General features: G+C 34.1%; 2 protein-coding genes and 2 long non-coding RNA genes across 5 annotated transcripts; 2 read left to right on the top strand and 2 right to left on the bottom strand.

Moving 5' to 3' along the window:
* Nucleotides 1-17301: 17301 nt before the first annotated feature.
* On the bottom strand, nucleotides 17302-56217 carry LOC111047828 (macoilin-1). Its single transcript, XM_039424268.1, has 11 exons — nucleotides 56172-56217; nucleotides 52739-52899; nucleotides 49817-49943; nucleotides 47629-47758; nucleotides 46765-46831; nucleotides 34949-35105; nucleotides 33324-33531; nucleotides 31380-31613; nucleotides 27874-28032; nucleotides 19479-19779; nucleotides 17302-17499 (listed from the first exon to the last, which is right to left on the bottom strand). The coding sequence occupies exons 1-11, from the start codon at nucleotides 56215-56217 to the stop codon at nucleotides 17317-17319; spliced, it is 1773 nt and encodes a 590-aa protein (XP_039280202.1). The 3' UTR covers nucleotides 17302-17316.
* Nucleotides 56218-57043: 826 nt separating this feature from the next.
* Nucleotides 57044-59281, top strand: LOC120349770. The gene is made up of 2 exons (XR_005570403.1): nucleotides 57044-57104; nucleotides 58723-59281. It is a non-coding gene; the product is annotated as an uncharacterized LOC120349770 (long non-coding RNA).
* A 6411-nt stretch (nucleotides 59282-65692) lies between these two features.
* On the bottom strand, nucleotides 65693-73032 carry LOC120349768. Its single transcript, XR_005570402.1, has 3 exons — nucleotides 71521-73032; nucleotides 69068-69150; nucleotides 65693-67329 (listed from the first exon to the last, which is right to left on the bottom strand). It is a non-coding gene; the product is annotated as an uncharacterized LOC120349768 (long non-coding RNA).
* Nucleotides 73033-89050: 16018 nt separating this feature from the next.
* Nucleotides 89051-114860, top strand: LOC111044077. Of its 2 annotated transcripts, none has more exons than XM_039420363.1 (5): nucleotides 89051-89363; nucleotides 97432-97574; nucleotides 101077-101187; nucleotides 102096-102531; nucleotides 108534-114860. In XM_039420363.1, exons 1-5 carry the CDS (start codon nucleotides 89231-89233, stop codon nucleotides 108764-108766), a joined length of 1056 nt encoding a protein of 351 aa, XP_039276297.1. In that variant the 5' UTR covers nucleotides 89051-89230; the 3' UTR covers nucleotides 108767-114860. The 2 variants fall into 2 exon arrangements, with proteins under 2 accessions (XP_039276297.1, XP_039276305.1); XM_039420371.1 differs by lacking the exon at nucleotides 89051-89363 and adding an exon at nucleotides 89567-89839.
* The last annotated feature ends 3991 nt before the right edge of the window (nucleotides 114861-118851 follow it).

Here is a 118851-nt window from a genome sequence, read left to right as displayed (position 1 = left end):
GAGTCAATCAAGAACATTTTATTTCAGCATATAATATTGAATTGATATTTAAAGCGGGACGTTTATTTGTTTATCCTGCCAAAGCGGGACATAATAGCGTCCCCCGAGTAAATCTGGGGACAGCGGGACACTAAACAAAAAAGCGGGACTGTCCCGCCGAAAGCGGGAAGCTTGGTCACCTTAGTTTAAACCTACAGCTATATCTGTTTGAACCGAGTTAGCGTATACTACAGTAACTATAGTTACTATAGTGTATACAAACAAGTTGGCTTAGACGGGTGAAAGTTATAATGCTTTGAGTTTTTCAAAGTACCTACTATAATGAGATTAAATTCAAACTGATAGCATTGATTGAATTAGGCGGAGTTAGCTTTGCAAATGCATAGGTTACAACGGATTGAATACTATTTGCGATTTTCATAGAGAGACAGCCGATTGACAAAGGAAGTTTGGAGGGTTGCTACAGCTTTATATTAACTTATACTCATGCTATATCTTGTATGTTTCAATTGAACCCACAAACTGTTGATGATGCCTAATCATGTTTATAAAAACCAAATAAAAAATTGAACGTCATCACCCCTCTCTCAATTTCTCCCCTGTCGATTAACACCCTCATATTCTCCGTCTTACCAAAAAATATGTAGGGTAGCCTATAGTATAGGCCTACTTATCGCCTCCTGATTCAAATTGATTTCTTTACTAAATATAGATGCCTATACATAAGCCGTGAACCACAGTATTCTCTATCTTTTCAATCATCTAGTGTACTAGGTAGCTGCTGTAAGAAAACAAACACTTTAGTTAAAAAGCTTGAATTTGACACCCAATTTGAAATTTTCTAGGAGGGGGACCTCCGGACATCAATGGTTTCCATTCAAGTGACAGTCTGAATATTCATAGCTTTAAACAGGCTAAGCCTGTTGTTATTTACCGATCATATTCATATGATTTTTGATCATATCAACAAATAAATAAATTAAATCTCATTACAGTTTTACAACGGACGCACATTTTACCATCTAGTTGTATTCCTATAAATCTAGTGTTTTTGAACAATGAAATAATAAAATTAATAAGTATTATTGTGAGCCTATAGTGTTTTTAAATATTTATAATGCACGGAAAATGAGGCCCAGCAAGGAAGGGTGCAGCAGTGAGCCAGGGCCAGGGCCTCACAGCCAGCCGATCAACAGTTGCAATTTTGGCGGAATGAATGGTGGGTCAAGGAGGGGGAGCCAAAGGGGGGCTGACCGATCCGTTAGACGGCGCGTCACATCCCTGCGGCGTCGCATTCCACATTCGCCGTTCCCCAGACCCAGACTCCCTCTCTCTCACTCACCTATACGCACTCTCATTCGCTATCTCACCCTATCAATCACTGTGCGCATACCTCCCACCGAAGCTGCTGCAGTATGTTGATAATTCCTGACTAATATGATGGTATGTGCAGGTGTAATGTGATGCTCTCATTCCAGGAAAGTACTTGCAACAAGAATGAAAGTACTGTACCTAAGTACAGTAGCCTACTAGGCAGGTAGGTACAGTGTTTTTCGTAGATTGTGGTTTAATAATTTTTCAATTATTATTATGCTCGTGTACATTAATAAGAATCTTCAATCTAAATATCTAGAAAATGTCGTTCTAGAATCTCATAATAAATTAATGTCTTCATTCAGGTGATCATTCATCCTGGATTAAAACATAATATCGGGGGACCGAGCTTTGCTCTGGAGTGTAAAAGCATAGAAAATATGTAAAGAAAGATTGAATTTATAGTGTATAATATAAACTATTAAACTATCATTTATTTATTCATTTTCTCAGTCGTACAATTTTTTTACAATTATAGGAGGAGGCACATCAGGCTTATGCCCAAAACTGTCCCTTTTCAAATTTATACTACAGTTCAAGTCAAAATCTAGGTTAAGCTACTATCACTCATCAAAATAACAATTTATTCACACTTCAAAAAACAAAGAGCCTGTTCACATGACAGCGATTTACGCTCGGTTGACCAACCGAGCGGTTGCTAGGTATAGGTGCCGTACACATGCATCGCTCGGTTTTAGTAGTCGTCGGCGAGTCGCGGCGGTTGTAGTCTCAGACTACAACCGCTCGGTTGTCGGGCGGGTCGATATACTAGAGCAGGCATGAGAGCGTACACATGTCTTCAGTCAACCGAGCGGTATGTTCACATAGTGCACATTCTATTACAATTTTAGTTCAATTAAAATTTATTCTATTACTATTTTCAGTTCATTTACTTAGTAAGTTCAGTCACAGAGTTGAGAAGCACTACGGTATGCTTATTCCGTGGTTCAGTTTAAGTTAGTTTGTAGAGAATCATAAGACAGACAGATATTATATTATAGATATAATATTATTATATTTCATAGTAGGGTAAACTAATTCATAGTAGTCCACGTTGGGACACCGAAATTCAAACAGCAATAAAGGACAAAATAAAAAAATTCTTCATTTTTAATTTTATATTGATTGTATTTGCTTGCACTTTCATGGCAACTGCATCGATTGTCAAGAATTTTTTTTATTGCAAAAACAATTTTTGGGAGTGTCCCAACCTGTGCTTAAGATCTGCCCACGATGGGACTTCCCCTGCCCAGGTTGGGACATTGAATTAGAAATAAGCAATTCGTTATTTTTGTTAATTTGTTAAAAACATATTTGAATTTACATTTACTTGATACTTTCTTGAATCTGTCCTTTCTCTATGCTTCTAATGTTAGCCGGAACTTTGTTGTAGATTTTTGTGCTGAGGAATTTAGGTCCGTTCCTGGCTAAAGTTGATGTCACCTGTTCCACGTGGATAATCTGTGTTTGGCGAGTGTTATGCTGATGGACTTCCTCATTCCTCACAAACAATTCAGGCTTCCTCTTCACCATCATGGTCGATTCCAGAATGAACATTGCTGGCAAAGTCAATATATTTAATTGTTGGAACAGCGGTTTACAATGTGCTAGGTATGGTGCTCTACAAATTGTTCGTACAATACGCTTTTGTAATAGAAAAATTCTTTTGGCCAGTGTGCTTCCACCCCACACTGTTATGCCATAGCTCATAATACTGCTGAAGCATCCGTATTAAACCTTCATCAAGATGTCATTGTCCACAATAGGTAAAAGTCTACGAATCATATAGCAAATTGAAGTCAATTTAACTGATACATTTTCAATATGCTGATGCCATCGAAGGTTGCTATTTATTGTGATTCCTAGGTATTTTGTGGATTCACCTACTAGAATACTACCGCCGTCCAGTTTAAGCAGTGGTGAGTGGTCAGGTTTATTTCGATTGTAGAGCTGAACTATATTTGTTTTGCCTCTATTTAGTAATAATTGATTTCTTGCGCACCATTCCTGCATTTGTTGCAACCATCTTTGTGTTCTAATTCTAAGCTGTTCCTCAGTTTGATCCTGGATCAGGTGGCTTACATCATCAGCAAACATCCATATCCTTCCTTCCGCAATTGATTCTGGTAGGTCATTTACATAGAGAAGAAATAGCACTGGCCCCAAATTCGAACCTTGAGGGACTCCTGCACTTGAAACATACAAGGTTTTAGAAATATATTGTTTAGTCAAGCCATCCATACTAGTATGCCTCACACAGACCGCTTGTTTTCTGTCAGATAGGTAAGTTGTAATCCACTTTAATGCGATACCTTCCACGCCCAGAGTCTGCATCTTTTTTATCAACTTCTTATGAGGGATAAGATCAAAGGCCTTTGTCATGTCGTAAAATACGCACATTGATTCTCCCTTAATATTTAAATTATCGTAAATGTTGATCAGCAGTTCAAAGACTGCATCTGATGTTGACCGGCCTTCTCTAAATCCTAACTGTTGAGAAGTAAATATATTGTTTCTCGCAATAAAGATAGAAAGTCTTTTCAGAAATATAATTTCAAAAATCTTTGAAAATACACTTTGCACTGCAACAGGTCTGTAGTTTCTAACATTATTTGTCTCACTATTTTTAGGAATTGGTACAACCTTTGATATCTTTACTTGTCCTGGAAATACCCCAGTCTCAAAGGATTTATTTATAATCATGGTTATAGAGGCTTGTCGATTATATGTTTGCAGTGTTTAAGCAGACTACAAGGTATTTCATCTATTCCTGCACCCGTCCTCGCACCAACCTCGTCAATACTTATAAAAATTAAAAGTATAAATACTTATTCTCATCATTTGTGTTTATTATTCAAGAATCAAAACATTAATAATATAAACATTATTGACATTTAATTATAAAAAAGTATAAACTCAATCTTCCCCATTAAAACATAATCTTTTAGGTTATTCAGGTACTTAATGAGTTATTTTTGGTCATCTTTAGTGAATTGAATAGCTTTTACAAAAATTTATATTTTCAGAAAGTTTTATTCGATCAACAATGCCATGAAGAATTTATCTTCCAAATCTCATGGTTTTATATCTTACCGTATTTGAAATGTTATGCTCCAAAAATTTTCCATATTGATAGCTTGATGATATACAAATCGAAAAACTTTGAAAAATATCACCAATAGAAAGTTTAATTTCAGCCTTTGCACAGTCATAATCGAGCGCAAACCGCTCATGAATCGCTGTCATGTGTACGAGGCTGGCAAATCGAGCGATTTGCCAACCGCGCGACAACCGAGCGTAAATCGCTGTCATGTGAACAAGCTCAAACACTTTATTAATAACAAATAGATACACTATGAATTCGATTTAGAATGATATACTATGTTTGCTTCAATTTCTGTTAATATATTATGTACTATTCTACACTAACAGCATCTAGTTACTTTTTTGGACTTTCCGAAGTAAACATGTTTTCTGAAAAAAAAGATAATAAACGAAAATAAGTTTTTCTTTTTGAATTATCTTCTCGTGAGATCAGCTGAATGATCCCACACATGCACTCGTTTACTCACTTCCATTACCGGTACGGTATCGACAGACGACAAAATTTCCAGCTGTTTTTCCAAGGACGTATTTATCCTTTTAATATCCTTCAGCAAGTTATCCCAGGGTTGAGACCTAGTGCAATCGAATTTTCATTTCATAAACCTACTTTGTTTCAAATTTCGTGAGAATCGTTAGAGCCGTTTTTGAGATCCAGTAACATACAGATATATATATATATATTAAAAGTATAAATACGTCCTTGGAAAAACAGCTGGAAATTTTGTCGTCTGTCGTTACCGTACCGGTAATGGAAGTGAGTAAACGAGTGCATGTGTGGGATCATTCAGCTGATCTCACGAGAAGAAAAATTAAATATGTCGTCTTTTGTATCTTATATATATATATAAACATCTAAACAGAAATTGCTTGTTTAATAATAATATCGGGGCACCGAGCTTCGCTCGTTATTTATTAAACTTTTGATAAACCGAACACAATTCTTCAAAATGATTGGGGAAGGACTAACAGGCACAGCCCAAAACTGTTTCTTCCCCGAATTTTGATTTATACACTATAAATACGGTAGTCCAGAAAGTAGGTTATGTTCCATACACTTGAATTTAGGTTCAATTTTCTGTTCAAACATTTGAAAACGAAAAAATTCTAATTTAGATTATTTACAAACCAAATTGAATAACTAAATAACACTCACTAATCACTCAAAATTGTCAAATAATGATCAACTTTGAAAATGATCATATACTCTAGTTTAGGAGGATTATCATGTCTTGTCAACAAATCAGTTTATGTTGATCAAGTCGATTAAATTGTCTAGCTAGATAAAATTTATCGCTGATTGATTATGATTATACAGCTGGAAATAATTCTGTCTCTCTCCCACACAGGCACACGCATCTTCTGTTATCGAGAGACGACGAAATTATCATCTGTTTTCAAAGGATGAATTATCCTTCTCATGTCCTTCAGCGAGTTTTCCCAGGGATGAGACCTAGTGCAATCGAATTTTTATATCATAAACCTACTATGTTCCAAATTTCGTTAGAGCCGTTGAACATAAATATCCAGATAAAAAAATAGCCAGATATATACAGAAATTGCTCGCTTAATATAATAGGATAGGATATCGCCTGGTGCACTCTATTATATTAATTACCCATGTACATTCATTGACACGTTTAGTAGTAAAATTTATAAAATATACTGAGACTGTCAGAGATACCGTAATTGATGACAGTCCTTAGTAGGATAACAATTACAGAAATCTTTCTCTATGCTTCTACCTATCGACATCCTCATTCCGATAAATTAGCGGTTATAAAAGTATCTAAAAATTTATTTATTTATACGTGGATACAATAACAAATCATATAAATATGTTTGGGAAGGAGCAACAGGCTTGGTCCAAAACTATTCCATTCCCAAATCTGAGGATTTTAAAATAAAAGCTTTTGTCTTTTCATATTATATTTTTTTAAAGTGGCTCTTTTAAAGGAAACTTTGTATATATACGTAATATAGTAGTATTTATACGTGGGTATTATCAAATACGATAAAATACGATTGCATTGTTCTAGGTATGGTCTCTTGATGGCGTTATCCATGATTAGATCGAAGCAGTTTTTCTCTGTGAGGATGTCAATCTTACTCTTGGGAACACAAGGCAGTTTTTGATAGGTATGCACCCAGTATTGAGTAAGGCGATGAGATGAGCGGGCTTTCAACACAGGGATAGATAGTTCAAAACATAGTGGCATTAGCTCAAAGTTAGTAGGCAGTTTCTATCTACGTTGGGCTGGGCTGGGCTGGGCTGGGCTCATATCTGTGCATGAATTCATTTTTCCGTTGAAGAAAAATGTGTTTAAAGTCCGCCATCTCGAAAAGACAATCATGATTGCTTGACTAGTGATTAAGTACAATATACACTGTAGTTGTAATCTGAAGGAATATTGGGACATATTTAAAGCTTGGGTTATTTCAGTTCACGTAATTATACTGTAATTTGATATGGAAAGAGTAGAGATTATTTATTATAGAGGTAAGAATGTATCAACACCGTAGCAGATTGAATTCATATTCATTTATTTTCATTACGGTACATTACACTGTCCACAGAACTGACTGGATCCAACTGGAAATTCAACTATCAAAACTATATCCATATTCATACCAAAGAAAATCAAATTCTTATAATCGATTATTGCTTAGGAATACACCCAATACAATATTTCAATATTTTTAAAAACATTTTTGATGCTAAATGCTTGTAGACCCTTAAATAAATCATTTGAAGACCATGATATTTGTGCTGCAAGGCTGTTCATTTCTAAATTACAATAATTGCAATACTATTAGTCCTTAACAGATTTAGTCTGGCGGATGAATACTCTAATGACAATAAATTACTACTGACACTCTTCATGTTTCAATTTGTGACATCCGCAATGAACACCTGTAGATAAGACTTTCAAATTCCGAAGCACTCATAGTTATTTCTTTTTGGCGAGTTTGCAAATTGATCATTGAGGAAAAATTGTAATTGCAGTACGATTTTGAGCAGTGTTTTACCATGAAAAAAAATGATAAGGAACACAGAGACTATCCATTTCTAATTAGAGTAAGAACACAAATTCAATCTCTGCTATGTTGAATACAGTTTGATCTCCGATTGATTTCCGCCAATAGATCAATCTGATTGACGTTTGATCAATCGGTATGTGTGGTAGATAAGTGTTGATAAATTCACCCCCACATCCTTAAGTAGACCATAGAACATCCAAAACTTGCATGCATATTCTACTTACTGAACACATCAAAGATATTATCATCCATTATCATGTTATTGTAGAGAGCCAATTCCATAAATTTCTCAAATTTTCCTAATAGAAGTCTATAAAGGTTCCAATATTTTTCCAACTCGGCAACATTTTCAAAGGCTTAAAAAATTATGAATTTTTCAAGATAAATTTAAGGAACAACATTGATAATTGCAAACCATCTACTTGAATTTCTTTCTCACAATTGGAAACGTTTCGAATATAATCGAGAAAGTACGACCATTTCGGAATATTATCAAGTACACATCTAGTTCCATACAATTTGGTTTTACAATAAAGTTTCACAAAGCTCCTATAAAATTTCCTTACGTTATACCACTTTTCGAGATTAATCCTACATTAAGATCCAACGTAAGAGATAGACAAAAAAAATTGGTTGACTTTTACAACAAAGTACATAGTGGAAAAGGAAAGCAACGGAGGTCATTCAACTAGAAACTGCTCCAGCTTCAATAAGATTCGTACAATTCATTGATACCCGAAAAAGGGAGTCGGTGAATTATAAGAATTAAATTGGATTAGCCTACTATACTTCGTGTAAATTTTTTTCAGACTTGGAGGAATTTGCGGTGATAAATGGAGGGCCAATTGCAGTGATGGATTGAGTCATAGGTGGAAGCGTAGTTGTCAATTTGTCGAATAGAGTCAGTCGAGACTGTGATTGCAGAGAGGAAACTTCCTAAGTTTAACATGAGCGCTTGAATACTCACAGGAAATTAGAGAACGCTGGCCGATACACAACGGCAACATATCAGCCGTTGTATCCCTGCCACTGTATAACCTCTCTGCTGCGCATGTCCATCGCAAGTCGGAAGTTAATTTAAATGAAGTATAGTGTACAAATTCATAAAAATTAGAATTCGAAAACGGCGCAACCCAATAGTTAGGTGTTGATTGCAGGTGTTGATGCATAGTACATCAATAATATTATCATTACAATAATAATTGATTGGTTAAGTACAAATTAAAAATAAAGAGAACGATTAGAAACTTATTATACTATTCTCATCATTCTAATGTATATAAAACAGGTCGAAACTATGAGATTAGTCTAAGATTACCTACAATTTGAAGTACCTTTGTGCTTTGCAAAATTGATCAGTACTTTACAGAACATTCACATCCATATATTATTCAAATATCACAATTAGAAAAATCAACAGATTTTTATGAGAAATACAATAGTTTTTTGCAGTAAGCACTAAACCTGAGACTGATGGAGTCGATGTTCCAATTGGAACAATTAGCCTACAAAATTAAAAGAAGAGGGTCCTTTTTAGCCACAGTTTCACAAGTACAGACTAATCGAACGACAAACGCCAGACACAAGTAGGAATCACAGATCATTGATACCAGAAGAATACGAGATAGTTATAGAAATGATGACACAGCACACATTTATTATTACTCAACAATTGTCTAATGACAACCCGTAATTACTTATAATGACAAATATCAATTAACATTCATTCATTGTACTTTGTTCCTTCCCTTGGGCAGCAGAAAAGCGCATCTTGTGTACACAGTGTGAGAGTGGTGAATAATAAAAATCCATAAATATATTCTATAATGATTTGGGAAATGTAGCGCTTCAACCGTTTTTCAAGTAATTTTTCAGTTGTTAATTGACAGAATAATTATGAATCTAGTCATCTGAAGTGAGCTAAGATTGAGGACAACCATAATAATGGAACTACAGTGATCATCGACGTCATACTTGAAAAAGTCAGTAGCGAGTTAAGAACTATTCAAATTTTCCCCCGTAAAACAACAAGGATTGAAGCAAGAATTAATTGCCTACATCTGATAGATACGCTTTTTGCTTGTGAAACTATCTGATAAGGTTTTACTCATGTAAACTTTAAATGTTCAAATACTTTTGCAAAACTGACTTTTGACTAAAGACCATGACTTTGCACTGAAGACAGCAACTGTAAACGTTTACTGTTGTATTGGAACAATTAAAATGCTGTATGTACCAAAATAAAATAGTCAGTATGTTCTTTGTTTATTCGTATTTTGTATGAGAATTATATATGTTTTTGATAAGAATTTGTATGGTATGATAGTTAGGAGAATTGTGTAGTAAAAAAACTAACATAATTTCATAGGGCGGTCAGTTTTAAGAAAAATAGACAAAATAGTGAAGTTAGTGAATTTGAAAAAATTTAGACCTCAATTTTTTTTGGTAAATTCAAACAGATGCAAAAAAGCGCTTTGAACTGTACAGTGTGTCAATATCAATAGATATATTGTTATATTATCTCAAATTAGATAATTTGAAACAGTAGGTAGCCATTAAATTATAACTGAATCTGCAGACACAATAATTTGGCACAGCATTCTTTGGAAGTTGTAAGGGCACACTTATTACAATTAAAATGTGATGATTGAGATATTTTATTGAGATGAAAATCGTATAATTTAAATGATATAAACTGATATTTGGAATCGGTTGGATGTTTGCCTGTTTGGTCAAACAATACTGTATATCAATAGAAAACCATACAAAAAATAATTTATAAGTTAGGTAATAAAGTATATAAATGATATTCTATAAATTTTCCTCTTGGTTGAATGATGATTTACTATTAAAGACAATGACAAAAACACATAAATACGGTATGTAAATTATTTGATTTGACAAGACAACAAACAGAATCTTACACTTGAACTTTTCAGGAAATAAGTTAGTATGAGGTGTTTGTTTGTTTCATGTCAATTTCTTGACGATATTGTAACAGTAATATTAATAATTATTATGCACATTACAGAAGTCAGAATAAACTCAGTAAAAATGAAGAAAATACCTTTTTGAAGAATTTTGAAGAACAATAACGCCGTTCTTCCCTTTTTTACGCAAGAATAAAAAATAATATAAATTCTTTATTAGTAAAAATATTTTTTAAATGAAAATCTATAATATTATAAAGAAAAGAATTACTGGCTTATACATGTAAGGGATTAGAAATAAACGAATACACGTCTGAGCTACGGAATAAACTTGAAATTTTGCATGAAGATTCTCAATTTACCGAGGATGGTTATAGGCCTGTTTTCATTCTTATTGATCTATCAATTCGAATTTTATAATTGAAACAAATTTATTCAATTTGTGATTCAAAGTTTACGCAAAAATGAAAGCCCAACCAAACAGAGTTATCTTGAAGTGAATCCGTGGCGTTATTGGTACAAGGAGCGACTCATAAATGAAAGATTGCATGTTCTAGGCCGATCAAACTCATTTTTTGAGAATTTTCAACTCTGTTGGAGATTATCCACGTAATTAAAACAAAATTATAAAGAATTATTATATTTTTCTATGTTTCCTGGGCATAAGGAATTTAATTTTACAACACAACATTTTTACCTGCTAATACTCAATCAATTCGAGAGGGGTTTCATCGTTGAAAATGAATTTCAAGACAATTCTATTCTAAATAATCGAGTTTACTCAGACTTCATTAGTATGCATAATAATCATAATATCGGCTAATTTTTTCAAGCGGATAGTAAACACAAGGGGTAAATTTGGAATATTTATTGAGAAAATGGAAGACAATTACAGAAAATAGGTGTAAAATATAATTGGAAGCTGGAAAATGTTATAAGAGAATGGAAGCTCAAACTCACCCATCTCAATTTTATAATGTATCATTTTCACTAATGGTTGAATTAATAAGAATTATTTCTGACGCCCAAAATCGTTAAAAAAGAGCAGTCAGAATGATGCATTAATTTTTTCAGTCAATTTCAATAGCAATAATCAGTTCCATTGTAAAGATTGCAGTAAAACAATACTGCCAAAACTAGAAAAAATTCGAAAGTTGAAGGATTGAATATTATTTCCTAAAAAATGCAAGGGTAAAGGCTTTGTTTGAAATTTGTACATTAAGAACTGAGAGCATACATTGGAAGAAATTCTATAAAATTAAATAATATGTACATAAATATTAAAACATGATTTTCGAGAAATAAAAAATAATAATTTGATTTTTCGAAAGCTTATAATATATTAAGAGCTAATCCAGGTTAAAGCTAATGAGTATTGGAGCCCCGCAAAAAAGTAGTAGCCAATTAATAAATATAAACATGATATCAATATCTTCAAGTTTTTAGATTGTAAAATAGAGAAAACTTATCAAATAATAATATCATTGATACATTATACATAGGCTATACATTCTTTCGAGCTCCTACATTGAAAAATTATTAAGTACTGTTATGAGATTTGGAATCTCGAAATAGAAAAATTACAGAGCAAAAGTCGCATAAATTAAAGTCATACTTGTTTTAAAATAAAAATGATACATCATGTAGACTATTTAAAAGAAATAAAATATCTCCTGTCTACGAATTTAAAATAAGATAATTGAATATAATGCAATGCAAGATATTCTTGCTAGTTAAAACATCCTGTTAAAAAATCACAATACAATCACATATAAGTTTCTCAGCTTGTATACAGCTATTTTTTGCAGATGAAAAAATCACATCAATTTGCAAATACACAATCAAAATTAAAATAAAAACAGACTACACAATGGATCCTATGTTAAATAAGAGTTAATAAATAGCGTAGAGAACTTATGATTAATAATTATCCAAGTACATGACATTTATGACTTTGAAGAATTCAACTTGGAAACCTAAACTATTAAAATGAGATCTTAAAATATAGTCGGGCCCATTTGGGTAATTGGGATACTACCCAATCGACCAATTACTAAGTAATAGGTTTCAATTGCAGACTGATTTGTTTAAATAATAATTATGAAATTCACTTGAATAAATGGTCCGGTACTGATGCAATTGAAATTTAAAAATTACAAATGGTAGCTCGAGCCCAATCGACTGAGAGTCTCTCGTTCCAGCTTGGAGTGACTACAGGAGACGACGTAGTCTCGAGCTGTCTGTCTCCATTCTTGGTCAAAATCTACATTGCTAATACAATAGTTGATAGGGTCACCAATACTAATTATCAGTATTTTTTACTAGCCTAATAAAAATGTTGATGTCGCTCTCATATATATATATATATATATATTATATATATATATATATATATATATATATATATATATATATATATATATAGAGAGAGAGAGAGAGAGAGAGAGAGAGAGAGAGAGTGATGGCTCGTCACTACACTGTATTCTATGGTCAATAAATGGGATCAACTTAAAACGATGAGCATTGTCAGCATTGATTGAATGGAAAGTAGTGATGCTGACAGTTAGAAGAATAGGCCTACTGACAGTTATCTGACGAATCTCACTAAAGCTACGATGTATCGACTAGGCTACATACTCAGCGCAAGCAAACAACACAAATTATAGAAATATGCGCTTGCACCCAGTCACGTGATTCAAACAACCGATCTAATCTAAGAATCCATCAAGATTACAGAGCAGCAGACTGCAACGGATTTGACTCCATTTATAAGCTAATTTTTGCGCAAATGCTGTGGATGTGAGTCGAAATGTTTATGTATGAATGATGGATTTGACCAACAATTAGAGATGGCAGTTGACCAATTGCTGGATTATTTTAATAATAATTAATTTTATATAATACAAAAACACTATAGATTGAAAACACTTTAAAATTTATAATTTCATGATGTTTGGGCGACAAAGTCACCTTCTTCAACTGGTGAGCTTTAGTCAAATGTTGACTACAAAATAAAATACGAATAAATAAAATGTATTAGTCAAAATCTGACTACAACCCACCAGTTGAAGTTGAGTTAGTCGCCAAAAGATCCTGTAATAATGAAGATTTTCAAGTGTTTTCAATCTATCTGTGTCGTGTTTTTTGTATAATATATCATTATAAAACTCTAAAGTGTCTATTATGTGCTTTATAATAATAATAATTAATTCATATGGGTTATGAAACCAATTTATTTATTAGTTTATTATTGAATTTTTAATTATAAAATGCGTTTGTGCTTTTGAATGCAATTATGATGCAATTTATTTTTATCTGGTTGAATAAAGCATTTATTTATTTATTATATCCATAGTGAGCTATATAAATAGAACCAAGAACTTCTGCTACTGCAAATATTGACCTAAGTACTGAATAGCAGAAGGAAGTTCGTTGAGTGAAACTGTCCAAACAGTTGTGCTCAGACCGGGAATCGAACCCGGTACCTCTCAGTTGCTAGCCGAGCAGCTCGCGGGCTAGCAACCTCTCAACTGGGTTCAATTCCCGGTCTGGCCACAGCTTTTTCGACAGTTTCAATCAAACAACTTCCTTCTGCCTTTTACTTCTTTAGTTAATATTTGCAGTAATAGAAGTCCTCAGTCCTATTTATGTACCTTTCATCGGATATTTGAATTATTATTATTATTAACATTATTATTATTATTATGTTATATGAACGCTTGTGATGTTTATGAATGTGTGTCTTAGTTGCACAGTGGCCTGCGCATTATACAGAAGCTCTACAAGAAAAGTCTAATCCAACACAGTCTGATGCGCTCTAATCCACATAAATCTCTAGATTTAAATTAGCTCGCAGGACACAAACTCATATGATTTGTGTGTTTGAACTGAATTAAAAAAACCAGCAGCTAAGACAGAGGGCTCCACAATTGGCAAGACAACACAAATTCCTCAAACTAATAGAGGAATGACGATTCAATCATGGTTCTATTCATACATCTATGAAAACTCATTAAATAATTTTTAGTTGGAAAAATAAATTTCCAGCCATTCTTGTTGTAATCCTACCCCTTCAAAAATAACATATCTGGTTGTTTTCTCGAACCTTCATTTCAAATATTAATGACCAGAATAAACTAAGGAACTGTAGAATAAGAAATAATGAATAATTCAGTCTGCAATTAAATCCTAACGATTACATAGAAAAATAAATAGAATTAAGTACAAATGCTGTAATAAATTACTACTACACTGGTGAAAATTTACAATTTAGCAGGACAACACTTTGTTACAACTGACCTAATATCAATTTTAAGAAGTTGTCTAGGATACGGACATAAAATATACAGTTAACTGATGTTTAAAATTTAAAGAAATGTGTTAAAAACGCTTCAGATCAAAAATAGATTCATCAACTATGAAAACGACAGTTCACGTTATCGATAAGGGTGAATAAATTAATTAGAAAATAATTGAAGAGTAAATGGTATTCCTTGACACTAGACACAAGAGCGTTGATCCGCCACTCAGTCTTCTCATCTGTGAACACAGCTTTTGTTCGTTAACCTGCAGTCGGATTCCCACTCACTTGTTCGTGCAACTGCTACAACAAACAACACCAAACCTACAGTAAACTCCCACCATAATTGAACGATAAAACTAAATCCTCGTCATAACGTTTTTATACTAGACATAATTTGTGTATATGACTGATGAATAATAATAACATTTTTTCTTAACCTTCCAGTAGTCGCGCCCTACTCAATCACACGAGCAGTCGCGTGTTGTAATTTTTACAACATCCAATTTTCCAAGTGCTCTGTTTACTGTCAAAACATATTAATTGATTGTATAATTACTATTCCCATCTTATTGGATTATTTTACGCCTATAAACATTTGGATGATTACCATTTCGTATCCCAATAAGGTACACCAAGCAAAGCCTATACAGTCTTTCCCTATCATACTTAAGCACTGTCACGACTAAATGGCACCTAAAGACTGAACCATTGCTCGGTTGATACTGCAACTCAGTGGAATGATGGAGAGAAAGTTTTGGAATGCATAGGTGACTCATTCACTAACACCACCCCATTCAACAGTTTTGTGCAGCAAAAAAACTGTTGTACTTTTTACAACAGCGCGACTGCCGGAAAGTTAATCCTCAAGATACGAGGGTCATTTCTTTTCAACCTCCGATCACATATCATAAGATACAGACAAGCGGTAGGGAGGTGATTTTCACAGAACTGAACAGCTTGCCATCTTCATCAAACGCCCTGTGATCGGTCCAGCTAGATTGTCAATATTGATGTCGAATTATAGACGCCGGAAAACATGGCCGCCTCAATTGAGCCTCCCGCCAAGTACTTATTGCGTAGCGTTATTTGTTTTACTCATGAAATGTTATGAGTGATGATATTATGCGTGAATGGTGTCGGAAAATTGAAGACTTCAGTTGAATTGATTGTGAAATCGTTGTGATCCATGACAACGCGGCCTCACAGTGCTGGTGCAACGAAACGGCTTCTCCAGCAAATCGAATGGGATAGTTTTGATCACCCACTATGAAAATCTAACTTGGCCACTAGTAACTTATAACTTTTCCCCAAACTCAAGACATGACTTTGAGGGCAGAGCTTGCAAACCAACGAGAGAGGCTCGAAAACAACGTCATAGCCCACTCAAACTCATTTGGAAGCAGTATTTTATAAAGAGGGCTTTGGTAGGCTGGTCCACTGGTATGACAAATGCCTCAACTTAAATAGCAATTATTTTGAAGAATAATCATAAACATGTGATATGAAGTAATGAAAATTATGTGCTTTTATTGGACAGTCGAGACACACAGTCTGTTGTTCACGCTCCTGCCGGAGAAATGAGTGGAGATTTTGGGGGTCAGAATCGGCGATTCAACTCGAAAATTAATGGAGTTGTGTAATATCAAATTATGTTAATGATGATCTCTTATTATACCTAGAAGCCACAGTTGGCATTAGTAAATTTCATAATACTGCATTTATGGAATGATTATAAAAAGACACAGCAATCCAATTTGATAGTTGATAAAGTAATGTAATATCATGTGATGAGAATTGCTTCTACTTTACTGAAACAATCCCATATTGATGAAGCCCTCCTATAAAGCTTGAATTTTCGACCTAGACTTGACACTCAATTACTTTATAATAGATTTACGGAAATTAGAAGTCTACTTTAGTACAGAACTTTTAAAATAAGTTCCAAGTAAAAGTACTTGGAAAGGTAAAATTGTATCTTATACTTGCACAAGTACACTGCACTTTCGACCCCAATCTGGAAATGAGTTTCAAAATGTTGTTTTCATTGAGGCTTGTGAAATACTAAAAGAAAGTAATTTTGTTTTTGTACTAAGTAAATAAAACAATATAAAAAATATCACCCTTTATTTAAAAAAAAAACTTTAAAATAGTTAAACAACTTTTTGGTTTATAACCTGACGATGGTGTGATCACCGAAACTAGTTGTTAAACTATTTTAAAGTTTTTTTTTTTAATAAAGGGTGCTTCAAGATTTCTTATATTGTTCTATTAATTTAAAAAGTAGCCCATGTGAATGAAGTGTTTTTTGTACTAAGTATTATTTTTGTACCTGTGAGAGTAAAATTTGTATCTGAAACTGAACTTTCAGACCTAAATTAGGAGCTGAGAATCAAGAGTTTGATCATTTTTTAAGTATGCGAAATGCTAAAATCAACCAAGTCTATCATAGAGTAACTTCCAATGAATTAAATTATTCAATTACAGTACATAAAGGATCAATATAGAGTAATACAATAATTCCTTGTCTAACATTCAATGATCATGGTAAAAAACTGTAATTCCAAGTTACTTACTTTCCCTTATTTCTAGTTGTCGTTTAGCTTCTCCTAACGCTGAGAAGAGGTCGAGTTTTATACGAGTCTCAGCACTAAGACTGTTTTCCAGGTGCGTATTCTTATCTTGCATAGCAGATAGAGCTGACATTAGAATCTCTGATTCATTATGACTATCTTTGTACTGTCGTAAACTCTGAAAAATAATAATTAGAAACTTTATCGAAAGTTCTCCAATAACAGTTGAAAACGTAACAATCAAGTTGTACTAAAAAATAATGAAATCATCAAAATTTAGCAATAAAATAATTAAGAGTTCTTAATATTTAGTTAATACAGTTATGAAGTTAAGATGTTTAATACAAATGAAGCTCTCCTAACAAGGACCAATTATGCCTTACATATACATCCTACTTTTGAGACTCTGATCATTGTGCTCTTGGATGTGAATTGGGGAATAAAGCTTCAAGATGTTTATTCATCCACTGAATTATATACAAATCGCATTAATGATTGAGAAAGAAAGAACAGGGTTATCAATCTAAAACTATTTCTTTGTAGATATTAATATTATTTGTATTTATCTACAACACCTAGCGACATCTTTTGACATTTTCTAGGACAAATTCCGATCCAAATTTGTTTTCATAAATAAGGCCCTTAATATTGTTACGAGTCACAGAGAAACCTTGTTTATCCTATAATCGCTTTTACGATATCTCGGTTTATCCACGATGATTCCAAGGGAAAAATAAATGTTACAATAATGCCGCATCCACACTATCGCACAATGCGTGCAAATGACCACGAGCATAAGGGTACAGCGCGATTTGTGATCGTCTGAGCAGCACGACAGTTGAAAGTGAGAAACAATTTTCAATGTAGGCCTGAATATGAACGTAACCATCAAAGAAACGCATTGTGGGTACTTGCACGTTGTTTTGTACTTAGAAAAAAAGGACGATAGAAACGGTTTATCCAGTGATGTGATTCTCTCCGCAATGACACTCTGGCCCCATCAAAGCCGGATGAACGAGCTTTTACTATACATCAATACCTAAATAGGTTGCCTACCAACTTGAATCGTAATGTTCAAAGCAAAAAAACGAGTTCTTTGAATTACATAGAGGAGAAATGATTGGCAAAATAAAAAGCCACAAACAAAATAATTTTAAAAGTGAGGTATCTAATAAAATGGACGATTAAGAAGGTTGCATGCCTCACCAGACTTTTCCTGAAATAGTTCAGTCAACTTTCCTGTTACTCAAATGTTACATCAAGTCCAACCATTTGAAATTGAATGTGATCCCTTGACGTGATTTGGTGACCTATATTGAAAAAACAAAATTTCGAATCACGGAGAACTGAGGGGTTCTTTGATTATGGGTTTTCTCAAAGCACATAATTATTCTTGTTGTTATGGCTTGCAGAACGCCTTGATGCTATTCACCATCATAATTATGTTTGAATTGCAACAGTATACAATATGGTGTTATAGTTATAGTTAATTACAATATGAATAGTATGTATTTCTATAATGATCTATTGTACACATATACGACTAAGTGTTATATTGTCGATTAAATTTTCATTTGTTAACAATAAGATAGATGCGATAGGTTCAAATTCATCTATTTCAAACTGAAAAGATAACCTATCAAAATATTGCCTTCAAACATAATAATCAAGTATCAAGTATATAAGTAGGGATTGCAAACGTCAAAATACGCTAAGAAAAAATTAACCTATAGAGGCTATTATTTAGTTAGCTCTGCTAACACGGGCTACCTTTGTTTGCTATACTCAAAATTGAATCCCTATACTCAAAGTGCAACTCAAAATTGATACATTGTGACAATGAATAAAAAATGAGGAATAAATAAATAAATAAATGCTAGAATATAGGGATATTGCATAAAAATAAGTTAGGTACAATTTAGCTCAAGTTATTGGTCTATACGATAGATTGAGTTTATGTAAGTCACAAAGTCAAATATGTAATCAGATAAGTGCAACTCAAAATTGATGTATTGAGACAATGATTGAATAAACAGATGAATAAATCATTTTTTATCATTTTATTTGTCAATTATAAAGATAACTTTAATAAATAAAAATATTTCAAATGAATATATAAATAGATACATGAATAAATAAATAGATGAATGAATATACTTGTGCTTCGCGCTCGGCAAGGGCTAAACGGTCGTCGTTGGCCTTGAGTTCGCGTCGCAGCTGCTTGTTGTCGGCCTCCAGGTCGCGCCGGCGCGCACGACACACGTCCGTGCACTCGACCACCTTGGACACGGTTGCCATGGCAACGGCCGCACGTGCAACAGCCGCCTCCTTCGCCTTGCGTTCGGCTGCCAGCTGCGCCTCACACGCACCGCGCATGCGCCGCTCCTCTGCCACGCGCTTCTCCAGCGCAGCCAGCGTCTGCTTGTCACTCTGCCGCGCCGACACCAGGCCGTGCAATCTGTTTGCATTTCATTCTTATTTTATGTCAGTGAATCTATAGTGAGTTACACGTTATAATGACAGTGGAGATAAATAGGAGAACAGTGTTACCGATTCTCTGCCTTGTTTGGTTGATTGGCAATTTCAAATGATAAATTATTTTGACATCCTGTTTTTCAGGCTGATAAAATTTATTATTATTCTTTAATACATGTTTTATATTGAAAATGTTGTGACTTTGTATTAACTTGAAATTTTGCACGATTGTTTATGGTAGCCTGAAAACATCCACTAAGAAAGGATTTTCAGAAATTTGCCCCCCTGAGGGAGCTGGGGCCCCCCCAAAATTTTGTACTTTTTAACCTCTCATTGCACAGCAAAGTCATGAGGAACTTTTTTGTTCAGCTAAGAAAAAAAATCAGATCTATGCAGAAAAATTTCGATCAGGAGCACAGGGGGGTCCAGGAGAGGGCATATTTGAAAATTTTGATATAAAATCACACTACAGCTCAAACTAATTGTCCTACAGACTTGAAACTTTGCACAAATATTCTTCAAACATGCTGGACGCGCACTAAGAACGGATTTTGAGATATTTTGCCTCTAAGGGTTTCAAAGGATGAAAAAGGATCCTATTAAGTAAGGTTATGAACATGGTAAGGTGAGTGCCATATGGAAATGAGATAATTTATTTATTGACATGTGATATTCTAACATATATTGTAATCATTGGAAATAACAAAATAATATAATAGAAATTCAAAAAATCTGGTGTGGCGCACTCACACAACTTTCCTTGCCGTTATGAAAATTGATCACCTGACGCTAGTAATATTTATTCTTATTCTTGCCACTGCCTTCTATAGAGGTCAGCTGATAATGATATATTTGTTGTAATTTAAACTGTTAATTATACATTGTTGAAACACGTTGCAGAGCTAGAAAAAGATAGCGCTATCTGAATTGTCTAATGATAGACAAAGATAGCAAAGCTAATGTTAATCAAATACTGTCATTATAACGTGGACTTCACTAAAGGTCATTTACAAAATTCAAACATAATCAACCCCTTCTTTCAAATTTCTGATTGGACTAGAATCATTACCGTATCCGAAAATTACTCAACTGTTAAATCACATGTAAGAAAATGTTAATCAAATACGGTCATAATACGTAGACCTCACTATAGGTCATTTAAAATTCTAAGAAGATAAACACCTTCTTTCAAAATTCTAATTGGACTGGAATCATTATTCGAAAAGAACAGCTAATTCTCCATAATACTGTCGAGTTTCCGTGTTCCTCCTTGGTGATTTCTTCCTACATGGTCATTTGTCTCAAGTACTGATGCTGTTGAGGCCATTTGAATTGTATTCATTCGCGCATTGACTGCTAGATGGCAGGAGAGCTTCTATAATTTTATAATATCCATTACTCATCAATTATCGTTCGAGGCATTGGATAGTTTGCCAGTCAGTGTGGATTTAGCTTTCGTTCAGCTAAGTACTCGCTCTCGAGGCTTTAAGATTCAGGAAATTCGTCCTGAATCTGCCTAAATATTCGTGTCGTTTAATATCATAGGAAATTCGGCCTATACATTATTTATTTGTGTACATAAATATTGTATTTTCGTTCTACGTGAAAAGTTATTCACGTTTCGTATTAGTGAAAAGTGAATGCCAGAACTCCATTTTAGTTTTGTTTTTATCAATAGTCAAGTCATAGTGCTATATATCCACACAGTAAACTTCATCTCAGAACGGGAAAACAGCAAGGAACCAACTTTAACAATCGCATTTCGGATAAATCGGTTTGCATTATTTCACCTATATTTTCCTCTCATTTATCCTATCCAACTCTCCACCTTCCACCTCAAATAGAAGTAGGCAAGCAATTCGATTCGCGACATGTTGGATTTGGGATTTGGTGAGTACCTTTTCTGATTTTCTATGTGTTCTATGTATGTGGTTTTTTCTGAATGGATATATTATTCAGCACAAAGATTTGATTCGTTTTATACAGTCCATTTCACAGCATTTGAAACTTGTAGTTTGAAATATTTAAATTTAAAGAACCAGTATATACGTAACATTCTGGTCAACCGGACCGCATCGTCTCATTTATCTTGTAAAATACATTCGTTTTGGCATTCATTTTTCAATATATTCAATTCAATTTGCATTGTAGAATTGATTTCGAAATATGTATCGTTATTATGCCAGTCGTTGCGTTGCAGACAGTACTGCATTTGCGTTGTAGGCTAACTGCTTGCAAAGCAGCAGTGCTTATCTGCTTGCTCAACAGAAACTCATTGTTCAGCACTGCAGATAAAATTATCGCTTACTTTGTACTTGTGATTTCTCTGTACAATCGTTGTTCTATGATTATCGTTTCGTTCTCGTTCGAAATCGTTCATTCTTGTTATCGTAATCTCATTATGATTGATGAAAATAATTAAATATTATCCAATCATGAGTGAAAGAAGGTTGAAGCTCAAACGAGCTAAACTTGAACAATATTTTACACGAATTCAACGTACTTATGATTTCTCTAAAAGTGCGTTGAAAGAAGAAGCAAGTGCTAAGCAGTTTCTAATTCTTTATAGTTCCACTTTAACAAATATTAACCAATATGAGGCCACTGAGTTGGAAATACAGGAACTTGAAATGGAAAATGATCCCGCATTTGTACCTCAATTTAGTAATTCACATATCGAAATGTTTGAATATATTGAGACTGTTGCTAGGGAATTGAAAAAACGTAGTGAAGTCGTACCTGCACCTTACCCTATTCAACCTGCAATGACTAATGATTCTACAAATCTTCTACCGAAAATCGAAATTCCTGTGTTTGATGGAGATCAGTCGAAATGGTCTGTATTTTATGAAATGTTCAAATGCATGATCCATGATAACAAATCGATTTCAGATCAACACAAGGTGCAACATCTGGTAAGTAAGCTGAAAGGAGAAGCTGCTTACGTTGCTCGTCATTTGCCCCCCATTGCTAATAATTATGAAGTTATTTGGCAATCGTTGGTTAAGCGGTTTGATGATCCCCGCTCTCACACTAATGCTTATTTGAAACAAATTTTCGAATTCAATAGTCTAAGATCTGAGTCTCGTGCTGGTTTAGTTTCAATCTTGGATCAATTCTGTAGTTCTATTACAGCCTTGAAACGCTTACGTGGTGAAGATGTATCTGATGCTATATTCCTGTTTCAAGCTTTGAAAATATTGGACCCTGTTTCTCGGAAAGCATTTGAAGCTTCAGTACACGCCAAGGATGATCCTACATATGCTGATTTTGTGTCCTTTATAGAGAAACAAATTAAATCGTTGCCTTACGAAGAATCTGCTAAGTCATGTAAGCCAGCAGTGAAACAAATCGCAAAATCTAAAGTTCTAGTCGTTCAATCGAATTCGCAAGAGACCAAGGCACCTACAAAGTTGTTGGAGTGTCTGAAATGCTCATTGACAAATCACAAATTAATTGATTGTCGCCAGTTTCTTCAGTTATCGCCTTGGGATCGCTTCCGTTTTGTGAAGGAGAAGGATTGTTGCTTGAAATGTTTTTCGCCAGCTCATCGTAGTAAAGCTTGTACGGGTTCTAATTGCAATCAATGTCATCAAAACCATAATTCAGTTTTACATTTTGGATCTGTTCCAAATTCGTCATCGAATTCGGAGGCGAAAAAACTAGAAAATAATACTATCAACTGTTGTTCAATAGACTCGAATTCATCTCAGTATAGTGTCCTCTTATCTACCGCGCAAGTTGAAGTCCCTGATAAGAAAGGTAGATTGCACAAAATTAGAATCTTGGTGGATTCAGCGAGTCAGAGTCATTTCATAACTCGTAAACTTTGTCGAAAATTACAATTGTCTATCTCCCCTTTCCATTTAGTTGTGAATGGTTTCGGCGGAAATTCGCAATCAGTTGCTGGGCGCACATTTGTCACGCTTCAATCCAGATTCGATTCTAATGCAAAGTTTTCTATTGAACCATTAGTCGTCGAAAAAATTATGGAACATTTTCCAACTAGTAAAATCGATAATTCCAAATTATCAAAATTGATTGGTCTTCAACTCGCTGATGAGAATTATCATATTCCCAGCGAAATTGATGCTATTGTAGGAGCTGAATTAGTACCCTCTATTTTTCAAAGTGGTCGAGTGGAGATTGATTCAAATTTTTTGACGGCTTTGGAAAGCGTTTTTGGTTATATTTTAATGGGTAGAGCTCCTATTTTATCTCAATCATTTGAACATTCAACGTGTCTGATGACTTGTCTCACCTCACCGTTGGATAGTTTAGTTCGAAAATTTTGGGAAGTTGAAAACATTCCGGATTTAGGAAAACAACTCACGGAGGAGGAACTGGAATATGAGAATAACTTTACTTCGACCGTTCGGCGACAAGACTCAGGGAGGTTTGTTGTTTCACTATCGTTCTCTAAATCTCCTGATTGTCTCGGTGATTCATATGCTATGTCAGAACGCCGGCTCATCAGTTTGGAGAAACGACTCATGCGGGATCCAAACATGCGTTTAGCCTATCATGATGTAATCTTGGACTATCTTGAGCAAGGTCACATGGGATTGGTCGAAAATCAGAATGATAAGAGTGGTTATTTTATACCTCATCACGCTGTAATCAAAACTCAGAGTCAGTCGACGTCTTTGAGTATCGTTTTTGATGCAGGCGCAAAAACTACTACTGGTGTGTCATTGAATGACATACTTCATGTCAGACCCAAGTTGCAAACTGATATTTTCGTTTTGTTAGTTAATTTTCGGTTGTTTTCCATCGCCATTACTGCTGATATAAAGCAGATGTACAGACAGATTCTTGTTGATGAATCATGTCGAAAATTTCAGCATTTGTTATGGAGATTTTCGTCTAATGATCCCATACAAATTTTTGAATTAAAAACTGTCGTCTTCGGTTTGAGTGAGTCACCGTTTCTAGCTCTCAGAACTGTTCATCAACTAATTCAAGAGGAGGGAGAAAGTTTCCCTGATGCTAAAGCTCATCTTCCTGAGGCAATGTTTATGGACGATTTTGTGACAAGCACGTCTTCTTTAAGTGAAGCAAATCCACTTTGTAGTCAAGCCAAAGTATTGTTCAAGAGAGGGAAGTTTGAACTTACGAATTGGAGCTCCAACTCACATGAATTAATGATGAATTTCTCCAAAAAAGAAAAGTCGGCTGTGTCCAAAGATCTCGATTTAGGAAATCTGTTAGCTGTCCTTGGTTTGAAATGGCAACCTGATAGTGATTCATTCTGTTTTTCTGTGAATCCTAATCAGTCTGTTCATATTGAATTAGTTTCAGATCTATCAACAACTATGTTTTTATTAGCATTTTGCCATTTCCTTTTCGTTGAGGTCCTTGTAGGGTTATGTATTCTGACTGTGGCACAAATTTTGTCGGTGCCTATGAACAGTTACAAAAATTATTGCAGTTATTGGATTCGACAGAATTTCAAAACTCTCTCATGAACGAATTGGTGGAGTATTGTATAAATTGGAAGTTTATCCCTCCACTCTCTCCCCATGTTAGTGGAATTTGAGTGCTTTAACCGATTCCTTAGATTTTCTATGATTTAGGACCCACTCCCTAATGGTGTTCCTGAGACCCCCCTCAAGGTTGGGATTTTCCAGGCACTCGAACGGGGCCGAATAAGTGGCCCCCACCCATGACCGCCATCTGTCGGCCAACCATTCAACGTAAAATTGCCGGCAAAGTACTCCATTTTCAGTTAGTTGCTGTTTGAAGTATAGGCCGTCCTCATCGACCGCCACCATTGCAGGCCAATAGGGCTGTTTCCCCAGCCGGCCCCACATCAGATTACCAACAATATCAATGAGGGGGGTGGTGGTGGGAGGACTGGAGGTTCACGTTCTACCTCCATCTCTTCTTGTATCCTCATTGGTTGCCTTCTCTGTCTCTGTCTGTTGTCTTGTTGTAGCTGATGCTGCAGTTGAAGTCTCTGAATCTCCTCTTCTGCTCTTTCAATCTCCAATTTTTGTTGTCGGATCCTCTCCGATCTTTGGAGAGGAGCCTGTGGATGTGCATTTACAACACATCTTCTCTTGGGAGGTCTAGGGGCATCCTCTTCCTCCTCACGCCTCCTCTTTGGGGGGTTGGCACGTGAATTGCTTGCCATCAACTCTCTCATGAACGAATTGGCAGAAATTGAAATCTGTTAGCTGTCCTTGGTTTGAAATGGCAACCTGATAGTGATTCATTCTGTTTTTCTGTGAATCCTAATCAGTCTGTTCATATTGAATTAGTTTCAGATCTATCAACAACTATGTTTTTATCAGCATTTTGCCATTTCCTTTTCGTTGAGGTCCTTGTAGGGTTATGTATTCTGACTGTGGCACAAATTTTGTCGGTGCCTATGAACAGTTACAAAAATTATTGCAGTTATTGGATTCATCAGAATTTCAAAACTCTCTCATGAACGAATTGGTGGAGTATTGTATAAATTGGAAGTTTATCCCTCCACTCTCTCCCCATGTTAGTGGAATTTGAGTGCTTTAACCGATTCCTTAGATTTTCTATGATTTAGGACCCACTCCCTAATGGTGTTCCTGAGACCCCCCTCAAGGTTGGGATTTTCCAGGCACTCGAACGGGGCCGAATAAGTGGCCCCCACCCATGACCGCCATCTCTCGGCCAACCATTCAACGTAAAATTGCCGGCAAAGTACTCCATTTTCAGTTAGTTGCTGTTTGAAGTATAGGCCGTCCTCATCGACCGCCACCATTGCAGGCCAATAGGGCTGTTTCCCCAGCCGGCCCCACATCAGATTACCAACAATATCAATGAGGGGGGTGGTGGTGGGAGGACTGGAGGTTCACGTTCTACCTCCATCTCTTCTTGTATCCTCATTGGTTGCCTTCTCTGTCTCTGTCTGTTGTCTTGTTGTAGCTGATGCTGCAGTTGAAGTCTCTGAATCTCCTCTTCTGCTCTTTCAATCTCCAATTTTTGTTGTCGGATCCTCTCCGATCTTTGGAGAGGAGCCTGTGGATGTGCATTTACAACACATCTTCTCTTGGGAGGTCTAGGGGCATCCTCTTCCTCCTCACGCCTCCTCTTTGGGGGGTTGGCACGTGAATTGCTTGCCATCAACTCTCTCATGAACGAATTGGCAGAAATTGAAATCTGTTAGCTGTCCTTGGTTTGAAATGGCAACCTGATAGTGATTCATTCTGTTTTTCTGTGAATCCTAATCAGTCTGTTCATATTGAATTAGTTTCAGATCTATCAACAACTATGTTTTTATCAGCATTTTGCCATTTCCTTTTCGTTGAGGTCCTTGTAGGGTTATGTATTCTGACTGTGGCACAAATTTTGTCGGTGCCTATGAACAGTTACAAAAATTATTGCAGTTATTGGATTCATCAGAATTTCAAAACTCTCTCATGAACGAATTGGCAGAAATTGAAATCTGTTAGCTGTCCTTGGTTTGAAATGGCAACCTGATAGTGATTCATTCTGTTTTTCTGTGAATCCTAATCAGTCTGTTCATATTGAATTAGTTTCAGATCTATCAACAACTATGTTTTTATCAGCATTTTGCCATTTCCTTTTCGTTGAGGTCCTTGTAGGGTTATGTATTCTGACTGTGGCACAAATTTTGTCGGTGCCTATGAACAGTTACAAAAATTATTGCAGTTATTGGATTCATCAGAATTTCAAAACTCTCTCATGAACGAATTGGTGGAGTATTGTATAAATTGGAAGTTTATCCCTCCACTCTCTCCCCATGTTAGTGGAATTTGAGTGCTTTAACCGATTCCTTAGATTTTCTATGATTTAGGACCCACTCCCTAATGGTGTTCCTGAGACCCCCCTCAAGGTTGGGATTTTCCAGGCACTCGAACGGGGCCGAATAAGTGGCCCCCACCCATGACCGCCATCTGTCGGCCAACCATTCAACGTAAAATTGCCGGCAAAGTACTCCATTTTCAGTTAGTTGCTGTTTGAAGTATAGGCCGTCCTCATCGACCGCCACCATTGCAGGCCAATAGGGCTGTTTCCCCAGCCGGCCCCACATCAGATTACCAACAATTGATCGAGATGAAAATGTTCTACTCACTTAGATTGAAGTTCTTCATTGTCAAGATGTAGTTGGCAAACTTCATTCTTGTTCGTCTTCTCACTACTCAAGAGAGAGTTAACTTGACCTCGCAGTTCTTGCTCTGTTTGTCTAGAAGCATGTAAATCTAATTTTAACCGCTTTACTTCTGCTTCCAACCTGAAAAATTAAAAATGTAATGAATATACTAATATTTTTCAATTATAACCCTCACTGGAAAGGGTAAAAATTGATTAGAAGGCAGCTATCTCAGCAAAAATAATAATAAGAATAAACGAGATTAACGAATCGATCTGTATAATTGTGTCTCAAGCAATCAAGTAGTGGAACTCAATTTTATGTCATAGCAGAAATAAAAGAATATTTTAAGATAAAATCATTTTGGAATAGAAAAGGATATTTGTTTGTCTCTGGTAGTGATATAAAATTCCCGGGAATTTAAGATCGAGGAAATATTCCAAGGGAATTTAAGGGAAATATTCCCAAAAATCATATTTCCCGGGAATTTATGGGAACTTGAGGAAATTTATGATTTATTTCATAAAAAATGACCCTAAAAGACGTTTTTTTGTTACACATGGTCTCAATCACCGTTTATTCAACAGATTTATGTAAGAAATGTAAGGATTAATAACTTATAAATTGTAGTAAGTTCAAAGAAAACAGTAATTTGAAGTTCATAAACTGAAGGAGAAATGAGCACTCAATAAATCATTCAATTGCACCACTATTATCATGCTACTTTCATGTTTTACAAGTTGAATTTTTTACTTACTGTACTAATAAATGTTTGTAAATCAGGTAAACAAAGTCAACAAAGTATTGAGTGTAATTCATGGCATGATTTTATCCAATTTCTCCGCATAAAAATAATTGACCCCCTAAATAAAGATTAGAGTAGAAAATAAATCCAAAAATTAGACATTATAAAATACAGCAAAATAGGCTAAACTAAAACAAGGAGCATACTTGAGTTTAATTCAATATTAAAAAGTAAATAATTCCACAGCTCACAACCTTTCAAGAGTCATTGAGGCTCACTTAACTTGTAATAAGATACTAGTTCAGGCAACGAATGCTCAAAAAGATATAGAGGGAAAAGTTTGGAACCCAATTTTTGACCTCGCAGTCCTTTTAAGGATAGTGAGGGGGTAAGCATAGAAAGAGTCCTCACTCCTACCACACTCAACACTAAAATTGCTATACAAATTGATGGAAAGCATAAAATGATGAAATAATACATTAAATTGAAGAGAATTGAATGCTCTACAACTCACTGTCTTTTAAATACTCCTATAGTCCAGTCAATGAAAGATTATATTGGAACACAATTTTTGACCCCGTAGCTCTTCTTTTAAGGATAGTAAGGGAGTAATCATATTAAAAGTCCTCAATCCTACCCCCTGTGTAAGAAATACATTTTTTCGATGCATTGTTGTTGAGTAATAAGTCCTGAAAGTGCAAAAAGTTGGAAGAAAAACTTTTCAAAGATTTTACACTTTTAAAAGTGAATATCTCAAAAACTAAAGAAGATATCACAAAACCCTACTGTACAAAACTTGTAGGAAATTTATCTAACTTCATTTTTACTCAGTTAGCCATGTCGCTGAAATGCATTGTTTCCCAGTTACATCCGTATCAACTAGAAATGAAAAAACTTTTAAACTACTCTCATCCCTTAAGCTCAAGGAGTAGGGATGAGGACTTTTGATATGTTTACCTTCTAACTAGTTCAAAGCTGCGAAGTCAAATATTGTGTTCCAATCATTCCCGCCCAATTTGCCTGACAATTGATCTATTGTTGTTAAACTGAAGATTTCACACTCAACACTATAACGGTTGCAACAATTGTTGGGAGATGCATCAAATAATGAGACCATAGATGAAATTGAAGAGAATATAATGCTCTATGAGCCCATGATTAGCACGGATTTTTTCAATGAATCGTTAAAAAGTTATAAGGCCAAAACGATGAAAAAATCGGAGCCGGAAGGGTTTTTCTTCAAAATATGATAACTTAAGGTGCGTACAGACTTTCGCTCTGCTCCGCAATCGAACGTCACTCGAGCAGATCGATTGATGAACGACCGGGGAGCAAGAGTGGAACGCGAGAAGAGCTAACATCTCCCGTAACGTTCATGATCGGAGCGATCGCGGAGCGAGTGCGGAGCGTGCGTGGAGCGATTGCGGAGCATGTTGGAGGCGCGTATATCTGTACGCACCTTTAGAGAGCTCATACCTAGAAAACTATAAGAGATATGGCAAAATGTTCGAAATGAAACTTGTAGGATAATTTGTGAGCTTTAATATTACGATTGTGTTCGACAAAAAATTCCGAAAGGCGCATATTGTTCGAGATATATGCAAAAAAACAAAATATGGCACTTTCAAACCACTAGTCCACCTTAGTACAGGGGGTAGGAGTGAGGACTTTTGATATGTTCACCCCCTCACTGCCATTAAGAGCTACGGGGTCAAAAATTGTGTTCCAAAATTTTCCCTCTATAATCTTTCATTGACTATACGAGTATTTAACAGACAGTGAGTGAGTTCTGAGCAAAAACAGTCTCAAAGAATGATGATTTATTTATTATATAAATGTAAAATGTAGCTGACCTTGATCAATATCAAATAAAATGATGATTTATTGATTATATTGATGTAAAATATGAGTGGGATTGATCAATTTCAATCATTTTTAGAACAATTTTATAAATTCCCTTAAGTTCCCATAAATTCCCAAAATTTCTTGGCATCGGAAATATTCCCGGAAATATTGCCAAATCATAAGTTCCTTCCCACTGGGAATATTCCCGATCCACATCACTAGTCTCTGGTCATTGTTGTTTTAGTTGAAACGATACATCTATGTTTGGTTTCACCAAGCTCGTTCAAGACATTAGAGCATGATTAAATTAGGAGCTATTCACAACTAGTGCACTGAAACATAAGTATTTCAAGTATTTCTATAGGAATAGTTACTTTATAATTCCAAAGCACACCTGTGAATCGTACCCAGCTTGACCACTCTCAAATGTCTTAACGGGCTTGGTGAAACCGGGCACTAGTCTTGAAATTAAAAAAAAAAACATCAACAATGGGCTTTTTGGATACTTCTATGAGGTATATAAATTATTCTGGCTCAAAACTAAAGCGTATATTTTCATATAATATTAGTTTGGGGCTCTGTCTATGATGCTTCATACTTAAATATTTAATGGAAAAGAATATTTTTTCTCTAAGTCAAACTGCTATTACTGCATTTTCATTCCAAGAAGTTGGATTAATAAATAGATGAGTTATTCAGCAACCAACTTTGCTTTAACGCAGACTCTGTAAAAACAAGATAGAAAAAATTTTCATTCAATTGCCTTCAGTTATTAAGAGTTTCTACTTTCTAATAATCCAATTAGAATAGAGTATACACATTACAAAAAGTAGAGTTATAGAGTATTATACATGAGTTGCTATTTAATGACTGGGAATAGTAATATAAGATGACATACCTGAGACAATACTCGTCCTTGTTGGAGTTTGTGTGCTCAGTATGTTGTTCCCTGTTGGCTTTGTTCTTCCTCTCCCGCTGACTATTGACGGCATTATCTCTCACTTGATTGTTCGTCCACTTGGAGTTGTTTTTTATGTGGTTGTGATTGTGATGCTGTTGGTGGTGATGCTGATTATTGCCTTTCGCACTTTTATCCTTCTCTACCTCGTTTTCATCGAACTCATTTACAGACCTGAAAATAACAAGATGGGTTTAAAATAGTACAGAGTAAAGAGTACGATTGCAAAATATCATTCAGTTTTCTCCTCATAGATAGTTACTTATACTAATCAGTGAGTTGAATGATTTATGAGGAAGAAATTATGAAATATTCAAAAATGAAAAATTTGATTCTTCCAAAAGTAATACTTTGGTACATGTGGACATGGTAAAATAATTGTACATGTGCAGATAGAAAATAAAGTACGGAAAAATTCAATATTAACACAAATTCATATGAATTTATATTGAATATATCGGAATCTTAAGATAAATAGTAATTTCTTTTAAATATAGACTCTAAAGGATTTGCTGTACCCTGTACGTTTAGTATCGCGACAACGATGGAAAGACTGAGGTCAACGCAGTGGAGAAGAGAAGATACAGATGGCGACAGGTTGAGGACGAGCGATGGTGGGAAGACCGAGGAAGATGGAGAGGCATTGTTCATACCCAGACCCGGCACTGGAACGTGACACGGATTGCAGTGGCGGCTCGTCCTATGTATTCAATGGTTCATTGAACCCCCAGAATTAAATCAACTTCCTATAGAATGATGAATTTGCAACTCAAATAATTATATTTTCATTTTATACTCATGAAATTACATCACAACATTTTTAATCTACGTAAGCTTAACGTCGATGTTTTGCGGCCGGTGCCGGAGTGGCTTGCTTGAAACAGCACCGAATGGAATGACGAGGCGTTCATGCCCTGGACCAATAGCAGTACTCGCCTACTAGTATAAGATCTGCTGCTCTTGATTTTAGTTTTAGTTTGTCAGAGATTGACAATGGTGTAATAACCGAAACCGGTCTTTCTAAGTATCAATAAATCTGTGGTTTTTGACAATCTCTTAGTCTTTTTCATTAAAAAAGTAAAAAAGTGGTAAACAAGAAGTAGCATAAGCGTGACAGTTTTGAGGTTATACGGTACGGTTTCGGGTATACACTTTATACACATACAGTTGTGATAGATTTCACTGCATTTTTCGTCATATAAATTTGTTTTGCGTGTTGAATAATAAGTAATTTCTAGTGTGTTTCGTGTATTCGTGAGTATTTTTAGTATGTCCATTTTCTTTTAGTGAGAGTGTGAATATAATTTATTGTGTTAGGTACCGTAACAGCATTTTGATGAAGAAATATGAATAAGGTTCAGTATTTGTTAAAGACAAACATTATTAATATTGAGGATAGGTGAAAAATGAAACATGATGGTAGACCCCGAAGTAAACTCCCGAAGTAAAAATCAAACAAGAAAAATATGAACAGGACAAAAAATATATATTTGTAGATAATATGCTTAATCTTTGGGGGTTTATTCCTTAAAATGATTATTGATTAACTTTACCCTTGATTATGCTCAATACTCTATATCCTCTCGACCTTTCTCCCCAATAGATCATGAGGTTGAACCCCCAAGATAAAAGATCACGAGCCGCTACTGTAGGCTATATATTTCTCAAAATATATACAGTCAAAATATATATGTATGTATTTTTGTTTGTTTGTATGTATGTAGTGCGTTTAGTCAAAATACAAAATTACAACGCTTCAAGACTAATAGTGTCAGAAGCTTTTTTGAAAAGTTAAAATACACATTAAAAACTCAATAATACTTAAGAAATTGTTTCCCTGAGATAAAAACGCTAGTAGAATAGATTCATTAAAATGAAACTTACCCTAATTTTTCGATAAAACTAATTTCAGAATGGATGGATCCATTAGTGTGTGCATATATTTTGGAAGCCTTATGTTCTGAATCAGGAGTATTCTTTTCTCGCTCTCCCTTATCTAGCGATTTCCTATGATTATTCTTTGTTGATTGTGTTTGATTAGTGGCAGTGTGGCCGACTCCATTCGATACACCATCGCCCATTGGGCTGTTACCTGAAAACAACAAATTTCATTATATTGTAGCTATGGCCAATTTTGGTGAAGCATATAGGAGAAACAATAAAGTGTACGGTGAACACGGTAGAAGCACCAGAATCATTACTACATTGTGCAAAGTACCTACATACGAGGTGTGGCTATTAAATAACTGGACTGACTAGAACGAGCGCGCATGCGCCAACCTACATTGACTAGCAGTTGTTTAGTTTGAGACTCCCTCTTCCGAATGCAATCAGTCTCGTTTCTGTAAAAAACTTCGTTGAGTCACAAACTTCATTTACGTTAGTGTTGTTATTTTGCTTTTCCGGAATAATGGTTAGCATAAAAATAGAACAACGAATTACTATTAAATTTCACTTTAAACTTGGAAAACCGCTACCAGAACCTATAATTTACTAAAAGAAGTGTATGACGGTGAATGTTTATCACGATCTCGTGTTTTTGAATTGTTTAAGCGTTTTCAAGATGGTCGAGAAGACGTTGAAGATTATTCGCTCAGCCCAGCCCAGCCAAACAGATCTTACTCCATGTGATTCCTTAGCTTAGTTGGTAGCATGCATGGCTCTTGAATTCAAGTTTGCGGGTTCGAGACCAGTGAATTATTTTGGCAGAAGATTTTCAACTCTGATGAAGATCATGCACGTAATTTTGACAAAATAATTAACAATTATGCTATTTTTTATGTTTTCTGGAATTAAGGAGATAGCATTCTACAACATAAAATTTTACCCAGTGCAAAGCACGGGTTACCTTCTAGTCAATAAATTATAAGCATAGCATCAAGTGATGAAAAGTGTACGCATGGTTAAGGACTTGACCTTAAGTTGGTCGAGGTCAAAAAAATCAAGTCGTTGGTCAGAGGTGAGCGCAGCACCTCTTGTGTTGACCATTATTTTTCACTTTTCCAGGTGCGCTTTTGCATGCTAAGTTATTTCTAAGAATAACCCATACAACATTCGTGGTATTAATCTTTCAAACTAATTATTCTCATACATTTTAAAAATAGAATGTTGATAAGAGGACAGAGATAGTAAAATTCAATGTGAAAAATTATAGAAATATTCATTAACCGATATTAAACTTTCATAATTCCAAAAATGTAAGGCTAAAATGTTAGAATAACAATCGAGCATCTCTTAGAAACAAGTAGCATCAATGAAAGTACAAAAATTGCTTAAAGCATAATAACTGACAGCTATATGAAGTTTCAGGACAATAGGGCTGAGTTTAACAGGAACAAAAAAGGTACCTGATGAGCGGAGCGCTCACTCACCCTTCGACCTACTTTAAGAGTCCCACAGGTTACATATCAACTCAACGTTTTCAAACAGAGAATACTTGAGCCATTTCTCATAAAGGTACAGACAGCTTGATCACATTACAAGACGGAGATTCAAGAGAAAGCTCTTACCTTTACTTTTTTCTGGACTTGTTGTGTGTGAAGTCGTCGTCGTCTGCTGCTGCTGCTGCTGCTGAGGTTGCTGTTGCGGCTGCTGTTCTATTGGCAATGCTTGCTGTAGTAGCTGCATATAGAATTCATTTTCTTTTGCAACATCACGTTGTTTACGCTGAAATTAAACATAGATTTCCTCATAAATCAGCCTATTCGAATAGTTGTGGTTGAATGTAGCTAGTTGGGGAGTACCTCACAATATAGCTATTTCACTCATTTGAGCCATGGACCATGGACTAACACATTTATGTCCGTTTTTTTAGAACTCTTATTAAATCTAATTAACTATTAATGTTGAAGTTTCATTAAATCTCTAAAACATAATTATAATGATAGAGGTAATTTCTATCATCATACGTATTTTTAATGTCAAAATAATATATGATCGATTTTGAATGCTTCAAGAACAATAAAATACATAATTACTTTAAAAGCGAAGACATGTTGCAATGTCGATTTGAGGATATACCCGGTATCTACAGAGGGGTCCAAAAAATGTATTCGCTCTTCGACAGTAAAAATTTTGGAAACGCACTGTCAGTTGTTACAGTTTGCGTGTGGACTACTCATGCCACACTACCTGTTGACGAGACATCGAACTACAATTCCAAACATAAGACCCAATTCACACAGGACAGAGACGTAGCGCGGGCATGGTACTGACGTGGCGGAGGTGTGTCGTATGCAATGCCTAACAGACGTGCGAGATAGTGGCATTTCAATTTTACTCAACAGGTTTTTCGTCCGTTCTCATCATGAACAAGTGGCTCGTCTAGCATGCCACGAGATGTAGCGAAGGCGAGAAAGTGAACGGGGCGCCACGACCGGACGTCCATTCTGTGTGAATTTGGGCCTTACTTTTGGAATTGGATGTCTAATCCACACGCAGACTGTAAAAACTGCCAATGCGTTGCCAGATTTTTTTCAATTAATGAGGAAATTAGACCACAGTTTGACAAGAATAGGTATTCTGAATTAAAAACACCAGGTTGGGGGTTCGTCGAAGTGTTAACTGCTCTTCACCTTAAAAAATTACTTGATCAGAAAACTCAAACTATGCCTCGGAATTGGGACCGGAATAATGGAAATGGAAAAGGAAATGCACACAAAATACGAATAAGGAAAATGGACTGGAATTTTGCCACATGGAATGTAAGAACAATGATGAGAGCCGGAAAAATGATGGAAATAGGAAAAGAAATGTTGAAATTTAATATTCAGTTGGTTGCGCTGCAAGAAACACGGTGGAGTGGGTGTGGAAGAATAGATAAGAAGGATTTCTCTTTCATGTATAGTGGAGCAGAAGAAAGGACAGGACAGGGAGGAGTGGGCTTCATGGTAGACAAAAAATTGAAATCATCCATCCTAGGCTTTTATCCCGCAGGTAGTAGAGTGTGCCGGCTCAGGATGAAAGGAAAATTCAGGAATATCACTTTGATCTCTGCATATGCACCAACTGAAGAAGCAGAAGAAGATATCAAAAATAGCTTTTATGAAGCGCTAGAAAAGGAGTTGAGAATGGTACCCAGATATGATCTGCTGATAGTGCTTGGAGACTGGAATGCCCAGATTGGTAAGGAGGACTTTCTGAGAACAGTTGCAGGCAAGCATACACTGCATGAAGAGACCAACGATAATGGAATTAGACTCTGTGAGTTTGTAAAGGCAAACAATATGATTGTGAGCAGTACTTGCTTCCCAAGAAAGAATATAAACATGGGAACCTGGACATCTCCATCAGCAGAAACAGTCACACAAATCGATCACATTTTGATATCTAGAAGACATGCCTCATCAATAATAAACGTCAGATCTCAAAGAGGGCCAAACTGTGACTCCGACCACTTTCTTGTCTCAGCCAAATTAAGAGAGAGACTTTCAAGAGTGGAAAATGGAAGTGGTGCAAGGAGACGTGTGATTGACATAGAAAAGCTAAGAAATCATGACTATGCAGAGGGGTATAGAACAGAGCTTGAAAGGCTAATACCGGATGGTCTGAATGAAGTTGATGATGATGAAAAGGATGTTCAAGAGCTGTGGGATAATTAAAAGAAAACAATCAATGATGTTGCCAATGAAAGCCTTGGTGAAAGGAGAAGAGGGAGAAATGATGAATGGTATGTTGAGGAGCGTGAGGAAGCCACAAAAAAGAAAAATGAGGATAGGAAAATGATGGTCCAGAGAAACACAAGAAGAAACCGCACCAAGTATTGTGAGAGTAGGAAAGCAGCCAACAAAATATGTAGGAGAAAGAAAAGAGAATATATGAAGAGGCTCATCAATAATATAGAAATAATGAATGAACAAAATGAAAGCAGGAAATTTTATCAGGCAGTCAAAAGAATGAGAAAAGGTTTCCAGCCTAATTTAATAGCCTGTAAAAGCCGTGATGGAAAAGTACTAGGAGAAGAAAATGATATAATGTATAGATGGGCAGAGCACTTTAGGGATGTCTTGAACCGAGAGGGGGATGATGAGCAAGAACAATTGACATATGCCAGTGCAGAACCCTTGATCCCTCTTCCAAGCTATGAAGAAGTGGCAGAAATTATAAAAGAATTTAAAAATAATAAAGCGCCTGGGGGAGATTCAATACCTGCCGATCTAATAAAATTTGGTGGAAATAAGATAGTGAGAGCTCTGCATACATTGATAACATGGATATGGGAGCAAGAGAAGGTGCCTGAAGAGTGGACATGTGGTGTGATATGCCCCATACTAAAAAAAGGTGATAAAATGGATTGTAATAATTACAGAGGTATTACGCTACTCTGCACGTCATACAAACTTTTTTCTGCCCTGGTGTTGAGGCGACTAGGGGTGTATGCTGAAGAAATAATTGGCGATCATCAGTGCGGCTTCAGGCAAGGGAGAGGTACAACAGATCAGATATTTACAATGAAGCAGATTATGGAGAAGTGTTTTGAGTTTAACACAGATCTGCATATGCTGTTTGTGGACTTTCGCCAAGCTTTTGATGGTGTTAAGAGAGGCAGCATGATGAGAATCCTTCTTGAGTTCGGAATCCCTAGAAAGTTGATCAATCTCATAAACTTGACAATGGATGGCACAACGGCTCAAGTTGAAATCGGTACCAAGATGAGTCGGACGTTTAATGTTACAACCGGTGTTAGACAAGGAGACGCACTTTCAGCTACACTCTTCAATCTGGTGTTGGAAACAGTAATTCGGAAGCTGGGACTGAGAGGTACAATAGTAAATAGAATGTGTCAGGTTCTGACCTATGCGGACGATGTTGTGTTAGTTGCAAGAAATTAAGAAAATCTAAAAGAAATTTTCTGTACAGTGAGGGATGAGGCTGGAAGTGTGGGTCTGGAAATAACAAAGTACATGAGAATGTCAGCAAATGAGCAGAGAAGACAGGTAAATAACTTGAAAATATCAGATGGTTGTGAAATAGAAGGCGTTAGTAAGTTCAAATACCTTGGGGTAATGCTAACTGGTGATAATAGAACGAGTAATGAAATATATGATAGGATCATGATGGGCAACCGTGCATATTATGCAAACCAAAAAATTTTCAAGAGCAGACTCATTTCGCGTAAAACAAAAGAAAAAATGTACAGGACGTTAATAAAGCCGGTTGTGACATACGGATCGGAGACATGGACAATTTTGAGCAAGGATGAGAGAGCACTGAGCTCATTTGAAAGAAAAATGTTCAGAAGGATTTGGGGACCAAAATGGGATGATGGAAATTGGAGAGCCAGGTATAATAGTGAGATTGATGAAGCCATTGGGCAAGAAAACATTGTACGGTCCATAAAGGCAAAACGTATAGAATGGCTGGGTCATGTGGCAAGGATGGGTGAAGAGAGAGTCCCATTGAAGATGATGGATGAGATGATGATGGGGACAAGGAGAAGAGGAAGACCAAGGAGTAGATGGCTGAATGAAGTCCTGGGCGATCTTCGGGTGCTAGGAGTGGTAGACTGGCGACGAAGAGCCCAGGAGAGAGAAGTTTGGAGGCATTATGTAGAGGAGGCCAAAGTCCACCCAGGACTGTAGAGCCACATAGAGTAAAGTAAGTAAGTATCTCTTAAGACATGATGCGCAACAAATTAGAGGAAAGCTGAATTTGTGCAGGGTGTTAGAAGGCCTATACATAGTACACATAGCCTGCAACCGCAGAGTCTAACTGCAATGATTGCGTATATCTCGGCTCCAAATTATGAAATCGAGCTGACCTTGATTTCATACTTAAGGAACATACTTAGATTTCATACTTATTCACATACAAAGCAAGAAAATAAGGAAATTTTCACCTCATAATTTTATATTTTATCAAATGAAAGTTTACACTTCCGTTTCTCGAAAAAAAATGTTTCGTATAATAGTTGTAGTTGTAGCTCGTTTGAAGACCTTTAAAATGATGTATTAAAAGTCATACTTTTTTGATGTCCTATAATCTTAATTGTTCAGTTAATCTGCACAAAATGAACGTTTTTTCCGCTAGATACCCATCCAAGTAATACTACCACCAACAGGTGGTTTTGGGGAAATTATTATTGAAAAGTATTTTTTCTGTTTCAATTTCACCCCGCTCGGAAGCTTTTGATGATAGAGAATTGAGTTTAGTCTCAAATTGTGGGCCAGGATTCTTTCTTTCGCTTGCATTAAAATTTAAAATGAATAGTTTTCAAGTCCGTTACGTATAGCCGACGATTTCAAGATATTTGCCCGTTTTCAATAGTTGAAGCCATTGAACTATCAAATGGAGTGGTTGAAAACAAATTTGACGAGAGAGGGCTTATAGAGAATAAATTCCCTACAATTCTATACAAATTACTTCTTCCAACTTGTTTGCATGATTGTAATTTCATGATAAACATATTTCTAAACAAACGATAAGATGTTTGTGCTGGAGGCACAAAATTACCCTCTACTCAATGTACCTAGAATACATTGCCCCTACTCTTTACAAAATTTGTCAGTTGATCTGAGAAATTTTTCGTTGATTTAAATTTTCGTTGCATCTGGTGACAAACATCATAGTCACCTACAAAAAATGCACTGCTCTAGGGATAAAAGTACAGTCCGGGTCCTGTAGCTTTACCTTTCGGCGGAGGGCCACTAGACTACAATACTACTTACTACCCGTTCAAAAGCATCCAACATTTTAAAAAATGTATCTTTTCATAAACAACAGATGCACTTTTGTATCTTTTCAAAAGCAACGTGTTGCATCTGAAAAGATACACAAGGAGCTTTTTAGTATAACACAGCCTATCAGCTGACATTCGTTTAACATGTTCTTCCCACTGTTGGTGATACACGCACACATTGCATATGGAATTGAAGTATATGAAGGGACAAGTTTAGCTAATTTAAACAATACTACAAAAAGAATCGATAAGAATAATTTTGAATATTAATAATAATTAAGGTTTGAAGCAGTTTTGGGCAAATGACTGTTGTTTTTACCTGAATTGTATTTGCATATGAATAAATAAATAAATAAATAATCAACAGTCATGTAGGTCACTTTTTAAGAAGCTAGGATTTATGACTGTGTATGGCATTTACATATACAAAACAATTTTACATGTAAAAAATAACGAGCACTCATTCAATAGGCAATCAAATATGCACAATTACCATACAAGATATAGAAATGATTTCATTATAATGGAACATAGGAGAGAAAAATTTAAACAAAGTCCAACATATATGGGAATGAAATTCATGAGGTACCTCCCGAGTAGCATCAGAAGCGAAACGTATAGGGTAAGATTCAAAATCGAGTTGAAAAAGTACCTAATAGAGTTAGAAACTTATAGTTTTGAAAAATTTTACCGGGGGAATTAGGGATAAATTATCTATTGTCATTGTCTCTTTTTCGTTGTGTTTCTTTCTATCTTTCTAGTTTTATGTTTGAGAATTAGAAGTATTATTTAATGATATGACGCATTCATGTACAATATACATAGTATGTCTTGAATAAAGAGATTGATTGATTGATACGTTGCAACTCTCTCATTCATGAAGAATATCTATGTGTAAGGAGTTTCCTTCAAGGAAGCTCTGAAGGAAGCTTCATCCATCTAGGGTCTCTGAAGCCTGATGTTTTTGCAAAGCCGTGAGTGAATATTACCCCGCGAACCATACCTTGTATTTATGCCGTTTCAAAGCCACGGAGGCAAAGCTACGGGACGCGTACTGTACATCCTAAAAACCTAACATACAGAGTACCGACTCGGCAGAGTTCGAGTAACGACAACAGTCAGCTGATTACGACTGAGACTCGATCAACTGATTTCGTGCAGGCAAGATTCAACAATGACATCGTAAAATGAATTTGAATTATTTTCACAAGATAAAAGGAAAGGTGAAGGTGGGGTTTCGTTTGAGCGCAAATGGTGTTGTCGACCACGACAGGATGAGGATCTCAGATTGGGTAGATTTCAATTCGTCTAAATAACCTAAAAGATTATGTTCAATCATGTTTTAATGGGGAAGGTTACGTTCATACTGTTCAATGGCAATAAGTTGATATTATTCAAAGTGTTTTGATTCTTCGATAATAAACACAAATAACAAAAGTTATTGAATCAGCTGTTTTAACACACTTGAAATTTGGACCATATGAATGTCTTCAGATAACAATGCCTGTCGTCGTCGACTGCGGAAGTTTATGCAAAAACGAAAAATCTGGTGTGGCGAACTCACACAACTTTCCTTGCCGTTATTAGAATTGATCACCTGACGCTAGTGTTCACGCGCATCACAAGTCTACTTATAAACAAAGATCTAAGCCAGCTGGTGACAGGACAATAACGCTGGAGACATACGAGGTCTGATATCTCTTCATAGTGAATGATTTAATAGAATCAACAGTTGGCAACAGTTTGCATAGTGAATGATTTAATAGAATCAACAGTTGCCAACAGTTTGCATAGTGGATGATTTAATAGAATCAACAGTTGCCAACAGTTTGCATGGTGAATGATTTAATAGAATCAACAGTTGCCAACAGTTTGCATAGTGAATAATTTAATATAATCGACAGTTGCCAACAGTTTGCATAGTGAATGATTTAATAGAATCAACAGTTGCCAACAGTTTGCATAGTGGATGATTTAATAGAATCAACAGTTGCCAACAGTTTGCATAGTGAATGATTTAATAGAATCAACAGTTGCCAACAGTTTGCATAGTGAATGATTTAATAGAATCAACAGTTGCCAACAGTTTGCATAGTGAATGATTTAATAGAATCAACAGTTGCCAACAGTTTGCATAGTGAATGATTTAATAGAATCAACAGTTGCCAACAGTTTGCATAGTGAATGATTTAATAGAATCAACAGTTGCCAACAGTTTGCAATTGGATAATCACATTTTCTCGAATTTCGAGCTTAATTTCAATTTTAGGTGAAAATGTTACTCAACATTAATTGTAGAGATTTTTATGCTCAATCTTCTCCACTCGATTTTTTTGTTTAAATTGTATCTGAAGCCTGATAATTGGGAATCTGAAATCCAACTTTGCATAGATGGGGCGGAGCTCCTGAATTTTTTACAGATATGGGACTTGTGGCAATTGGTAGAGCTTATCAATGACTATTCCAGGTATGAATTTAATCAAAATCGTTGGAGCCGTTTTCGAGAAAATCGCAAAAAAACCTGTTTTTGACAACATTTTCGCCGCCATCTTGAATTGCATTTGATCGAAATTGTTCTTGTCGGATCCTTATATTGTAAGGACCTTAAGTTCCAAATTTCAAGTCATTCCGTTAATTGGGAGATGAGATATCGTGTACACAGACGCACATACACTCATACACACACACACACATAATATACAGACCAATACCCAAAAACACTTTTTCGGACTCAGGGGATCTTGAAACGTATAGAAATTGGGGTACCTTAATTTTTTCGGAAAGCAATACTTTCCTTACCTATGGTAATACGGCAAGGAAAGTAAAACCCAGCTTTAGGGAGATTAGGGTTTTAATTTTAATGGCCGTTTGTGCAGTACCTAAAGTGGATTAAGTTAATCTGAAAGTTCAAACTTGAATCGGTTTTCTCAATGCATTTACTAATTTTGTTTAGCGTTAAGTTGGCAATGGAATGATATCCTATTATATTAAGCGAGCAATTTCTGTATATATCTGGTTATTTATGTTTTACGGATCTCGAAAACGGCTCTAACGATTTTCACGAAATTTGGAACATAGTAGGTTTATGATATAAAGATTCGATTGCACCAGGTCTCATTCTTTGGAAACTCGCTGAACGACATTAAAAGGATAATTCATCCTTGGAAAACAGATGATAATTTCGTCGTCTCTCGATAGCAGAAGATACGTGTGCCTAAGTGGGAGAGAGACAGAATTATTTCCAGCTGTGTAATCAAAATCAATCAGCGAGAAATTTTATCTAGCTACACAATTTAATCGATTTGATCAACATAATCTGATTTGTTGACATGACAATATGATAATCCTCCTAAACTAGAGTATATCATAATTTTCAAAGTTGATCATTATTTGACAATTTCAAGTGATTAGTGCGTGTTATTTTGTTATTCAATTTGGTTTGTATATAATCTAAATTATATATTTTTTTGTTTTCAAATGTTTGAACAGAAAATTGAATCTGAATTCAAGTGTATGGAACATAACCTACTTTCTGGACAATTTATAGTGTATAAATCAAAATTCGGGAAAGAAACAGTTTTGGGCTGTGCCTGTTAGTACTTCCTCAATCATTTTAAAGAATTGTGTTCGGTTTATGAACAGTCAATAAATAAATAACGAGCGAAGCTCGGTGCTCCGATATTTGTTTACAATATCAAGAAGGCTTAATTCTACAGCAAATTTGTTGTTTAAAACGCAGCACTACAATGATATTATATAGCTACTCATTCGTAATTTGTGAATTCGTGGTCTACAGCTATACGGTAATGGAAGAGAAAAAGCGATCGAATTTTTTTCAAATGATAAGATACAATTACTACTAAATAAAGTTAGTGAAAAAAAATTTAGAATAGAATAGTGATGTTGTTACGCTCGAAGAGAAAATGATGGAACTCGCTCGAGAATAATTTCAACAATTTGAGTGGGAAAGAGTCGTGATATGAAAATATTAAAAATAATGTAAACAAATATTAGAAGGTAAAAAAACTTTTATGAAGATAAAACGTATGCAAGAGGCACTGGTGATGGAGTAAGCAGTAGTAGCAATCAAATATAACAAACATGAACATACAATTCAGTATATTCTGGGTGATTATCAAATGGAGGGAGTGCCATAAGAGTTAAATTCTGTTTTTACAGAGATGGACTAATTGAATCCAAGCCATAACATTGAAGATGCAAGAAGTTGTATGTAATAATATTATGTTGTCGAGAAATAATGATGCAGTCAAAATTGGGTTCAAACAACAAGCTCTGGATACCATAATAATCAAACATGAAAGTGATGCTAATTTTAAATCAGATTTCCAGATAATTTGAAAAATGAACAATGGGGTCATAAAACAGATGAAAAAGCAAGTGACAACACCTATACGAATTAAAAGTTATTACAAAACAATATTTATTTAGAAAACAGCAGCAATTGAGAAAACCTATGTGCTTGCTACAGCAAAGGTAGATTTGATTGAAATACAGAAAAAGATATACACGATGGACAATTGATTTTCAATATAAAAGAACAAGAGTTGAATATTCTAGAGCGTGAACACAGAATTAAAAGTTTGAAATTAGATATCAAGCAGAAGCAAATTGACAGAGATATTTATTTATTTATTTAGATATATTGACAGATATATTGTAGATTATTTTTTGTAAGATTATTGTTAGGTTTGTTATAACATTGAATATATTTTTGATATTTGTAAAATTTTTGTATGTCAGGTTTGTTATAACATTGAATCTGTTTTTGATCTGTATCTTCAAATTATATTATTAAATTCACCTATTGAAATGGTTTTTTCATGTTATCCATCAAAAATTATTTAATTATGCCCTATGAATTAACTACTCATTAGAATAAATCATTTAATGTTCACAAAAATATAGGTCGAAACCAATGGTAGACAAATAATAAAAGGCTGAGTAGTTGATTGGAATTTTTTTATGAAAATAATCAAGATAAAACTAATTGAAATATCATTGAAAAGTATAAACAAAACGAATTTTTATTTGTAATATCAAGACAATCATTAAGTGGCAGTTGTCCAGTTACAAAAACAATGCAGAAGACAATAGCCTACAAACTACATAAGTTTACTAAAATTAATATGACATTTCAAACAGAGATTTCTAGTAGAAGGTAAAGGATACAATACAAACCAAACAAAAAAATAATGAATTATCAAACTTTATAAAACTAATTTAGTGGCAATAGACAGAATTTTATCATTTCACAAAAATGTCTTATTTATTTATAATTATTTACATCACATGGAATGTAGTGAAGACACCGCAAGTTAAAAATTGAGACATTCAAAATTGGTAAGATACATTCAATGTCTATTATCAGTAAGACTTTGGAAGTATTGTATTACTTAGTTACGCCGAAAATGATTTACATTATTTAGAAGTACATTACGTATTGGTCGATGACCTCCATTATTATTGACATTATTAATAAAGTTTTTGTTAAAAAATTGTTCAGCCAAATTGTTGTGTTCTCCTGTGACATTTGGTAACTATTTGGTGAGACGGATCACAAGCGATGCTAGGTTACAACGACACTATCAACTCTGTCCAGCTTCAAAGCTTCAACCTTACGCCTGTAGCTAACACACCAAACCTCAATTTCCACACGCTCAGCGGGGTTTCTGGTTCTGGCATCAGACTCTTTGATAAAGAACCTCTCCAGGAGTTTGAGGATTTGGAAGAGGTGTCAACAAATATCTTTTTACCGCATATCCATTGCCTGCAACAATAACTCTTTCCAAACGTGCGTGTATATTTGAGTTGTGGAATATATGGGAGTGATGGGCTGACTCAAGCCAACTACAAACGATCTCTTATTTTCAAAGAAGCGTCACTGTCAGTTTGTACATTCAAGGAGAAAAAAACTCTTTCCCGTTGCGGAATTTTTCTGCATTATCAGCAGCAGGAGAACTTATATTCACATGGCTGCAGTCCAAGGCTCCAATGCAATTGGGAAACTTTGTCTTTAAAAAAAAAATCCTTTTTTATAACATTGAGTTCATTTTCAGTACCGGTACTATGAAGACAGATATACTTTAGAGTTAATCTTGCTATGGTCCTAGAAACTTTATCCACCACTCTGCTAACCGTACTCACATGCACTCCACTATGATCTCCCACGTTTAGAAAACTTCCAGAAGCAATAACCTAAGAGTTATGAAAAACATGTCTTCTGCTGAGAGATCACTTCAAAATGTTAGCTGCGCATGCGTATTAGGGTGCTGTTCTAGGATAAGATGACCTTGTAGGGACAATGGCAATGTTACCAAGTACGTTTTAAACTGGTCAGCACGAATTAAAACAGTGAATAGCGAGTGGAATGTTCAAAATAAATTAGAAAATTTGATGTATTGCATGTTGCAACAAATGCAGAAAAGAAAATGTCCGTTTCTTAGGGTCATATGTAATATGCACCACCTACGTTTAACGCTAATCTACAATATTACTAAATGAAGGTATGATTGCCTTTATTATAACGTGTTTCATTTAGAGTTTAAATGAACATTTAATCTCTCTACGTTTAAGCCGAGATGGTGCATAATATGGGCATTAGTTACCAAATTAAAGTATTCAAGTTACCTGTCTCATTCGGAAGCCAACATAGCTTTTAAAGCCAAAGCCCAATGTTACCACCGGATAACCAATGCTGAAAAAGATATAATAAGATTAAACATGATATGTGAGGCCACTCTTATACATTTCACAGAGGAATGGTTTGAAGAGCTACAGAACATGGAATTTAAACTGTTCGGCGGATGTTGAAAGTGAAATGTAGCCACTCTCATAAATAGAAAATGAGCCTTCAAAAAAATGAAGTACGATACCAGAAATGACATAAGTGGAATGATTGAATAATATTAATTGTGAATGATTGATGAGAAGGCACTTTAACAATACTGTTTTGTAGAAGCGATCATCCAGAAGGACTCTTCTCAAAGTTAATTTGAGAAAGTAGGTGTCAAATTACCAAGAACAGGTGTTAATCCCTAATAGGGAGAGTGAGGTGGATGGTTAAATCTATTCTAAATAAGTATAAAATTATTAAAGCTCGATCAAAAAAGTAGAGCAATGCTAGTCACTATCTGTTACCAGTCAGTCCACAAGTGTAAAGCAGTTTTTTCTGTACTCTTGATTTCAGAATATTTCTGACAAAATAGATACTGAAAATAGCACAATCTGCTCAAAACTATACATCAACAGTATGCCTCTCTTTAATCATTTTAATTTTGGTTACTGTACTTTTCACTGTAGGTACCTCATTGCATTTTTTTATTAGTTAGTTACATGTGCAGTATACTGTTTATTGTAATGACATTTCAATTTTCTCGCCTATTCAGTTATGAACGTATTTAAAAAGGAGACATTTCAGGCGAATGTTGCAGTAGCCAAACATTGGCATATTGTCACGGATTGTCAACTAATTTATACTGTAGGCCTACTTACCAATGGGCTGCAAATGGCCTGCATAAGTCAAGGTGGAAAGGGAGATGCCGCACATCTCTTAAGCGAACTGCAGCTTCCATATATACAAATAGAAGCCACAGAGCAACTGTTGGCACACATATGCCTTTTTCTAAAAGAAAATGAAACAGCATATTACTAATGATAAACTGGAAATCCATTCCAAACATATAATACTAAAAATTACAAAGAAAGCAACTTAAACACATAAAAATCGTAGCAGGCCTATAGTTCAACATTATAGTACCAGTAAATTATCACAGCCGTTTATGCACTACACTGTTATTCATTGAACGAGCGTTAGCGAGTTCTTACTTTTGACTTGAGAAATCGTTGTCCGTCTTTGTGTTTGTATGTTCTACATTAACTTTTGAAAGAATTGATCAATCAGCTTCAAATTTCGAACACATATTCTTCAACCCTTTTTACAGATCAAGTTGGTTGGGCAACAAAATTTACCGTAACCTTCATCCTTCGTTCGTTCAGATAATAAAAGGATAGGCCCTCAATATAACTATGTTTAGTGTATGCTATAGATACAATCAACAATCAAGAGAGAAAAACATATTTAAAAGTCATATGGATTATTGTAAATTGATTTCAATCGAACAGCTGATATATTTGATATTATTTGCTAAAGGTACGTTTTCGTTTGTGCGTAAATTTACAACGTCGACAGCGACCGAGTCAGCCTCGAAAAAAATGGCCAACTGCTTCTGTGCTAATCTTAGTGAAATGTAAAATAAATGAATAATTATTCCAAATCTCACTTCTTCTGTGGTGTGACTATTGAGATTTGTGTTGAAGTTGGTGTCCTGTGAACAGAGGCTTGCGCAAATATCGTTGTCGTGTAGACCAGGCATTAAACCATATGAGCATTTTTGTTTATGCATATTTTTCACAGCGGACCAAACATGGTACGCGTTCGATTGCGGCAGCACTCCTCAAGAAGCAGTCTCGCGGCCTTCCGCTGACAATTCTAACCTCAAATATATTGTAGAAGAACCAGCAGGCAACAGTAACATAGACTGGGAGAACCAAATTGAAATTGTTCAAACTTCTAATATATTTATGATCAGATTTGTAAAGATAATTGAAATGTATTGAGAAAATGAAATAATGAAAGAAATTCAAAACTAATAAGAAATTTATATCTTATTTAATGAATTATTTAATCAAATGAGTCACAATTGGAGATTTTTGTTTAGACAAACTGTGAAATGGAATATTATAGTTCATCAAGCTCTTCTTTTTCTTTTACTACAAAAAGCTGTGATAAAATCCATATCCATTTCAATAACTACATAATATTATATAACAACGATTTTTATGCGTTTGTAGTGCTTTTTTATTCAATTGAAATCAATAATCTATAATCAATATAATGACAGATAACCTAACTTTAGTCTGAATTTGTGACTTTTGAGAAATAGCGACCTTATCGCGCAAAGGAAAACGCTTCATCCACAGTCGACCACAGATTTTCAGCCATCTTGAAATTGAACCCACCCAATCGCGGTCGACGTCGGAAGTTTTCGCACAAACGAAAACGTACCTTAATGATCAGCTGCATATTTGAAAATTATTATGAGAGTTTTTCTCAGTCAAGAAAATAATGTAATAAATATTTATGATCAGCTGATTAAAGAAATCATTTTAAGGTGGGTTTTTGTTTGAGCGTAAACTTCCGCAGTCGACGACAACAGGCATTGTTGTCTGAAGACATTAATATTGTGCAAATGTCAAGTGTGCTAAAACAGCTGATCCAATAAATTTTCGTTATTTATGTGTATTATCTAAGAATCAAAACATTTCGAATAATATTTCCACTGCTTTCAATAGAACAGCTGACAGAATATAAGAGGCATTTTGAGCGAGTTCAACAGCCAGGGGCTCACTAGTTATTACAATTACAAATCTTTACAGTTCATCAATTTTTGTTGATTAATAGTGAACTGTAATATTAAATTTCATATATTTGTTCAGATAATATTTCATATTATTTGCTCAGAATTATCAAGTTTGGAAAACATTACAAAAATCATCAGTAAAAGCATTATTTGTGTAAAATGGCATCCACCGATTTCAATTTGATAGATCCTCAAAAAGTAGATCTCACACTAGATAGACATTATCAATAAATTGCATTATAGAAAGATCAATCAATCACCTGTATGCCACACATACTGGACCCATACATATGTGCTGGCAGCAAAAAACAGCCATTGAACTGGGATGAAGAAGAAGCAAATCATGTCAGAAGTGAGAGCAATGCAAACAAAGAAGACTGAGAATGCCTGAAAACAATAAAAATAGAATATAATACTGCCCTCATTTCACCTCCTAAAAAACGTCTATTTGCTATAAGATTGAATATGCATCCACCGAGTTTGGTTTGCTGTTCATATTGAGTTGTAGCAACAACCATATCTCATGTCAACATTATTGAAGAAGAATAATCTGAAATGACAAAGCCGACAAGTTTTGATAGTTAAAAGCATACAATGCCTTGGATGACTAATTATCATCAAAAAAATAGTAAAATTTGAAACAATATTAGATTTTTATGAGGATGGCCACTCACAACAGGACAAGTGTGTTGAAAATGTGTGTACACACATGTCGCCATACATTGTTGTGTCATCAGAACAATTTTTTGAAGTTAGGTTTTTGTATCTTTGATTTTTTTTGTTTATTTTTTCTTCGCTACTCTATTGGAGGTTAAATTATTTTTGTATATCATTATAATTTGTATCATATGATTTTCCAATGATTTATTGATTATTATTGTTTTTAATTTAAGTTAGAAGCTACTGTCCAATAGTACTCGAAGCCTCTCGCTGATGACACAACATGCATGTGTTCTACACACATTTTCTGTCGTTAGTGGCCACCCATAAAGTAGAATAAATTGAATACGGTAATTATTGTACCCACGAGTTAGTTCTGTTTGAATCACAGAATACAGTGATACCGAATGGGCTGGGCGAAGTTAAAGAGCTCCGAGTCACACTGAAAATTATATTCCATATAATTTTCATTTATTAGGCTATACATATATATATATATATATATATATATAGATATATATATATATAGATATATATATATATAGAATATTCTTATTTGTCCAAGAACAATTACACGATTGCATGAGACATTGTCAAGATAGTTATAATACATTACAATTACATCTTAATATATTTCTATACAATATAAGTCATAATAACATCAAAGTATACATTTTTTAAAAGTCATAATACATTCAAATATTCACTTCTCATAGTACTCTTTCAAGCTGTAAAAGGGATTTTTGACTAGAAAATTGTAAAGTGCATCTTTAAACTTCAAAAACGGGAAATTTTTTATTTCTTGAGGAAGGTGATTGAAGAGTCTCAAACCTACATTTACATGGCTTCTTAAGGTCTTTGATAACCGTACTTGTGGTATATGCAAATTTGCATAGCTTCTTGTATGGTGTGTGTGGATGTTTTTGTTGCTGGTTAGATTTGTTTCCTCAGATTTGACATGTAGTAGCAGGGTGTATATGTACAAACAAATAACTGTCATTACTCTACTTTTAATAAAAAGTGGCTTACAGTGGGCTCTTATCTCTGAATTGGTTATAATTCTAATTGCTTTCTTTTGTAATAACAAAACTTCGGATACTCTTGCACAATTTCCCCATAGAATAATACCATAATTCAATATAGAATGAAATAGAGCATAATAGATGCTTATAAAATAACTTTCAGGTACATGGTATTTCAAAGTCTTTAACAAATAAATAACCTTTGAAAGCTTACTACATACTGAATCTATGTGGTCACTCCATGTCAAATGATTGTCAATCTGAACCCCCAGTAATTTAATTTTTCTCACATATTTTTCTGGGAACTTGGATATGGTATTCAATGAATAAATGGCCTCTTGTGTTTTTGACTCATTGATGACAAAACTATTAGCTTTGAACCATATGACAGCTTGATTTAAGGTTTCATTGGCAATCCTGTTTAGAGTTTGTAAGTCTCTGTCAACAGAAAGAAAAGTTGTATCATCTTCGAACATGATTGTTTTTGAAGACGTTATACTATTAGGAAGATCATTGACCATCACTAGAAACAACAGTGGCCCCAGTACTGACTCCATTCCTCACTTTGTTAACAAGGGTCCATGCAGCTTTTGACTTGTCAGATTTTTCAATGTAGCCAGCATTATGATTGAGCTTTGCCTTATTCAGTTCATCCTTATAGATTTTATTACTTATATATATATATATATATATATATATATATATATAATATATATATATATATTAAAGTTTTGTAATATAAATTAAAACAGGAGACACGATATAAATAGATTGAAAACACTTAAAAACTTACATTAGAAATGGGGGAAATTTTCGGAGACTGTGTCTCCTTTCTCAACCGAGAAGACTGCAGTTTATATATATATATATATATATATATATATATATATATATATATATATATATATATATATATACACGTAGCACTTAACAGAAAACACTTTAAAGTTTTGTAATAAAAATATAAACAGGATACACACGACACGGATAGATTAAAAACTTACATTTAAACGAGAATTTTCGGGGGCTGGGCCCCCTTTGTCAATCAACCAGGAAGTGACTTCACTTCCGAGTTTGACTTCCTGTTTGATTGACAAGTCCGAAGTGACTTCCTGTTTGATTGACAAAGGGGGCTCAGCTCCCGAAAATTTTCGTTTAAATGTAAGTTTTAAAGTGTTTTTAATCTATCCGATGTTTCAATTTATATTATAGAACTTTAAAGTGTTTTCTGTTATGTGCTATATATATATATATATATATAAATATATATATAGAGAGAGAGAGAGTTGGAACTATCAACAATGGAAAATTATTATTGGACACATTCATCTTTTAGTGAGTGACTCGATTCAAATACATCAGTTTATCTCTTACGTTGGCCACACGGTATGATAATGATAGGTTCTAGAATAAAGTGGATTCATTGGCAGAATCAACATATCAAATGCCAAGGATGGTGAAAAAATAACAATTAATTGATGAATAGTCATAATTACTTACCAGTCCCTGATATTTGAAAGAGTCGTAGACACTTCTAAGAAGAAGCCAGAATGGCCAAAGAAATTCGAATCGAAATTCCAAAATAAAATCAGCTAGTAGGACAACAGCCCATAGCAGAAAGAATTTCAAATAAAGTAGAGCGCTGAAACAGAAATACAACTCTTTGAAAATTACAAGAAACAATCAAAGTTTCAAACAATCAAACAATTCAAGTTTTTAGAATTTTTTTTGTAAAGTTTCAATAAATATGTAAACTTTATCAAAGATGACTACAGTTTTTTAAACTAGAATACACACGAGAGTTCAAGGTTCAAAAACCCCAGTAACCAAGTGATTTTGGCCTATTTATAAGACTTTATGCCACGTTAAACAACCCAAACTTGGGACTGCATGGTGAAAACTCAAATAAAGTAACACATCAGGATGCCATAAAGATGTACGTTGAGAAACTAAAAGTTTGGATACGTAAAGTGTCAATGAGCCCCAACAACTATTCAAGTTTCAGCAAAGTAGTGTCAGTTTCAGAAGAATCATGTTTTCAGTAGGTTTTTGAAGGACCGCTTCCTTCACTTTTTTTTAACTTGATAATTAAACATTTGAAGAATCTCAAGGAGGAGTTCAGCAGCTACTTTCTCAACTGGAGGAGAAGTTTTACAAACTATAAACCGACCCGTTCAACATGGACATACAAAAGTTGCAAGAGGAAGAAATAGAAATGAAATACTGCTGCTAGATAAGATTTTTAAAAATGTTCAAGCCCTTATTTTGGTTAAAGTACTTGAAAGTTTACCCCCTCAGCCCTCAGTGTTTCAGAGAAAGCTGTTCGGATGAACTTGCCTTTTTGAAAGCGATGGGTGAAAAAGCGTTTTCAACTCTAGTGGCAATCAAAACCAACAACCGCAACAAACTTGATGTTGAAAGTGACCTAAGCTGTGTTTTGTCTGAAACTCAACCCTAAACTCAAGTATCTGGCAGTAGAGTACCGTTACTTGGGTGACTTTGGTCGTGGAGGAACGCGGCATGGATCGCGTTCAAGTCCCAACACATAGGACTGTTATGTACAACAAGTCGTTCCTTGTGACAGCCTGTAGTTTGTGGAATTCTCTGCCTGCTGAGCTAAGGCTTGTTGAGGGACATCGTCGGTTCGGTGCGGCTGTCTTGCGGCGGATCAGAGGAGGTGGACTCGGCTGAAATGTTCACTGAATCTTAACGTGTGTGTCCTTTCATCCTTCTTTAATTTATTCCTCTCTTTCTTCTTTTCTACTTCTATCGAAATGATCTATGGATTTTGAACTGACGTTTCTTCCGTTTTCACTTTTCAGTTTTCTCTTTTTCCTTATTGTATTCTTTTCACTGATTCAAATTAGAAAGAAATTTTGTTTTTTTTCTTTCTTTCATTCGCTATTTGGAAATTTTATTATTTTGTAAATTGTTTTATTTTATCTTATAATCTTTGTTGTACAGTGTTTTAGTTTTACTTAGAATTGTATTGGAGGGTTAAGTGTAAGAGAGGGCCGGCTGCGCCCTAACTTCGCCCTCCTAGGTTTTAAATAAAGGCAGCTAATCAATCAATCAATCAACCCAGGATCTGTCAACTGATTCAGAACATGCAAGCGAACCCATCTCACTACATTACATTCTATGTTTTGTTTTTGTAAGAAGGTAGGCCAACTGTCTCACCTTGCTTGAATTAAAAATGTATCGTGTTACAATATTACATTTTGCATAAGTTGTATAAGTAATTACATTCGTTTTGCATGTAATATTTGTTCTAATTTTCATCATACATAAGTACAATAATTGAATCTTTCCATTCTGCGTTACAGTTTTCAACAGTGAAGAAAACATCGATCTATTCACCGTATCAAGTGGGCATAATATAAATTTGTACGAGTACTTGTACAAGTAGGAGTTGGTATGTATGGCACCGTGGAAATAGGGTATTGCAAAATGGAAAGCTGATATGTGTAGGGGTCGTGGGTGTCTCTAAGTAACTAGAGCGGGGGGCATGGTACAAAAAAGTTTGGGAACCCCTGGGCTGAATGCTTTAGCCTATTGAATTTGTTGATTTCACTCTTCATCTATAGAATTTGAAAGAATGCAACTCAATAATATTCAGTTTAACTAACTCGGTCACAGAGGAGGACTCCGGAGAAGGCTACACCCAACAGTTTGTGTAACTGATAAGGCAGGAATAGAACACCACATTAACTGCATCATACTGTACCAACTTATAGGATTGTTTGAAAAACAATAATAGTGTTTTTTCATGATGACAATTATTGCTGGTTCACCTAAAACTGGGTTCACCGAAATATTTGGGTCTCTACCAAATATAAAAAGCTATAATTTTCAATTCAAGAGATTTCTCTAGTCTCTATAGGGTAGAAGAGCTTGTTTCACTACTCAGCTATGTGATATATCAACTAGAACCACGAACAATAGCAGCAGCCATCGAGCGTCAAAATCAGCTATTTTTCTATAAAACTAGATTTCGAACAATTCATGATCAAATATTTATAGCCTATTAGTGTCAATTAGTAGCAATGAATATAAGCACATGGTTCTCTTATCGCCTATATAATAAACTTGTATTCTACATTTTATAATAGTGAAACAAAAAACAGAAATTGTTTTCCAATCTGTATTGCTAGGCGAAAATTTTGTCTCAATTCTTTTATGTTCTTGATTTTATGAATAATGATATTAATTTATGGTTGATTGGTCAATTGTATTCTTCTCATGTACAGAGTATAAAATTTGAAATTTTAGCTCTTGTTACGGTACTGTTCTATAAAATTGATGGAAACGAGAGGTTAATTGACAAGTTAACATCAAGAAAGAGCGGTTGTGTCTAAGTGACAATAGCCTTCAAGTGAGTTGTGCCTTGTGAGGTAGGTTTATTAATTACCACACTTTAGGTAAACGTAAAATAATATTGTAGAATATTCAAATCAAACATAGGCCTACCAATTAGGTTACAGGCAATCTTTCGATAGCCCAACTGAAGGTGGGGTTTCGTTAGTGCGTTAACTCCTCAGACGTCGACCAAGACTGCTTCTGTGTTAAATCATAGGAGCATTTGCGGCAGGGATCCTCCAGAAGCAGTCTCTCGGGCTTCTGCCTTTTCGTACTCAAACATCCAAGACTAAACTCCAGTGAAACCATTTTCTAAAAAGTTAGACCTTAAAGGTTTACTTCCTTAGAAAATAGTCTATGTTTCTAGCCGCGGCCGCTGATATTAGTTGCTATAAATTCTATATCGACATACATAGACTATACATTTAATAGACTACAGTCTTTAATAGACGTCAAGCTGCTAGAATCGTAGAGTAGTCTCTAATGCCGCATCTACACTATCGCCAAGTGCGTACAAATGTCATCAAGCGCTATAGTGGGTATGACTGCTTTAACAGGGCTCGCCTTCATTTGCCTTCGATCCGATTTTTGACGAGACGGGCGGAGGCAACCGTGGTCATATTGCAGTATAGATGGCTAGACCAACGTGGCCAAGCTGGTAAGCCAGTGGATGAGCTGCTAATCCAGTGACCAGTAACTTGGCAAGAGTGTGGACTAGGAATAATTAAATGCGCTTTTACAATAATGAGCAAGACAAGCGACTCAAGTCTTAGGGCCCAGGAGACGAGTATCGACAACTGCGGTCGTAATAAATGGGTCACGCCTCTAGTGTGAAGCCTTAATAAGACAACATACTATTTTTAATTTATACAAAAAGTAATTTTAAAATAAAAATTTAGTAGCTCTATTTATCTATCAGTATGCTTAGACAGGCAAGCATTTAGCAATAAAATTCCAATTTCTTAAAAGTCAGATAGGTACCAAGACTTAAAGAATAATAAAGTTCATGTTAAATTGAATTTAAAGACATAAACAGTGGTAAGCTAAGCTACTCACAATGAAATCTCATTAGTAAATTGATTGATCCGTAAAAGTAATTTCAAACATTTTCTAATTATATCACTGAAAAAACTAAAATATTTCCAAAATTGAACTATGATTGAATAGGATAATAATGATAATTTTAAACTCAACATTAAAACAAATGCTGTCAAAAATTCCCGGCAGGATCTCATTACATAGAATCGGTTAAGTACGTGATAAGTTAATACAAGTATAAAATTTTGACCAAGTTATTTGAAATTGGACTGACAGAAATTATGAAAACGAAACTATTGAATGTACATTTTTAATTATAATAATCGACTAGAAAGAACTGTTATGTTGATGAAAGTGAATGAACACAGGTCAAAAATATTTTCAACATAGGTATAGATCCATCTTTATGATCATTTGAGCATCAGCTACACTAATAATAAGGAAGCAACCAACATTTCCTGGTTTAACTGTAAGTGAAATTTTGGTATTATTATAGAAATGAGTTAATTGTTCTTTTTAAATACATTGATAGCTAGAAGATTTTTTACTTGTAACTTATTATAAGTGATAATAATGTTTTATCCTTGTAACCTGGGCTAAATTCTAGCCGGTCAGATACCGCTGTTGTCTCATTTATTAAAGATATCCAGTTAATTTTTTTAATGAAAGAGGAGGAGAAAATGAAGTCAACTATCCTATTTTGATACAACTTAATTAAATTTTAATATTAGAAGTAGCTGTTTCAAAACTTACCTTATTTTGAAGGAACGACGATTCTAAACTTTATTGATCTCAGTTGGTAAACCTTATTATTGCAATTCACGTTAAGTTAATTAAAATTGTAATGAAAAAATACTTTTATTCAATTGCAGTTTAAATTAATGATAATGATGAATTCTAGGTTAGAACTAGCACAATTACAAAGTTGGTAATCAACACCTAACAGTGTACCTATGCAGAAAGATTCAAAGACTCTTCTCACAACGGTAAAGGAAAGGTTAGGTTTTTCTTATAAATGGCAATATGTTGATATTTATCAAAATGTCCAATCACAGTGATTAGTATTCGTGATCACAAAAAACTATTAATGGTAGCTTTAATACGTTGTGCATGATGGGCGGGCATACGGTGCTGCGTAGGGTCAACATAGTGGCAATACACATTGTTGCCATGATAGTAACTTCAATTTTCTAAATCATCGCTGCCTAATTATTCAACAGAGAAAATAGATTTCTTCATGAAATCATTGTATTCAATATTACATGAATTATAAATTATTAGTACTATATTCAAAAGTTATTCAAATAATAGAATTGTAATTGATATTGAAAGTCGCCGTTACTCAAGGTTAGTTTTGAAACAGCTAGCCTATTTCTAAAAATTGAATTGAATTGTATCAAAATAGGCTACCGCGTACCGCGCTTTATTTTTTCCTTCTCTTCCACCTAAAAAAATTGAGTCTATATCTTCAATAACAACTGAGATAACAGCGGTAGCTCCTCGGCTGGAATTTTGCCTAACTGTCTCTCATGGTTGCCAATGGTAGGCCTATTTATTGACCAAATTGCCTCTGTCGCGCCAATTGTCAATTTCGGGGCAACATCTGTACGTTTTGTTGAGCCAACTAGCCTATGTTTGGCCACTGTGCCTAATTATCTAACACTTCACCCTAGTACACAGCCTGTATTAGGACTAATAAACTACCAGTAGCCTTTTTTAGACACTACTACTGGCGCGGTGGTCTAGAAGAACCCATAAGTTTTTTCTTAAACAACATTTAAGAATTTTTTTCAAACATTGATGGTCATCTTAAACTTTGTAGTGTTTTAAATAGTTTTACGATAACTGGAAAGTAAATTTATCAATATTAGAAAAGTACAATTGTTAATATTTCTTGTATATTTTTGTTAATGACCAATTTTGGGAGAAAAATCTGGCGTTTTCTTAGTCTGTAGGAAATAAATTTAAAATAATATAAAAGTTGTTAAACTCAATGTCCTCACTTAGAAACAATGAAAAATAATTAATAAGAATAATATATTCCTTGTATTCACACCAAGTGAGCGCTGCACTGTCGCTGTTTACAGGCGGAGGGTTGGTGTGTGGCTCCTTAGCATCGGGACTGAAGCGGCAGATGCTCTACTTTTTTCGCCCTATATTCAAAAAGTTAGATCTTCCATTTTTGTTTCTCTTTTTTCCAAATTTTCCATTTTTCTTTTAATTTCTTTTCTCGTTTGCTTTAATTATTTATAAAATTAATTGTTTTATTTATAAAAATATTTCTTGTATTTGGTAATAAATTAATTATCATAAACCCCTGATTACTGTCGGATAGAATTCTCAATAAAGCGTTTTTCATCAAAATCAACCCAAACTTTCACTTGAAGTATATATATTTTATTTTTTAAATTTCAATTTACGTATTATATTTTGTCAATTACCTACCGTATATAAAATTGAATTATTTTCTCCATATTATAATGATGTGATACATAATTATTATGAAATGAATATGTTTGCTTTATGCGACTCCCCCCCGCACACGGACCTGTCATCCAAGCGGGGAGCCTATTCATATGTATTTATTTTATGTAAATTTTATAGTATTTTAAATGAATAAATACATTTGATTTGATTTTGACGATATATTGCGTATTTTAGTATTTTATTCACCTACTGGAATTTTGATTATGTAGGCTACTGCGGTATGCTAATTTCTGTTGCTGATCAAAATACACATTGATCACCACATGGAATTGTCACTTTATCATTACATAACCATATTTACAATTATATATTGTAAATAACTATTAAAATCATATTTATATAAAATGATATCATATCATTATGTTGTTGGTTATCCATCTTGTTTCCACTATAATTATGATGAAGAAAATATTTTAATGTTGAGCCATAATGATATTACTATCGTATTTCATAAAATTTAAATTTAAAAAACCCTCACATTCTTTGATGTGGCGACGTCCGTTTCATGCTGGTATTGCACATTTTCAAGCCAAACAGAAACTCAGGAGTCTGAGTAACAATTCTGCTGCAATACCAGCACGAAACGGACGTCACCACATCAAAGAATGTGATTGGTTTTTTTTTTACTTTAAAGTTTTATGGAATACGATAGTAATATCATTATGGTTCAACATTAAAATATTTTCTTCATCACTCATATCTTCAAAAATATTATAGCATGATTAACTTTACTTTAAGCAAGGATTTAAATAGCCACAGATCACAAACTTATTGTAGACAGACTAGTTAATTTCATTTTATTGTTATAACATTACAAAAATGCACAACACAGTCAAATACAAACAAGTAAAGTAAATAACAGCATTAGCTAAACAAATAATATCATATATTCATTAACAATTCATTCTTATTAATATGGTGAAACGTCAACAAGTAAAGCTTTCATATTTCTCTCAAAACAGACAATATCACAATTTCTGCAACATCTTATAAAAGATGTTCAAACGCATAAACATCAGGCAAAGTCAATATTTTCAATTGCTTAAAAAGTGGTTTACAATGTGGATGCTTGCCTATGAACATGGGAAATCATCCTTACAGCTATTTTCTGCAAAATTAACAACCTCTTTAAATTATATTATAGGCTACACTAGCTGGCCAGGCGAACTTCGTAACGCCAAATAGTTTAATGCATCTCATGACAAACTTTATCTGGATACACACCCCAGGAGGCGCGATGCGGCATTTTATTTATATAGATAATTTTGCAACTGCAAAATTACTTAAATAGGAAATAAGCTCGAATTTCGAGAAAATGTGATTATTCAATTCCAAACTGTTGGCAACTGTAGATTCTATTAAATCATTCACTATGAAGAGATAACAGTCCTCGTGTGTCTCCAGCGTTATTGTCCTGTCACCAGCTGGCTCAGATCTTTGAATCGTACACTTGAGATGCGCGTGAACACTAGCGTCAGGTAATCAATTTTCATAACGGCAAGGAAAGTTGTGTGAGTGCGCCACACCAGAACTTTTTTGTTTTTAGTCGGGGTGTTTATAGTGGGTTCCACGTTATATTGGCAGTGTAGGAAGATAGGAGAAAAGGGTTGCAAGATCTCAGCCTTGCCACCCAAACAGCTGATACTGGTATATCTGATGAATTTAACTGTTAATTATTGTTAAAAATAGTTATTTTATTTGCCAAGAAAATATATTTTTTAAAGTTGTAATAATAAATATTCATGATTGAGATAAAATATTTTGTCAATTAGGTAGTTGAATTTCTACATTGTTGATAAACGATGTGGCAACATCGCAATGCGTGAAAGAGATAGCGCCATCTGTTTTGTTGAACGATAGACAAGGATAGCAACACCATTGCAAATCACACACTGCCATTATAACGTGGACCTCACTATAGCATGAAATACATGGGCGGTTATGGAGCAGCACACACTCTTGTCTACTATCTACTGACGGCTGCTGTATGACGCAATGATCATAACAGGTGATTTTTATTTCTGTGTGTGGCCAGCTTACAAATCTTCTACCATACAGATTACATGTAGACTTTGAAGGACCGTAGGAAAGAGACCAGAAGTCGGATTATAAATTTGATAGGCCATAAACCTGGTCCTGAACATAACGAATACAACTATAAAAATCATCAAATTCGGTGCACACATAAAAAAGTTATTGAATGTCAAAATTTGGGGCTTGATTATCATTTATATAGCACATTATACAGAGTGGGTGAAAAGTCCGAGAACGGCTTAATATCTTATACACAAAGGTAATTTGACTGTGGGTGTGATTGTGGATCCTACTCATATTGAAAATACTACTTTACTATGATTTCAAAAATCTGGTCCGCCATATTTTTTTTAAAGGAAGGTGATCATGCAATATATGATTTCAAGACGGAATTTCAAGAAAAAAATTGCGAAAACCGCATATCGACATCTCAAACCGTTTCAAAGATATTCACATTATTAATCAATAATATTCAAAGCAGAAAGGGAAGAAAGAGTATAGGAACCAATCACACCCACCGTCGAATCACATTTTTTGTGTATGAGATATTAAGCCATTCTCGGACTTTTCACACAGCCTGTATTATATACTTTACATTACAATAATTATTTTTCCTTGATGACTCTTAGGCTCAACTCACACTTACGCGATTCAGGCCGAGAAGAGACTCGTTTTGTTTTCAAATGGTGACAATCGCGGAGACTAGAATCGACTGGTCTGAGTGTCACCATTTAGAAACATGCTCTCGACTAGAGTCGAGACTCTTCTCGACCTGACTCACCTAAGTGTGAGTTGAGCCTACCTGCTTATTGCTGCTTACTGAAAATTTAAGTACACCCTCTGATAGTGTGCACAATGTATGTTGCATAGTGGGCAACGGGGCTGCCCGTTCATGTGCAATAGATTTTGCTCGGCACATTCCTCGCACATGCAAATGTGCCCACACGGAAGAGCAATGTGCGTACATTCATTGTTCAAACAAATCACGCAATTGCTCAACCGTGGGGCTGCATGTGGCTGCTGCTGGGCTTCGATGGGACGCTGCAGGACTCGCTGCTGTCTTCTTCGGCGGCGTCGGGCAGGTGGCCTTACATTTTCTGCTGCCACCACCACCTCCTCTCCTGCCACTGGCAACATCCACTCAATTATTTCCTCGTCAACGACGACCGCTTCCTGAAGGCCATTGTGCTGTTGGACAAATCCCCGTTCTATCAGGTTGTCAGCACAATGGCTCACCGTCGTCAGGAAATTTATTAGTGTGATTTCCTGGCGCGTTAATCGCCGCAGCGCCATCCTGATTGCATCAGAGTTGGCGTTGTTGTCACTTCGAGCCCTACGCACTCGTTGCGGATCGTCTCTGTCTATGCGTTGTAAATAATCAAATGATGATCTCTCAACTTCTCTCAATTTTCCTGAAAAAAAAACAAGAACCGTTTGTTTTTCGGTAACTTTAAATTTATATTCTTAATATGTAAATATTTCCTATTCTAGTTATAATAATGTGAAATATAATTATCTTCTATGTTCAGTTTTGAAGCGTCTAAATTTGAAAATCTCCTTTGTGAAAATACTTGAGGACTGGAAATTTTGTGAATTGAAGAACTACAAGACCTAACCTATTTCGGACTACAGTATGTGCTATCTACATTTGGGAGAGGAATAGCACAAGGTTACTTTATTTTTTCCTCTCCCTATCATTTTGATAATGTGCTTGTTGTATGAATGACTAAAAAATCAATAAATAATCATTTATATAATAACTTGAGCTCCAAAACAACATCTCAGCCCACTTAAACTAATCTGGTGGCATATTTTTTGGAGAGGACTTCTTGGCAGGCTAATCCACTGGTATGACAAATGTCTCAACCATTTCAGCAACTGTGTTTAAGAGTAAGAGTGTAAGTAACTTCTAAAATATTTCGGATATTCATCAATGGCCAATAGGAATGTGAAAAAGTAACCTCCGTAGAATGTATTCTGAATAGGAAGGTAGCGTGACATATAAATAAAGTTCAACAATTTTTAATTTTACTCATTCATTATGTGTGGTAGAGTTAATTTCATATCATGACAGCCAGTAGGCTTAAAGGTGCGTACAGCTTTCGCTCTGCTCCGCAACCGAACGTATTCAATGTTAGCACATCGTTAGTATAACCATAGATAAACTAAGTTCATTTATAATTTATTATTCTTTTGGATTAAATATGGAAATTTTAATTTGGAAAAATATACACCTATGCTATGCGTAGAGTGACTGTATTTACCAAAGTTTTTATTTTATGCCACAATTAACACCACACATATAAGTAATGAGTTATACATAGAAATGGATTGATAAGAAAATGGTTCAAGACCTTTAACGTGAAGGTGAAATAAAGGTACTTGAACCGAAAATGTCAGGGCGCTAATCATCATACGACCGCGGCGCCCCCCTAGCCGGGGCGACCGGGGCGGTCGCCCCACCCTTTGGGCGGCCCTGGAATTCACCAGCCCAATCTCAAAGTCGGTGGTGATTGTTTGGATCACCAAAAATAAAATGAAAACTCAAAAATCAGTTGAATGTTCAGGTCAGAAAGTTGGATATTATTCAATAATTCTGATTATAACCTAACATCAAAATTGGTGAAATTCTTATAACTTTGTTAGTTTTGAACAGATTGATTTGAAACTTCATGGGTGTGTTAATTGTATGAAGGGAAACGTTCATGATTCTTTGTAGAATTTTCCTACGTCCCCTTCTTCCTCCTAAATCGAAAAAAACATATGGTAGTTCTGATGCTATATGCGAGAAGATTCAAAAGTCGCGCTATTCTGAGCTTCCTCTATTCTTCGCGGCAAGGAACAGGATTGGATTAAATCGCCCGCGGAACAACACTATTGGTCTACTCAAAAGCGCGACTTTTGAATCCTTTCGCATATACCATCAGAACTACCATATGTTTTCGGTTTAGGAGGTAGAAGGTAACGTAGGAAAATTCTACAAAAAATCATGAACGTTTCCCTTTATACAATTAACACACCCATGAAGTTTCAAATCAATCTGTTCAAAACTAACAAAGTTATAAAAATTTCTCCAATTTGTTGTTAGTAAAATCAAAATTGAATAATATTCAACCTTCCGACCTTGACATTCAACTAATTTTTGAGTTCTCATTAATTTTATTCATGTTGGAAAATTATTATTCAATGATATTTTAGCTTCTCTGAGCTTGTCATCATATTTTTGACGACTTTCTTCATACCTATATCCAATCAGGTATATCTTATATGATACAGTTCTTGATGAGTAATTAACATTTATTTTGTATACTCTTGTATATTTTTGTCATTGAGTACCTAAATGGATAAATAATACTTCTTGTACAAATCAATTCATATTCCATATAATTCAATAATATTTTAGTAATTTGAATTAGAATAAAATATTAAATGAGGAACTGTTATAAGGCTGTTGGAGAATGTTTATTATAGAATGTAATGTAACAGTTTGTAGGATTCAACGTTTTAATTCAAGTTCAGTATACTTTCTTGTGCATATCATTTATCATTGCCATATACTGTACGATAGGTATGGATTGAAACTTGGAATAAATTTAAATGATAGTCGGTGTATTTGAAAATAATAATAGGCGGTGTTTGGCAAAGATGAATTATTCCAAACAATATTTTGATTGTGATGTCGAAATGCAATAAACCTTAGCTGCAATAAACTTGTAGATCTGGGAATTTTTTTATTCTCTAACTAGTCTATCAACCTCCTGCACACGTTATTCAGCTGTAGGTCGGTCAGAATAAATAAAAATTTAAACGGCCGCCATTGTGTGTATTAATTCGACAAATTGTCATAATTTATTCTTTTGTAGCTCTATCTAGTCACAAATCATTGTGCAAAGTTCCTATGTTCCTAGTGATTTAAAAATACCCTTGCGGAGCATAGGTTACCTGATAGTATTATTTATATTCATGATTTTAATTTATAAAACAATTTAAAAATCTTAGGGTGCTTTAAGATTTTTCAAATTGTTTTATAAATTTAAAAAGTAGCCCATGTGAATGAAGTGTTTTTATGATTATAATTATATGAGTCTAATCTCTAATCCAAAAGCAGCATAATTATTCATGATGGACTCACGGCTGAAAGGGTGGCAAGAAAACGACATATACTCCACTCAAAAGGGTGGCTGCAACAAGTATGCTTTACCGGCGGCTGCCACTTGGATAGCAGAATGCAAATACTATTATACAGCAGAAATTGCTCGCTTAATATAATAGGATTATCTCAGTTTTAAACTGAACTATGTGATTGTTTACTCTATTAAAATCATTGTAACAATAATCTTGGTCTACTCAATTTACTGATTTTTTAATTCTAACAATTACAATTTAATATTATTCGCCTTGCTCACCTGACTTCTAATCATCTTGAAATTGTCCTTATTGTTGTTATTCAATTGATTGAATAACATTATTGCTAGATTTGAAATGAATGTTGAAAAAAAACGTTTTGATGATGAAACAATGAAATTGATGAAATGGTTTGATGATGAAGCAATTCTTTTATTATATACTTCAATGTAAATATATACTGTGAATATAGGCCTACTTCATGTCTTTGAAAAGTTTAACGTTACTGATCTACTTTGTTCTTTTTTGTGGTCAATAATTGAAAATGAAGAAGAGGAGCGGGATATATATTAATAGTAAAGGAAATAGGAATCGGAAGAAGAGAGATTGGGACCAATAGTAAATAAATATGGAGAAAAAAGTTGATTGAATGGGGATAGAAAAATTGAGAAAGAGATAGATAGTGAAGAGAAACTTATTAAGCCTGGAATAAAAAAGTGAGAGGTAATGTAACGAAACATAAAAATTTATAGAAGAGTACCAAGCTGGCTTGTACGGGAGGAGAAGAAATGTGAAAGAGGAGAAAGGGGAGATCAAGATAAGAAGAAGAAGGAAATCAGAAAAAGAGACATGAGGAGGAAACGAGAAGACACCAAAAAAACCGAAGGGAAGAAGAACGAGAAAGGAGGAAACAGGAATCAGAAAAAGGTAGATGATGATGATGAAGGGAGAAGAAACTGAAGAAGAAAGAGAAAGAAGGAAGGTTGAACTTCTCGGAACGAAAATTGTGAGGATACAACATAATAAGTTGAGATAAACACTCTCAATACGTAATCTTGGAAATGGTACTAATAATATAAATTTGAATTGATAATCAATATGTCTTATTTAGTAATAAATGGAGTGAATAAGTGTTGTGATATCCAATATTACAATAACTATAAGAATAAAAGGGCTGCTTTATAGTATCTGAACTATTACTCTGATAAAACCGTATCCAAATTGAATATAATAGCCCGGCGACTTGCCTGCACGGCCGACGAATCATTTGCCTTGGCGCGAAAGTTTGGCCAATTGCGAAGAGCGCCGCCAATGCTAGTCGAAGTGGGAAATTTGAATCGAACTATCGGCGCGCGACATTTTTTGAGCTGTAGATCATAAAAATACTAACGAATTCTTCCGAAGAAAATTTTGATGATTTCTCACTACACTATCGATAAAATGAAATATTAACAATTTCGCTGAAAACTGACAAACATAATTTATCTTCTGAACATTCAGTAAGCAATCAAAATCTTTCCAGATACCACAATCTTTCCTAGACATCGATTGGGTTTTGATGTTCTAAAAATTTCAACCATGGCTAAAATGTTTTCACGCTCCCGTCGCATTTCACACTATTGTGCCCAGGGGATTATATACTAAATTAATTACTACCATAATTTATTTATATACAAATACGATTAAGGTAAACACAACAGGCATTCACCCCAAACTGTTCTAAACCTCAATTATTGGAATACATAGTCTAAAGGTTATGTAAATGATAAGTTAATTCACACACTATTTTGAGTACAAAAAAATGTATCTACTACAATTTTGAATTTAACGTTGTTATTTAAAGCACAAATGAACACGAATAGAATTATAGGTATCTTGTAAAGTACAAAATAGAATAGATTACATTTTATAAACAGATTGCATAATGTCTACGTTAATAACAATGTTATTATTTGATATTTTTATTAGAATGTTTCTTAAATGCAGTATGAAAACCAACACACACGATGAGCCGACTACGATGCGGACTTTGTGACATGTTTTGTTGTCTGAAATAGAAAGCAACAGAATAAATTAGCATACATTTTTTTATAACGGGCACAAAATATATGACTAGATTATGGTACAATTTTTTTCAATAAACGATTTATCATTTATGCTAAAATAGTTCAACAAATCAAATCTTTATTTATTTATCCCAAAAACATAATTACAATGAAAAATTAGAGAAAAATTCCATACACGATACAAAATGAAAAATTTTTAATACCATCAAATTTTAAAAATACCATCAAAAAGAATAAGATATTTATGAATGAATTGAATATATAAATGGATGAATTAAAGTATAATGAATGAATATATTAAAACTGAAGTCCCTGCAAGGTTCAAAAAAGCTGAGCGCAGAGGCCGATGGTCCAATGATTGAATAACAATGAAGATAATAATGGGATAACATGAAACTTGCATTTGCTATCAAACATTTATTGAGAAAATCGGGAAGAGAAACAGGGAGTGAGGAAGGGAACATAAATAGCAGAGAAAAAGCATAAGGGAAAGTAAAGAAAAGTTGAAAATTACATAAAAATCATTAGAAGTCTTTATATTAAGATAGGAGGAAATTTCTCTAGATGGAAGCTACTATTAGTCCAGTCAATATAGATATAAAAAAGGGGATGTGCTTGCAATGTATATTGTAGTTATAATTTTTGAATGTATTACTCGGATACATGAGAAAAGTCAAGAATCACTTTTTTAGGCAAAATTTCCTTGTGCTGAATACAGAGTGGCCCAGAAACATCCTATTTTCGGTTCATTATCCAGTTTTCAGCTATTTCCGCAAATCTAGCAATCGGACAGAAAAATTTATTTTTGTATCAAAGTGAGAACAATGCAGTTGGTGATGATGGTTGAAGCTAAAAATTAGGTGTTTTTCACAATACAAAGGGCATTGTTGTCAAATGTGTAGCTGGAAGAGATAGAGCACTCTACCTGGTCTTAAATTGTAGAGCTCAAAAATATGCCCACAGGGATTTTGAATTATACATCTAAATGGTAACAATCTGAATATATTGTTGAAATCTGAAATTAATCAAAATTGATTTTTTCTTTAAATTCCACAATTTTTTGAAAAATCATAACCCAGTACTTATTGAAGATAGAGAGTTCAGTAAAACTCATTTTATTCAGAATTTTATAATCGAAAAAAAGGAAAGATCAAATTTTTTGTCTGATTACCGGATTTGGCGGAAATAGATGAAAACTGGAAAGTGAACCGAAAATACAAGGTGTTTGGGCCACTTTGTATCTTACACAAGGAGATTTTCCATGAAAAAATTGGTTCTGGACTTCACTCATGTAGCCAAATAATATATAAAAGAATCAGAACTACAATATAAATTGCAAGCACCAATGTATGGACTGTAAGGCTGCAAGCACCAATGTAAGGCTGGACTAAAATTGAATTATTCAAGACACTACATGTATTGATTTCGGATACTAGTTTCCTATCAAATTTACTGGTGATAAAATGGCCAGATCTTATCAATTCTACAAATTGATAAAACAGTATCTGCAATTTGAAATTTAGATAATTGATTTAGATGTATAGGTGCCTGACAGTTAAAAAATCCAGCCCACTAAAGCAACTCTCACTTGGATAGAGTCTGGGTTTTCCTAATGTAGCTCTAATATGGTGTTTTTGAATCACAAAAAGTTTTTCCAAGTGGTTTGAGTAGGTTCCATCCCAAATTTTTATCTAATATCAATATTCAAGACATTACTCACCGTTGAACAACTTTGTCTTTTGGAAAGCTTTCTCGGTTACTCAGCAGTAATGAGGGGGCCGATATTACTGGCACTTTGCGTTTCTGAAAAAGAAAACCCTATTAAACACGACAGTATAAGATACGTATAAGTAATACAGGAAAACATAATTACTAAATAAATTATAAGCATATTATTAAAAAAAAATTAAACAAAATAAAAAGTGCAATAATGAATCCTTCCTCTATAAGGTATTTTCTAATAATAACACCTATTTCATCTTCTAAACAAACACAATTTATTGAATGTGAACATCATCTTTGAATCTATTCTCAATCTTCATGATATTCGGATTGATGATCACTGATAATAGTCGATTAGGATTCTAGGCGGCTACACGATGTAGATTGACCTTTCAATGAATTCTTGTTGATCATCTCTGATCTGAAATGGTCAAATGTTCATAACATTGATAACCTATTCCAAGAATGACCATTCCATTTATGAGTTAGAAATGTATTGTCTCACTGGGCTAGCTACACACAAGTCGATTGTGGACGTTCAATGAAGGTTCGTTCGAATTTTGACCGCACAACCGTAGCTTTCAGAAACATAAATTCCATAACGATTATAATCGTGATCGTGCATATTTAAAAATTCACATAAGCTGTTTGGCATCTGGTTGCTATGTGGTAGTGAAGCCGATGGAACGCTAGACGTTCAAACAAAATCAGCTTTTTACACACATCGATGTTGGACGCACGATAAAAAACCGAACGTCCAATTTTGTGGCGCAATGAAATGAATGGGTGATTACAAACACATCGATCAACGATTTTTACCGTACGGACGCCGTGTAGCAGTCATCTCTTGTCTGGAATATATACTCCTATATATTCCAATATCAACTATATTGGAATTTGGACGTTCAATTTTTTATCGTAGGACCAAAATCGATGTGTGTGAATCTAGCCTAAAGCCCCGCACACACATCAATTTTTGTTCGTACGATATTTTTCTGTCCTTAAGAATTCTATTAGATTAAACAGATGATGTTTGTCAAGTTCCGTTTAATCTGATAGAATTCTTAAGGACGGCAAATATCGTACGAACAAAAATCGATGTGTGTGCAGGGCTTTAGATGGTCTACTTCTATTTTTTTGTTCAATCGAAGCTGACAAAACGAATTCTCACTGAGTATGTACTGTAAATATAACCTACTGATTTATTGAAGACACTGGGGCTGATGAAGCTCCCAATTAAAAGTGATATAAAACTGTGTAAATTAGCAATAATCAATAAATAATAATCTATAGAATTATCTATAAAAGTTTGTGACATAAGACACAGGAGATAACATTATTACCATGCTTTGAAGATCATTTCAGTAATATTGAAATTGAAACTTTTCAGTTATCTAGTCAATACTTTCTGCAATGAAGTTATCAATCCGACCTCTCTAACCAACATAGATGCGTAAAATCAACAGCATATAGTTGTTGTGTGTTTGAATTAGAATTATTAGAATATGGCATTGTCTGTTACTATGATCAGTTGAATGGTAATAAAATTATATTTATTTATTTAGAACATACTATGTTGCGTATGGTAGAACATAGTTTAAGAACAGGCGATTTTATTTCAATTTTTTTCTTACAATTTACACTTATTGAAAAATTCTAAATTTTTTTGTAAAAGAAACCCTGCTCTAAGAAATCAGCATTGCTTGCCACACCTCATTCATTCTTGTTCATTTCATACCGTATATTAAAGTAAAATCATCTTTATTCACTTCATTTTACAAAGCATAAACAATAATAAAAATATCAAATGCACTCCTCATTAGGCTAGGCCTGCGTCGAGAAGGAATAATTAGTCTGGAAATAATTTAAAAAATTTCCTTTATTGAATCAATATGTTGAAAAATAATTTTATGAAATAGAGAAATGATGATGTAAAGAGAGAACATGATGTCAACTGCATGCTTGCTCTCTTCGAGCGCATGGTAGTAGTTTAGTTTATCCTTATTTTCAGCATCGAATAATCAAGTTTATGGATAAAACCAAATTACAAAGTATTATAATTTGAGTGATAAACACATTGATCGTGGACATTGGTTCCGCTTTGCACTATTGCTAATGCTGTCATACAGTCCTCATCTAATTCCAAAAAACAACTGTCATTTCTGGGCCCTGTTGCATGATAAAATACAAGCTAATGTTCTGGTTATTTCCTATTCTAATAGCCAACTGACTACTAATATTATTGGGTTTTATTTTCACATGCAATAGCCCCCTAGTGGGGCGTAAATAAAATGCAGATATTCGTGAAGCTGTAATAAATCAAGTAGAAGATATTGCAAAAATACAAATGTATTACATAATTGGTAAGCCTATTGAAAGTAATTAGTAACTTTACTATAGCAAAAACTGAAAATTATCAAGACCTGATAGGTTGATATTGAAGAAACTGACCTGATACTTGATAAAATGTTAACCAGACATACATCAGTTTCAACCAGCAGCAAGTTTCAACAAGATATCAGTGAGCATGTGCTACATTATCTGAAAAGAGAAAATTTCGAAATTAAATAATAATGTACAATATTATTATTAATAATAATCTTTCTTAGAGCGCCTCTCGTTACACGTTGCCTAGGCATCCATGAATGGATCGTATCCTAAATACATAGGGTATAACAATGAATAGTCATAATTGAATAAATATCAATAGTCTCAAATAGCAAAGGTTAAATCTATTGGTGGGGGAAGGGCGGTGTTTACCAAAATGTGTCCTCGATGCTATCAAAATACCAAATTTTGTATGTATGCTGAAGATAGAAGTTTGTGCATAGTAGACAATATATTAAATTCTCTAAAAACTCAATGAAAAGATTCAGCATTAATTTTAGAAAAATTGTTTGAGTAGATTAGATTTGATAGGTTGATACTGAAAAAAAACAGACCTGATACTAGATATTATATTGTTCACCAGCCATACATTAGTTTCAACAAGAGGTCAGTGAGAATGCGCCGTATTATCGATAAAAATAAAACTTCTAATTATTACAAAATTAAATAATAATGTACATTAATAATAATAATCTTTCTAAGAGCGCTTCTCGTTTCACAAAGTAAATGCCCATGCATTCACGGATGGATCGTGTCCAAAATACATATTAAAATAACATAGTCTAATACAAAAACAATAAATCTATTGGTGGGAAGGGGGAGTTTCCAAAATGAGTCCTTGATAACAAATTTTGTATGTATGCCAATGATATAAGTTTGTGCATAGCAAACAAAAATTTTAATTCTCTGTAAACTTAATTTAAAAACTTAATTAAAAATTTGAGTAGGAAAAATAAACGATCACTAAATTATGATCAAACAAAATTTCTACATTTCACTTCAGTTGTAATAGAAATGTATAACTTAGTTCTTATATAAATAAGAAATATTATATGATATTCCATTACTCATTTTATTGCTAGTTACTAAAGAATTAAGAAATCTTAATTGAAGGAAGTTTTAATAATATGTTGCATTCGTGGATAGTAGGTCTTTAATAAAGCGAATTATTTATTGCTAGCAAATTGTAGCCAACTTCTATGGATTTTGAGATTTGGATTTAATCAATATCCTACATGAAACCGTTAGATATTATTTATTTATTAGGTTAGCTTAAATAATACAAAGATCGGGAAAGAAAAAAAGTTTGGGCTATTGCCCAAAACTTTTTCAACCTCCTAATTTAGTTCCAAATTGTCTAAATATTATTGTAGAATCTCATGTTTGCCCAATAATTAACAAGTATACATAGTTTATGTCTATTTATGATGTAGTATAGTACTTTGATAGGACAACTTGAATTGTTAAATTATAATAATTGAATGAGAAAGTAAGTAGCAAATGACATGAAAAACTGAAAGAGTATTCTTTCATGTAGGTAGGCTATGTGTTTTCCAACAAAGTATTTCTAATGGACAGATTAACATAATTGTGGAAAATAAAAAAATCAAATCACAAACCCCCTAAATTTTAACATATATATTATTTTATCAAGAAAACTGTCTATTTTATTGAAAAAATGAATTGAACTAATATTGTAGTCCATGATGTGATAAATCAAATGGCTTATAATACAACTATTCTCGATTAATGGTTACAGAGAAAATTGATGTTTGGAGGTACATTTTTCGCCGTCATGAATTTTACCAGATTAAATGAAACTTGAAACGGACATGATCACATCATACTATGCTTGTCAAGTTATATTCAATCTAATACAATATTTATAAAAATATATGTGTGTGTAACTACATAGTTACACTTACAATATAACACTGTGTATAAAATTTTTGTAAAAATTTCCAAGGGATGTAAGTGGGCTTCTCCTTTCACTTTCGTTCAAGTGATTTTAATGAAATCTTATTTTACTCACGCAAGTGCCACTTCCACTTCCTTGGAAAGAAATCCACTTCTTGGCACAAATTACATTGAGGAGATGTCCTTACTCAATATTTAACTCGAATTTTTCTTCTAAATTGTATGAGGAGAAGCAGAGGATGTTGATTCGGTACCGTACGTATGGAAAGTGTAATGTTGAATTACGGTATGGTAAGGTATCTTTTATGTTAGTTGTAAAATAACACCTTTTTTATGAAAACAACTTTTTTTCATATAAAATACAATACCTTACAACTAGTTTGTTAGGAATGTTGGATCCATTATCAAGTTTTTCTTGAACTTTTCTTAAGAGAAACTTGATAATGGATTCAACATATTTCGAAATTAGTTATTGTATTTTATATGATCAAGTTTAAAAAAAGGGTAGCCTACTTTAAAATTATTTTTAACTAACAAGTCAAGTAGCCCTGATAAAATAGGCTACTTAATTAGAAAATGTATGTCATTTTTTGCCATTACACTTCTTTCACTCCCTATGTTAATGACTTTTTATAGCAGGAGAAAAATATTTGTATGATTGTGAAAAAAGACAGTAGGCCTACTTATAACAACATAAATTTCACATTCCTTGCCCTACTGAGGCTACTAAAATTTGCATAAGCATTTCTAAAGGAGGGATGAATAAGGTATTTCCTGTCACCACTGTGCCATGTGTTACCATACGAATAAGAACTGGCATTTGTAATATTTAAAGGAAATGAGAAGAAAGAGGTATTGGTTTTGGTGGGTGTGATTGATGACAACTCTAGGAGAGGAAAGGTAAACACTTTATTTTACTTTACGTTCACTGTTAAACAATATATAATAATATTATGCTAATAATCACGCGGACAGAATTTATTTACTAACTTTAATTATTATTGAAACTAGAAAAAACTCGCTATGGATGTTAATTAATATTGGATTGAGCTTAAAATTCCTATTATCTAAACTCCTACACCGTATGGACCCCGGTTTGCACCCAGCACATTTTTAAAGATTTTTTCTTGCTATTTGTCTTTTATGAACGCAGCGTTTCTAATAAAGAAAAAATGTAGGCTTTTCCCTGGATCGCTGGCCTGGCTTTTCAACTGGCTCGCAAACTCTATTAGCAACTTGATAAGGTACATGTTAGATCTAAGTTAGATCTGTGATTAAATAATGTCAACTTATTCAATAATAATAAGATTTCTGAAAGTGAATCCATATCACTAATATTGTTTTCACTTAAATCAATTGAATGTTACTGGTGGTATAAAAGTTCAGGAGATACATATGTAACAATAGTTTAATATCTTGTTGTCTCACTTGTCAAGTGCCTGATTAACATATTCATTTCAAAATTGTGATAATTATTGGTGATTGGGACTTATATAAGTACTATTAGGATGACACAACAATGACGCGTACACGTCGGACATGCATCATCCAACATCATGGGAATACATGCCGTGCAAAGGCGCTAAGTAGGCAATGTGCATCACACGTTCATAGAAAATAACACAGGTCGGTAAAATGTTTCATGTCACAATAATAGAAAATCCTTCAAATCCATGCTACGATATTTTTGGATCTTAACTATATTTCCTGAAAACTTACCAATCTTCAAGCGTTTGATTTCAAAATTAATAGTCAGGTATAGAGGTGGGTTCAACTGAAATACCAAATTTGCAAGGCGCCAAGTAGGCGATGTGCCTCACAATAAATTTTCAAGTTTATTCGGATTTTTGGACATTCTCAATTATTTAATTTTTATTTCAATCTTATTCTATTATGTTAATATATCAACTATTTCAAAATACGAAAGTTATTTTCTTGGTATGGTGATGTATTGTATGATCTCGATTGAATAAAATTCTTACTGTATTGTCCTACATTTATAATCAAGACATATAAAAGGTAAACTAAAACGTGTATTACCTAAAACGTGGAATGGATACTATATCTTGTCAATGAAAGTCCAAGTTATTCCTTGAATTATTGATCTAATATAAATGCGAAATTTTTATAATTTATTCATGGATCATGTCTATAGTCCTAAGCTTCATATATCGGATCAGCTTACAATGAAGAAGATGAAGTAATATTGATAATTGAGCTATTCACATAGTTTATGTGGCTACTGTTCAGGCATGGTGTTACTAGAAGCTGTATACAGAAAACATTTCTGATTTGATAATGTAATTTTACCCTTTCCCAATTATTAAAATCCATATCTTGCGAAGGACAAACTAAAAGGTTAAAATGAAAGTTTTAATCAATGACTTTGTGGAAGTACCGTATCATTCAATAATAAATTGCATTCTTATCATCATACAACCCTGTCAATAAGAGAATAAGATGAAATTAGGAGCAGGATAATTCAAATAATATTTAGAAATAATGGTATCATTTTTTCGTATTAATACGGAATTATGAGAATAATGTAGTTAGTTATTATAATCGAATGGCTTTATAGGTGGGGATCCCTGACGGAAGTTCCATCTTGCATAAATAGGTATTTAATTTACGTCGTCAATGAACCTCACGACTATCAGTCGGGACCGACGATTCAATGATTGTCACCCATCTGATAACATAATCATCTATCTCTACAAGAATGATCTAAAAAATAATTCAGGAGCGAAAGATGTTCGAGCTGGAAGTCTAGTGTTACATTTGCAAATAATTGTCAATGGATATTACAGCAGTATAAGGGAAATAACGGATGCGGCAGTGAATTTTTAAGAATAGTTCATTATGAAGAATATTCGGTCTTAGTGAGATCATTGTTACCCTGAAAGATGCATGTCCGTTTTCGTATTTATTGAGAGTGTGCTATGACATTTTCTCCGGTTCTCATTCAGACATTTACCATTAATTTCATAATTTTATTATGATGAGAGCTACACTTTGTACAACGAGAACAATTTCCTCTCATGGAGGGAAAACCATTTGGCATGGTTTCGAACACCGTTGAGAACATTCAATGCGACGAATAATAATAGTAATTTATATTTGATGGTGTACAATCTACCACTTATAGAGGTGCGTACAGTAATGCGCCATGAACACGCGCATTTCACTTTTAATCAGCTGATGCTATTCTTATATCTGTATTTGTACAGAAACAGTAAGATACATACATAATAAGCATAAACTGATAGGACGGCACGCATCGGACAATTAGATTTGATGCATTGTTTTCAATTGTAGTGTGCATGCCTATACGATGCAGATAGGTATGCGTACTCCAATTGAAAACAATGCATCAAAGTCTGTACTCACCTTTAGAAACAAAATCGACATCGAGCGTACAGCCTAACGGACACAGTTAAAATTATTATAAAAGCTCAAGACAGGGTATTTAGTAAATAGAGTTTTTAATAACAATTTTATGCAATCTATTACACATTATGAGAATTATAATGAAATTATATAAAACAATTTCAGAGTATAAAATGTGACAAACTCTTTACATAAACAGACAACATTACTTTTCAAGTGTTAATTTCGTTTGTTCAAATACACTTATTATTTATTATGTTTATTGATAAAACACTTCATAAGTGTATAAAAAATATTGGATTGCTCTATGTAAAACAAATAATATGGTGAGGTATCAGTGGAGTTGGCACGTTCATCAGTCTGAAAAAGAGAATGAAAAATTAATAGAGAATAAATAAATGAATTTATTTCTTCCTTGAATTAACATATTAAAATATTAAATTTACATTTTAAATTTACATATTATAAGTACAGATGAAATATTAATCACGTCTTCAGTTGTCCGATCAGTGATTAAGTGAAATATGTTTGAGAACGTAAAATATGCATGAAAATAACATAATAATTATAGAGGAAAGAATTGGCTTATACATGTACATAATGGAAAATACACGTTTGACACATTACCACTTATGAACTAATGGAAGAACTGATCAACTTGCAATCTTACATGCAGATTATGAATTTACCGAGGTTTGATAATAGGCTTATTTTCATTGTTTTCAATCAAGCACTTTAAATGTAATAATTAAAACAAATTTATCAACAAAAGTCCATCCAAACAGAGCTTTCTCCAAGAGAATCTTTAGCGTAATTGGTAGTACACGCGACTCATGAATCAAACATATGTTGCGGGTTCGAGACCAATCAAACTCACTTTTTTCCTTTGTTAAGAATTTTCAACTCTGATAAAGATTATCCAACGGTATCTAGAGAAAGCAGCGGTGAGACCAAGTGTCCTTCTGATGAACCTATGTGAAAGATACAAGTATTTTTCTCAAATATTCCGGACCAGTACCCTCCACAATTATTTTGTAGGTTTCACATAGTATTGAGTACTTTAGTCTTTGTCGTAATTTCAGCATATCAAGTTCTCTGATGAGGTGTTACGTAATTATAAATTATGTGGTTATATCATTGCATAACTTTAGTCAACAGAGCATCCTCTAATGTGAGGAGACTCCCTCTCTTGGCGGCTGATAAACTCCAAGGACGAAAACGGACTCAGCGCCCACTCTCACATCAAGTAGAAGCTAGAAGGAATTCGGGAGAATGAGAGTGCACCGGCTTCAGAGACATTACCACTCAGGGCCGGAAAAGAGCATCTTACATAGATAATCATTCCCCCGCCACCTTTACTAATGGTCGTTCCTAAGAGTAAATATTCAACAAGAATACCGTAAGCTTACGATTGTAAACTGGGTTTGAGTCAAGACTCGCTTAATACTACAATATCCAGAGGAGCTGAGGATATCATTGAGTTAAAATGCGCCGGCATAGATTGAATGTTTGTATGACATATTTTCAAGGAGTTGTTGATCATTGAAGAATGCATCAACGACATACAGTCAAACATTTAGAGAGATAAAAGTAGCCTGGATAAATTTAAAACAGATTGTTACATTCTTTCAAGAACTACTACATTACTTTGAAATGATAAGAAATAAGAATAGATTTGAAAGATAAGATTATAGCGTAGAAATCAACACGGACTCCTGCTTAACTAAAATGTGAAATCAACATAGATTTTTATTACTTTTTAGGTTTTATTAAATTTCAGTTATTATATAAGTGTATTGCTATTTTTTAATGTTATCCTAATCATCCTGCAAAGAAAAAGTTGCCAACAGCAACGGAGATCTGCAAGGTGAACCTGTGCTACAATCAAATAAAAGATTCAACTACAATGACACAAGCTTATATTCTATCATACCTAACTTCTCTTCAATTTTCCCGCTTTCTGTTTACCCTCACATTAAATGATTTTCTGGTTGGCCGAGCGAAGTGAGGTCTAAGATTCAAGTCGACGGTTTGGCATTTCTCTTTATGTTTAAATGTTTATATATGTTTATATGTTGCGCATTTACAGCTAAACGTGGTAATAGATTTTCATGAAATTTGACACGTATGTTCCTTTTTAAATTGCGCGTCGACGTATATACAAGGTTTTTGGAAATGTTGCATTTCAAGGATAATATAAAAGGAAAAAGGAGCCTCCTTCATACGCCAATATTACCGTAAGATTACCTATAGATTATTCATCATAAATCAGCTGTCTAGTGGACTATAATACTACCCGTTCAAAAACATCGAACATCTTGAAAAAGTATCTTTCCATCAACGTTAGTAGACAGTGTTGTCTACTAGCTTTGTCTTTCCATAAGCTGAGGCCATGATTCTAGTTTAGAGTATAGAACACATTTTTCTTTTTTAATCTGATGATCAAGATTGCAACAAATATTATTGAAAAGAAATTGATTTCTAAAATCATGAAAAGTGAGAAATGAAGTTTGTAGGAAATCCACATTATGGTAGTTTATTTTTTAATTTCAACACACCGATTTTTCGCCAACACGACAACACAGAATGTTCACTGATGGGTTGATTGGATTGGCGTATCGACGGCAGCCAGACCTGATAACAGCGCTCACACTCACATTTCGGGACGACACATCACGATACGATAGGACAGGAAGCTCTATGTTTATTTAAGATTTTTCTAGACATTTTAAATTGATAAATAATTATTTATTAATTTTTAAGGAAACATAACAACAGGTCAATGTACCTTACTGAGCGCGAGGTCTACTGTTTACAGAACTACTAGTATACATTTAACCTTTATCAGAAAAATCCTTACAATCCTCAATCCTTATTATTATTTATTTTTTGCTGAGGGCGAAGCCTACATGAGCTGTTAGCTTGTGCGTGGGTAATGAGGCGGATGTTAATAAGAGATGAGTGGAACTACAGTTTTAGGAGGCTTCCGAACCACCAGGAAGCGATTTTCCTACTCATGAATCATATTCAGAGGAGTTGGCTCAAGTGGTCACTCTTCCAAAGGGAGAAGCAGACGCATGATTCTCAACGTATCTAAGCGATGGCTTAATAGCGCAACCACTGAGTCAAACCGCTTCTTAAATTTTGCACGAAACCTTAATTAGTATTTAATATTTATTGTTAGAATTGTTGGATGTATTCCCTTATATCTTTGTATTGCCATTTGTCATCTTGTACCTGAGAATCTCACTATAAAAAGTCTACTGAAGTCATGAAAACCAAAACGATTATAGGCAAGGAAAATTGAGACGGAAAGTTAGTAGCAACTAGTGCTTATCATCAAGTTATTTTCCATCAATTTTCACCACCAAATGGAGCATCTATGAAATGGAAATCAAGTCATGCTTCCTGCTAAAATTCAATGCTCACAGTACTTATATGTCCAGATACCAAGTTATTTTCGGACGCGTTTCGTCATACTGGCCTCTATCTTCAGCGTGACTATTCATTCAATTTCACTTTATTTTAATAATTACTTGATCATTCTAGAACAAAAATTGCACTCACCCAGCATCAGTATTCTCACCATCACCGGGCGTCTGTTATTCATTTCGCATTCCCACCGCCTCCATCCATCTCGCGGGCCTCTGGGGACGACGACAGCTACAGGGGGCACTTGACTACTGTGACAGGGTCGTCGCTCGGCTGCCCACTGGCTCTAGGGCGGTGGTTGCCTGCCTGAAATATCACACAGCAAATAGATTTTCAAGTGAACGCTGAATGAGACCACATCTTTCTTATGTCATCTTAAAAATTAAAAAAAGCATTTTTAGACTTTCCAATAAAATGATTATGCAGGGCATGATGAATATGAATATATGCCATTTTATTAGTAATTTGCTAGTATGTAATTTATTGGTGGAAAGTACATTATTTCAAAGTATCCCGTTCCTTGCTCTATATACCATAACAGACTGCTAAAGCCAATTAATTGTGAGCATATCTTTTTTAATTATCTCAAAAAGAAACTTTCGGACATTTTGATTGGAGGATCATAAATTGCATAATGAATACATGTCATTCCATTGGCAATCCACTTCTTTCATGGAATTTATTAGTGTTAATGACTTTATTTCAAAATTTCCAGTTTTCTTGCACCACCCATAACAGGCTATAAATCCCGAATGTGAACAAATCTTTCCAACGCCATTTTTTAAAAATAAAGAGATACATTTGGACATTTCAACTGTATGAACATAAATTGAATGATAAATAAATGCCATTCCATTAGTATTCTACTAGTTTTATGAATATTGTTTCTTAGAAATTTCAAAACTTCTCGTTTCCCTGCGTCTCCCAGTATTATATGAAGCTATTATCATTAACTTACTATTACACTACTAACCAACTAATACCATTTGAAATATTCTATTATGAAGTTTCTTCTTGAAAATTTAAATAATTTTGAATGTGAATTTGCAACTATTCATTGAAAGGATATCCATTGCTTCTCACAAGAGTAGGCCTAGATAATCATTTTGTTATTATTATCAGCAAGGTGGAGTGGCCATAGTCGAGTGGATGAGATGCTGGCTTTATAATTCAGATGCCCGGGTTTAAATCCTGGATCGGGAAATAATTTTTTTCGGGCAACTACCTTTTTCGGATGGACACGTTAAGTCGTCGATCCCTGCTGCCCAAAACCAGTCATGAGGTCATGTCATGTCAGAGTCCCTGAAATTGATCAGGTGCGAGCAGAACCAGACCTGAACCAGCCAGCTCGATATTATTACGCATATTATCAGCAAGGTTACTTCTACTGTAGATGAATATTATGATAACCATAGTTGAGGGTCACTGATGAATTATTACTCATCACTGCAAGTTGACGACAAAAACGACACAATAATTCTACCTCTTATTTTTATATACATTGATTAAGCAATAAATAATTTAATATTAGTATTGAATTAAGGAGAAAATTCCTATTCCTATCATATTATCCTTGGAATGCAAAATAATTTCAAAAAAACCTTACACGTATATCGACGCGCAATTTTCAAAAAGGAACATTCCTGTCAGTCAATTTAATGAAAAAGCTGTTGCCGCGTCGATAAAGCGAAATAAAGCGAAAAATATCGCGCATTACGTGGCCGTGAATGTCTTGCGTTATCCTCAGGGCTTGCATAAAACATCATACTCTCCCTGCTAACGGCCACTTCCCGGTCACGTGACTTGAATAGTCAGTAAGTTCAGTGTGTTATTTTTATTGTAAATTTTTTATTACTACGAGGGTGAATCAAATGAAAACATTAAAAGTGTTGTAAAGTTTCGATAAGTTATAGGATTGATCCGGTAGTTGGCAGGGATGTTCGTTGAAGCTTACACAATGACTACTAGGTACGTTAGTGACCTTGCTACATACAATTAGCAGTGACTTCAGTTACAATATGGCCGCCCCATTATCAATATGCACCGAATTAGATCAGCGATCAGTCACTCGTTTCTTGAGCAGTGAAGGTGTCAAACCAATGGAAATTCATAGCAGGATGACAGTACATATGGTGATTCATGTTTGTCCAGAAACAAACATTGTCATCAACCAGATACACGAAAAGGAATGGTGCCATAGCTCATTGCCAAAATAAAAAAAAACCTCCGAAATCAGCGATCAACAGGAAAACTCTTGCTGACTCTCTTCTGTGATGTGAACGAAGTAATTTTGGAGCATTACATTGACAGGGGAATGACAGTAAACATTAATTCTTAATCAAATCTCTTAGAAAATCATTTTCGACCAGCAATCAGGAGTAAATGGCGAGGACTTCTCCTTTCATGTGTTTTGTTACAGCATGACAACGCCCGACCACATACAGCCCGTCTCTCGGTTCAAACTATCCAGAATATCACATTTGAAAGCCTCATTCATCCACCTTATTCTCCAGACCTCGCCCCTAGTGACTATCATGTGTTCGGAAATCTTAAAGATGCAATGGAAAGCATTTCCAAAGTGATGAAGAAGTGAAAACCGCGGTGCACGAGTGACTACAGGCACATAAAACTTCAAGGAGACTATCTCAGAAAATTATAAATATAAGGTTCACTTAGTTATCAAAATAAATGATATATAACCGTTTTAAGGTTTTCATTTGATTCACCCTCGTATAAATTGATTGCAATACGTATTTTTAAGAAATTCACTGTAGTATTAGAGAGCTGTTGAAACGTCGATGAATAAAAAACCCACGTTTGTTGAAAAACTATTTAAAGTAGGTTCAACTTACAGAATGGTTAGCCTCTTTGTTATTAGAAGTAATCCACTTGTATAAATCGCTCGGCTGAAACTCTGGTTCTGTCAAATTTCTCCTTGATTGGATAGTTGTATTTGATCCCTTGCTCCATGTTTGCTGCAGTATAAATCGAAATCTGTAAAAATAATAACAGAACTGACTAAGTAATGAAATTTATTTTTCTCAATTACAACTAAGTGTAATTACAACAAAAATAGGTGAATTGGAACTCTCTAATTGAATGAAAAATCATTAAAATAAACAATTACGTGTCTAAATATTAAGGTTACGGCGTACAGAAGGCAAGCGTTAGGTCCAAACTTTACAAACATAATTTTTTCCGCTGAGGCGCGTCTATTCCGCTCGACAGTGCTTTCCATAAAATACAATGCATCTTGTAAATTAACAGAAAATTCCTCGCTTCTGTACAGCTCTTTTACTTTGTGCCGAAAGGTATAATTCCTAATCGACGACTCTAGACGCGCGTCTATGCTAGAGCCGTCGCTAAGAAATTGTACCTTCGGCATATACTCTAATAATAAGATTATGAGTATATAATAATATTAGTAAAATTAAAATAATACAGGTATTGATGTCATTGTACTTGACATTATGTGGAACTAGGCTATTTATTTTCAAGTCTTTCATTTCATATATTAGTACCGGTAGCATATTAAGCTGGGTTTACACCAAAGTTATTAACAAAATGTTAATAACTTAATCCTTATATATTCTATTAGATTGAACGGATCTTGACAAACACATATGATAAGTTATGTTCAATCTAATAGGATCTATTAGGATTAAGTAATTGAAATTTTGTTATTAACTTTGGTGTAAAGGCAGCTTTAGCCTATTCATTCCATAGTAGAATATTACATTAATCTACATCAATATAGAGAAATTGGACAACATTGCTGTTTCTAGCGTGAATAATATTAGTAATTTTTATTAGGGAATCTTCTTGCTACATTGATACTCTGTTGGGTTTTGATTACCAACTAAGACTTGATTAAAAACTATTTCCAACCTAAATTCATCATTTGATCATTAGTTAAACTGAAATTGGATGAAATTATTATGTATTATTTAATTAAAATTGTAATTAATTTAATGAAAATTGTAATAAGAATTACTGTTATCAATATAATTTAGAATCGTCGTTTCTTCAAAGTAAGGTTAGTTTTGAAACAGCTTTTTTTAATATTAAAATTGAATTAGATTGTATCAAAATAAGCTAGCACGGTTTATTTTCCACCCCTGTTTCATTTAAAAAATTGAGTCGATATCTTTAATAATAGCCTAACTGAGATAACAGTGATAGCTGACCTGCTAGACTTTAGCTCAAATTCTTTCAAACTTCCTGAATCGGATTAAGCAAAATCACATAATTATTTCAACTATAACCAGTAGCTACAAGACCAATAGCAAAAATTATAAGAATTTATCTACTTGATATGAACAAAATAATAACATAAGCTTACACTGACTAAGTAATGAAATTTATTTTTCTCAATTACAACTAAGTGTAATTACAACAAAAATAGGTGAATTGGAACTTTCTAATTGAATGAAAAATCATTAAAATAAACAATTACGTGTCTAAATATTAAGGTTACGGCGTACAGAAGGCAAGCGTTAGGTCCAAACTTTACAAACATAATTTTTTCCGCTGAGGCGCGTCTATTCCGCTCGACAGTGCTTTCCATAAAATACAATGCATCTTGTAAATTAACAGAAAATTCCTCGCTTCTGTACAGCTCTTTTACTTTGTGCCGAAAGGTATAATTCCTAATCGACGACTCTAGACGCGCGTCTATGCTAGAGCCGTCGCTAAGAAATTGTACCTTCGGCATATACTCTAATAATAAGATTATGAGTATATAATAATATTAGTAAAATTAAAATAATACAGGTATTGATGTCATTGTACTTGACATTATGTGGAACTAGGCTATTTATTTTCAAGTCTTTCATTTCATGTATTAGTACCGGTAGCATATTAAGCTGGGTTTACACCAAAGTTATTAACAAAATGTTAATAACTTAATCCTTATATATTCTATTAGATTGAACGGATCTTGACAAACACATATGATAAGTTATGTTCAATCTAATAGGATCTATTAGGATTAAGTAATTGAAATTTTGTTATTAACTTTGGTGTAAAGGCAGCTTTAGCCTATTCATTCCATAGTAGAATATTACATTAATCTACATCAATATAGAGAAATTGGACAACATTGCTGTTTCTAGCGTGAATAATATTAGTAATTTTTATTAGGGAATCTTCTTGCTACATTGATACTCTGTTGGGTTTTGATTACCAACTAAGACTTGATTAAAAACTATTTCCAACCTAAATTCATCATTTGATCATTAGTTAAACTGAAATTGGATGAAATTATTATGTATTATTTAATTAAAATTGTAATTAATTTAATGAAAATTGTAATAAGAATTACTGTTATCAATATAATTTAGAATCGTCGTTTCTTCAAAGTAAGGTTAGTTTTGAAACAGCTTTTTTTAATATTAAAATTGAATTAGATTGTATCAAAATAAGCTAGCACGGTTTATTTTCCACCCCTGTTTCATTTAAAAAATTGAGTCGATATCTTTAATAATAGCCTAACTGAGATAACAGTGATAGCTGACCTGCTAGACTTTAGCTCAAATTCTTTCAAACTTCCTGAATCGGATTAAGCAAAATCACATAATTATTTCAACTATAACCAGTAGCTACAAGACCAATAGCAAAAATTATAAGAATTTATCTACTTGATATGAACAAAATAATAACATAAGCTTACATACCTGAAACACAATCCAGACATCGTCTAGTACCCTAACTAGGCAAAGAAGTATAAAATAAACTTTATAGAACATGTTAAATGGTCTACCTTATTCAATTTACATAAACATATAAACTTTGTAGAAGAATAAAACTTCAAGTCAATTTATTTTGAAATTTAAAAACTTTCAAAATTGTGATAATATATCGTCAATCAACATGTAACCTATAAAATTGAACAGTTTTGGATTTGGAGTTAGGAGTTTTTCAACGGTCAAGTCAAGACACAAGCCCTACAACACAAAAAAATCAGAATTATTCGGACGTCAGATACGTGACAAGTGAAAAGTATTATTAAATAACAAATATTGGAAATTTCATTTTAAAAGTTGTTGATAATTGATTGATTGTTTTCTATTTATCATTCTACTAAAAACTTTATTTATTATTATTATTATTGCATGTTTATTTAGTAGGTTGGCCACATTTCCATAGATGTGTCACGTGACTTGTCGATGCTATGGTTTGTCGATGCTATGTCGTGTCGAGGCTGTGGTGGCAGGCCTAATTTTATTTTACTTGTCGATGCTATGGTTTGTCGAGGCTATGTCGTGTCGGTGCTATGGTTTGTCGAGGCTATGTCGTGTCGATGCTGTGGTTTGTCGGAGCTATGGTAGGGATGTTCGTTGAAGCTTACACAATGACTACTAGGTACGTTAGTGACCTTGCTACATACAATTAGCAGTGACTTCAGTTACAATATGGCCGCCCCATTATCAATATGCACCGAATTAGATCAGCGATCAGTCACTCGTTTCTTGAGCAGTGAAGGTGTCAAACCAATGGAAATTCATAGCAGGATGACAGTACATATGGTGATTCATGTTTGTCCAGAAACAAACATTGTCATCAACCAGATACACGAAAAGGAATGGTGCCATAGCTCATTGCCAAAATAAAAAAAAAACCTCCGAAATCAGCGATCAACAGGAAAACTCTTGCTGACTCTCTTCTGTGATGTGAACGAAGTAATTTTGGAGCATTACATTGACAGGGGAATGACAGTAAACATTAATTCTTAATCAAATCTCTTAGAAAATCATTTTCGACCAGCAATCAGGAGTAAATGGCGAGGACTTCTCCTTTCATGTGTTTTGTTACAGCATGACAACGCCCGACCACATACAGCCCGTCTCTCGGTTCAAACTATCCAGAATATCACATTTGAAAGCCTCATTCATCCACCTTATTCTCCAGACCTCGCCCCTAGTGACTATCATGTGTTCGGAAATCTTAAAGATGCAATGGAAAGCATTTACAAAGTGATGAAGAAGTGAAAACCGCGGTGCACGAGTGACTACAGGCACATAAAACTTCAAGGAGACTATCTCAGAAAATTATAAATATAAGGTTCACTTAGTTATCAAAATAAATGATATATAACCGTTTTAAGGTTTTCATTTGATTCACCCTCGTATAAATTGATTGCAATACGTATTCTTAAGAAATTCACTGTAGTATTAGAGAGCTGTTGAAACGTCGATGAATAAAAAACCCACGTTTGTTGAAAAACTATTTAAAGTAGGTTCAACTTACAGAATGGTTAGCCTCTTTGTTATTAGAAGTAATCCACTTGTATAAATCGCTCGGCTGAAACTCTGGTTCTGTCAAATTTCTCCTTGATTGGATAGTTGTATTTGATCCCTTGCTCCATGTTTGCTGCAGAATAAATAGAAATCTGTAAAAATAATAACAGAACTGACTAAGTAATGAAATTTATTTTTTTCAATTACAACTAAGTGTAATTACAACAAAAATAGGTGAATTGGAACTCTCTAATTGAATGAAAAATCATTAAAATAAACAATTACGTGTCTAAATATTAAGGTTACGGCGTACAGAAGGCAAGCGTTAGGTCCAAACTTTACAAACATAATTTTTTCCGCTGAGGCGCGTCTATTCCGCTCGACAGTGCTTTCCATAAAATACAATGCATCTTGTAAATTAACAGAAAATTCCTCGCTTCTGTACAGCTCTTTTACTTTGTGCCGAAAGGTATAATTCCTAATCGACGACTCTAGACGCGCGTCTATGCTAGAGCCGTCGCTAAGAAATTGTACCTTCGGCATATACTCTAATAATAAGATTATGAGTATATAATAATATTAGTAAAATTAAAATAATACAGGTATTGATGTCATTGTACTTGACATTATGTGGAACTAGGCTATTTATTTTCAAGTCTTTCATTTCATGTATTAGTACCGGTAGCATATTAAGCTGGGTTTACACCAAAGTTATTAACAAAATGTTAATAACTTAATCCTTATATATTCTATTAGATTGAACGGATCTTGACAAACACATATGATAAGTTATGTTCAATCTAATAGGATCTATTAGGATTAAGTAATTGAAATTTTGTTATTAACTTTGGTGTAAAGGCAGCTTTAGCCTATTCATTCCATAGTAGAATATTACATTAATCTACATCAATATAGAGAAATTGGACAACATTGCTGTTTCTAGCGTGAATAATATTAGTAATTTTTATTAGGGAATCTTCTTGCTACATTGATACTCTGTTGGGTTTTGATTACCAACTAAGACTTGATTAAAAACTATTTCCAACCTAAATTCATCATTTGATCATTAGTTAAACTGAAATTGGATGAAATTATTATGTATTATTTAATTAAAATTGTAATTAATTTAATGAAAATTGTAATAAGAATTACTGTTATCAATATAATTTAGAATCGTCGTTTCTTCAAAGTAAGGTTAGTTTTGAAACAGCTTTTTTTAATATTAAAATTGAATTAGATTGTATCAAAATAAGCTAGCACGGTTTATTTTTCACCCCTGTTTCATTTAAAAAATTGACAATCCACATATCCTACAAAATTACAAAAATCCTACAATTTACAATTAGTTATTGGATCACAATTTGATTTGTCATTCATCAACCTAATTCATTGGAATTAGGTTATGACGCCTTCAATGTTTACGTTTTGCCTCACCCGTATGGCAAAATCGTGTCCACACGTACATTCAATGCTCGCCCGAGGCGCCTTTAAGCACGCCAAAATACCGACAGGGTTCCGGTTCGCCCACATGCCTCAGCGAACAGTGTCCACACGTGCGAATGCAAGCCCATACACGTATGCTCACCCGAGGCAAACGTACGTGTGTACACCGTTTAAATCTTGGAACAGTAATAGAAATTATAGACCATTCTATAAATAATGCTCTTAAGAGCGAAACAATAGCCGGTAAGAATTTTCTCTCGGATACTCGGATTCCTTCCACTTTGTGACTGATATCACAGAGCAGAATAGCTTCAGGAACCACAAACCAGTTTTGTCAACGTCAATAATTGTGTAAAATGGAAGTTCCCAGAGAGAAGGAGTTTGTAAACACGTACAAACAATTTTTGGAACAACTTCATCAACATGAAGTTGAAACATCAACAAAATATGTATTGGATAAGGCACCAAAGAATTTCTTACAAAGCAAAGGTAATAAGTAAAATTTTTCTAAACAGCTTTCCATCTCAATTCTCAATGTCTCAGATGAGCTAGATTAAATATTGTTCTTGCCTGAAAATTTGGATAACATAACCTAAAAGATTCTGTTTGATTATGTATTAGGAAAGGTTTTCGGTAATATTCGTATTTGTATTCACATGATATAACTTAGTATATTTTCTGTAAAATAGTTGATTCTATAAGAATTGTGTTATAATTTAAGTTATAGGCTTATATTTATTTTTTGAGGAATTCCAGATTGGTTGCACTCCTACTATAAACTATATCAACCATACAGTGAATTATTAACTTGTTTGACTAAGGTTACTTGCAGGAATCAGTGTGTTGACCTGGTTAAGTTGGATTTCAACAATACAGTTTTAAACACTTTTTCTAAACCAAAATCAGCTATGCCAGATTGCGTCAAAATAAAATGGTGGACTTTGAACAATTGTTTAACTTGATAGGTTTGTTAACTTGATTGTTTAACTTGAACAGTTTTATTAACTTGATAGGTCACGATGACAATTGGTTCACTGCTAATTAAAAAAAATACCTCTTGCAATCCTTAGGACGAGTTGACTTTTTGCCACACTCGATCTCATTCATATTGGCTAGTTTCTTGGCCTCATCAATCCTAGGTTTATAGATGGATTTCACCCTGGTTTTACTGCCGATGAAGACGATTTCTCTCCTGGGGGCAATTATCAATAGGCAGCCACCCCTGAAGGCAAGAACCAGATCTCTGCGTTTGGTCAGTTATTGGGTGAACCATAATATCCTACTATTTTGAAATCAACTTGGCTGCTTGATGTTTCTCCTTAAGATCTTAGGAAAAAATATTAAAGAATTCATCGACCTTCTTGAATAATGCGTTTTAGTTCTATCGAGATCTCTATCCACAAGTTCATTCACCCAGTCCACACTGGACACCGTCTCCCCAAACAAAGGGATGATGTCCTCTTTTATCCTCCTCACCCTACTGGCGAGTCACTCACCATATTGATGTTGGCCCTGATAATTGCTACACCATGATCAGCCACAAGAGGCTCCACTACCTGCGCCTCAACTCTCGTCTCATTAAGGTTGGTTGCAACAGTATCCAGACTGCGGTTCCCTCTGGTGGGTGTCTTTGAGGCAATTCGGAGTCTATGAACACAACAGGTTAACAAAAGTTCTTGTGGATGGCTCATTAAAGTTCACTGCTATTTTGAAATCTTCTCCCATCATGATGTTCCTATTTATATTCTAAAAACCAGTTAGAATTGCATCCAAACCATGGAAAACCACATCAATACTGCAATTTGGAGACCGATAGATACTTAGTATAACCGTTTTAGATTCAATAATTTCAGGACTCAAAATTGGACAAAACTTATAAAATGATAAGCATAACCTATTTCTGGACAATTTCCATCTAAATTTGGAAAAGGAACAGTTTTGGGCTTCAAGCCTGTTGTTACTTTTCCAATCATTCATAGTTGAGAATGGTATAGTATCTAATCAATGTATAAATAAACACCGGCCACCTCCTCAAAGTCGAGCTCAACACAGTAATGGCTCAAATAATTTTGTTTGGACTCAATGTGGCTTCTCACCAAGACTGTTACACCATCTTCACGATACTCTATAGTATGAAGCCAGCAGACATGTTTCATCAATATTAGAATTCAGTCCAATCACCATCGAGCCAGTGCTCGCAGACACATCAGGCTGGAAATCTATACTAAATTTCTGTACTAAATTGAACGTTGTTCTCAACAAAAAATTCATTTTTTCAACTGGTTGATGTAAGCAACCAGAGGACAGAGCTATCATTCCTGCTTGCTCCTTTTTTAAAAAAAAAAAAACGTCGTAGAGTCACATATTTTGGCCATTTAGTACTGTCCTGAATGGATTATTTTTCATCATAAAGGAAACTGTTAGTACTAACTCTTACCACTTATTACTTACATGCTTATATGTTGGAAGCAATGTGTTATACTGACATAATCAACTACATAAAAATGAAGCTTAATAAATTTCCTACAAGTTTTGTCAAATAGAGGTTTTCGATATATCCTATACTTTTCGAGATATTCATGTTCTAAAGTGATGCATTTTCGAAAAACCAGATTTTCTTCCATTTTTTCGCTCTTTTAAGTCATAAATTTTCAACAATTGATGAAACAAGAATGTGCTCTTTACTAGATTGTAGAGCATAAGATTATCTTTCATTTCATGTATAATTCGACTACTTCACGCATTCCCATACGACGGTTGCAGCAGTTTTAGTTTTGCGTGTCTTTGTTTGGTAGGAAGTTGAGAAACACCCCCTGTGTTTAGTTCCGCAGACGTTCCAATAGATACTCAATATGAATGTTCATACTGAAGCACACTGCCAATTCATGATGACAGAATAGTGTAATATTCGAAAAAGTCACTTGTTGCAAATCTTGAGATTTGACATTCAAAACTAAAACTGCTGCAACAGTCGTATGGGAATGCGTGAAATAGTCGAATTATACATGGAATGAAAGATAATCTGAGCATTCGTTGCCTGGACTAATTTATTATAGTTGAAAAAAGAATAATGCGAAGATATATATATCATGGCAGCTGGAAATAAGAGTTCCTCACAAGTACAGAAAAGTCTTTAAGATTTTTTTTTAATAGATAACTCAAAATTACCTTTTTATAGCGGCCATGGACTGCTTTTAGAAGTAAGTACTTCCTTGGACTGCTCTTTGGCAGGAGCTCTCACTGTTCAGTAAGAAGATAATATAATATTATATTATAACATAAATTATGTCCTTCACGTAGAATAGAATAGAAAAAAAATTGAAATGAATCAATAAGCTACCTTAAGCAAACCTTAGAGAAGATGCTTGACAAGGTACCTTATACAAGACATGTAAATTAAAATATAAATATATATACGAGTGAATATTATTTTTACAAGAATTTACTTAACAGTTAAATATTACCAGGATATTAACTAATTAATTGTTGGCTCAGCTCTCGAAAAACTTGAATGTGTTATAATGTATAGTCAACCTGAAATTACATAGAAAAAAGTAAAACAAAATGGCTTACAACAAAACAATAGCGTACATTAGTCATGAATTTTATTATTCTACATCTTAAGTAAAATTATTCAACCAAATTTTCAAATTTCAATGATTCAATGATCTTTATTTGAGACTGAGTACATCAGTACATACTGTAAGACAGGCCACATACAAAATTCAATATACACAATTAGAAACAGTCACAATGCTAAGTACCTGAAATAAAATACAATTTCACAGTTGTTAAACACAATATCCAAACATTGAATCTATGCATCAACAAATTATGTGTCTGATATATCAAATGCCGAATATATCTAATATTACTGTCGATTTTTAATATGTTCAATGTCTAATTGTCTTTTTGAATCGACTATTTTTACTAAGCCTAATATCTACTTCTATTGCCAAAATAATATTTCATATTATGTCTAATTTAATGTATATTAACCCAAGTAATATTAGCTAGAATGCAGCATCAATAAATAAGTACAGTACATCCCAAAATATATCCCAAAGGTTATTCCCCACTATGTTCAACAATGTGTGACCCTCACAGCCACTCATTTCGAAAAACTCACTATTTTTATAAAGAGGGGTTCCCAATAGCCATTTTTGACAGTGCCGGCAAATAAGCTACTTTGCAAGGACCAAACTTTCTCAGGTAGGTGGTTATAGAATTTTGCACCTGAAACAGGGAAACAAGATGAAATCTTCTGCAGTCTATTTCTATAGACATGTAGATCCGCACAATGTCTATTGTATCATAATTTATTATGGATGTCTTCATTTCTGGCCAGATTGTATTCATCTTTTTTATGGCTAACAGACATTGGGAAATGTACACATTAAAGACAGTCATGATTTTGACCTGCCGAAAAATGAGGCTTATAGTGCTCAAGCTAAGGAGCACCACACAACACGCGAATGGCTTTCTTCTGGAGGATCAATACTCTGCCTAACTCGCTTGAGTGACTCCATAGTCTCACACCATGCATGATAAGAGAATGAAAAAAAGCATGGTAGGCTATCCTTGTGAATTCCAATGTCATTTCCATCTTGAGGCGCATTAGCAGAAAGATTACTCTGCTAAAGAATCCATATGCTCTCTGCATCACAGCTTGGGACCAGGAACAAAGCCATGAAGTTTAACACATGCATCACTACTAAGAGTACCTCTAGCTAGACTGAATGTGAAAGCCTGTGTTTTCTTTTCAGTAAGCGCATATTAACAAACTCAGCACAATTATCTGGTAATCATTGAATGTTTTAAAATGTGGATTTCAAGGAAAAAACTGGGAAGAAGTGTTCCAACATTAGTTGAATCTCTTTTAAGGTACGGTCTGTTTGTTTGGGGTGCAGCTAACTTCAGTTTTATAGATCCATTATTTAAAACTCAAAAACGCATTTTGAAAATAATGGGAAATCTGATTTCCAACTGTAGAATTATTTATAGAAAATAGAGTACTCAGCGTTAGGCAATTGTATATTGTTGTTATTAGGGTATATGAAAAAACATCAAAATAGGAACCATATCATAAATCATAGCCATAATACTAGAATAAGAGAACGTTACAACCAAGAAGTACCAAGAATGAATACAGCATTTGGGCAAAGATCACTAGGATATTTAGGGCCTACAATATCTAATAGATTACCATAAGAAATCAAAAGAGGAAAAATTCAGTAGCTTCAAAAGAAAAATTAGACATTGGTTTTCAGTATTGGGATACAAAGTAGTGAGGAACTAATAGTAAGTAGGATTTAGATTTAAGTAGTATTCTTTTTAAATAAGGTAATTTATAGGTAGAAAATAGTACCTCGGTTTAGTATCATTGTACTAGGTGATGCTTAGGGTAAAAGATATATACTTTTAGATTTTTTGTATTATCTGTTGTAGCATAAATTTGTATTAATTTTATGATTACCTCTATATATTATATAGTGAGGTATCATTTTGTAAACCTTGAATATTGTTATATTATTGAAAATGTATGAAAAATAATATGTAATGTTCCTGAATTTATGAATAAACTCCTGTGGATGTGTCGTCCAACATTCATCCAGAGAAATTATTATTATTATTATATTAAATTTAATAAGTATAGATGGTAGTTTGAAGCTGAATACGCACACAACAGTCACAGTAAACAGTGGAAGTATAATTCTCACGCGTTCTAAACTCCCACTCAGCCCGGTTGGGTGGCTATGAGTAATACCATTAGAAATTTCGGGAATTATATATTTACTGTCACTTTTGTGTGCAAATCCAGCTTTGATTATTTGAAAGTTGTTGTTGTTGTTTGTTGTTCCAATTGTTTCTGATGTCTTCCTCACGGTCCTGGGATCGGGGAATCGTCAATGGATTATGATTTCCTCTGTAAGAGTCGTCAATCTTGCACTATACTCTAAGGTGGTGGTACGTATGCTCCTCAGTGAATTCGGTGCATAGTACGGTCTTGCAATGAGGTATTTTTTCAGCTGTTTGTGGAATGTTGTCCGTGAATCCCTCAAATTCTTTAGGCTATCTGGTAAATAGTTGAAGAAATGTGAGCCTGAATGAGCTCTGAGGTATGTTCTTGAATTTGCTGAGCCTATGCAGTTCAGTTTGCTTCTTGTGTGTGTATTGACTATTTCTTGAGTCTATGGCAAGGATTATGGTTTCAAGTTTGTAGATTGAAACCACTGTAAGCAGTTTGTTTCGAACAAATAATGGTATACAGTGCTCCAGTGCATCTCTTATTAGGATGGTTCGCAAGGCTTTTTTCTTTCTTCGTAGAACTCTGTCCATGTGCACCTGCGCTGAAGCTCCCCAGGCAACAATGCCATATCGGAGCTTTGAGGAAAGTAGGGCATGATAAATGTGGTACTAACATCAATGGTACATCTTATTCTACGAAGTACATATGTGCTATTTCTAAAACCATGTTAAAATGATGATATCAGTTAATGTTTTCCCAGATGTGCTATCAATTGATTGTACACGACCCGCTCAGTCAGCTTTGAAGTCCCAGGTAAATTTGATATCAGTCTGTAGTTGTTTGGACTAAGCTTGTCTCCTTTCTTGAAAACTGGATACACTTTAGATATCTTCATTTTACAAGGCAAAGTAGATTGGCTCAATGAGGTGTTGATGATTTGGGTCAATGGTTCTATGATGTTTACTTTGCAGAATTTCAGTATCATCCCCGAGATTTCATCAAAGCCTGCCGAGTTGTTGGATTTACAATTTTGAAGAAGTTCATCCATTTCTTGGTGTGTGACATTTTTGAAGGTTTAGGAAATTGGTATACTATTGTGGGGTTAGCTTCAGATGTGGTACTGGTTTGATACTTGAAGTGAGGTGAAGATGTTGAAAATATTGCTGATTTCAAATGGATCCACTGTCAGCTTACCATCCAGAAGAAGCCTTATGCTGTTCTGCCTTCCATTTTGCTTATCTCTTTCACCATTCACAGTTATCCACAGATCTTTGAAGGGAGGTTTTCATCCTCTGTAACTCACAATCCATAAAAATAATTTCATTTGATACATTTTTGCGGTTCTAGAGGCATTATGTGGTCAAGGCTCTGGAGCATTATTTGAAGAAAGTTATTCGATTTTACTTCAACAGACTTTGGTTTATAGACTGACTTCAAGTTGGTTTTATTTTACATTTCTTTTAGTTCAGTTAATTTGTTTTTTGAAACATTTCTAGAGTATCTGTAAGTGGTGTGGCAACTTTTACTTCTTTTTTTTATTTTGCATAGCAACAAATGGTGGTCTGACAGTGGTGTATAGTGTGCATTTACTACAATCTCCTCTTGTTTGATAGTTGTTTAACACCCATCAATGCTGGATACAGTAGTGGGGGTTTTCCTTGTTACAGGGATGTGATGTATTCTGCATCCAAACTCAGATAACACATTTCGAAGGTCCTTTACACTACGCTCATCTGGTCTGAGTATGTCAAAGTTTACATCTTCCAGTGTTACTATATCATTTGACTTCTTTGTATGTTGTCCCAGTAACTGACCCAATACTTCTAAAAAAAATCCGTCAATTTTAAAAAAATCTTGGAGTGATCCGTGGTCTAGTGAATAGAGTGCTTGCTTAGCAGCATAAAGATCCCGGGTTCAAACCCTTCTCATTACCAAAAGTTTTTTAACCAGATCACTCTCGTGTTATCGGATTGGCACGTTAAACTGTCGGTCCCGGCTGAAGCATGACAGGCCCATTGACGGCTTAAATTATATATTCAGGCGGTAGGACCTTCCCGCAAGGGACGGACTCCCCACCAACAAAAGCCATACGAATTTACTTCTACTTTTTTTCTAAAAATTCCTCTGTATCAGTGGTAGGAGATGTGTATGTTCCTATCAGAATCAAGTTTGTTGATTGATATTTGAGTGTTAATCCAACAGTTGGCTTGCATTCCTTTGGCTTGTATTGTTCTGGTCAACCACTTGTCGATTACCAGTGACTGTTAAAGTGGTTCTACGAGGTTAAGTGGTAGAGACATTTATGTCCAAACTTCGCCACGTCAACAAATAAAGAAGCCATTCTATTCTATTCTATTAACTGTTTGATGTTTAGCGTGGAATTCACAACGCAAGGTTATTGAACCTTTACTAACTAAATATAGGTTACCAATATTTAGATTAACAAAAATCAATACTTGGAAAATTCTTATCAAAGAAATACTTGCAATTCAAAGATACACACGGTGTTTCCGTTAACGATATGCGAACGGAAACTGGCAGAGGCACGCACGCTGGAAAGGATCGCCACATCAAGGCGCCAAAATAGAATCTATCAGTTAAAATTCATGGATGTCACTAATTGATTCATTAGTCACCCATTCAGTAGGTACGGTACACCTACTTTAAGTATAATTTTTATTTTCATTTTTCTTGAAAAGCTGGCACTTACATGTATTTCACGCAGTTTTACTTGATTTTGTATTACCAAATCAACGTTTCATATTGCTTGAAGAGCATATTTTACAAAACTTATATTTATTGTTTCAGTTTACCCAACTCCAATTCAACATATATATTGGCAAAATGATTTGCCATATTATCATTTTGGATCCCGCAGGTATATATGTCATCAAGGAAAAGATACAAACATACAAAAGAAAAGAAAATATGAAGAAGAAAGAGACAGAAAGGTTGGTAGTATATTTTGTTTTATTCGGATACTGCTCACACCATTTATAAAAAAATTGCTTCACACAAATTTTTATCCGACGGTTCTAATTGAATTCCCCATTTGCATTCAAAATCCAGAGACACAGCACTGTCTCAAGTTTTAATTGCATGTTTGCCTGCTCACTTACTCACGGATTTATAATAAATAGAGTATTGCCAAATCACACTTTTTATATGAGTTTGTATAAAAATCGACCTTATCAGATCGCCATTCACAGAAAAGTGTTAAATCTTAGGCAGGCTACACACAGAACATTCTTAAAGTGTAAACAATTGCCCATTTCATTAGGTGAACTTGCTGGATTATCATATTGCCTCTTCACCTATGGGCTGATGAAAATTCAAACCTAATAACTGTGCAGCAGGCTAAAAAAACATTTCACTGGTAATATTTTTCAAAGTTTCTATTTTTATATAATCAAGTTATCAAAATAAATAAAAAATATTGAAAAACATTTTTTCTGATTATTAATTTTTGAGCTATGAGCGCCCAAAGTTTAAATATTTGAAAAAATAAAAAAAATCAAAACCAAAAAAAAAAAATAAAACAAATCATTACAAATTCGGTAAGAGGTAAGTTCATGAAATTTTCTCCTTGAAATATTGATTTTTGAAAAAGTTATTCTATTTTCAAAAACTACTTTATTTGTGATATTTTTGAAAATTGAATAACTTACAAAAATTTGATGAGAGAATTATTTATTTCATCAAGAATGTGTACTCGAAATTTCATGAATGCTAAAAATGATCTCTTTTGAATATTTAAAATAATCTCTCAACTGTTTAAAATATTGTAAACTTTTTTATTCTGATAACTTGATAGTGTCCAAATCGAAAACGTTGAAAAATATCATTAGTAAAAAGTTTTTTACAGTCTGATGTACTACCTTGAACAAGGAAAAACCTCAGCGAAGCGGTTATAGAAATAGAAACTTTATTAGTCACAAAAACAAACAATACCGTTAAAAATACATACAAATTCAAAATTAAAATGAAAAAAAGAAGAATTATTAATGCAAAAATATAAATGTGGCAAATCTACTGTGCGCAAAGAAATAAATGTTTGTCTGCGCAGAGGAGAACTCAATGTTTGCGCTGATAAGGTATCATTCTGATAAGTCAAGAATCATGCGCTTGCTACTCCCGTTGGATGGGTGACCACTTGAGCCAACTCCTTTGAATTCCATTTATGAGTTGAAAAATCGCTTCCTGGTGGCTCGGAACCCACCTAAAACTATATGTCCACTCATCTCCAATCATCATTCGCCTCATTACCCTCGCACAAGCCTAAGGGCTAAAGCTCATGTAGGCATCACCCTCAGCAAAAAAAAAGCCAAGTGCACTTTTTCTGATCTATAATTTTACTATTATTTAGAAGTAAATTGTTATAAAAATTGTATCATAGCTTAGGATTATGAAATTGAAAATGTTTCTATTTAATGGAAATTAGTTGCTATAGTTTCTATGAACCAAGTTGAGACTTGGCCCTGCATCTGAGGAAATTACAGCATTGCCAATTTGTGTAAAATTACGACTTTCTCGAATTTCTCATTCAACCACAGAATTGTTTGTAGAATATCATCCCTGATATTCCAGTAGCGCTAAAAAAGTTTCAGGATTGAAAGGAAATTTTGTGCGAAAATATGTTTTCCTTTTAATCATCATTTTTCTGTGAGTTATGGGATGTAATAAGTAAAAATTGTATACCAAAATGACGGGGAGAATGTCTCTATTGATGTTTGAATCATTTTTATTCAATCTACATTTATTTCTCAATAATGATTATGTTCGACAATGACGAGACATTGCTAGCAGAAACCATGTAATTTTCGACATGCTAGAATCATTTGACAATTGAAAGAACAAATCCAATTATTTCTGAGAAACTTTTTCGTTTTCACCACCCACTTATCGTTTGAGAAAAAAAGTTTGTAGCATGTCAAAAATTTCATGTTTTCTGCTCGAAATGTGTCGACATTGACGAACCCAATCAACTAAAAGTTATTTTTGGTCATTTTTAGTAAATTGAATAACTTTCTCAAAAATGTATATTTTCGGAAAATTTTTGTTTTATTCAATCAAAAATAAAATGAAGAATTCATCGTCATACTTTCATGGATTTATCTCTTACTGAATTTGAAATGACCTGTCCCAAAAATTTAAATTTTATATCTCAAAAAGTAATGATCGGAGAAAAATTTTTTCCTTTGAAAACTTTTCCATTTTGATAGCTTGATAGTATACAAATCGAAAAATGTCACCAGTAGAAAGTTTTTTTAGCTTTTGCACAGCCTTGAAAAATAACTATTGGTCGGATAAAATAGATTCGAAAATATCCGAAGAAGGGCCTAGTCTCAACTTATTTTATACACACTATAGCTGCTGTAATTGATTTCTCAGCCCGAAACCCACTCTCAAACCTCCTCAGTTTTTCTACTTTTCTTGCCCTATTACCATAGGTAAGGAAAGTATTGCTTTCCGAAAAAAATTAAGGTACCCCAATTTCTAAATTTCTATACGTTTCAAGGTCCCCTGAGTCCAAAAAACTGGTTTTTGGGTATTGGTCTGTATGTGTGTGTGTGTGTGTGTGTGTGTATGAGTGTATGTGCGTCTGTGTACACGATATCTCATCTCCCAATTAACGGAATGACTTGAAATTTGGAACTTAAGATCCTTTCACTATAAGGATCCGACACGAACAATTTCGATCAAATGCAATTCAAGATGGCGGCTAAAATGGCGAAAATGTTGTCAAAAACAGGGTTTTTCGTGATTTTCTCGGAAACGGCTCCAACGATTTTGATCAAATTCATACCTAAAATAGTCATCGATAAGCTCTATCAACTGCCACAAGTCCCATATCTGTAAAAATTTCAGGAGCTCCGCCCCATCAATGCAGATAGATTCCCAATTATCAGGCTTCAGATACAATTGAAACAAAAAAAATCAAGTGGAGTAGATTGAGCATGAAAATCTCTACAATTAATGTTCAGTAACATTCTCACCTAAAATTGAAAATAAGCTTTAAATTCGAGAAAATGTGATTATTCAATTGCAAATTATTGTTGATTCTATTAAATCATTCACTATGAAGAGATAGCAGACCTCATGTGTGTCTCCAGCGTTATTGCCCTGTCACCAGCTGGCTCAAATCTTTGAATAGTAGACTTGAGATGCGCGGGAACACTAGCGTCAGGTGATCAATTTTCATAACGGCAAGGAAAGTTTTGTGAGTGCGCCACACCAGATTTTTTTTAATGACGAATTAACTGATACCATCTATAGAGATGGTGGTGGCACTGGCACGCTCGTGTATTATAATGCTCTTATATTTCGTATGTTCAAATCCATTAACTATTCGTATTAGTGGTAGTCAATGAAAAATATATTTGTTTTATATGCATATGATCACTGCCAATATATTCTTAATACAGTATAGTATTCTCATCTATTCTGTTCCAGGCTCATGAGGATTCGTTAATCAAAAGATACAATCGGACTCAAATAACAAAGAAATTAGACTGTCCTGCCTCAATAATTGTAACAAGAGTGATTAGGATACCAGAACACAAAGTAAGTAGGCCCATTGAATATTGTTAGGTATTTCAAGTACTTTTTATTGGTTACGTTTAAAATTGTTGAAAACTGGGGAAAATTTAAACAAATAGGCTACACTTAACGGCCATGTGTATGGTGTTGGTTTGAGAATCCCTTCTTTTAGGAGACGCTACAGGATTGTACACGAATGTCATGCTTTTGGGTGCAATGGCTTGGAATGGACGTTGATGGCTATCATAATTTTTTCCATAACCTTTTAATATTTTTTAATAGCAGTATGATTTTTTAAACATATTATTCCTTGCAACAGATAATTAAACTTGATTAAAATTAAGCTATGTAAATGCCAAAGTTCAACCTAATTCGCCGGTTTTTAATAATGAAACAACCTCATTTAAACCGGGGTGGCAAATTAAATTGAATTCCAGTAAGAGTAAAAGATAAATTATTTTGATGGAGTTCGTTCGCAAAAAATCGTTCGCAATCACAAGCAATAACGCCGATTTGGTAGCTGGCCTGAGAGCTATTTTCCTGCCCACCCACCTGTAATTATATTGTACTAAACCCAGTCCAGTTGAATTTTTGAACGAGCGAAGTGGGTTCTTACTGATGACATGTTATAGTGTGGTACACGTTATAATGGCAGTGGAGAAAGAAAGGAGATCTGCTTTGTCGAATGATAGACAAGGATAGCAACAGCAATGTTGATCAAATACTGCCATTATAACGTGAACCTCACTATACCTAGGGCATTGCATTTTATTAGATGAGGCTGTGGTTTAAAATAAATGCGCGAGGTCTTCTGGTCACTGAACTTCTCCTTCTCCTCCTCCTCCTCCTCCTCCTCCTCCTCCTCCTCCTCCTCCTCCTCGCATTTTCCAATGAATATTTGTATTACTTGAACGTTTTTGTTTTGCTTTCAGGTGAGTGGAAACGCTTCTGAAAAGTACAAGAGACTTAAGGCAATAGAAGTCATTAAAAAGAAAATAGAGAACGGTGAAGACGTTGGAGAAGAAGGATTTTTCTTCAACATGCCTACTGTGGATGATCATAAGAATCATTTTTTTGGTAAAATTGCAGCTCTGACAGAACCAGTGGACAGTCGAGTTAGTGATTACATCAACCAACTCATTACGAGAGGTGAAAGGAATGCAGTTGTGATTTCTAAACAGGTGCAATCCTTTGTTGAAAGTGACCTGCAAGGAACTGATCAATTAAGAAGGCGGTTTTACCCAAACTTAAGCACGGTTAAAAGGATAATATCTTCTACCAAATCAAAACTGAAAAGTCAAATTGATCAAGATCAACATAATGTTGAAATGTTCGTAAAAGGTCTGGACGAAGATGATAATTATAAAGGTAATCCAACTCAAATTTAACGTGATATACTTGAAACCAACCTTTATCAAAACTGTAATATTTGTAAATTTTATTAACCCCCTGGACGCTCGCCGTTGTATGTTCAAAGTAGTACAGCACGCACGTTCTCGCGTAGTGTAAAATTTGAAAAGTGAGTTGCTTTCCTTTTGAAGTTCAGCATTTTATACAGAATTTTTCTGAGATAGGCCGACAAACTTGTTGAGTAGTTTCCTTATAAATGTAAACATGGGTCTTGAAATGTTGAACTACCAAGATAATGTAGTCGTAAGATTGGATATTTTTCTTCAGATGTATAATTTTATTATTTTGTTGCTGGTCCAATCAACGAAGGGTTATATCGGAAGTCAATTTTTGACCCCGCAGCTCTGTTAAGGGTAGTGAGAGGTAAACATATCTAAAGTCCTCACTCCTATCCCGTGTGCTGAATCAGTGGAGTTGGTTTAAAGGTACCATTTTTTCGGTTTCTTGCATATATATCTAAAACTATGTATCTTACGGATGACTGACTATTCTGTATAAAATTAAAGCTCACAAAATTCTGAAATCAGTTTCACGGTCTGAAACTACAAAAAGTTGTTAATAATATCATACTTTGAAGAGCATATTTTGTAAACTATCCTGAAAATGATTAAAAATATCATAAAACTCTAATCGGTAAAACTTATGGGAAATTTATCAAGCTTTATTTTCGAATGGTTGGTTAGGTCGGTGGAGTGCATTGCTCCCAAGATATCAGCGTGTAAGCAACAAATGAAATATTTAAACAACCCTCATCACATTAGCATAAGGGGTGGGGTTGGGGACTTTTCACATGTTCATCTCCTAACTGGTCCAAACAAAGCTGCAAAGTCAAAAATTAAGTTCATATGTTTCCTCTAAATTCCTTTGTCAATTGATATATTTTTGCAATAGTGAAGATTCCACACTCAACAATAAAATTGCTGCAACGGTCCTATGGAAATGCATAAAATAAATAAATTATACATCAAATTGAAAAGAATTAAAGCTCATGATACGATGGTGAATAAAATCATGGCCTTCATTAGGTATTATAATGCTTCTTCGATTTATTTCAACGATGAGTTCTCATTGAAGCACTATCAAAAGTGCTTCTTGTTAGTCTTCAGAAAAGTAAACTATTGACTCAGGTTTTTGTATTGATCAGCTATATAATTTAAATGTGTGTCTCCAGCATGATTGATCATATTATAGCATTGATATATTGATACAGGTGACCCCCCTCCTCCATCACTTGGTCACCTGTGAATTCGGTCTTGGCAAACAGAAATCCCAAATCCAAATTGACTTACCTCTAGACGATATAAACAATCATTTCATTCCACATTCAAATCAGCGTGATGAGTCAGCAATAAGAAATCATTGCAATTACCTTAATGATCGAGTAACAAACCTCAACATACCATTAGAAGATCAATTCCATTTTCATCCAATTTCAGAATTAAAAGCTTTCAAAGCAATCCAGCATATTCATAGCAATGCCACTGGGGCTGACAAAATTACAATCAAATTTATCAAGAAAATGCTCTTTGCTGTTCTACCAACTATCACATTCATTTTCAATAAGTCTCTTGAGAACGGATCTTTTCCTGAAAGTTGGAAGGCTGCTCTAGTTCGTCCGTTGAATAAAGTTTCATCTCCAATTAGAGTTGAAGACTTCAGACCTATCAGTATCTTATCCGCACTATCAAAAGTACTTGAAAGACTTGTACATGCACTAGTTACTGAGTTCCTTGAGCAGAAAAAGAAGCTTCATAACTTTCCATCTGGTTTTTGTAAATCTCATTCAACAGAAACTGCTCTTCTACGTGTCACTGATGATATTAGGTTGGCAATGGATCAAAGAAAATGTACAATATTGACTCTTTTTGACTTTTATAAAGCATTTGATACTGTTGATTACAAAGTTCTTCTGAAAAAATTAACTATTCTTGGTTTTAGTCATCAATCTATAGTTTGGTTTAATTCATATCTCACAGATAGGAAACAATGTGTTTCCTCAGCAATGCATTTACTTAAAAAATTACAAGATGTCTATTCTTGGCCTAATGAAGGCCATGATCTTATCCACCTCTACCTTAGAATTATCGATATCCATTTCAATAAAAAAATGCATATGTCAAATTATTGTAGTATGTACAAATGTACAAATTCGCAAAGCTTCAAGCATTAGATAGTATTCAGATTGAAGACTACGTTGACAAGAGCGTGTGAATATAAAAAAGGCTTTTGTAAGCTTAATAAGCCTGAGTGTGAATTCAATGAATTTGGTCAATAGCCCAGTCATTAAAGGTTTTTTCGATCCGAAAATTAAATAAAAGCTGAATCTTCTACCATCGATAGAACCCTCTTAGAGGGTCATTCTCCCAAAAGTCCCAAGAAATCCCCTTGGAGCTTTCCCCCCTAGCGCCCCTCAAAGTTGAAAAATGCAGGTAATCACGGAAAATCAATTATCTCTGTACCCATTGATCGGAAATAGTTCTATTATATGCCATTCAATTCGTTACATTATGGACTACAATATTAGTTATATTCATTTTTTCAATAAAATTAACAGTTTTCTTGATAAAATAATATATATGTAAAAATTTAGGGGGTTTGCGATTTGATTTTTTTGTTTTCTTCGATTAACTTCAAAGCAAGTAGTTTTAAACAGAAATGAGTCGAATAATTAATGTAGCCACTCTTATTGCAAATCCATTGATGTATATTGTTATGTATTTGCGAATCGATTTGACGCCGTGGAAGGGGAAACAGTCGACGCGGAACGGCGCGGCTGACTCTCTTAGCCATAGTAAACAGCAAACTGGAAATCAATTATCTCTGTAACCATTGATCGGGAAAAAATGTATCATATGTCATTCGATTCGTTAAATTAAGGACTACAATATTAGTCGAATTCATTTCCTCAATAAATCGAACAGTTTCTTTAATAGAATAATATAATGTAAAAATTTAGGGGTTTTTCGATTTGATTTTTTTGTTTTCTCCGATTAACTTCGAAGCAAGTAGTTTTAAAGAACAATGTGACAAATAATTATTGTAGCCACATTCATTGCGAATCTATTGATGTATATTGTTATGTATTTGCGATTCAAGTTGACGCTGTGGAAGGGGAAACAGCCGACGCGGCTGACTCCCTTCACCATAGTAAACAGAATAATACTGCTGTCTACATTGCATCTCATTTACATAATGGTGCTCGAAACAATCAATTTTGTCTATTGTTTTGACATGCGCTGTATATAGATTTTCACTTTTCAATACTCTTAAAAAATATTACAATTTTCTTGATTTAACCATGCTCATGATAAAAATCAGGATTTCGTTGTTTGCTCATAGAATTTATCATATTAATTTGAAGTGTGCCTTCTCTATACGAGTCAGAGGTAACACAATTTGATAACTCTAGTTTCAGATATTGATGTTTTTCAACGAAGTTTCATGATATATTATGTGTCCGACTCCTTCATCTTATCCTTATTTTGTGAAAAATGAAGATTCAAAATTTCTTTTCGTAGCTTTTCTTGTGTTTTCACTTTTTTCTTCACTCTTTATAATTTAAACACTTGATAATGGAATGAATATCATCAGATCACGTGAACAAAAAAAATAAAAGGGTGGGCCTACCTGAGATACTATATGATAACACTGTACTCCTGATAAGTTGAACATTTTCAAGCTGAAAGTAGATTAATTTGTTGCACATTCGGTTCAAATATTAACAAATGTTACCAAATATTATCACATATAGTGAGAACGAATTATTCTGAAGCTTACTATTCTCACTGAACATGAAGAGGCAATACCAAGCCAGAATCGCAGTTCCGTTCAAATCATTATTATCAGAGCTTTCAAATTGATGCTATGTAACTATGGATGTTATCCCCATCTCACAATTTCCCTATTTATCCTTATCCTGATTCAGAATAAAGTAGTTGATCTCTATAATCACAAAAATCAATGACTACCTATAATAAATAGTAAAAATAACAAAATTTCTAGTAATAATGCAACTTTTTCTAGGTATGAATTTCAAGGCTCATAAAATGACTTTTTCTCAATCACAGGCAGAAATTCCAATGATTATCATAATAGTAATTTAATGAAAATTGTTTATATTATACATTGTTCGACGTAAGATAAGCTACATCTTTAAGGTAATCAACGTATTTAGGATTATCATGTTTATGAATGAAAGCGAGACTGTGATAGAAGATTGGTCAAACTGAAATATAAACATTATAGACAATGCATATTTCTGATCAAGTATAATTATAAATAATAGTATCAAGCCGTAATGAATTGAGCAACTGAATTTCAAAGTTACTATCCACTGTTCAAATCGCACTGTGATTTCCTTTTACTTCCAAATGGATTGAATTGCCTCACTCTTCAACGTAACAATTATTGTGAAAAAAACCAGTGGAATGTGAACGTCATCCAAATAGCATTTTGAATTTCAACTTTCAGATCATGAAATTCATAAAAAACTAATTCTTGAGAGAATAGTGATGAATTGCAAACAGTGCAAGTAACATTGATACAAAGCGATACAATGAAAATCAACATCGATTAGTTGATTCATTGGACTTATCAAATTTATATTATTTATAAAGCTTATAAAATGTAAAACCAACATTTTAAATTTTCTCTACTGGAGCAAAACATCGATAGAAAATAAAGAAGAGCCCATCATAAGCACAATATACTTGTGTACTAGAATTCACTTGAACTAACTCATCACTTCAACCCTTCAATGATCACAATGAACTAGAATGGTATAAAAACCATGGAATTGATAATCAGGTACATTTTTCAAAGTCATAAGAAATCATGTTCAATAGATTCAATTTGAATGCTTCAAATAGAAAATGATCTATTCTTTTGGTGCCAAAATCAATTTCAATCATCATTAATCGACATAAAGAAAAGCTTCTGCCAACCTTGTATAGTGAATTACAAGATGCGAGTTGAGGTGAAAAATCGATATGTTAACAAAAATAATAGAAGATGATGAATCGTCTTTCAATTAATCTTATACGGTAGGGTACTTTGTGGTTAAATGTGAAACACTTTCATGATTTTCCTACCTTTTATGCATGCTTACTCTTCCTTAAATTGTATGTTTGCATGGCTTTCATCATTAGAATCTACTGAATTTTCATATTGGACTGTCTAAATAATCTAGATTCAACTAGTAAGAACAGAAGATATGCTACTTTACAGAGAGAATCATAGAAAGTTTCGACTCAACAAGCCCAATGTATAATTTTTTTATGCCTCAGCCGTCATATATATTTGGCTCAACTGAAGGTATATTATCAACCTAGCTTGAAGAATATTAACTGTAGAAAACAGCAAACACTGCACGCTATGATTTTTCAGGAAATTGCCACTGTTAACACTATTGTAATCTATGATTTATCTCAGTTTTTGACATAACTTATGATAAATTTTAGCATAGAATGATGATCATACACACATATTTCAAATATGTCTTATATAAGTAATAGTATGAATATTTTAGCGGTTGCAAACAATATCTTTGTCTGTCATAGAATGCATGATTTAGCACATCTATAACAACAATGATTCTAGAGAATTAAAATGTGTAAAATTAGTTTCATCGCATGTCAAAACAATAGACAAAAATGATTGTTTCGAGCGCCATAGTGTGAATAAGATGCAACTTAGAAAGCAGTAGGCCTACTACTGTATTTTACTGTTTACTATGGTGAAGAGAGTCAGCCACGCCATACCGCGTCGACTGTTTCCCCTTCCACAGCGTCAAATCGAATCGCAAATGAATAACAATAAACATTGTACAAATGAATATAGGGGGTAATCAAGTAATTTCAATGAATAGAGCTACTCAGTGTACCTTTAGTTGATTTAAGCAAATTATACTGTCAGTATAATTAATTGTTTCATACAAAAATCTATTTTCTTTATTTTCACAGATTCCGCCCTGGAAATTGATGAAGGGCCCTGCATATCACAATGCAAGGAACTACCTTCAAGAGGCAGCAATCGAACACAATTAATAAACGAATGCAACTCAACGTTTAGTGCTCTTCAGACTATCCAGTGCCATTTGGAAGAAAATGATCTAAAAGATCTAAATAACACCCTGAAGGAAATTTACAATAATCTTTCTTCCAAAGTTTCTACCAACGAACTCAATGGTTCGTAAGGGTAGTAAGGAGGTAACTCCACCTAAAGACTCACCCCTACCCTGTGCTGAGGGAGTGGGGGTGGTTCTAAGGTACCATTTTCTGGTTTCTCGCATCTACTGAATTGAAAACTGCATCTTACGGACATAACTTATTTGTACAAAGTTGAAGCTGATATAATTTCCTACAAAATTCTTCAAACAACATTTCCTGTATCTTCTTGTTTTCGAGATAACGAGATAAGGTGTAACATTTTTGAAAAATGTCAATGAAAAAAAATCTGGTGTAAGAGTCAAGTCTTCGGAAATATAATTTAATATAAATTGATCATCTGATGAGATCAATTCTGCTATCTCTTCCAGTACAGTGAATGATTGAATAGAATCAACAGTTCTGTTGCCTTTCTTATCAAGTTTGCATTTGAATAATAACATTTTCTCGAATTTCGAGCTTATTTTCAATTGTAGATGGAAATGTTACTGGACATTAATTGTAGAGATTTTCGGGCTCAATCTTTTCCACTTGAAATTTTTCGTTTATTTTTGTATCTGAAGCCTGACAATTGGAAATCTAAAATCGAACTTTGCATAGATGAGGCGGAGCTCCTGGAATTTTTACAGATAAAGGACTTGTGGCAGTTGTTAGAGCTTATCAATGACTATTTTTGGTATAAATTTGATCAAAATCGCTGGAGCACTTTTCGAGAAAATCACGAAAAACCCTTTTTTTGACATTTCAGCCATCTTGAATTGCATTCGATCGAAATTATTCGTGTCGGATCCTTATAGTGTAAGGACCTTAAGTTCCAAATTTCAAGTCATTCCGTTAATTGGGAGATGAGATATCGTGTACACAGACTCACACACACACACACAAACATACATACATGCAGACCAATACCCAAAAACCACTTTTTTAGACTCAGGGGACCTTGAAACGTATAGAGATTTAGAAATTGGGGTACTCTAATTTTTTCGGAAAGCAATACTTTCCATACCTATGGTAATAGGGCAGGCAAGGAAAGTAAAAACACGTGTGCCTCCAATTACATCAACACTTTTTTGTACAAAATTGAAGCTGATATAATTTTCTAAAAAAATTCTTCAAACAAAATTTTCTGCATCCTCTCATTTTCGAGATAACGAGTAACATTTTTGAAAAAAAAACACGTTTGCCTCCAATTTTTTATTTATTTAGTCATGTAAAATTATTACATAATAAAAAACTACAAGTGATCAATGATTTAAGTAATTTTTACTTATTACTTTGAGTAAAAACAAGTAATAAAAATTATATGGGCTTATGCCCAAAACTCTCCCTTCTCAAAAGTATACTACAGTCCAAAAATCAAAATGTAGGTAAAGCTACTAGCACTTATGTATTAGTCCAGAACGGACGCATCAGGTATTTTAAAAGATATACACACTATATTCCTTAAAATTTTTGGATTTGATTTTGTGATGATATTTTGTCTGACTTGGAACAACAATTCATCTTCTTCTATACATTTAGAGACCAGGATGAAAGATGATTAAGTTTTAGATTTCTGATGAAGCATAATAATTTTAAAAGTGTTACGTGTAAAATATGTGGGGAACAGTGCAATTTGGCCAAATAGTGAAATACTAGTGATCAAATAAAAGTAACTATACCTAGATTTGGTGTGAAAAAGGCCGACTTTCCTGGCTACCTGGCTGAATTCCAGTTCAAGAGAAGATATAACGATTGTGAGGAGTGCATCCGCTATTTCTTTAAGGCGGTGGTGGAGTTGTATGTCCCCACGCACTATAGTAGGGTTTGGTTGGGATGGGATGGGTTTGGTGAGATTAGCTTTTCCTTTTGCAGTGGAGTTTTGAGTGTTAAACAGTATACTGACAGTTGTCGGAGAAGACATTTTGGATTTGTTGGGGGAAAAAGTTAGTAAAAAATAGTAAACATTTAAAAAAAAGTGAAAAATACCTGATGCGTCCGTTCTAGATAATTACCCCAAATTTCACAGAATTAGAAACAATTATCCAAAAATCTTTACCTACTATTTATGAAATGGTTACTATATTGAATAATTTCTGTTATTTTTGCTCATAACTTTTTGAAAATCGATGGAAAAAGTCCATGCTGACTATGAGCTTAAAGAGCATCAAGTTCTGTTCAATTTTATGAATAATTTCACAACTTAACGCATTTCTCCATGACTGTTGTAGCAGTTTCAGTCTTGAGTGTGAAATCTTCAGTTTTCCAACAATAGACGACTAATTGCCAAATGCATTTGGAGGGAATGTTTTAAACACAATTTTTGACTTTGCAGCTTTGCTGGGACTAGTTAGGAGGTGAACATGTAAAAAGTCCCTACTCCTACCCCTTGTGCTAAAGGAGTAAAGGGGTAGGTGTGGTGTAACGTTTTTATTATTTTTTGCTTACACGGAAATCTTGGGAACTATGCGATCAACCAATATGACTAACTATTTAAAAATAAAGCTTCATAAATTTCTAACAATTTTTTTAGTGGATTATTTTGATATTTCTGACAGTTTTCGATATAATCGCTCTTGAAAGTGTGATAATGTTGAAATAACATAATTTTCATCAATTTTTTTCAGACCATAACTCTAACAATGATGCATGGTAAAAATAAATGCATTGAATTCTCTTCAATTTGAGGTATTGTTGCGGGTTTCCACACTAATAAAACACTTGATGCGATTTATAGTGATTAGATTTACTACTTATAACACTATAACACACGGAGGTAAACTAGAAACAACTATAAACTAATAACTACCTAATAAATTACACATAATTATCACAAGCGTAGGTTAACTAGTATAAATAACTGTATAAGAATTACTGTCACCAAGAATAATAACTGTATAAACAACTGCAAAAGTCTATTATCACTTTATAACTAGTCTGTCACGATTAGAAGAAGCGAACACTCTACTGTAGTTTCTCAACTGACTTGCAGACTGCAACACGCGCCATTTATATAGGCTCACCAGAACAATCTAGAAAGGTGGAGAATACATCCAGTCTATCACAGCAGAACTCTCCAGAAGGGTCTGGAGGTGTGGGGAAACGTCCGACCAATGGCAGTGCATAGAAACCGCCAGAAGGTTCGAGAACGCGCTTGCCTTTGGTCGATGGATCCCCTGTACCAAAACCGGAACACACTGAAATGATCTAGAAGCCCCCCTGCCTCCTCCGTCTTGATTACCAGAAGATTCCAGGAACCCCTCGCCTCTGCCATCCCTCTAATGGGGGGTGGGTGAAATTTTCAACTTTGCAACAAGTGTCAAACTTAGTGGTTCCACCTTTAGCAGAGGGGTTAGAGATGCGCACTTATGCTAACTTTACCTCCAAACTAGTCTCAATTGAGCTGCAAATTGAAAAATTGTGTTCCAGGCATTCCCTTCAAATGTTCAATTGTTGCAAAATTAAAAATTTCAGCATAAAATTGGAGGCAAACGTTTTTTTTTTTCAAAAATGTCATACCTACAAGAGCGAATGTCTCGAAAACTATAGAAGATACAGAAAAATCTGTGAGATGAATTTTTTAGGAAATTATATCAGCTGTAATTTTTAATGGAACAATCATGTTCTTAAGATGCATAGTTTTCGATTTATATGCGAGAAACCAGGAAATGGTACCTTTGAACCACCCCCACCCCCTTAGGACAGGGCGGGGACTTTTTGTATGTTTATTTCCTCACTATCCTAAACAGAATTGCGGCGTCTAAAATTGTTTTCCAAACAAGTGTCACCTGCACCTGCGACTAGAAATAAATATGGCAGACTCTCTCTTCGGAAAAATAAGATGTCAGCTGAGCAGCGCCAACATCATATAGTTATTGGAGGGGCAAAGTTCACCAGAAAGGTTGTGGCCCGTGAGCCTTGTTTCACTCATAAGGTTCCTTAAGTTATTATTAAAATATTCTTCCTCGTGGATTACTCTATATGAAAAATTGGAAGTCTAGTCAATAGAGAATAAGTCTAGTTGTAGAGAATTTCCTCCTTCATTTAAAAAAATAATGTTGGATTCAATAAGGCGGACAAAAATTCTGACTAGTTTTGACTAGAAACTAAAATTTTGACTAAAAACAGACTAGTTTTTTCCAATTCAAATAGGATCACCAATCAGACTCATCATCAAAATTCCCTTGTAAAAGAAATAAATATGAATCTGTTTTCATAATTTTCTCCAACTCTGTATAGAAGCCGTGCAAACACTGGAGAAAACTTTGTGTTGTAAAATGCAATCTCCATAATGTCCAGGGAACAAAAAAAAATTGAATAAATATTTATTATTTCGTCAAAATTCTTTGACGAATTTATTATTATAAATTATTATAATCTTCATCAGAGTTGAAAATTCTCAGCATAAAAAAGTAATATTTGTGTGGAACCCGCAACCTTCCATTCATAAGTCACTTGTGCTGCTACCAATATCGCCAACAATTCACTTGAAGAAAGCTCTATTTGGTTTGGCTTAACTTTGAATCACAAATTAATTAGATCTGTTTTATTATTAATAAAAATGAGTATAAACCAATTCCTTTCTTATAAATTATATAGTATAGATTTGGAAGAAAAAGATAGAAGATAAAATCATTGAAAACACTATTTTCCTTATGACCACTCAAGCAAAGTATCACAAATTTGAAGAATTGAAAACTTGACGTACTGAATACCTTGCGAATTGTAAACTTGACTAACTGAAAATTTTAAGAACTAAAAATAGGCATGTAAACTACCCTCGTTAAATGAAAAATTTATATGCAAAATTTCAAGTTGATCAGTTCAGTAGTTTAGTCGTGATGATACATTACACATGAATTTTGTATCCCGTACTTGTATAAACCAATTCTTTTCTTTGTAATATAGTAGTCCAGTCACTATATACATTGGTGCATGCAATTTTTATATTGTAGCTCTGATTTTTTAATATATTATTTGGGTACATTATAGAAGTCAGAAACAATTTCTTCGTGCAAAATTTCCTTATGCTGGATAAAGAGTAGCCCAAAATCTTGTTTTTTCTGCTCATTTCATGAATTGTTTGCAGCAGATGAAAGAGAAAACTTTTTTGTTCATTTCAAGATCAAGTAATGATTTTTAAAATAAGGGGTTACCGAGATACATAGCTTTGAATATAGAAATTGGCCATTTTTTGTCTATTGGAATGTGAGCTTAAGTACACTCAACAATAAATTTTCCATTTTTCGACCGAATTTGATTTATGATGCATGATTTTTGACCGCCTTGACGAGCCGAGAACGGTGAAGTTTAGTAGGCTACACTGAAATCTGAGCATTGTGTCAAAAGTAATGCGTTTGAAATTTTGATCCGTCAGGTGTCCTTAAGCGCGCCTCTCCACTAGGAAATATTGAAATGAAGTGCATCTAACGGGTGATTCTCAAAGGAAATATGAACTTATGTCGTTGTGCGAATTATCAATGTGAGGACAATGTAGTTAGTGATGATGGTTGAAGCTGAAAATGAGGTGTTTTTCACAATACAAGGAGCATTGTTTTCAGGTGTACCTGGAAATCTATATGAGATAGAGCGCTCTACCTGATCTCTGATTGTAGAGCACAAAAATACGCCCAGAGGGATTTTGAATTATACATCTAAATGGTAACAATCGGAAGATAATGTTGATCAAAAACTAAAATTCATCAAAATTGATTTTTTTTCTTAAAATTTCACTCATTTTTGAAAAATTATAACTCAGTACTCATTGGATATAGAGTTCCGAATGATCTCATTTCATTTAGAATTTTATAATCTAAAAAAAAGGCGAGAGCAAATTTTTCTGTCCGCTTACGACGAGATTTGGCAGAAATAGCTGAAAACTGGAAAATTAGCCGAAAAACAAGGTTTTTGGGCCACCCTCTATGTAGCACAAGAAAATTTTGCATGAAGAAATTGTTTCTGGACTTCTCTTATGTACCCAAATAATTTGTTAAAAAATCAGAACTACAATATAAATTGCAAGCACTTCTTTTATGTCTATATTGACTGGACTATAGATTTATTGTGGATTTTTTGTGTTCAGAGGTTCTGTTATCATCTTCAGAATCATAAGTTGTACATTAAACATTTTTATATCTTTTAAAATGAATTTATTCAATCCATGTGAAATTTAATTCCATAATATTTCGGTCTCAAATCAGACCATTTACATACTAGCAGGTAATCCATGCTTTGCACCGGGGAAAACCGTAGTTCAGACGTGTGATTCGTGAGTTTCCTATCCCATGTGTAAGACAATTCTTTCTTTATTAATATCGGGGGACCGAGCTTTGCTCTGGAATGTAAAAGCATAGAAAATTTGTAACGAGAGATTGAATTTATAGTTTATATTGATTTATTCATTTTCTCAGTCATACAATTATTTTTTCCTACAGTTACCTTGAAAAGTGACGATTCCTGCACTGATTACAGAACGCAAAGAAAAAAGATTCACTTTTCCGCTCTCTAGTGCGGGAATAGTATATTTCGCACCTAGGGCCGAAAATGAGACTTTTCCGGCTCGAAATCGGTTTTCAAGTTCGAGGCTGTAGGCCGAGGATTAGAAAAGATTGAGAGCCGGAAAAACATTTTTGCCCATGGTGAGAACATTATTTTTCGCCACAAAGAAAAGTAAACATTATAAATATTATGAGAATAATTGTTTATTAGGCACTTCCAAAAGCTAAACAGGAAGGTCATAGCTCTAGCAAATCCGAGGTAATCTGAATATCAGGAGATTGTCCAAGTATTTTTATTTTTTATTCTGATTTGTCTAAATAACCTATAAGATTATGTTCAATTATGTAAGAGGTTGAGTTTATACCTTTTATTCTTCCAAATGACAATAAGATGATATTATTATAAATGTTTTGATTCTTGAATAATAAACACAAACAATGAAAAGTTTTTTGATCAGCTGTTTTAGCACACTTGAAATTTGGCCAATCTGAATGTCAACGTCAACAATGCTTGTTAGCTTGTTGTCATTGACTTCGGAAGTTTAGGTTAGAAGTTCTATCCTACTCTGAAAATCGAATTTGAATAATTTTAATATATATCTTATCTGTATTTTATTCATCCAAATAAAATGATAGTATCTTATTGCAGAATACTTATTCAATTCTAGAAGCATAAACTAATTCCGTTTCATAAACCATTTTGTAAACGCGTTCACATCAAATCAGAATCAGCTGACTTCAAGGTTATTTTACAGCCCTAGGGCCGTAAAACTTTTACCGGCCTGGTCAGAAAACAATCATTTTCGGCCTCCATATGACGCACGAAAACCAGCTCATTACATCCAAGTGGGGCGAAAAAAAATTTTCTGCACTCCAGATTTGCAACATGGCAACACAAAATAGTTGGTGGGTTATATGGACGATTAGTGCACGAAAACAAAAAATAAGTTGGTAACAATGACTGTGGTTAGATTTAGATAAGAATCATTTCAATGGCTACCCTACATTTTATGATAAAATCCCAATCTAGAAATCCAAAACAAGAATAATTTTCATCTAAATCATAATTAAATAATCATCATTTACGAATTCTCATCATTTAATAATAAATAATAGTTCTTTTCTATTGATAATTATTATTTCAACTGCAAGAAATGAAAAAAGTAGCAAATATACATTATAAAATTCGAATTTTGAGGTTAAATGATTACCATTCGATATTCATATAAATGAAAATAATAAAAAAACATAACAATACTACAATAAATATTCTCTTTTGTCTATGTTATTTTTATAAATATTTTTCAGTTTACTTTGAGCATTTTTCTCGGTAATTTTAGCAAAAGTCTAAATTTCTGAATCGTGTTTCAGTAATTTTTAGCTGGATGAAACAAACTTAGGTACGATTCTTCCCGCTAGGTCGCGCGCTTTTCAGTTCAGCCATCTTGCAGCTTGGTTCAGCCAACAAGCTGTTGGCGTGTATTTTGAATGTGAATTTTTTGTTCCATCTGTATTTTTTCTGATTCTTGAATGAATAAAAATGAGAACTTTGGCTGAGAATTAATAACAGCATCACACACACACAAACATTTGATGGATTTCAGTCATCATTTTACCCATAATTACCCACTTTTCATATTCAATGGTAACTGTAGGAAAAATTTAATGTGAAATACGTGCGCAAAGTTCCTCTGCTGCACTCAAGAAGCCATTCCGCCCTCGCCTACGGCTCGGGCATAAACGTTTCTTTTGGTGCAGCAAACTGTCACTTTGCGCACTAGTTGCACAAATAACTATTACAGCTTTATAAGGAGGCACAACTGGCTTATGCCCAAAACTGTCCCTTTTCAAATTTATATTTCAGTCCAAATCGAAATCTAGGTTAAGCTACTATCACTCATCAAAATAACAATTTATTCACACTTCAAAAAACAAACACATCATCAATTACAAATAGATATACTATGAATTCGATTTATCAATCATCTTTATTAAAAAATAATTTCTTAACAATATGACATGTCAGTCATAACAAATATATAAAAATTTACATTACTTATCTAATAGTCTTCAAGGATGGTTTTCCAGAAACTCATCCACCGAGTAATAGGCTTTTTCTATTAAGAATTTATGAAGGTTAGCTTCAAATTTTCTCAATCCACTGTTTGTGGATAATAGTTTCAAAAAGCTTGGAAGTCTATTATAAAATTTGCACCCTGCATAGCTAGGCTTCCTCTCAAATAATTTCCTCCTATGAGGCTATGAGTTACAAAGTTTTCTCTCCCTCTAGTGTTATACGAATGCGTATCGGCTCTAATTCGGAAATTCGTTTTATTTTGGACAGAATGCACCAACAGCCTGAACATGTAAATAGAGGGTACTGTTAGTAGGGATAGTGATCGGAATGCTTCTCCACAAGAGTGGTTGTATCCGAGCCCCGCCATATACCTTATCGCTTTCTTTTGTTGTACAAATATACTCTTTGAATATTTTCATTTGAAGTACCACCCAAAGCTCTCTATACCGTACACAACATAGCAATAAAATGTAGCAAAGTACGCCACTTTAACGGTGTTTTGTGGAACATACTTCACCAGATTTCTGATAGGGAAGCGACTTTTATTTGTTTTCCTGTTCATGTTATCAACATGTAAAGTCCATGTCAACCTTTCATCAAAATTTACCCCTAGCTTATTAACAGAGTCAGTGCTTTCAATTTCATCATCACCAAATATAATTGGGGAAGTATAGGAACATTTTTAAAGTGTATAATTTGGCTTTTCATAGAGTTTATTGATAGACAGACATTATTGAAATACTGGAACACAGCATTGGTCGAGATGTTCATGTCTATTTCAAAATTATTTACATTTTTATCAGTAAATAAAAGAGTTGTGTCATCAGCGTAGAGTGTAAAATGGTCATCATCTGATACAGCTGAATGTAAATCTGATATGTACAAAAGTAGTGGACCCAGGATTGAGCCCTGAGGGATTCCAGTTTTTAATTTTAATTTAGAGGATGAAACTTCTCCAAAGGGCGAAGATAGACAGACATACTGAGTACGCTCAATCATATATGATTCCATTAGTGTGTGGGAGATACCTCTTACTACGCAATTTATTCAAGAGGATATCAAAATCGACACAATCAAAAGCTTTTGAGAGGTCCAGCAGTACAGCTGAAGAGAAATTCCCCTTTTCTAATTCATCCAGTACTTTTTCATATAAGTTTATAGCTGCACCAATAGTTGATCGCCCTTTGACAAAACCATACTGGTAAGGAATAAGCTTGAATTTAGTTGAGTAAGCTGAGAATTTAGAATGATATAGGTACTATGTTTGCTACAATATTTATTAATATACTATGTACTATTCTACACTAACAGCATCTAGTTACTATTTTGGACTTTCTGAAGTAAACATTTTTTCTAAAAAAAAGAGAAATAAACGAAAATAAGTTTTTCTGAATGATCCCATATATGCACTCGTCCACTCACTTCCATTACGGTATCGACAGACGACCAGATTTTCAGCTGTTTTTCCAAGGACGTATTTATCCTTTTAATGTCCTTCAGCGAGTTATCCCAGGGTTGAGACCTAGTTCAATCGAATTTTCGTATCATAAACCTACTTTGT

This window comes from Nilaparvata lugens, chromosome 1, assembly GCF_014356525.2.
Source record: "Nilaparvata lugens isolate BPH chromosome 1, ASM1435652v1, whole genome shotgun sequence".
In the NCBI taxonomy this organism is placed as follows: Eukaryota; Metazoa; Arthropoda; class Insecta; order Hemiptera; family Delphacidae; genus Nilaparvata; species Nilaparvata lugens.
Note: the sequence above shows the minus strand (reverse complement) of the source record. Positions and strands in the feature narration are given on the sequence as shown.

What these genes read in the sequence shown, in the direction of transcription:
- LOC111047828 (XM_039424268.1), bottom strand. Translation starts at nt 56,217, where the DNA reads ATGACCACGGTTGCCTCCGCCCGTCTCGTCAAAAATCGGATCGAAG. An exon ending in CTTTCAAATATCAGGGACTG is followed by an intron (nt 49,944 to 52,738) that starts GTAAGTAATTAT and finishes TATTGTTTTCAG; the next exon opens with GCATTCTCAGTCTTCTTTGT. An exon ending in AATGAAGAACTTCAATCTAA is followed by an intron (nt 19,780 to 27,873) that starts GTGAGTAGAACA and finishes AAATGCAAACAG; the next exon opens with ATTGCACGGCCTGGTGTCGG.
- LOC111044077 (XM_039420363.1), top strand. Translation starts at nt 89,231, where the DNA reads ATGGAAGTTCCCAGAGAGAAGGAGTTTGTAAACACGTACAAACAATTT. An exon ending in GAATTTCTTACAAAGCAAAG is followed by an intron (nt 89,364 to 97,431) that starts GTAATAAGTAAA and finishes TTATTGTTTCAG; the next exon opens with TTTACCCAACTCCAATTCAA. An exon ending in CGAAGATGATAATTATAAAG is followed by an intron (nt 102,532 to 108,533) that starts GTAATCCAACTC and finishes TTATTTTCACAG; the next exon opens with ATTCCGCCCTGGAAATTGAT.